The sequence below is a fragment of the Oryx dammah genome, unplaced genomic scaffold (genome assembly GCF_014754425.2).
Source record: "Oryx dammah isolate SB20612 unplaced genomic scaffold, SCBI_Odam_1.1 HiC_scaffold_19, whole genome shotgun sequence".
Classification (NCBI taxonomy): domain Eukaryota; kingdom Metazoa; phylum Chordata; class Mammalia; order Artiodactyla; family Bovidae; genus Oryx; species Oryx dammah.
In genome coordinates, this window is record NW_024070203.1 from 81,223,070 (window position 1) to 81,367,248 (window position 144,179).

At 41.7% G+C, this 144,179-nt stretch overlaps 2 protein-coding genes and 1 long non-coding RNA gene across 9 annotated transcripts in view; 1 reads left to right on the forward strand and 2 right to left on the reverse strand.

Annotated features, from left to right (window-relative positions):
* Positions 1-7,938, reverse strand: part of DPY19L4 (dpy-19 like 4) — a 57,467-nt gene extending 49,529 nt beyond the window's left edge. Inside the window, exons 1-2 of one of the 2 annotated variants that reach the window (XM_040261045.1) lie at positions 7,806-7,938; positions 2,349-2,459 (exon numbers count right to left, since the gene is read on the reverse strand). In XM_040261045.1, coding sequence (XP_040116979.1) covers positions 2,349-2,459; positions 7,806-7,821 — 127 coding nt within the window. In that variant the 5' untranslated portion in view covers positions 7,822-7,938. Of the gene's footprint in view, positions 1-2,348; positions 2,460-7,525; positions 7,696-7,805 lie in introns of those variants that run through there. The other variant, XM_040261046.1, reaches the window with a different exon arrangement.
* A 13,842-nt stretch (positions 7,939-21,780) lies between these two features.
* Positions 21,781-81,043, reverse strand: ESRP1 (epithelial splicing regulatory protein 1). 6 transcript variants are annotated; one of them, XM_040261048.1, is made up of 16 exons: positions 80,792-81,043; positions 80,129-80,257; positions 78,403-78,516; positions 75,529-75,643; positions 61,929-62,027; positions 61,703-61,757; positions 60,325-60,435; positions 60,067-60,199; positions 59,916-59,958; positions 57,586-57,887; positions 54,066-54,284; positions 51,460-51,646; positions 48,199-48,367; positions 35,684-35,834; positions 32,442-32,551; positions 21,781-23,295 (listed from the first exon to the last, which is right to left on the reverse strand). In XM_040261048.1, exons 1-15 carry the CDS (start codon positions 80,921-80,923, stop codon positions 32,477-32,479), a joined length of 2,034 nt encoding a protein of 677 aa, XP_040116982.1. In that variant the 5' UTR covers positions 80,924-81,043; the 3' UTR covers positions 21,781-23,295; positions 32,442-32,476. The 6 variants fall into 6 exon arrangements, with proteins under 6 accessions (XP_040116982.1, XP_040116981.1, XP_040116985.1 ...); XM_040261047.1 differs by having other exon boundaries at positions 51,448-51,646; XM_040261051.1 differs by lacking the exon at positions 35,684-35,834.
* Positions 81,044-83,200: 2,157 nt separating this feature from the next.
* LOC120878481 lies at positions 83,201-87,363 on the forward strand. The gene is made up of 2 exons (XR_005724558.1): positions 83,201-83,661; positions 85,719-87,363. It is a non-coding gene; the product is annotated as an uncharacterized LOC120878481 (long non-coding RNA).
* Positions 87,364-144,179: the final 56,816 nt, after the last annotated feature.

Here is a 144,179-nt window from a genome sequence, read left to right on the forward strand (position 1 = left end):
GGGCACTGGGGAATTCTACTGGAAAGGGATACAAAAGAACTTTCTGGGATAAGGGAAATGTTATGTATCTTAATTGTATTCAAGTACCAAAATTCACTTAATACCTATGATTCTGTGCATTTTATCGTTAAGTTGTACCTTAATTTTACAAAATTAAATCATTCATTTTTGCAAAGAAAAAAACAATTTTATTGGTTTTTCACCTACTTGATTCCAGTCAGCTCTGTTCTCCAATAACTACCCCCAATTTTTCTTCTAGATATGCCTCTCTCAGAGGTTTAACTACATGTATTTTGAACTAATCAAGCTTTGCTTATTTGTCACAAAAGCCACACCTTTTGTTCTTTTCCCCTGAGTGCTTTATTCAACTGAAAGCAGTTACTAGGAACCACTTTAAACCTCATACATTTTAACAGACGAAGTGACTGATCATGCCCTTGATTTGGTCATTGCCCTAAGGATTCATCTTTATCAGTCTTTGTTACTTCAAGTACTTCTCAATTTTATGATTTACTACTTGAAAAGACAAACAATACTAACTTCAACACTATAAGTCTCAGAAATTTCGGACTCCTACTTTCCTCTACATGTCTGCTGGCAAATGGGCCAGTTCTGTTCTAATGGATCTCTTTCCTGCAATCAAAGCAGTTCATAATCAAGGTACTCTAGTAATAATCTCTTTTGTGATCTTGTTATCTAAAGTAATAAAAACAAAAGTACTAGAATTTTAACTATTCACAAGAAACAGTTTTATAAAATGATTTATCACACATATGATGTATTATTATTTTCCATCTCCCAAAATGTTTATCTTATTTGAACAAATTTTTATAAATTGGCTTTGAACTCCCTTTGGGAAGAATCTATTGGTAAAAGCTGTTCAGCTCCTAAGGATGGCATATTCTCCAGAGCCACTTTCAGATATGGTTCAGGAGGATAATGGAAAAGGACGGACCTTCAGAGGATAAAGCCAAGGACCACAAAGAACAATGAACTGGGCAACTACCCCCAAGGAAAACAGCTAGTGACTAATCAAGAAACATTCCCTTCTCCAGAGGAGGAAGACCTCCAGTGTTTAATGTATCTCTTCCTCTTCCTCTTTCTGAATGGAAGCATTTATTTTGGTTATCCTGTCTCCAACCAAAAATGTATAATGGAAAAGTGGACATGTACAGAAAAGATTACCATAGCAGGCTTATAACTGCTTTGCTAAGAAAAGCCTGCTTAAAAAAAAAAGAAAAGCCTGCTTAAAAGCTAAGCTCTTGGTAGGTCTCTGGGAACCTGGATTTCCAAAGGTTTCACATCATTTTCTAATGAGTGGTTTACTGTGTCTAACTTATTTGTGCCAACAGTATGCTTCACACCTACTGCTTTCTTTCTAGGAATCTAGAACTTTTGCATGCATTAAGCAAAGGTTACATGATCAGCCACCACTAAAAATTCTGAGCAGAGTTGTTAACAAGCTTCCCAGGCAGACAAAACAACAAATGCCACAAATTGAAGCTGAAGGAATTACGCATGTCCTATGTGTCCTGGAAGCTTTTGCCCATATGCCTTTTCCCTTTGCTGATTTTGTTTTAGACTGTTCAACCTCTGAACACAGGACTGGGTTTGGGGACCCCTGACACAGAACAAGTAACTTGTTTTTTCAGTTCTTTTGGATCAGAATGAGTCAGAGCTAACTCTGAATAGACCCTAATAAGATGACCTTAGGTTCAAGACTGATGCCCTCACTAGGCAAGACTGAGCGTCTTCCTTGGAGTCGGGGAGGTATCAAGTATACTCTGTCTGAGGGAGAGAAATAAATATTTATGACCAAAAGGCCAGAATGTGGTAGACTATTATTATTACTCCCAACTACTTTGTCCTTTCCTGTAAAGATTTTTCATTCCTGCCCATTACCACGTGACTTGTCGTGCATCCTGTAGTCAGAATAAACTTCTCCATCACATGGCCTGGATTGACTGGATGACTTCTTTGGGCCAACAGAATGCAAGTACAAGTGACAGTGTGCAGTTCAGCAAAACCTTTAACAGGCGCTGCATGACTCTGCCTGTCTCCTGCTTTTTCTCTGCCACAAGAACACATCCCAAATAGAGACTGTTCCTTCAGGACACATGAAGCTTCATCAGCCAACCGACAGCCACAATATGCAAGTTAATCAGAAATAAACGCTTTCTGTAAGCCAGGGACACTTAGGAATTGTTCTATAGCAAAACCTAATGAAAGATGATTGATACCACCACATACTTAAGACAAAATTAATTTATAATTTAAAATATTACTGTAAAATATACTACCTAACATAACTATTTTTTAATAGTAAAAAACCTCCAAATCTAACTTACGTTTTGGAGCTCTTTCAGGAACTGGAGTGTCATTGATTTTCTCTTCTTTGGCAGATTCTTTATTTTCTGAAGACTTTGGCTTTTTTCTTCGGCGCAATTCTATAGTTGGTCCTTAAAATATTTGAGACATTATTGCAATGTGTATAACAAACTATTCTGTCTGTATCTTGAACTGATTTACCTTTATTATACTAAGGCAAAAGTCCCAGGAAGAACTATTAGTACCAAAGATAACTCTTTTCATAATTATTTTAGCACTCCCTGCAAAACAAACATTCCTACAAACCAAATGACAATATAAGTTCTGCCTCCAATCCATGCTTTCAGAGTCTTATTGATAAACTGAGCTCTTCTCTCGAGATGATGCTATTTTCAAAACATCCTAAAATAAGTAAACTCTTCCAGAATGACTAGAGAACAAAGTGTTATTTAATAAATTGGCTTATTTTTCAAGTTACTTGAGAGTATCATATGCATTATTCATGAATTAATAATTTTTTTAAATAAAAATATAATAAATTGATCACAAAATTATACTTCATTTGTTTAAAATCCTGAAGGTTCTACAGAATTTCACAGTGCTGTGTTATCATTATTATTCTACAGTCTTAGACGTTTAGGTATCAGAAAATAGGCTGAATCTATAAAAATCCCTATATTTGGGAAACTCTCAGAAATTTTTCCAATATTCCATTATCTACTATTTCTACAACCTATTAAAAAAAATGTAATGCAGAAAGTACTTTCAAATCAGTAAACTAAATTCCAAATTAAACAAGAATTTACTATATTCTCCCTAATTACTCTTCCTCCCTAGTTAATTATGAGGTAGACTGCGTCATGTAGGTATAGAACACTATCATGGGCTGTCAAGGCTTAAGGTGGTACAAGAATTTATCTCTTTCCTACAGAAGCAGGGTTTGCTGCTACTAAGTCACTTCAGTCGTGTCTGACTCTGTGCGACCCCAGAGACGGCAGCCCACCAGGCTTCCCCGTCCCTGGCATTCTCTAGGCAAGAACAGTGGAGTGGGTTGCCATTTCCTTCTCCAATGCATGAAAGTGAAGCCGCTCAGTCGTGCCCGACTCTTCGAGATCCCATGGACTGCAGCCTACCAGGCTCCTCCATCCATGGGATTTTCCAGGCAAGAGTACTGGAGTGGGGTGCCATTGCCTTCTCCATAGAAGCAGGGTTTAATGAGTCTAAAAAGAGAAGTCAAAAAGGAGAAATGAATTAGCTACTATTGCTGATATCAGATGGCTAATTCTAACTTTACTGTGGAAAATGAATAAAATTTATTTTAAAAAAGCTTCAAAGCAAATTTGTATGTTTGTTAAAATGTCTTTCAACACTGACATACTGAGGGAAAAAAAAATACCATATACTTAGTGGCTTCTGTCTGACTAGTCGAAATTTTAACCATTTTTATATCATTTATTCTTTATTTTATAATCATGTTAAGCAGCAATGTCAGTGAACAGATTGGAAAATGAAATTATTAGAAAAGTCATACCATGGATATTGAGCATTTTTGCATACAAATCTGGGACAACTAATAAATACTATTTTATTCCTCATTTATGATTTCCTTTTAATTTTGCTATGGGTTAAAACAAAAGTTAAAAGCAGTCAACAAGAATGAAAATTTATGTAAAGCCAAACAAAGTCTTTTGTTGCAAGCGATCATTTTAAATTTTACTGAAAAAGAACACAGGGCTTCCCTGGTAGTCCAGTGGTTAAGAATCTGCCTGCCAATGCAGGAGACATGGGTTTGGTCCCTGGTCCAGGAAGATTCCACATGCCGTGAGGTAACTAAGGCCGTGCACCACAACTACTGAAGCCTGAGCACCATAGAGTCTACGCCCCACAACAAGAGAACCCACCACAATGAGAGGCCCTGCACCACAACTAGAGAGTAGGCCTCCACCCCACAACCACAGAAAGCCCAGCAACGAAGAACCAACATAGTCAAAAATCAAATAAATACATAAAGAAATTTTAAAAAGAATGTAACCACAAGTAGACACACATCCATGATTAAACACGTTAAAAAATGTAATTGGGTAATTTCAGAAATCAAGGAAACAAACCTACTGCAAGTTAAAGTGTTAGGCGCTCAACTGTATCCAATGCTTTGCAGCATGGTGGACTAGAGCCCGCCAGGCTCCTCTGTCCGTGGGATTCTCCAGGCAAGCATACTGGAGAGCTTTGCCATTTCCTTCTCCAGGGCATCTTCCTGACCCAGGGACCAAACTCAGGTCTCCTGCACTGCAGGCAGATTCTTTACTGTCTGAGCAACCAGGCAAGCCAAACAAAATATGTGACCAATGAGTTAGATAGGGCTTTTTTTATTACACAGAGTCTAAAAGTATGCATTTAAGATAACGATAACTTGGAAAGGATGAGGATATTCACAGAAAAGTGTTCTTCACAAAAAGCTATCATTTTGCTTTTTTAAAAAATTTATCTATAAAATGAATCACTTTACAGAGATTTTAATAGAGTGTGCACATACATGGGTTTTTTTGTTTTTTGCATCCATGCTGCATAGGATGCGGGATCTTAGTTCTCTAGGGATCAAACCCATGACCCCTGAAGTGGACACTAAGCAATGGACCTCCGGGGAATTCCAGTACTATTTTCTTGATTCTAAAATGTCATATATTTTAAGACACTATTTAATAATAGTTTTTCAAGAGGAAAACAAAACAAAACACTACCATATTAAATACCTGCACTGATTTTAAGACATGCCAATTTCAGTGGCATTAAACTGTGGGAGGAAAAAGTACTACTTAGGAAATACAGTAACCTTTTAAACCAATCTCTTCCATCTTGTTCCTAAACTTTTTGCCTGTGACTATAAAACAAAACTGACCGGATGCAAATTTTACCTCATTTTCTTTATGTTGATCTTTTAACTTCATAATTGACAAACAAAGCCCAGAATCCCTAGGTGGATAAGCAACAAAGACCAAAGCAGTGGATAAACCAGATTATTCATTCTGATAGGAAAGCTCTGGGTTAGAATTCAAGTTTTCTTTTCGCTATAATTTTAGCATTGTAAAGAAAAAGTCCAGTAAATAAAAATGATAACACAGCCACAGGAACAACCTACTATTTCAGTCCCTGGCTCTGTGATCTTCACATCATACAGTTAACAAGGCTACAAATAGGCTTTCAAATGTCCATCTAGACTATACATAGCAGTTTCCAAGAAAAGTGTGAATACTGCTCTACTCAAAGCTGTCACTTTCTTTGCTCTAACATTTCTTCCAAGATATACAAATACAATACCATGACTCTCTACAGCATCAAGAGAAGATGAGATTCCCAAAGAGTATTTACTTAGAGAAAACATGGGACAAAGAAAAGGGGCCAAGTGAAGTGAATGATAAGCGAAAAAGCAATATAGAAAACATGTGTATACAAGTAAAATAGACTATTTAGTCAAATTTTAATACAGTGAATACAAATAACATGCATTTTGAAAAAGTATGGAGTGCCTAATAAACATAAAGTACTCAGAATAATGCCTAGCACATAGACATGTTTATTATAAATAACATTACTAGATTACAATAAATAAGAATTTAATTACTAGTTGTTGCTGTGCTCAGTCATGTCTGACTTTCTGCGACCCTTTGGGCTATAGCCCTCCAGGTTCCTCTGTCCATGGGATTTTTCAGGCAAGAATATTGGAGTGGGTTGTTATTTCCTCCTCCAGGGGATCTTCCCAACCCAGAGATCCAACCCATATCTCCTGTGTCTCCTGCATTGCAGGCGTATTCTTTACCTGCTGAACCATTGGGGAAGCACACCTAACACATTAGACAGCCAAATATTTATGAAATTAAAAGTCTGTTGAATGAAACTATAACTTAACAAAACTTCAGTGCATTAATTATTCCAAGTAAGAGGTATTTCATTCCTTTGGATTATCTGTCGTTCTACAAACAAAGTCATTTTTCACTTTATATCACGGAAGTAAATTTCACAAACTTGTATGGCTTATGAAATCACAACTGGTTCCACATCATATCTGTTTAGTTAGGTCTAACTTTAACCTGTTAAAACAATTCCTCATTAGCATGATATATAATATTAAAGACTTTTAGTACTGCAGTTTTAATTTTTTTATGCTTTAAGTGCTCATGGAAATATATAAGTGAGCTTATCAACCCACCCCAAGATTTGCAGGTAGTTAGAAAAGTAAAAAAATATGAAAAAATCTATCACATATACTGGAACCAAAGATAAAACCAAGGCGACAAACAGAAATACATTCTTCCTTACCAACTACAAAGAATTTAGTTTTGAAGCTGTTTTTAGGTACAGTGTCTTAAATTAGACCAGTTTTAACCCAGAAAACTTGAGGAGGAGGAGGAGGCAAATATGAAGCAAGACTGAGCGCAGGAACAGAGCAGCAAGTCACAGAGCAAACAATTCTTAATTTTTTTAAAACTGTTTTCCACTGAAATCTTCAGACTCCCTTCTTGCATTCCTGGTTTAGCAAGGCTTCAGTCCAAACATCACGTTCACAACCCTCCTCAACAAGCTTAAAAGTCATATTTTCCAGAATGAAAAGTCTAACTGCTCAGTCAGGCGATATCATTGTATCTATGCCTGAAAGCACGATGCCAATTATGAACATGTGACACAAATGTTTCCTAGAACATCTCTCGCTGGCGAAGTTCCGCCCAGCTCCCCATTTTTCTCTCATACCTATCAGCTTCTGTGGATCAATACTGAGTGACCTGTCTTGGCAGTGGCCCTGAAGACGTGAAAAGCTTTCTCCAGCCCACCTACTTTCACCCTCAAAGCACTCCGGGCTTCCGGATACCCCCAAAGCCACCCATTCCTTCTCCCTGTGCCGTCGCCCCCTAAACCTGTCAATGAAATTGGCTGACCTTCACTCTTCCGTTTCTGCTTCTTCGTCTCCTCCCAATCCACCTCATCACCCCTTTCATCCCAAACCCTTACCCTTGCCTCTTTCTGTCCCCCGCTTGGCGTGCGGCTCCTCTGACCCAGGGGTGACCTGGTCAGCACCCACAGACGTCTCAGGAGCGCACTCAGCCCGAGGGGCACTCAGAACACGACTTTCACTCCCGAAGGAGACACTCAGCACTCGCACCGACATCTTCTCAACCCGAGTCTGTCCCCCGCTCCGCTCGCTCACCAGCAGCTCCCGGCCCTTCCTCTCCGCCACTCCCCCCACGGCGTTCTCTCCCGCGACCCGATTTCCAACTTCAAGCTCCACCTCTGCCTCCCACTCGAGCCGGCGCGACTTCAGGCCGTCCCCTCCACTCCCTCTCCATGTCTCCGCGCACCTCCCGCCCCCCTCGCCGCGGTCCCGCTCCTTCCCGCCGGGCAGCCGCGCCACCAGCAGCCCGGGTCTCCTGGCCCTTTTCCCGAGACCTCTGGCGGCCGTACGCGCGCCGGACCCCGGGGCCGGTCACCTTCTTCCTCCGCCATCGTCCCCGCGGAGGCCGGGGGGGGGGGGTCCCTCGGGGCTCCAGCGCCGCCCGGCGTTTCCCGCCTCCGCGTAGCCGAGCCCCGCGGCTCTCCTCAGGCCCGCTCCCGGGCCGCCGCACCCCCACTTCCTGACCCGCCCACTCACCCCCCTCCGGTGTCGCCGCCAACCGCGTCCCCTCGCCCCGGGCCGCCTTGGAACCAGAGTGCTGGGAGCGGAGGGCTGGCCGGAGTGTTTGGCGGGAGCGCCTGGGCCTGGGCGGGCAGGAAGGAAGGCGGCTCAGGCGGGGTGGCTCCGCCCACGGCTGGCGCTCCGGGCCCCTTCCGCCCGCACCCCCAGGAGACAAGTCCCGGGGTTCTCGCTGAGGCCCTTCCCCACACACACACCCGTAAAGGTGGGTGCCCGAGGGCCCTTGTGGCACTTTTGTGACTGGACTCCGGTATTCCCTGGTGGCTCAGACGGTAAAGACTCCGACTGTAGTGCGGGAGACTTGGGTTCGGTCCCTGGGTCGGGAAGATCCCCTGGAGGAGGCCATGGAAAACCGTTCCAGTGTTCTTGCCTGGAGAATCCCCAGTGGACATAGGAGCCTGGTGGGCTGCAGTCCATGAGGTCACAAAGAGTCAGACACGACTGAGTGATTAAGCACGGCACAGTCCAGAGAATGTCCAGGTCCAGCCCCCGTACCTGCCCCATTTTACAGAGAGGAAAAGGAGGTCCAGCGAGTCTGTCACCAAGCTAGTCTGAGCCAGGGCTCCTGAATCCTCGGAGTGCCTTCAGAGCGCGGCAAAACCCCTTTGGGTTGTTGGCACATTGGTTTAGTAGCCCCCTAGACATTTACAAGACGGAGAAGGCAATGGCAACCCACTCCAGTACTCTTGCCTGGAAAATCCCATGGACGGAAGAGCCTGGAAAGCTGCAGTCCGTGGGGTTGCTGAGGGTCGGACACAACTGAGCAACTTCACTTTCACGCATTGGAGAAGGAAATGGCAACCCACTCCAGTGTTCTTGCCTGGAGAATCCCAGGGACGGGAGTGCTTGGTGGGCTGCCGTCTATGGGGTCGCACAGGGTCGGACACGACTGAAGCGACTTAGCAGCAGCAGCAGCAGCAGCAGCAGACATTTACAAGAAAAAAACTTGTACTTGCAACTTAAGTGTCTTAACCGCCCAAAGTGGTTAAACAAATGTATCTGCATTTCATAATATTATTTTACAAACAGTAATACTACGGCCAGTAATAGAGGGTGCAGTTTAGATATTCCACAGCAATGGAACATAGTTTTAACTTGCATACTGTTTGTCTTCATTTTTATTATATCAGGCATTCTCCACATATACCTGGATCTTTCCCCCTCAACAGTGTTGTTGTCGTTCAGTCGTTAAGTCTTGTATTTGTGTCCTGGTGGACTACAGCATGACAGGCTCTCCTGGCCTTCACTGTCTCCGGGAGTTTACTCAGATTCATGACCATTGAGTCAGTGATACTTTCTAACCATCTTACCCTCTGACGCAGCCCTTCTCCTTTCGTCTTCAGTCTTTCCCAGAGTCAGAGTCTTTCCCAGTAACACAGCTCTTCACATCAGGTGGCGGAACTATTGGAGCTTCAACTTTAGCAACAGTCTTTCAAATGAATATTTTGGGTTGATTTCCTTTCATTTCAGTTCAGTTGCTCAGTCATGTCGGACTCTTTGCGACCCCCCGAATCGCAGCAAGCCAGGCCTCCCTGTCCATCACCATCTCCCGGAGTTCACTCAGACTCAAGTCCATCGAGTCCATGATGCCATCCAGCCATCTCATCCTCTGTTGTCCCCTTCTCCTCCTGCCCCCAATCCCTCCCAGCATCAGAGTCTTTTCCAATGAGTCAGCTCTTCGCGTGGGGTGGCCAAAGTACTGGAGCTTCAGCTTTAGCATCATTCCTTCCAAAGAAATCCCAAGGTTGATCTCCTTCAGAATGGACTGGTTGGATCTTCTTGCAGTCCAAGGGCCTCTCAAGAGTCTTCTCCAACACCACAGTTCAAAAGCATCAATTCTTTGGTGCTCTGCTTTCTTCACAGTCCAACTCTCACATCCATACATAACTACTGGAAAAACCATAGCCTTGACTAGACGGACCTTTGTTGGCAAAGTAATGTCTCTGCTTTTGAATATGCTATCTAGGTTGGTCATAACTTTTCTTCCAAGGAGTAAGCGTCTTTTAATTTCATGGCTGCAGTCACCATCTGCAGTGATTTTGGAGTGCCCCCCAAAAAAGTCTGACACTGTTTCCACTGTTTTCCCATCTATTTGCCATGAAGTGATGAACTGAACTGATGGGACCAGATGCCATGATCTTCGTTTTCTGAATGTTGAGCTTTAAGCCAACTTTTTCACTCTCCTCTTTCACTTTCATCAAGAGGCTTTTTAGTTCCTCTTCACTTTCTGCCATAAGGGTGGTGTCATCTGCATATCTAAGGTTATTGATATTTCTCCCGGCAATCTTGATTCCAGCTTGTGTTTCTTCCAGTCCAGCATTTCTCATGATGTACTCTGCATAGAAGTTAAATAAGCAGGGTGACAATATACAGCCTTGACGTACTCCTTTTCCTATTTGGAACAAGTCTGTTGTTCCATGTCCAGTTCTAATACAGATTTCTCAAGAGGCAGGTCAGGTGGTCTGGTATTCCCATCTCTCTCAGAATTTTCCACAGTTTATTGTGATCCACACAGTCAAAGGCTTTGGCATAGTCAATAGAGCAGAAATAGATGTTTTTCTGGAACTTGCTTTTTCGATGATCCAGCAGGTGTTGGCAATTTGATCTCTGGTTCCTCTGCCTTTTCTAAAACCAGCTTGAACATCAGGAAGTTCACGGTTCACGTATTGCTCAAGCCTGGCTTGGAGAATTTTGAGCATTACTTTACTAGCATGTGAGATGAGTGCAATTGTGTGGTAGTCTGAGCATTCTTTGGCATTGCCGTTCTTTGAGATTGGAATGAAAACTGAACTTTTCCAGTCCTGTGGCCACTGCTGAGTTTTCCACATTTGCTGGCATATTGAGTGCAGCACTTTGACAGCATCATCTGTCAGGATTTGAAATAGCTCAACTGGAATTCCATCACCTCCACTAGCTTTGTTTGTAGTGATGCTTTCTAAGGCCCACTTGACTTCACATTCCAGGATGTCTCGCTCTTGATGAGTGATCACACCATCATGATTATCTGGGTCGTGAAGATCTTTTTTGTACAGTTCTTCCATGTATTCTTGCCACCTCTTCTTAATATCTTCTGCTTCTATTTTAGGTCCATACCGCTTCTGTCCTTTATCGAGCCCATCTTTGCATGAAATGTTCCCTTGGTATCTCTAATTTTCTTGAAGAGATCTCTAGTCTTTCCCATTCTGTTCTTTTCCTCTATTTCTTTCCACTGATCGCTGAAAAAGGCTTTCTTATCTCTTCTTGCTATTCTTTGGAACTCTGCATTCAGATGCTTATATCTTTCCTTTTCTCCTTTGTTTTTCGCTTCTCTTTTATGCCTTTGGTCACCTTGTAAATATTTCTTGCTTGACAAGTAACATTGGACAAGGAGTTAGAAACATAGGTTTCTATGGGAAGACACTAGTTGCCCAAAAAAGGCCTGAGTCAAAACTAAGAGAGAACAAGACTGTTGGTCACTGAAAACCACAAGAGCCCATGTACACAAGCAGTAGATTTCAGTGCCCAGCTTATCAGATGAGAAGCAAGCAGAGCTCCACCTCATGAGGGCCATTGTTTTCCATGTCAAGGGTCTTGAGGTGATGACCATTCCTCAAGTCGTACATGTGCTACACAGAAGTAGAGAAAGAGAAAAAACAGTGATTCTCGAAATCAAATAGGAATATGAAAGGAGAGATATTCAATCTTTAGATACAAATGGTGGAATTGTGATTGTGTTCCCTAATAGGAACATTCTTCCCTTGAACCCTAAACCATCCCATAAGTCTGAGAATGAATCATTTTATCCCTGAACCAGTGTAATTTCCCTATGAGAAAAATAAGACATTTTTTATTCCAAATATCAACTTCATTCAAAAAGACGTATCCCTGACTGCTCAAGATGTCGCCATTCACCTGGCAGCATAGCTAAGCTTTCATTACGTCACTCCATAACTCGATACGACCAGGTGATTCCAGATGGTAATATACACAACCAGGCACACACATGATCCTAATATGTGTGATAATCAGAATGATAACTTCTGATTCTGGCTTCATTGACCATTTTATGACTGCAAACCATGGGCTACTAGTTTCCCATCCAGAATTTGAAGGGTTGTTTCATTAACCTTTGCCTCATCTTGACCAGTCCTAAACACTTGAGATGTTCTCAAATTGCCTTTTATTTACCATCTACACTCAAAGAACAGTACGATTTGCTGACTCCTCTAGAAGTCTGGCTTCCCCGGTGGCTCAGTCAGTAAAGAATCCGCCTGCAGGGCAAAAGACCCTGGTTCCACCTCTGGGCTGGGAAGATCCCCTGGAGAAGGAAATGGCAACCCACTCCAGTATCCTTGCCTGGGAAATCCCATGGACAGAGGAGCCTGGTGGAATACAGTCCATGGGGTTGCAAGAGTTGGACACGATTTAGAGACTAAATCACCACCTAGAAGTTTAAGGACCCCTTTTGTATGCAATGGGTATTTTTAGGGCTTGATGTGAAAAACTTTGTTTAAGAAGTTAAGTCTTTTAAGAAAATGTAGATTAGAAGGGTATTGTAGTAACTGGGTTAAAAAATAAAGGCTTGAAATAAGGCAATGGAAATAAAAGTGTTCAAAGAGAATGGATTCAAAAAATGCTGGAGGTGAAATCTACAGGGCCTAGTGACAGATTGGATGTCATAAATGATGAGTTGAGAATGACTCTTAAGGTTTCTATCTTAAAACTGATCATGTGCCATCTGTGTGCCAAGTACTATTTGTTACCAGAATATGAGACAAACACAAAACAAAAGCCCCTGAAAACTTACCTACTTGAAACCAAAAAAATACAAGTAAAGACTATTTTAAAAGATACTCTTCTATCTAATTCTCCATCTTAACGTATAGAATAATTAGTGTGAGATCTTTGCATTAGTTCAGCTTTTCTTCTATTAAAGATATGGTACCCTTTCTCACCTTTATTATGTCATAAATTTGTAATTATCCATTAAGTAACATATTTAAGTTAGTCTCAATACCATCTCCTTTGTGAAGTCTGAACCAGGTATGATCAATTAATCCTTGAAAACACATAACACTCTTACCAGCATTATATTCTGACTTGTACTTTGGTCATGTTTTATCCTGTTCTTTCAACTCTTTGAAACATGTTGTAGACTATGTTGGTAATTAATTTAAAAGTTGCTGATAATAGTATGAGCTGTGGATGTCTTAGATAAGTTGAATGTTTCACACTAACCATGAAAACTATGATTAGATGCTGTTTTGTCTTAGCTTGTCATTAGTTCTTCTTGTGACTATGGATTAATTTTTTTCTATGCTTTTTCTGTAAAAGAGAAAATAAAGGGCTATATTGTCAGTTGCTCCTGCAGTTGTTTCTCAAGCAGGCCTCACTTTTTCCTCATTGTTTGAAGCTGTACTTTGGTGCCTCCTGAATATATTTGCTCTGTTATCACTCAGAAGGTTCGGCTGTCTTCCTCTTCCACTAACTGGAAGAATTACAATCATACAAAGCAATAGTCAAACTGGGAAACTGTATAAGCCTTGCCAGTGGGAAATCATTAAACAATGTGTATTCTATTTAAATATTTTTAAATTGAACATAGGACATTTGAACATAGACAATTGAACTCTAGGACATTTTCTAAAGTATAGTTTTTTCCTACAGTTAAAACTTCTCCAGGAAGAGACTTTTTTTAAAAACCAGATTAGTCATAAGAAATCATTAATTAAACACATTCTTTCATTTATTGATGAAAAAAATTAGTGGTACTAAATGGCTTATTATTAAGATTTTCCCAGGCAAAACTTCTATTTTAGTAGACCAAGATTTCATCCTCTCTTCTTTCAAGTAAGTAAGCCCTCAGGTAAGTAAGTAAATAAATATTTGTGAAATTTAGTTGAATTGAATATTAGAATTGCAGATAATATAGGACACTTTAGTATAATATGCTCCATGCAATATTTGGGCCAGCTTAAGCTAAAAATTACTTGTTGTTTATTTGAAATTTCCATTTAATTAAGTATGCTGCTTTTGGTTTGGTTTGGCTTTTCGTTCCTTTGTCAACCCTATTTATGGATTGAGATTGCCCCATGAGGAGCCCTCTAGCATTGATTACTCTCCAGCATTCTGGACCCACGTAAATAACAGATTAAAGTCTTTCTCACGATAGAGGGAAGGCATAGCAGGTGGATTCTGAGTACGTCAATTATGAATTCAGAAAAGAATCTGCCATTCCTCAAGCACTGATACGTGAAACTGCTGATGCTGTCTTCCCACCCTGAAAATGGTTCCAGCTAGACCTTGGATGGGCCTGGTGCGTCCTAGAGCTACCATTGATCAACTTCTCAGCCAGCCAATCACTGCAGATGACTGATCGGGTGTACCTAGACCAGCTGTGTGAAAGACTAGTCGCACTTCCAAAGTACAGATATATCTTAAAACCAAAAGCATACAGTGATTGTAGGGGGAAAAGTTTTCCCAGCAAAATTACGATGTATCACTGTAACAATTTAAGTGTAACAGGGTAATTGCCATGGTATTTTTTTCTTAATACAGTAAAAAAGAAAAAAACAAAGACAAAGAAAAAAATCTGTTCACCAATTACAACATCATTTAGATATAGATAAATTTTAAAAATCTTGTTACAGTTCCACATAAGCACTCTGGTTGAGAATAGGACCCTGAAAAGTTACTGTGAGCCCTGGAGATGGCAGAGGCATACAAAATCATGTTTGGGTGAATTTAATACCAAACTTTCTCTTTGGATATGTACATCAATGTGAAAGGTGACTCTGACTTTACATTTTAGTGTAAAAAGCATACTGTTAATAACTAGATAATACTAACATTTTAACTGGTGCTAAATAAAAACAATTTTTAACTTTTAAGATTTAAATTTATAGACAACTTTAAAGGAAAACTGCATAAAGCACATTCCTTTTCACCTGCAGGAATGAACATACACTTATTCATTCAACAGATACTTATTGTATATATCCCAAGTGCTGCCTAGTCAGGAAAGATTGAGAGGGGAAGAAGATACAGTTTACCTTGATTGAAGTTACAATCTGGGGAGCAGATTATAGGGAAATTTATAGAGTCTAGTGAGTCAGGAAAGGCCTTCCTTAGAAAGGTAAGATTCTGCATAGCAGTTAGTCAGTGAAGAGAAAGATAACAGAAAAAAAAAAACAAAAAACAGTGCGTCACTCCTGCAACAACCTGGAAAAAAGACAACAAAGTGCAGAGCATGAGGGTAAGGGTGCCTGAATAAAACTCAAGAGGCAGGCAGAAGTCAGCCCACCCAATAGCATGAGTAATACGTTTGGGTATTTTAAACAGCAAATGGAAACCTTTAGTAGAAAAGATGTGAAGAACACATAATCACTTTGTTGTGTTCTTATCACACACCCACACAAAAGTTAAAGAGGGTGGGAGGAAATTTTTGGAGGTGATAGATATTTGTGGCTTTGATTGTGGTGATGGTTTCACTAATATGCTTACCTAGTATGCTATTAAGTCACTCAGTCTTGACTGACTCTGTGACCCCATGGACTGCAGCACACCAGGCTTCCCTGTCCTTCACCATCTCTTGGAGCTTGCTCAAACTCATGTCCATTGAGTCGGGGATGCCATCCAACCATCTTGTCCTCTGTTGCCCCCTTCTCCTCCTGCCCTCAATCTTTCCCAGCATCAGGATTTTTCCAGTGAGTTGGCTCTTTGCATCATATGGCCAAAGTATTGGAGTTTCAGCTTCAGCATGAATCCTTCCAATGAATGTTCAGGGTTGATTTCCTTTAGGACTGACTGGTTTGATCTCCTTGCAGTCCACAGGACTCTCAAGAGTCTTCTCTAACACTACAGTTCAAAAGCATCGGTTCTTTGGCACTCAGCCTTCTTCATGGTCCAACTCTCACATCCATACATGACCACAGGAAAAACCATAGCTCTGACTATACAGACCTTTGTCGGCAAAGTCATGTTTCTGCTTTTAAATACACTGTCTAGGTTTGTCAAAACTTTCCTTCCAAGGAGCAAGCGTCTTTTAATTTCATGGCTGCAGCCACCATCTGCAGTGATTTTGGAGCCCCAAGAAAATAAAGTCTGTCACGGTTTCCACTGTTTCCCCATCTCTTTGCCATGAAGTGATGGGACGGGATGCCATGATCTTCGTTTTTTGAATGTTGAGTTTTAAGCCAACTTCTTCACTCTCCTCTTTCACTTTCATCAAGAGGCTCTTTAGTTCCTCTTCACTTTCTGCCATAAGGGTGGTGTCATCTGCATATCTGAGGTTATTGATATTTCTCACAGCAATCTTGATTTCCAGCTTGTGCTTCATCCAGTCTGGCATTTCTCATGATGTACTCTGCATTTAAGTTAAATAAGCAGGGTAACAACATTCAGCTTTGACACACTCCTTTCCCAAGTCACTCCTTTGAACCAGTCCGTTGTTCCATGTCTGGTTATAACTGTTGCTTCTTGACCTGCATACAGGTTTCTCAGGAGGCAGGTAAGGTACTCTGGTATTCCCATCTCTTTAAGAATTTTCCACAGTTTGTACTGATCCACATAGTCAAAGGCCTTGGGGTAGTCAATGAAGCAGAAAAGTGAAAGTGAAGTCATTCAGTCGTGTCCAACTCTTTGTGACCCCATAGACACCAGGCTCCTCCGTCCATGGGATTTTCTAGGCAAGAGTACTGGAGTGGGTTGCCTCTTCCTTCTCCATGGAACTTCCTGACCCAGGGATCGAACCCAGGTCTCCTGCACTATAGCAGAAGTAGATGTTTTTCTGGAACTCTCTTGCTTTTTCAATGATCCAACTCACCAAGTTGCATATATTAAGTACAGTCTTTATATCTCAATAATACTTCAATAAAGTGGTTTCAAAACATGTAATCAGAGACTTCCCTGGTGGTCCAGTGGCTAAGACTCCGCACTCCCAATGCCCAGGGCCCAGGTTCAATCCCTGGTTAGGGAACTAGATACTACAACTATGAGTTCATATGCTGAAGCTAAGGATTCAGCATGCTGCAACTAAAGACCAGTGCAGCCAAATAAATAAATAAATATTTTTATTTTAAAATGTAATAATTTGAAATGTTATTCTTATGAAAAAGCATTCTGGCAATAGAGGAAAGCAGAATTTGATGCACGGGTTCAATACTGAGGCAAAGAACTGGTGAGAGATACTGATGAGGAGGATGGTGAGGTCAGGAAGTTACAAATGGGTTTCTTAACATTAATACCTGATACTATGTGATGCTGGTTCCTGAAGCAGAGAAAAGATAAGTAGCAGGTTTTCAGACCTGCTAACATAGAAAGATATGTTTGTTTTAACATGTTGCGTTTGAAATGCCCAGAGAGATATTTAAATGGAAATAAATGTCCATTGAATTGTTGCGTTTAGAAGCTGGTAGCTCCAAAGAAGAATGCAGTGAATTTGCCCAGAAAATAGAGAAGGTGGCTAAGGAAGAAACCACGAGGAACACCATCAGGGAAGGAAGGACAAATCTCTTTCTCTCTCCGTCTCTGTCACCCACATATGCTGAGAACCGTCCAGAACAAGATGAATATTCCACGTTGATTTTTTAAAATATGTTTCTAGTGTTTAATGCCACTATCATATTGGTTTCACATGGGTTAAAAAACACTGGCTCAAATTTGAGTGTGTAATCAGCAGCTTTGTTACTCATTTATCAACATTGCCTTTTAGCACAACAACAGTATGTAGCTGCTGAATAATTCAGCAGCTGAACTGATGGCACAGTGGTAATAACGTGAGAAGGCAGACCAAAGGAACATTTTGAAGCCCAACTCTATGACTCCGTAATGATGGATTGTATTTGTGCAATGCTAGGAAAAGAGCCAGAACTGCTAAGAAGCAGTTATGAGAGCACTAATCACATCAACTAGACTCCAAATCTTTATCTTCTAGATCCTTTCCTGTACCTTCTGGGCAGCCATGACAGATACTACTTAACCTACACTTAATTTCCTGGTCAGTAAAAATAATAATAGTGTTGCTATTGTTAATAAATGCTAAGTCGCCTCAATAGAGTCTGGTTCTCTGCCACCCCATGGACTGTCGCCTGCCAGTCTCCTGTCCATGGGATTCTTCAGGCGGGAATACTGGGGTGGGTTGCCGTGCCCTCCTGCAGGGGATCCTCCTGACAGAGGGATAAAACCTGAGTCTCTTATGGTCTCTTATGTCTCCTGCATCAGCAGGTGGTTCTCTACCACCAGCGTCATCTAATAGGTTATTGTGAAGAATCATTTAACCTACACAGTGCTTTTTATTGTGCTTTTAATATATGTATAATTTATACATATTCTGTGTTTTTTTTTGATTGTATACTCTTCCAAGGTAATGATTATCAGCTTGGTTTTGGCTTGAAATATCCCTCCACTTACCACATAAAGTAACTGAGGGGAAGTACACTGAAATATGGACATTTCCCTTTAATTTTTCTAAGTTAGGAGCTAGTCATTTGTTTTTGAACCTTTGATCCCTTAGGATCTTGGCCTCAAAACTCACTTAAAGAAGGCAGCAAAAATGTAGAAAAACAATTTCTCCCTATGGTACTCATTCAGGGCTCTCATTCCTAAATTCCATCCTGTGGCCTTCCAGTCCTCAGCTTACACCATATCCTGTCTAGTCTGTGTCTCATATTGGCACATGGGATAGGGAATGGATTACAAAGCACAATTGCAGAAATTCAGAAGCCGAATTATTTCTACCAGTTCAGTCCTATTTAGCCTTTGCCTCTTCTCACTAAGAAGCTTCCCGGGTAGTGCAATGGTAAATGCAGGAGATGCAAGAGACCCGAGTTCTATCCCGGGGGCAGAAATGGCAACCCGCTCCAGGAGTCTTGCCTGGAAAATTCCCTGGACAGAGGAGTCTGTGAGCTACCATCCATGGGGTCACAAAGAGTCAGACATGACTGAGCACAAACACTTCTCATTAAAACACTTCCTGCCACGGCCCAGTTTTATACTTGGAGTTCGATTTTAATCTTGGCCCAAAGAATCTGCTTCAAAATAATACAACAGTGGGAAAAGTGGAACGAAATACGGATAATCTATATAATCTGGAAAAGGTCAGTTTTCATGCCAAGTCCAAAGAAAGGCAATGCCAAAGAATATTCAAATTACTGAACAGTTGCAATCATTTCACAGGCCAGCAAGATTATGCTCAAATTCCTTCATGATAGGCTTCAGCAGCATGTGAATGGAGAACTTCAGGTGTACAAGCTGGATTTAGAAAAGGCAGAGGAACCAAAGATCAAATTGCCAACATACAGTGGATCATGGAAAAGGAAAGGAATTTCAAAAAATCATCTATTTCTGCTTTATGGACTATGCTAAAGCCTTTGGCTATGCAGATCACAACAAACTGTGGAATATTCTTAATGAGATGGGAATACCAGACCACATTACCTGCTTCCTGAGAAACCTGTATACAGGATGAGAAGCAACAGTTAGAACTGGACACGGAAGCAACAGTTAGAACTGGACATGGTTCTAAACTGGGAAAGGATACTTCAAGGATGTATATTGTCACCCTGCTTATTTAACTTATATGCAGAGAACATAATGAAAAATGCTGCGCTGGATGAATCACAAGCTGGAATCAAGATTGCTAGGAGAAATATCAACAACCTCAGATATGCAGATGATGCCACTTTAACGGCAGAAAGTGAAGAGGTACTAAAAAGCCTCTTGATGAAGGTGAAAGAGGAGAGTGAAAAAGCTGGCTTAAAACTCAGCATTCAAAAAACTAAGATCATGGCATCCAATCCCATCACTTCATGGCTAATAGATGGGGAAAATGTGGAAACAGTGTCAGATTTCATTTTGGGCTCCAAAGTCAATGTGGATGGTGACTGCAGCCATGCAATTAAGACACTTGCTCCTTGGAAGAATAGCTACGACAAACCTAGACAATATTAAAAAGCAGATATCACTTTGCAGACAAAGGTCTGAATAGTCAAAGCTATGGTGTTTTCAATAGTCATGTATGGATGTGAGAGTTGGACCATAAAGAAGGCTGTGTGCCAAAGAACTGATGCTTTCAATCTGTGGTGCTGCTGGAGAAGACTCTTGAGAGTCCCTTGGACAGCAAGATCAAATCAGTCAATCCTAAAGGCGATCAACCCTGAATATTCATTGGGAGGACGGATGCTGAAGCTCCAATACTTTGGCCACCTGATGCAAAGAGCTGACACATTAGAAAAAACCCTGACACTGGGAAAGATTGAGGGAAAGAGAAGGAAGCCACAGAGGATGAGATGGTTGAATGGCCTCACTGACTCAATAGACATGTCTGAGCAAACTTGGGGAGGTAATGAAGGTCAGAGAAACCTGGCATGCTGCAGTTCATGGAATCGCAGTCAGACATGACGTAGTGACTGAACAATATAACTACATATAATCCTGTATGTAATAGACTTTGCAATTGATGATATAATCCATCTATAGGCAAGATTGGCTTTGAGTTCCTAATTGTTGAAGCTGGATAGAGGCTTGGTGGCCATCATTCTGTTTTTGTATATGTTAAAAACATTTTCCCCAAAGAGCTGGGGGAAGCAGAGAGAGGAAGAGAAATTATGTAACCAACTATAAACCTAAGAGATGGACTTTAAGATTTTTTTTTAATATATACTCTATTCTCAATTCTTTCCCACTGGCCTTTCTTAATCTCCGCCTATGTTCTTCTTCTGCCTTAAGAGCAACTATATGAGGTACTGTTTCAAGGAGGTAAATAGGTATTTCCTTAGCCTAGGCAACCTGTTTTTCTTTAAGGCAAGGAATAGCTGGGCATTAAATGCCTATCAGAGACATAAAGGTACAGGAACCTGGAGCAGAACCTTAGATTACCCAGAGGGCTCTGCTCCCTCTTCACACCTGAAGCTGAAGCACAAACTGGAAAGCAATTGCTTCATTCTTACAAATGATGTGGGCAAGGACTGAGATTGCAAGTGTCCCAGGTGAACTAAACTTCACTTGATGAGTACTTAACAAGATCATGTGTGTAAAAATGTACTAGATCTTAAATCGAACTCCATAAAGAGTACATACATCAAATAACGATACGGTCAATATATGTAACTCTAAAATGGTGGAAGTCAGGCAAGTCTTAACCTGGTTCCTAAAAAATGGATAAAATTTGGATTAGAGAGAATATTGGAGAACTCAGAATTAGCAGAGAGAGAAACTGGAATAAAGAAGTATGTGGGATTCAGAAACACTAGAGTTCTAGCTTTTATTATATGGCTTTTAAGAAATGTCTTATGTGGCTCCAATAAGTTTTCAAATTGTCAAGCAAACAGAACTCTAATAATAAGATGCAAGGACTACATATTAATAACTATGACTACAGTTTTAAGAATTTTGGGATCAAAGTCTCAATGATTTATACTCTAAGGCTGGTTTTTTAATCTGTATCTAGAGTGCATTAATCATTGATAGCTTCCCCTGTGTTTCAGCAATAGAGAATCTGCCTGTAATGCAGGAAGTACGGGATATGCAGGTTCGATTCCCTGGGTCAGGAGGATCCCCTGGACAAGGAAATGGCAACCCAATCCAGTATTCTTGCCTGGAAAATTCCACGGACAGAGAAGCCTGGCGGGCTACAGTTCATGGGGTCGCAAAGAGTCAGACACAACAGAGCACACCTACAAATACTCACAGTAACTTAAGGAAATATCCTACCACCTCAGGAAAAGATGGCTTTACCCACCACACCCTTCACCTATTACCCTTAACTCTTCCAATTACAAAACAGAATGCAAACATTGAGATTAAACAGGCAAGTTTTATTATCAAATGTAACAATTCTACAAAAATTCAGTAGTATTGTAGTATTACTGCCTATCTTAAAGTCTTTCAGAGCTCTGGGCAAACAGCATCTTAAGGCAGCCAAGTATAAAGAACTATTTTTATGATCTTAAGTGCCAGTTATCACCAATTTTCACACAACACGGTTTTTCTTATTTTTCCTACTGCAGTTAAAGGGCCATTACTGGTCAGTGAAGAGGGAATGTTTGGCTTTCCATTTAAGGTATTAATCAAAATAATGCAAAGTAAATAAAAATAGCAGCCACATGAATCTGTATGGCATTGCATTCAAGCTAAGGACATTAAGAGTAACTTAAAGGAACGTGCACTCGGTTAATCAAATTCTGTTTTTTTCTCTTTGGAGTTACACGAGGCAGCAGTACCATCTAGCTAGTGTCTAATATTGCACTTCTGGAGCATAAACACAGCTAAACACACAGTGCTAAACACTGACAGCATCAGTACCTGTTCTCATCAGTGTTTACCTCTCAGTCTAGCATGCTGACTATAACCCTAGGCTTTTTAAAAGTTTTAATTATTTGACAGTTAAGGCATTAGAGAAAAAGGATTAAGGCTATCTTATTATATACAAGCATTCACTTTAGTTAGTATATTGCTTTCTAGAATACACTGTTCAAATATTCTCATTTGTGATATTAAAAACTATGAAATTTCTTATTAAAGTCCGAACCATCAATAATGGGAAAAGTATAGTATAAAATAATACATACGAAGCCACAGTATTCAGTTACAGTTCAAACTAGAAATTAATAACTACACATAGCTGCTTCATTTTTGGTTTTATATTTTGGCCCCTAGTTTTTATTTACAGCTGATACCCACTGAGAAAAAACTGCAACTTTTAATTAAACTGTACGTTTTGTGATGGGTGTGCCATTTCTTCTCACTTATTCCAAGGTGTTTTAAAAATAGTTTTTTGGTGGCTTTTAACTATAAGACATTGTGATGGCCAAGAGACTGGGAAAATAATAGCTTTATTTCTTTTTGTAAGTCTGGGACTTACGTACTCCAAGACCTTATTTTTACTTCAGAAGAGCAACTGATTGTGCAGAAGATGGGGAGAAGAGTGGGAACACACATAAATGGAGCTTCCAGAAAAGAGTTCCTGGTGGAGATGGCAGATGTTAGTGGAGTATTCTTTTCCCCCAAGACTTAAAACTTAGGAAACACCTATGATGCCATACTAGCTGGTAGTAATGGAGACACCCGATTTCAAATTCACATTTTAAATGCCTGTTTGCAGTGAGCAAGGAGCAAAGCATGCTGCTTGCAATGAGAATTTGGCTTCACTGGCTCAAATTTTTCATTCCACCAAAAGATAGGGCATTTGCCCACCGTCCAGTGATGTTTGCTGAAAATACTGCAGCCTGAGTGTAGACAAACTTCTCCTGAAGTTGCTGGAAGTTGCCTTATGTCTGAAGGTTTCAGGATCTCCATACATCTTTCAAACACTGAAAAAAAAAAGAACAAAGGAAAAAATTATAGTCTCTCAATTTTACAATTCTTCGTCGCCGTAAAAAAGATTGTCTAAAAATCTTAAAAGGATCCCAAATTTTTATTTTACACAGACATAATTGGTATTTACACAGCAAATTCTCAGGGAATACACTGCTGACAAGTGAAGTTTATGTGATAACTGGCATTTCCACAATACCCTAGCCATATTATCATGCATGGGATAATGTGTGTTTTTACCTCCCCACTTAAATCTTTTGTGAGGAGACTATTCTCTCCATTCCTTATTCTGGGTCCCCAAGTTATCCAAGCATTTTAGTGATAGCGGAGGTTCAATACCATTTTTTAAATAAATCAAGCCATTAAGACAAAAATTTAATATTAAATTCTAATATAAGAAATTTCAAAAAAATTCAAACAAGAATATTTGTATCAGTAAGAAGCACTGAGAGGGGACTTCTCTGGTGGTCCAGTGGTTAAGACTCCATGCTTTCAAAGTAGGGGGCACAAGTTTCATAGCTGGTGGGAGAATTAACCACACATGCCACACGGTACGGCCAAAAGGAAAAAAAAAAGCACTAAATAATGACACTGTAGCAAAAGAGTTCTATATGTCAGTGGCCAATCTATAAAAACCACCTTTATGTGGACTATCTCATCCTGACAACCACCCTATTATATTGCCATGTCACCCCCATTTTACAGATGGGAAACCTGAGGCACAGAGCAATTAAGCCAGTAATTGGAAGATCTAGAATGTGAATGCAAACTGGTTCTTCTGTGCTATTTACTTATATCCCACACACAATCTTTAAAATGAAAACTAACTAGGCATGTGTATACTTTCACATGTAAATAAGAAACAGAAATGAAGATAGAAATATAGTTCTTCAGAGTTTAGTTCTGTCCATATGGCCAATTTGTAATTGTGGTTAATCCTAGATTTGCTTTAGAAGTAGATTCTGGGACTTCCGTGGCAGTCCAGTGGCTAAGACTCTGTGCTCCCAATGCAGAGGGGCCCGGGTTTGGTCCCTGGTCAGGGAACCAGGTCCCACATGCCACAACTAGGAGTTTGCACACTGCAATGAAAATCAAACTAAGAATCGGCCACAACTAAGAATCAGCATATAGCAAAAAAAAAAAAAAAAAAAAAAAATCAAAACTGGAATACAGATTTAGATTCAGGTACTCTTAAGAATAGAGAAACTTTCGTTTCTTTGTTAGAATTCATTTTTAAATGTGGTTTTCAAAGGGACCATAATTTAGCACTCAGCTTTAAAATACTATGCATTGAAACCTGCTCTTTGGATACTAAATTTGGATAGGAAAATCTCTATCAATGACCCGACATTATTATTGCTGTCCAATATCTATTTTGTCTATCTTTTGGCAATAGCACCTGATTTTCCTTAAATGACTGCCCTGCCCCCAATCTCAAGGCCATAAAGAGGCAACTTTACCACTGAGCCCAACAAGTGACCCAGACATAGCCCATTAGAGTCCTGTGTGCCCTTGGCCACAGTGGTTTCAGAGATGGACTTAAAGTGAGGCCAGTGATGCTGAAGCCCTGGCTTCCTCTGGACTTGGCAATGGAACGGTGGCAAGCCAGGATTTGCTGTGAGTATGGCACAAAGAGAGTTGGGCTGAGAGTAAGGAATTGGATGCAGCCAAGTTGGTCAACTATGGACCTGTCTGTTATCAGAGTCAATGAATTCCACCTTCCTCATTGTCAGCCCAGACTACTAGTATTGCAGTAGGAAATCACTGTAGATGCTGAAAATTACACCTTCATGTTTTGCGAAAATGTGGACAAGTTCTGAAAAAATTAAAAGCTTAACCTTTTCAGACCTGCCTTTTAATCCCCATGGTATCCAATGGAGTTTTAGAATTTAGCAATGCAACTTTAGAATTTAGCAATGCAGCTGTAGATTCCTAGCTGTCAACAACAACAACAACAACAAAGAAAATCTCAGACAGATGAGGAGAAAATGTTTCATATTCCCCTATAGCTATAGAAGAGCCAACACTCTTATGCAAAGACAATTTTTAAGGTACAACTGCATATTTGTCTTTCGTTTCTAGTAAGATCTGTGTCAAAACATATAATGCTGTATTTTGCACTAAGCTGTCATTAAAAGTTCTATGTACATTTACAAAGAATCCTTTTCAGATATCTGGTTTCACCAACTGGTGTTATGTCCTTTGGAATGAACCTACACACCTTAAAAAGAAAAAACTGCCTGCAACTCTGATTACAGGAAGTCCCCTACATACGAACCTTCAAGGTGCGAACTTTCAAAGATGCAAACGCATGTTAGAGACCTGATGGCACTGGAAGCCCAGAGAAAGGACAAAGAAAAGAGGGAAGAAGTCAACAGAGAACTGAAGAGATTCACGACGCAGGAGATGGCAGGGGATTTTGTTTATTTGAGGAGGCACCGTCAGTCTTTGAGGCACAGCAGGGGAACTTAAAACAGCTCAAGGAGTTTGCAGCAGCCATTCAGAATGCGACCCAGCACTACTGTGTCATTTATGACGAGAAATATCAGCTACTACCCAGACGTCGCGGGATCGTTTTTTTCAAGAGGGTAGACAGAAGCTAAGCCAGCAAAGAACCAGATCCTGTGCCATCAGCGTCAGGTGTGCGAGGGAAGGTGCAGCTTGCCCTGCGTCTCCTATTGCCGCCCGTCCCTCCTCTGGTCAGTAGCTGCCCTTGCCTGCTCACTCCACGCCAGCCCCTGTGTGCCCGCTGCCCTACTGTACTACGGTACTTTTCAAGGCACTGTATGTAATATGGAAGATGTTTTCTTTATTTCTCATGTTTGTTTTTTATGCATTATTTGTGTGAAAAGCATTATAAGCCTATTATAATACTGTACTATATAGCTAATTGTGTTAGTTGTGTATCTAGGCTAAGTTTGTTGGACTTACTAACAAACTGGACTTAAAAAGTACTCTTGGAACAGAACTTGTTCGTATGTAGGGGACTGTCTGTAGTTGTAATATTTCATTTCCTCCCAGTAATTTTGACATCTCTTTTCTGAAAAGTATAATTCATAGGTGGGATCTTTTATTAGGACAGAAGAACAGTTTCTTCTTCCTTTAAGATAAAATAAAACCCGTAACTCAAATTCTTTAATCAAAGAAAGGCTGTTTGTCAGTTAAGTCAAAAGAATCAATATTTATTTGTCATTCTGGCCCATTTTTATAATCCTAGTTGGAGGAGGAAGAGAGAAGTTTTGTCCAATTTTCAAAGCTGCTCTTTTTTATTCAAAAGATATCTTGAATTTTGGGGCCAGAAACTAAAATATCAGCCACTATGCTGATCCAAAAGAAAACTTTTTTTCAATCCACAAAGTAATCCAAACTATATCCTTAAGAGACCAAGAATAAAAAAATACCCTTCAGGACTTCCTGGAGGCCCCGTGGTTAAGAATTCACCAGCTAAAGCAGGAGACGCAGGTTCGATCCCTGCTGCAGAAGATCCCACAGGGCGACTAAACCCATGTGCCACAGCTACCGCCCACCAGCCCCTACTGCTGGATCTGCCACTGCCACTGCTGAAGCCCGAGCACACGGAGCCTGTGCTCAGCACAAGGGAAGCCACCGAAATTCGAAGTCTGGAAAGTAACCTCTAACCACTGCAACCAGAGAAAGCCCGAGTACAGCAATCAAGACCCAGTGCAGCCAAAAAAAGAGAAAACACACACCTATTCAAATGAGAGATTTTTGTTGTTGTTGTTTTCCATAAAACTTAGGTGCTGTGACAATACCAGGCTTAACGTATTACAAGAGCTTCCAAAAATACCTTGTAAACAGACAAAACTTTTCACACACACACACACACAAGGAAACTAGACGCACTTAATCTTGGACTTTTCAGCTTTCAGAACCCTGTGAGAGAGTAAATACTTGTCGTTTATAAGCCAGCCAAGTCCACAGAATTGTGTTAAGACAGCCTGAATGGATGAAGCCATTTACCAAGAGATCAAAATTGATACCACCAGGGAGGTCACCTGGGTACAACACAACAGATAATATATATCATGAAACTTCATGAGAGGGGATTTTCACTTCCACATACTCTTTCTTAACACCTACTACCCCAGTCTAACCACAAGAAAAAAAGTAAACAAATCCAACTAAAGGACAGCCCACAAGTCTTCAAGAGCAGTATAAAGCAGAATTGTCAAGGTCAAGAAAACAACCTAAGACTGAGACACTAACACAGGCCAGAGGACACCAAGGAGACAAACCAACTAAATGTGAAATCTTAGACTGGATTCTGGAATAGAAAAAGGACATTAACAAAACCACTGGTAAAATCTGAATAAGTCTGGAATGTAGAGAGTAGTCTGCCCCTGTAAGGATTATTGTGATCATAGCAACAAAATAGGTACTGTTATACAGAAAGAACCTTAGTTTGTATAACTTTATACTCATTAATCCATCTGATTCTTAACACCCAAAAATGTTACGTATGTAGAAGTTATTTTTTCCCCAATTTTTACAGAAAAGGGAACTGTCCCCTCGAAAGAATTATCATCTCCTTATGTATGCAAAATATAGTTGTAAACACAGTTAGGAAGCACTTGTTGACAAATTTAAATTTATGAGCTGACCCTGCCCTTTGAGATCCTAAGAGTATGAGGCTTGGAGCTCACAGTGAAAGTTGAGGCGACAATAACTCTGGCCATGTGAGGAGGCATTTTTCCAGCCAGTCATCACAACCTTCTTCTCTGAAGTGCCCCTTGGGCAGCTTTAATAGCCTGTGAGCTGTCCTTAGAGGTTTCTTATGACCAAAAAAGCAGGCATTATCTTTTAGGGGGCAGTCTGGGCTTCCCTGGTGGCTCAGAGGGTAAAGTGTCTGCCTGCAATGCGGGAGACCCGCGTTTGATCCCTAGGTCGGGAAGATCCCCTGGAGAAGGAAATGGCAACCCACTCCTGTATTCTTGCCTGGAGAATCCCATGGACAGAGGAGCCTGGTAGGCTATAGCTCATGGGGTCGCAAAGAGTCGGACACGACTGAGCGACTTCACTTTCACTTTCTGCAAATATAGGCTCCTTTGAGGGGACAAGGCTACAGGAAAAGACAAGAGAGTGTGACTTTACCAGACCTCACCATGGGCTTTGGTTACCTTTATCTGATTCTATAATGAGCAGTGACATTGTTCTTTCAGTGAATTTTTACACAACATATTAGTTTCCTGTGGCTACTGTAACAAATTACTACAAACTGACTTAAAACAAGGGGAAATTTATTCTTAACAATTCTGGAGGCCAGAGGTCAGAAATGAAGGTGTCAGCCAGGCTGCACACCCTCCAGAGGGTAGGGTGCAGGAAAAAAATCAACTTTTGGCCTCTTCCAAGTTTTGGCGGCTGCAGGTGTTCCTTGCCTGATTGCAGTCTCTGGTAGTTATACCTCTACCTCCTCTCTTTCTTTTTCTTATACTCCCGCTGAGGGTCCACCCAGGTAATCCAAAATAAACTCCTTCTCTCGAGATCCTTAATTTATACCTTTTGGTAGGTAAGGCAAAAGACACGGGTTCCAGGAATCAGGATGTAGACATTCTAGGTCACTATTAGTTCAACGCAAACACTTACTGCTGTGCTGTCATTTGCCCAAAGGAAAAAGCACCAAGACTGAAGCTGGAAACTATGGGTCTTAGGTCAGCTCGGTCACTAGTTGTATGACTTGTAAAAATTGTCTAATCCCTCTGGATTTCATCTCCTCTGACAAATGGAGCCAAGGTACATGTCCTGAGGCCTCACAGGGCTGTGCTGAAACTCCAATGAGACTGCAGATATAAAAGTGCTCTCAGAACACATTCCACTCTATTGGTGTCAAAGATGACGAATGTAATGAATTTAATATGCATGTGGATGAGGAGGAAAATATGCAAATATACAGTCACAGCAAAAGGTTACAGGGAAAGAAACAGGTTCAAAATTCCTAGAGGGCATATAAAAAAAGAACTCGAAGAAAATCATTCACTGTAGCTATTTCTAGATGGTGGGATGATTACTGATTTCCTTGTAACTGTCTATATGTTCCAAATTCTTTACAAGGAGCACAAATACTTTTATGATCCTTACGTCCCAAGGTTGTTGATATAATTAAATGAGATAACTTATGCCAAGTATTTCATACAGTACTCCATGTGAGTTTTTAAAAATCCTCAATACAAAGGCAGATTAATCTGATGTTAAATGCAAAAGCCTGGATTTTAACAAAGGACCTGGTTTATTATCCTACCATGACCCCAAACATACAAATGTTAGGACAGAGTTAGCGGTACTGAGTAACAGTCATAGTCAATTTAGGATATTTCAAAATGTCGCACTTCTAGTCAGTTTTTTTCTGGTCGTGAGGCTTCTGGGATCTAGCTCCCTGATCAGGGATCAAACTCGGGTCCTGGCACTGCAAGTGCCAAGTCCTAACCATTAGACGACCAGAGAATTCCCCAGTTCTAGTCATTTCTTATTCAAAACACGTATTTTGTGCACAGTATGCTTGTCAAGTTTATAGGCAGCATCAGGGAGATGAGCAAAGAACACCTGACGTGCTCTCATCACCACGTGCTAGAAAATGCACAGTGGACTGGTCTGTGGACTAGAAAATTCTCCATGGATGTGGGCCCTTTGATAGCATCTTGAAACCTCACTGAAAATGGCAGAGAATCAACACTTCCAATCCAGAACTGGGGCTTCTACAACTTCAGAATGATAGACTAAGACCCCCAACTGTCATTTTCTCAAACACAACATTGCAATGACAACATTTTTTTCTAATTTAGAATCCATGTGATTGAAGCCCACATAGTCCTTGGCCATGAAAATGGTTACCAAGAAATTTGAAAATGACATGCCAACAAACCAATTTCAGCAACCCAATTAAAAAAAAAAAAAAAGAAATAAGCCACACCAATTCCTGACCATGTCCTTCCTTATAATTAGCTCTCAAAAGAGAGATTCACCCACAATGTTAATATTTTTTAAGGGAGGGTTAATTTAACTTATATGCAGAGTACATCATGATAAACGCTGGGCTGGAAGAAGTACAAGCTGGAATCAAGATTGCCAGGAGAAATATCAATAACCTCCCTTATGGCAGAAAGTGAAGAGGAGCTAAAAAGCCTCTTGATGAAAGTGAAAGAGGAGAGTAAAAAAGTTGGCTTAAAGCTCAACATTCAGAAAACGAAGATCATGGCATCTGGTCCCATCACATCATGGGAAACAGATGAGGAAACAGTGTCAGATTTTATTTTTTTGGGCTCCAAAATCACTGCAGATGGTGACTGCAGCCATGAAATTAAAAGATGCTTATTCCTTGGAAGGAAAATTATGACCAACCTAGATAGCACAGTCAAAAGCAGAGACATTACTTTGCCAACAAAGGTCCATCTAGTCAAGGCTATGGTTTTCCCTGTGGCCATGTATGGATGTGAGAGCTGGACTGTGAAGAAAGCTGAGTGCCGAAGAATTGATGCTTTTGAACTGTGGTGTTGGAGAAGACTCTTGAGAGTCCCATGGACTGCAAGGAGATCCAACCAGTCCATTCTAAAGGAGATCAGTCCTGGGTGTTCATTGAAAGGACTGATGCTGAAGCTGAAACTCCAATACTTTGGCCACCTGATGAGAAGAGTTGACTCATTGGAAAAGATCCTGATGCTGGGAGGGATCGGGGGCAGGAGGAGAAGGGGACAACAGAGGATGAGATGGCTGAATGGCATCACCGACTCAATGCACTTGAGTCTGAGTGAACTCCGGGAGTTGGTGATGGACAGGGAGGCCTGGCATGCTGCGATTCATGGGGTCGCAAAGAGCTGGACACGACTGAGCTGAACTGAATTAGTAGGGAGAAAAAATTATTCAAAAAGCTATCAGAATCCTTTTCCTCTAGGTTTAGTTTTAGAAGAGGAGGAAGACATGCAACAAAAACCTTACAATCATTTTGGAATGAGGCATATTTAAAAGTATATGCAGATGAACTTTAAACATTAGGCTACGTGAAATAAGTCAGCCATGAAAGAACAAATACTGTGTTTTTCCATTTATAAGGTAGCTACAATAGTCAAATGCACAGAAACATAAGAGAATAATGGTTTCCAGGGGGCTAGGGAAAGAGGGATAGGAGATTATGTTTAATGTTATTTAGAGTTTCAGCATGAGAAGGTAAAAAGTTCAGGAGCTAGACTTTGTAAACAATGTGGATGTCCTTAATGCCATGAACTTAAAAATGATTAAAATCATATTATGTTCTATATTATTTTATCACAACTTTAGAAAAGAGAAACTAGGAAAAAAGTATAACCAACTTAATAGTTATCATATGACTCAGTATTTCTATTCCTAAATATACACCCAAAATAATTTAAAATATTCAAATATTTGTACATAATTATTCATATTAGCACTATTTACAATACCCAGAAGGTGGAAACAGCCCATAAGCCCATCAGTAGATATAAGGGGGGGGGGGGGAAATCTCATAAAGCCATACAATGGAATATTCATTTCAGTCACTCAGTCGTGTCTGACTTTTTGTGACCTCATGGACTGCAGCACGCCAGGCTTCCCTGTCCATCACCAACTCCTAGAGTTCACTCAAACTCATGTCCATCGAGCCAGAATTAATTCTGACTTGATACAATGGAATATTAATCAGTCACAAAAAAAGGAATGAAGTACTAACACATACTATAACATGGATAAACCTCAAAAACATGTGAAATGAAGTAGATTGGTTGCCTGTGTCTACTGGGAGGGAAAACTGGGAGCTATTGCTTAATGGGTATGGGATTTTCTTTCAGAGTTGATAAAAATGTTTTGGAACTAGACAGAAATAGTGGTCACACAATATTGCAAATACCCTAAATATCATTTAACTGTATACTTTAAAATAATTTCCAAATGGAAGTTTTCCCTTACGCCAAAATAACATACAACTGCTTCCATATATATCACTTAGATACTAAGATGACAATCTTAATTTCAGTCTCCATTCCTTCCAAGATTTCTGTCATTTCTTATATCACATAAAAGGAAGAGAAGTCCAACCTGACTTAAAAAACATCGAGATTCTTGATCTCTCTTTGTTAGGCCCTTTATATAATTTAACTTCCACAGCATGGAGCCTTACCTTCTTTTCTGAGGATGATCTAACTGCTGGGGCCCTTAAATACAAACCCATTCTTTGGATAGAGTCCTGGCCTGGTCACTTGTGTGTACAAGTCCATCCTCGGTTGCATACTAAAAATGCAAGTTAAAACAAACAGGATCAAAAGGTGGACAAACGATCACTACAGATGGTTAGTATTTCAACTGAATAGTTCTACCAGCTGAATTATATACAGGACGTTAAAACCATAGGAAACAACGCTGATACAAGCCATATATGTAACTGTGAATCTTCAACTGTTTCTTACTTAACATGTCTAAATACCATAAAAATCTCTTCTAAGCGGGAAGTTAGATGAACATGCAGATAGAAAAAGAACAGTGTACCACAACATTACCCAACAATTCAGATCTTAACAATACAGTTTCCATGACACCACAAGCATTAGCTATATTTGTAATATCAATCTAGTTCTCTCAGCACTGCAGCAAGTTAAAAGCAGTGAGTGACCCAAAGAGATAATGATTAAAGTCAGTACTTGGAGGAGAAAAAAAAATTAGCACTATTGAAAATGCAAAGCCACTGACAGCAAAGGTTAATGCAAAGAGCAAATGAAAAAGTGAAAGGACTAATATAAGGATACCTAAGAGCCCATTTCAGAATAAGAGGTCCATCCACCAAAATAAAGACAAAGATTTACTTCCACGACCAGAATGACATCCTCATCACTAAATATTTTTAGTTTGCCTTCATAAATTCAATTCTCATTCTATTAATTTCATTTATCGAAATGGGCCTCACTCAGGTTAATTTACAAAAGTGCAGATTTGACAGCAGAGCCTATATACTGCATCTTGCTTTAGTATCACAATTCTTCTCTTTTTGTAAATCAGCCCCTTCCAGCTCCTTCAACCCCAAATCAAATAAGGAAAAATTAAGTGGGAGTAGTTTTATAGAAAGAATTTTGCTGAGGAACCATACATCTAAAAATTAAAAGTAACATTTATAAAAATGACATATGCCATTATTATATATGTGTGTGTAAGTTTTAAAAGAATCAGAAACCATACAGAGATTTCATTCACTCAAACAATTATTACCAAGGATTTGGTATTATTACCTACATAAATAAATTATGTAATTATGTAGGATAAATTTTAAATAACCCAGAAATCAAATGAAAACCTCCCAATAAATAAGTAACAGCAATAAAGGCCCCATATATAAAGACAGACATAAAGATTACACTTCAGAACAATTAAAAAGAAAAAGTCATCCACTGATTTTTTTATCTTGTGACAAAGCCATATCTAAAAGAATCTAGAGCTTCATGGTTAGTGGCCATTACTAAAACAACTGAGAACAGGCAAAAAGAAATAAGAAGGAAAGGACTCTTGAAGACAGCAGAAAATATAAACTTTTATGTAAGAGTGACATGCAACTAGGTTATATACAAAAGATTTTGAATGTATGCATTTTAACTACCTTAAAACTATTCAAGAATAATCTGATATGCTGAATTAGATAACTGAGGTTCCCATGTAATCCTGATTTATCTATCCAGTTCATAAATTCCAAGCACTTCAGAAATGAAGGCAAATGCATTGAGACGAAATAGTTTTGCAGAATCTTTTTGCTTCTGATTATACTAGGTCTGCTCCAACACTGAATAATTCCCTAGAGGCTACTAGAAGATAAAATAACGTCAATCTGTAGTAGTTTATCTTAATTTTGAAGCCTGTAAATCTTTTAGCCATAAATCTAGAAGTAACCGTTATTATGTGTTTGTGGTTTGATAAATACCCATTAGAAGAGCAGTTTTGTTTACTCTCATACAGTTTGTATGTATGACCACTTAACGCCATTCAGTTTGAATGTAATAAAAATTAATTATTCAAAACAACTGGAAAATCATGGGAGAAAACACAAAACTCAAATGTATTCTCCATGTGATTTTATCTTTTCAATAGCCATTGGTAAAATTCTCTCTTCGTAATCTAGTGAATCAGATATGAAGTTTGGGAAGTAACTTTTTACCATTCCAAAGGATTCCAACAGGTAGGGAAGAAGCAAAGTATCTGCTGATCTCTGAAAAATAGCTATGTCTGCAAAGAATGTGCTAAGCCAAGCAGTAACAAAACATAACTTTCGTCCAATTTCATTCAGTTTTTCACTATCAGACATAGATTTTCTTCAATTGTCAAAAAATATCCCATGATGGTAAGTTGGTAGGTTGGGGCATCCCCACTGACATTGCTTTAGCTGAGCTCCACAATCCTCCACGATTTATGGATTTGTTGTTGTTTAGTCGCCAAGTTATGTCCAGCTCTTTGAGACTCCATGGTTCATGGACACCAACCTTGTAAACCTACTCTAAGAGTGCGAGTGCAACTGCGCCTGCAGGCAAAACCCTTATCGTTTTGAATGGTTAATGCTTTAGGACTTGATGATTAGCCCTACAAATGATTCTCAACTCTAATGACTCAAGCAAGGCTCAGCTCCAAGAGGAAAGACCATTTTTGCTTTTAGTGCAAGTAAAAGACTGCAAGATACTGATTTTTAGACATTGTAGGGAAGAAGGAGTTTGGGTCTAACCATATGATTTAAGGAAGGAAAAGTATCCTCTCAGGTGAGATGAGAATGAGAAGACTTTGCTTGCTTTTAACGAGCTCTTACCAAAAATCAAAGAACAACTGATGGACACAGGTAGCGTTCAAAAAATGGAAAAGAGTAAAAATCAGTTTCATTAGAGTTATCATAAAAGAAACACTTCCTACAGCTCTTTTCAAAAGAGTTACCATCTAAAGATTCATTGAGTCAACCTGTTTCTTCCATACCAGGCAGAAAGGACTCAGACTACTTTTTAAATATTCAAAGTCTCTTATTTTTTCATTAGTCAACAATTTGACTTTGAAGAAAATTCCTTCTTAGCCAATCTTATTCTAGATGGAAAGACCCACACCACTGTGTGCATAAAGAGCTTTCTCAAAGTAGCCCAACTGAAAGAGAGAAAAAGAAAAGCACCTAAGATTAAGTGGAAGTAATTAAAATACCATGGAAGAGCCCTAATCCTTCCAAAGGGATGAGTTTGAAATAAGCACTCAGATAATGAGTCCCCCCTGACTCTGGTTCTTCATAAAGCAAATCTATTTAAAAGCACTTGTACACACATGAGTTTCAGAGAATATTCCTGGCTGCATTCTTTAGGCACATCAGCTTAAGTAATAAGGGTGCTTAGTATTTTTCTTCTTCAAGGTACTGACCTGGTAACCTTGGAAGAAGTTAAGAATTTCCTTAACTCCAGTATTGTAGGCCAGGCCCTGCATTCTGACCACCGTGCCAGGCTGTGGAGGGACACCGCTAAGATTAGCAGCTGTAGGGAAGTAGCCAAGACTATTGGGCGAACCTGGGGGGCTAAAGGGAGAGAAAGCACAATGAACCAATAGAAACAGACAATGTCTAATATTTACTCTAAAAACAACAGTTACTTAAAGAAACACTTTCTCAAGGTGACCTTTCTTAGAATTCTCAGTTCTCTCTCCCAAGGCAGGTAAGTACACCACAAGCTATTCTGTCCCCCGTTTCTACAAAAGCCCCAAGTTGGAAAGACAGAAGGAAGGGTTAATGCGGAGTTAGATGCAGGGTGTCCCCAGAGATCCGGTTCTGTCCGAGATTCTTAAGTGAAGGAAGGAGAGAAGGAAACTTATGCAGCCACTCAACCACAGCACCACTTCCAAAGCCCAGCTCATTGATGATTAACTAGCTAGTTACCAGGAATACTAAGGCAAGGAAAGTCATGAACACAAAAGAGTAACAGAACCATAGCCAGAGACCAGAAGTATACCAAATGATTGCTCCCAAGAACACACTGTTCTCTCCCTGTATACAAGCAAATACACAACAGTTAAGTACAGAACAATATGAGCAAAGTACTATAGCACCCATGAGTCATTCTTCCAACCAAACTGAAAAAGAAAGTGTGTATTGGGGGAGGGGCCAAGTAAACTAGAAGGGATGCATAACAAATTACACTGACCACTATTAACATGAGGGGGAACTGATGGTGGGTCCTTTTAGTGTATCTGCAACAATTACCTCCAAGAAACACAAGCCACATGAATAACTAATCATTCTTTATGTAGTAACTCAAGTGATTACCATATTATGAAATTAGTTTCACCATGTCCCATACCAATCTGTTTTTCACAATTAGTTGCTTGATACTCATATATGCATAGGGATTTTTTAAAAAGTCATTAGCTTAAAAGAGCAATAAAGATTCACAGCTTTAGATTATTAACACAAATCATTCTAAGTAGGTAATTATCCCACTTCAAAGACAAGTAAACATAATGAAAGGGACTAAAAATCTTTGAGATTATCTACCCTACATAATCCTAACTGATGGCTTAACAGGAATGATACCAGATGGTGAATCCAATCCTAGCCTCCATTTTGTTAGCACAGTAACCTTGAACAAGTCACTTAATTTCTCTGAACTCCAATTTTATCATGTCTTAAACAGGAATGAAAACACTTCCTAGTTTCACAGAATTGTCCTTCAGCATCAATGATGTAATGTATCGAAATACTCCACAAACCATAAAACGCAGTAATTTGTTGTTCTGTTATTATTCTCACTCTTGCTATTTCCATCACCATTCTTCCATTTCATCATATCTAAAATATGGAAGCCTGAAAACATTACTTGACATCAAGCTGCCCATAATCTAAGTCTCTAAAACAGTTATTGTCAATTCATCTGCATATTTGAGTTACTTGGAGAGATTTTTACAATTCTCTGCAAGGAGAGTCTGTTTAGAGACCAAAAGTCAATCTATGTGTAACTGTGAGCAGAGACGGAATGCTGATCTTTAGGGCTGAGAGGGACTTTAGCCATCATTCAGCCACACCTTTTTGTTTTCACAGAGGTAGAAACGGAAACTAAGAGTTAAATAATTTCCCGAAGGTCACACAACCAGTTAGCTCTTCACAAAACCAAAGAACTACTTAACTCCTAGCTCAATGCTTCCCCCAATACAGGCAGCATTCATTTAAAGCAGCAAGGTTACAAATATAAGATCAATGTACAAAATAAATCAATTACATTTCTGTATACTACAATAGGACTTCCCTTGTGGTTCAGCTGGTAAAGAATCCACCTGCAGTATGGGAGACCTAGGTTCAATCCCTGGGTTGCCCTGGAGAAAGGAAAGGCTACCCACTCCAGTATTCTGGCCTGGAGAATTCCGTGGACTACATATACAGTCTATGGGGTCGCGAAGAGTCAGACACGACTGATCGACTTTCACATACATACATACACTACAGTGAACAACCCAAAAATGAAACAAGGAAAGCATTCCTAATAGCATTAAAAGAACAAAATATTACAAAAAAAGTGGCAAAGGAACAGCAAGACTTACACACTAAAAACTATGAAACACTATTAAAAAATACAAGTCATCTAAATAAATGGAAAGACAGTCTATGTTCATAAACAGACAATTTAATTTTGTTAATACGGCAATACTCTAAAATTGTACAGATTTGATGCAATAGCTATGATATTCTGTCTCCCCACCCCGCCAGACATCAACAGAACTGAAGCTAAAACATATATGGAATTACCAAAGACCAAGAACATCCAAACTTTCTTGAAAAAGAGCAAAGTATTTTGAATTCCCTAAAAACTTTACTATAAAATTACAGTAATTTTGGTGTGGTACTTCCATAACGGTAGGCAAAGATCAATGGGATCGAATTTGAGAGGCCAGAAATAAACTTACATTTATGGTCAATTTACTTGCTTGTTTGTTAGCCCATGGGATCCCAGTTCCCAGACCAGGGATTGAACACAAGGCCCTCAGCAATGAAAGCGTGGAGTCAACGACCGGACTCACAGAAGTCCCTGGTCAACTGATTTTTGACAAGAGTTCCAAGACAATTTGATGAGAAAATAACTCTTTTCAGTAAATGGTGCTGAACGGTGAAATGTCCACATACAAAAGGATGAACTGAGACTTCTACCTTACTCTGTATAAAAAACTAATTCAAGATGGATAATACACCTAAGTACAAGAGCTAACACTACAAAACTCTTATAAGAATATGTAGTAATACATTTTCATGACCTTGCATTCTATATGACAAAAGTATAAGTGAGAAAAGGAGAAAGAGATAAGTTGAACTGCATCAAAATTTACAACTTTTGGTGAGTTAGTCCCTGGTGGCTCAGATGATAAAGAATCTGCCTGCAATGCAGGAGACCTCGGTTCGATCCCTGGGCTGGGAAGATCCCCTGGAGAAGGGAAAGGCTACCTGCTCCAGTATTCTGGCCTGGAGAATTCCATGGACATACCAACGGGTTGCAAAGAGTCAGACATGACTGAGCAATTAACACTTTCTACTTTGACTTTTTTCTTCTGGTGATCCAACGGTTAGGAATCCATGATTTTACTATGTGGTATGGCCAAAAACAAAACCCACCAAAACTTAAAAATTTTTGTGCTTTAAAGGGCATCATCAAGAAAATGAAAAGACAACCCACAGACTGGGAGAAAATATTTGTAAGTCATATAAGATGTCCTACTTAGAATATATACAGAAACTTTACAACTAAAAAACAGTTAAGAAAAATTGCTCAGTTAAAAAATGTGCAAAGGACTTCAATAAACTTTTCTCCAAAGAAAACAGGTGAATGGCTAGTAAGCACATATAAAGTTACTCAAAATCAATAGTTAAAGAAATGTAAATCTAAACCGTAATGAGACAGCAAATCCACACCCATGAAAATAGTTAAAAGAGCTGAAAAGGGTGTAAAGAAAGGAAAAATGCCAGAACACTGTTAACGAGAATGTTAAGATGGTAAAGCCCCTTTGGAAAATAGTTTGGCTGTTTCTGAAAAGTTAAACATAAAGTTACTGTATGACCCAGCAATTCTACCCCTATGTACATACCTAACTAAAGAAAGCTGAAAATCTAGGTCCACACAACAACTTGAATGCAGATGTATACAGCATTATTGATAGAGAGAATAGACAAGCCCAAGTGTCTGACAACTGATGATAAACTAATGTTGTATACTCCTACAATGGAATACTGTTTAACCATAAAAAGGAATGAAAACTGTTGATCCACATTACCACATGAATGCATCTCAAAAACAAGCTAAATCAAAGAAACTAGTCATGAAAGACCACAAATAGCGTTATTCTGTTTATATGAAACATCTGAACAGGCAAATCCATAGAAACAGAAAATAGGTTCAGAGTTATTTAGGGATGAGGAAGGGGCAAGCAAAGTGGGTAGAAGGGAAGTGAACTGGAGTTGCTACTAATGGACACCATAGTTCTTCTAGCGGTTACTCTAAAATTAAATTGTTAGAAGCACTTCCCTAGTGGTTCAGTGGTTAAGACTCTGTTCCCATTGCAGGGGGGTATGGGATCAATCCCTTGGTTGGCAAACTTAAGATCCCAACACTCTGCAAAAAAAAAAAAAAAGTCTCAGATGGACATAGTACCAATAATGTAGTGAAGTGAAGTTGCTCAGTCGTATCCGACTCTTTGCGACCCTGTGGACTGTAGCCTACCCGGCTCCTCCGTCCATGGGATTTTCCAGGCAAGAGTACTGGAGGGGGTTGCCGTTTTCTTCTCCAGGAGATCTTCCCAACCCAGGGATCGAACCCAGGTCTCCCGCATTGCAGGCAGACGCTTTACCATCTGAGCCACCAGGGATAATGTAACCAGAACTCAAAAGCTGCAAAGATTCAAAAACTGATAGAACCACAAAGGAACCCAAGGGTTAGGGTCCAAATGAATGAGTCAACCCAACACTGAACACGGAGTTCCTACAGGGTATGGACAGACTGTACGAACTAACAAGGAGACTGCCCTTGAACTGCTAAGAAACCCTGTTGGCGCTGCCTGAACCAGAAAAGATCTGAGGGGAGGTGAGAAGAAATGAAGAGAAAAAGAAAACAGCATGGTTGGGGGGTTCTCCCCAAAGTTTATTTTCAAAAGACTGCTAGAGCATCACATTTATGCACACACTGCTGCTGAGACTCAGTCAGCAGGTGACCCTGAGATCGTGTTAAGAATCTTCTGGAGCAAGGCTCAGAGGGAGGGAATATATGTATACTTGTGGCTGGAGTCAAACACATGAGTTATAAAGTGGAAGATCTCCTCCATGGGAGCACTCCATGTTCTCTCTATGGTTGGAGTAATAACTCTCAAACTCAATGAGGAGAAAAACTGGATTTCCCTGAGAAATTTATGACTTCCTTTCCTTTGAAATTATGAGTGTACAATTCAAGATTCCTCCTGCCCAAAGCCCATGATTGTTATCCCAATATTAATTTAATTGCCAGACTATCAAACATTTCCTATATTTTTATCAAGTCTTAATTTATATCACATTTAAAAAAAAATACTCTGTATCCTAACACATCACTGCAAATTCTTTTTCAGAAGAGGGGAAGATATATGAAAACACTGAAGCCCAAGGTGTCTAACCAAGAAAACTAAATATATACTCTTTTGAAAACAGTTCTCATAATACAATACTCTTTCATTTAACAATTACAAATTACCCTGGTGGCTCAGATGGTAAAGCGTCTGCCTGCAATACGGGAGACCCAGGTTCAATCCCTGGGTTGGGAAGATCTTCTGGAGAAGGAAAGGGCAACCCACTCCAGTATTCCTGCCTGGAGAATCCCAGGGATGGAGGAGCCTGGTAGGCTACAGTTCATGGGGTTGCAAAGAGTTGGACACGACTGAGTGACTTCACTTCACTTCAAACATTGGCAACTCGGATAGCATTCCAAAGTAGAAGCAGTTATAGCATGAGAAAACAATGTAATGACTTGTCATATTTCTCTAGAGGACAGAGATCAAAAGCATTATCTACTTTATTAGAGAAAGAGGTTAAGGGAAAAGAAAATTAGAGGAGAAAATAGACTCTCCTCTGAATGAGTCACAATACATCAACAACACATTAACACAGAAAACATCCTGAGAAGTCTTACAAAAAGAAATCTGGTTTCTACTTCCTTGCAACATTACTGCACCATCTTTGTTTACCAGTTATTAACCCCTCCAGTGACATTAAGACTCTATATTTGGAAAGTGACTGGAGAAACAATGTTTTAATCCTAGCAAGTGTAAAGGCTGGAATCAATTTTCATTTGGAAATTTGTGAACTAACTTGTCATCTGAAGTGAACAGTCTCAAGAAGGCTGACTTTGCAACATTCTTTTGAGGTTAATACTCATGTATGGACTGGGCGGCACACACGGATCCTCCATTTCTGTTAGCTCTTTTTAAAGGCTACAAGTCTCTCTTTCCAAGTGCATCTCCCTCCTGGAGAAAGTTTAAGTAACCAACAAATATAAAAACACTTTGGAAGGAATAAAGAAATATTCTGAGAATCTCTTTCACTAAAATAGTAAGCAAATTTAGGCACTGTCAAAATTGTTTGGTAGTGAAACTTAAATTTACTCCAATTATGTTAAAGATTACAAAAATTTAAACCCCCTACTACATTTATCATATGTTCCAAATACATAGTAAAGTTACAGACTGCTTACTCAAAACAAGAACTGTCCCCACAAAGCTTCATTTTACATTTGAAAACTACATCCGACACCAGAAATTATTTTAAAAGTAATCTTTTGGCTTGATTTAAAGCACAAAATGATAACTGATCTTACATATTTTGAGAACCACAACAGTTTAAAGAGTAGTCTTTTGATGAAAAGCTGTAGATGAAGAAGCAAGCAAAACACACTGTGATCCATGCTATGTTACAATTTCCAGAGAGGCACATTTACAAAAGCTATTATTTTAGAAACTACTTTGGGTTTTTGTTTTTTAAATGCACTTTTGTCTTATTTTTGAATAGGAACTGAGGACAACAGTGAAAGGTACAAGTAAAAGGCAAGCAGGAAGACTCCATCACATTCTTTCCTCCCAAATCACACCCTGTCTGGAAGCAATCCCATTCTAAAGTTTTGTGGTTATTATGGTTTATTTTGAATTTAAATAATAAAATAAAAAGCATTACTCCATTATTACATAAATTCATAGACAAGTTTCAGTTTTTCCTTTAAACTTACTTCAGTGCAATAAATATATACCAAGGAAATGCTTACATAGAGCAGTGGAGGCAAAAGATGCTTATTTTGTTTATCAAGATAGGCATATGTGTTCTAGTTAAGTTTATCGCTTTAACTAAAGTTGTCAATACTTAAGGGCTTCCCAGGTGGCAGAGTAATGAAGAATCTGCCTGCCAATGCAGGAAACACAAGAGAGATGGGTTCAATCCCTGGGTCAGGAAGATCCCCTGGAGTAGGAAATGCAACCCACTCCAGGATTCTTGCCTGGAGAATCTCATGGACAGAGGAGCCTGACGGGCTGCAGTCCACGGGGTTGAGAAGAATAGAGGGCAACAACAGCATTAACACTTAAGAATATGGCGCTTAGAGATATACTGGGCACATAAACAGCAACACATGAAAGAAATGATGTCTAGGTTTCTGTGCTTTAAAATGTCCTCAATATAATGACACCAGATTGGCGAAATATTGAGTAATAGATATATTCCCAAATTACTTGTCTGAAAATTTCTGTAATACGTTTTTAAAAAGCTATGCCTGAAAATAACATTTTTAAGAAAAAGAATGGGGGGGGGCGGGAAACTTTATATATTGAAGTCATTAAGTGCTTTGAGTAATTAAAGTTTTTTCCTTGAAGTTAAGAATTTTAAGTATATTTTAAATTCCCTGAGTTACTCATTATATAAGGTCTTTAGTAAACAACTATTTCTTCCATAAAACCACACTGAATTCTCAGGCACCAATAGTATAGTCTATGGTCCACAACAGTTCTTGCTTATGTCATTTAGAAATGACATTCAAATTGGGAAAGAAAAAAAAAGTTGTTTCCACCAACAGAAATTATCTGGTGCTTCTTCATTATTGCATTGTCTGATATTGCACTAATATCACATTTTACAACACTCTAGTGTCATTTCTGTCAAGGCTATGGTTTTTCCAGTGGTCATGTATGGATGTGAGAGTTGGACTGTGAAGAAGGCTGAGCGCTGAAGAATTGATGCTTTTGAACTGTGGTGTTGGAGAAGACTCTTGAGAGTCCCTTGGACTGCAAGGAGATCCAACCAGTCCATTCTGAAGGAGATCAGCCCTGGGATTTCTTTGGAAGGAATGATGCTAAAGCTCAAACTCCAGTACTTTGGTCATCTCATGCGAAGCGTTGACTCATTGGAAAATACTTTGATGCTGGGAGGGATTGGGGGCAGGAGGAGAAGGGGCCGACAGAGGATGAGATGGCTGGATGGCATCACGGACTCGATGGACTTGAGTCTGAGTGAACTCTGGGAGTTGGTGATGGACAGGGAGGCCTGGTGCGCTGTGATTCATGGGGTCGCAAAGAGTCGGATGCGACTGAGCGACTGAACTGAACTGAGTGTCATTTTACTGCATGCTTAGTTCCAGCCTGCATTTGTGACACTAAGTATTTGTTATAAAATAGAAAGAAAATTTTAAAACAAGAATTCTTTCTTTTTCTTGGTCCTATCAGAAAGCTTTCAGCAAGTAAATGTGGCTTCCCCAGTGGCTCAGCGGAGAAGAATCTTCCTGCCAAGCGGGAGACATGGCTCAGTCCCTGGGTCAGGAAGATCCCCTGGAGAAGGAAACGGCAACCCATTCCAGTGTTCTTTCCTGAGAAATCCCATGGACAGAGGAGCCTGGTGGGCTACAGTCCATGGGGTCACAAAGAGTTGGACACGACTTAGTGACTAAACGAGTTCAAGTGTATATGGAATGCCTCTGTACTGTTTGTTACATGGTGTGTGAACCTATATTTATCTCAATAAAACAAAGGCGACTGGAACAAGAAAGCCAAGTGCAAATGCAGGCATCTCTCAGAGGGCTGGAATTCTTTCGGTTCAAGTACAACGAATTTCAGAAGAGAATACAAAAATGACATGACAAACCAAGCACTGCAGAATGTTTCACTATTTCTAAATATATGTATTTAATGCTTGGATCGAAAGGAGCTGATTTCACATAATGAGTTATCCCAAGAAATAAAAGGATCCCCCATCCAACCCCCACCCTTTCTTGGGGGCATGCAAATAAAGCATCCCTCATTAAAAATGTCAAGCACCCCCTTGCCCTCTACTTTGGTTCAAGGTGAATATGTTATTAGTTATGTGTCCTACAAAAGGTGAGGCAATGGATATACACAAGACATTTATGTTAATCCACCTTTCTTTAAATTATATGACATTTAGCTGAAGATTTAGCATGTTTCTTACCTGTGCTTATAGCTCTGATGCAAAAGAGAATATTCTTTTCTTAGAAAAATGAGAGGTCAGAAGAAAAGGTAGGACTTTATGTAACAGGAGAGAAAAGGTATAATGGGAAAGAAGTTTTGAGTGATAAGCAGGGTGGGCATCAACACTTCTTTTGTATACTAGGCTAATCTCTGGCATACTGGGTACCTGAAACCTTCTTTCAAGTGGAGAAAGAAAAAAACCAATGTTCTTAAGCAGCAAACAGAACCACTTGTTTTCATTTCACTAGCTCTTCAAGATGCTGTTATCACAGCCACATATTTAGACTGCTAGAAACTCATCTAGTAATAAACAAAAAGCAATTAACTGGTTCATTGCTTTTTTCCTTACATGTTCCTTAAGTAATCCAAATTCTTATGGTGAGAGATGCTATCAGTATATTCTCAGAGCAATACCCACTGGAAGATATACCAAGTAGGAGGAAATAAAATAAGAACAAATGCCCTCTAGCGGAAGGAGCCCTTTGAAGTCACTGACTTTGCACAGGGATGAATTCTGTCAGCTACCCTATGGCAGAAAGAGTTCATATTTTATTAATCTTAATATTCCAAATGTGTTGCACACAGAGGTACTGAATAACAGCTTGCCCAAATAAATTATTTAAAAACAGGTAAAAATCAGTAACATTTTTTGAGGGGCCTGCTTTTAAAAGTTTGCAAAATATGTTAGCATCTTTAAAGTAATGAACATATGGCATTAATTTGAAGTCAGACAGACAGCTTTCATTTAAAAAGGGGAGGGACAACATCCTATGATAAACCATAATGGAAAAGAACAAGAAAAAGAAAATGTGTATAATTAATCATTTTGTTGTACAAGCAGAGATAAACAACACTGTAAATCAACTATACTTCAATTTTTTTTTAAAGTGGAGGGAATTTAAATTTATTTCTAATTTGAAACGAGACAAACTCCAGAGCTTCTGATTTAATATCCTGTTTTAGCCTGAAGTATGCTATCTCCCATTTTCCTACACATCAGTAAATAAGCCAAAATATACTTTCAACATTTACATTAGAGTCATGTAAGGTTAGAAATTAGTGGTGTTCTCCCAATACTATGAAATATTTGATGGCTTTTGGAATATATTTTTTAGATTATATCAGACTTTAAGTCTGGTTAACAGAACATTCCAATGTTTGAACACTTTGTTCGTGTGTATAATTTCCTAGAATGAGGGAAATGAAAATTCAAATAATGAAACATACTAGGAGTTATTTGGAAATATTAATTTAAATACAACACACAAGCATGTTTAAAAATCCCACTTTTGTGAAATTGTTGCATGGAAATATTTAACGATCAGTATGAGGTTTAATAGAGAAAGATATAATTAGATGTCTATAAAAATACAGAAATTTTAAAATTATGACATGTTTTCATTCTTAGAAAGTTACACGAATGGGAAATAACTTGTTAGTTATCATGGGAAGTTACAAGAGTGAGGTAAATTTGCAGATATTCCTCAAGCAAGAAAGAAGTCAGTGACATACTGGCAAGTTGAAAAGACAAACCAAGCATATGTTAGTATGTCACTTTATTTACAAGCACACAGATGTGTGTGTTCTCAAATTGATAACTGAGGTTACTTTTGGACTTAGTTCTGTAAAATCTGAATCTACTTTTACCCACTACTTCTATCCTCTTAGACTTAATAAGGAGGACATTACAAACTTTAAAACTACTGCTAGAAAAAAATTACAGGAACTATTAAGCCATAAATCAGTTTCTCTTGCCTTTGGGGATTCAGTTCCAGACTTAAGCTCCCAACTCACTATGATGGGAAACTATTTCGAAGAGATTCCTTCTTTTAACAGTATCCAGAGAGCAAGGCAATGATGGAACTGGATGCTCTCCAAGTGTATTACAGGCACAAGAAAGTGCCCCAGACACCCAGGGGCACAGAGCATCCCACTCCTGGCATTCTGATGGCACAAGAAAGGAAGACCAAGATCTTTCTGATAACCAGAGCTGCTACCAGCAAGTGACTGTCACAGGCTCCAGAGAAGCTGATAGATTGGGACCAGAGTGGGTGCCTGACACAGTACTCAACCCAGAATAATTACTCATGCTTCTGGGCCTTTTCAAATTTTCAAAAGATGGTCAGCTGATGATTATCATGCTTTCTCACTGTTCTTCCCAAATAAAGAAAATTTTCAATATTTTCCATTTAAAAACAAGAATGAAAGTTTTTAAAATTCCTAAAAAAATAAATTTATTGGCTGCAAGCTTCACTGCTTTCAATATCTCAATGTTCTTGCTCCCTGTGAGGAAGCTGTAGATGGAGAGGGCACAGAAATACAGTGGGACCGGGAATTCCCTGGTGGCCCAGTGGCTAGGACACCACACCCCACTGCAGGGGACTCAGGTTTGATCCCTAGTCGGGAAACTAAGATCCTGAAAGCCATGCCGCAAGTCCAACGAAACTCCCCAGCCAAACAAACAAACAAGCAACAAAAATAAAAAGCCACAGTGTGGCATAACTCTAGAGATCAGACAGGTAAGTTCCAGGTCAAAACCTCACAGGTACATTGGTGGATGTATTCAACACATCTATTTTAAATAGCTTGAGAAGGCAAAAACAGGGCCCTTGTGTACCTTAAAAAAAAAAATTTGAGCAATATTGCTTGTGCCAAAATAAAATTTTTATTTTAATAAAGTGAACTGGTTAGTAACTAAACAAAGATTTAAAATTTTTTTTGAAAAGAAGATTGAGAATGAGAAGTTATTATATATCCAAGTTAGAATCACAGGCAATCAGACCTGGGAGGGACTCAGGGACTCCAGAAACATGGCTGATCCCATCACTGTTTAAGAACCAGAAAGGTTAAGTGAACTGCTGCGGGGAGAAGAGATGAGACTGGCGAATTTCTCTCCATTATATCCTGTTGCCTCCAAGAAACTGAGAACAACTAAAAACAATGAGATTTAAAATATGTTGATTCTAAGAAAGTACTGAAAAATATCATTCTGGACTTGTTAGTAAAGACTTAGAGGGGAAAGAATACAAGCCCTATAAAATTTAAAACAGTTTTTATCTACTTTGGGCTGACATGAATCCTTAAAAATTAACTGCCCTCATCACAGATTTTCTTGTTTTGTAATTCATTCACATGATACTGTCACTCTTTTATAATGATTACTGGGCTAACTCATGAACAGCCCTAAAACAGAAGGAAAAAGGGAAAGTTGTATACACAAGTAATCGAAAAGACTATGCTGTTAATAAGAGATGGATAAAAACAATAAACATTCCGGTTGTCTTGAAACAACCTTCTTGGACAGAGATATATATGACCAGAAACTGCAGCCTGCCATGCTAACCTTCCACGTGGCGGGCAACATTCTTTTGTGGACTCAGGTAGCGGCTATCAAAGGAGTCCTTTGTTACTGTGAGCCTTACCTGGGGTAGTACGCTGTGTAGTTCATGAAGAGCTGGGTGCCCGCGGGGTAGTACGCCGTGGAGGGCTGCAGTGCTCGTGGGTTCAGGAGCACTGAGGGCTGGTAAATGGCAGCTTCAGTAGGAATAACTGCTGCGGGAGCTGGAAATGTGTAGGAGGGAGGGGACAGGCCTAAACAAACAGAGAGAGAGATCTTGAGATATATTAGTGATATTGACAGATGCAAGCACTGAGGCCATGAGGTCGCCCTTCTGTACACACATTTGAAAGAAAGAGACCAGTTGTGCATACTGTCCCAAGCAACTGCCTTTTGATTACATAGATAATACCTAGGAGCAATCTCAAATCTCACACACTCCATCTACCTAAAGAATGGTTCTTAGTTTGAAATTTGGTGGGGGGGGAAGGTTCTAAGTGGACTTTCAAGTCTTTTCAAAATTGCATGACACAATTTTTTCTTTTCTTTTTTTAACCCTGCTCCTAAGTGCAAGAAACCACAAACTCACTCTTTGAGGAAAGAAACATGGGACAGACTGACATCTTGTGTAACTTCAAACTAAAAGCTTTCTTTTTTTTCCCTTTTGAGAGCTATACTGCCAGTCCATCTTTTTATCGACTCTACAGCACAGCACAGTTAAGGTAAAATACTATTCACCAGGACCATGTGCTATGCCGAAGCATAGACTGTGATAGAGCAGGGTAACCGAAAAGTAGATTATCTCTGTATTGTGCACACTTCAAGGCAACCCAGAAGATGGGTGTTCAAAATGAACTGACATCTTCAGACCAGTGCAAAAAAAGGGAAAAAAGTCAGATTCCTTGAAAAAGAATCCTGAAGAAATAATATGTGTAAGTCTTCCTGAGAGTCAGCTGATGAAAAGTGGATTCAGATTAGATTAGAAAGGATGGGATTTTTTTGTCTTCTGGCTATGCAAAGTCTTTGAAGACAGCAACTCACTTAAGTCAGACCACTTGCTGGTCCCTAGCTTTAATGTGTGGGATGAGCACAACTCTTCAGGACATCTGAACTCAACAAGAGAGATAATTGAGCGGTGGCCTGAATGTGGGGTCCCTGTCTTCAATTTTCAAACCTAGGATCACCTAATATATTTTGCAAACAGCTGAGGCCCAGTGGATAACTTTTCACATGAAAACCTCTACTGTCTGCGGATCTTCTTAGAGGTTTCTGTGTCTATGGAGATGAGTAAATTAGCTGAATAAGGGTACACAAACCCGAGACCTCGAGAGTGCCCTGGTGGCCTAGTGGTTAGTATTCTGGGCTTTCACTGCTGTGGCCTAGGTCAGTCCCTGGTTGGGGAACTGAGATCCTGCAAGCCAAGCAGTGCAGCCAAAAACAAACAAAACCAAAAAACCCCAACCCCTCCAAACAAACCAGAAACCCAAGACTAACATATTGATCTCATATTCAATTTTGGGGTGTCTCCTTCATATCCATCAAAAACTGTTACATGTTAGATACCTAGCGTGTAGATAATTTTAAAATTATGATCCCTGGCCCGAAAAAGTCCAGAAAAAGGGCAAACAGAACTGAGGCACCTAAGTCATAAAGAGAGGGTCACCTAAAGTGAGTTGGCAGAAAAAAATAAGTGCAGCAGAACAAGCATCCCTGGAGAGAGAAATGGCAACCCACTCCAGAATTCTTGCCTGGAGAATTTCCGTGGACACAGGAGCCCAGCAGGCCACAGTCCAAGGGGTGGCAAGAGTCGGACATGACTAAACGACTAAACTACCAGAATAAACATAATAGCGTCCACAAACTGGTTCTAGTTTTTTTAAATTAGCAAACTCTTCCATTAAAATGACAAACAGCTGAATTTTAATTAAAATCTTTAGAAGGTAATAAAAATATGGAAGTAAGTTTTTATGTAAAAATGCATTTAAATTTTGAAAAATTATTATTTTAGGGTTTGTGATGGGGGAAAGAGAAATACAAGTCTTATGAAGCCTGTAATGACCATTTTTTCCACTAGGAAGAGAGAAGTAAAAATGTATCACAGTAAAAGAATTGGGGTTATACATGATGGAGAAATTCCCTTATCTTACAATGCTTGATAGATTATCAATAAAGGAAATTGTAAAAGTTACTGATATTATCAGTGGTTTATGGACAGGAAACACACAACAGATTGCATTAAGATATCCACTTCAGCCCAATAAGAATGTTTTAAACTTTATAGTCATTAGTGATCTAATTCTTAGATATTCACCGACAGCAAGCAGCAGATAAATGGAATATTAGCGTTTAGGAATTCCAAGGGCAATTAAGGATTAAGCCCTACCAAATGTTCTATGAGTAACAGTTTATCAAATAGGTTTATTGGTATGGATTCCTCTTTACTAGAAAGTGATGTCTTAACACTCCACATTTTACTGGAATCAAGCACACCATCCAGTTCACTTTCTTAGTTATCTTCAGACTATACTTTGAGTGTTACATTTTTTAAACATACCCAACATACTTCCTAAGAAAAAGTCTTATTCAAAACTGAAAACTTTCTCAGGAAATTCAAGTTTTGAACATCAGATCCCCAGATATTCCTTAGTCCTGAACCAGAACTTGGTCTCCATGCTAAAGGGCTTATTCCTCTCAAACAGGATTCCAGATGGCTTGCACCCAGGTGCCAATGAGCAACAGCACGGCTTGATTTAAGCACTGATCCTGTGATCCAATGGTAACTTTGGCTAATTTATTTACGCATTTTAGTTTTTACTAACCTGCCCATTCCAGATACCCTGGAGAGCAAGAGAGATGCTCTTCAGGTTATCCTTCCCCCAAAATACTTAATGCTCAAAAAATTAAAAATGCAAAATGGGCATCAAATCACCCTTTGCTTAAAAAAAAAAAAAACAACACATAATATGTTGCAGGAAAAAAACAAAAAGGATCTGTTATATTTAACCTTTAAATGCGTATTAAAATATCTACATAGCCAGGTTGCCTCCCAGAGTCAGTGCTTATCTTGAGCACACTAAGCTTCAGAAATCAAGTGCTTATCATTGGAAAAGCAAGAATATAATTTGAAAGAAGGTATATGTAGCATCTCTAATTATGGGTGTCCACAACCAAGGTCTTAAATGATTACCAGATACTACCGATTTCAGATGGGAAAGCCTTATGTAACCACCTCACCTGCCTTAGAAAGAACCAGGGGCACAGAAAGTTATGAAAGCAGCTTAAGCACCTACCAGCATATAGCGTAGAATAGCGCCAAGACCCAAGAAAAACTTACATGGTAACTTACATGGCGGTGGGGATAAGCCATTTCGATTTAAAGTGCCCCCCATTAACACAAAGTTCATCTCCTCAGCTGAACACTGAAAGACTTCAACATATCTGTCCTTCATGGTTTTTTTATGACACTTCTGTGCAGCCATAAATGCTCTGTCCGCAGACTTCATCTGGATAAAGGCATCTCCTGACGGGCGGCCCTGAGCGCGTAAGGAAGAATAAAAACAAAAGGAGACTGTCTCCTTCAACAAGGAAGTGGTTGCTTACAAAACATGCACAGTGACAATCACCCATGGTACAGACATTTTAGCCACAAAACCTGGGTGACAGTAAGATCTACTGAAACCTGACTTATGTTTCATCACCTAATCAACAGAATTGCCCACAAAACCTTGAAGAAATAAGTTTTGAGAGCTCACAGCTGAAAGTGATCCTTTTTGGGTTTTTATCAACTAGAATTAGATTTATGGGTTTTTGAAAGGGTCTCCTTGTGATTGCGGTTTCAAACTATAGGACTGTACACTGTGTTTTTCCCTTTCTGAAAAATCTGATTAAACCTCACTCAACTGAGAAAAGCTAGTAACAGAACCAGTATTAGAGCTTTACCCATCCTCCTACAGGAAAATGAACAAACCAGTGTTCTCTATGGGCTCTCAAGTCTGTCCCTCACTGACGAGTAACATGCCTTTTACTCCTCCCTGAAGCCTGCCTAGCTTGGGATGTGGCCTGTAGACAGGGAAGGAGGAGAGGAGCTGGGATTGCAGAGCGCGGTGAAAGGTGGCCAGAGCTGGAGCACCAGCACGGAGAGGGAGCCCTTCTCTCACCTCTTCCTTTGCAGCTCCATTTTAAACCTTGGCCAACAGGTATTTATAGACATTTCCTCGGTTACTAACAGCTTGCTAAAAATCCTATTTAAAACAAAGCTGGTGGATCTCTGCTACACAGGACCAGAATGCCTTAGTCTTATTTAGCATAGACATTTTATGGGAGAGAAAGAAAGATACAACTGGCTTATAAGACTCCTTTTATTTTATGGGTTTCTTTCAAGTCTCTAAGGGATTAGTTATGGCAAATGATTACCATGCAAGTTACCATCAGAGTTACCATACCAGGGAAATTAAGGACACCAGGGAAACCCAGTCCAAGATGGAAAACTGACATCTCTGAGGCAGCTAAGAGCTTGTCCATCATTAAAGAAGCACTTCTCCCAGGTGCAATCACAACAGGTCACAAGGGTCAACGAGAGGCAAATCTGTCCACGGTTTTTAATCAAAGAGTAATAACGGCCCCTAGATTACTAGAAATGGTGACTCAGAACCCAAACAATTTTCTGGTGACGCTGAATTGTGGGGAATTTGATTCAAAAGGACTCCCATCAGTGAAACATGCCGAGAGGAGTCCTAGTTGGATAAAAAGTTACATAGCTCAAAAGTGACGTGAGAGTGAGCACGCGTTAGTGTGGAGCATCAACCAGGGACTCGGTATCTTCTGGTTCCCTATACCCAGTGGCGTGCACTTTCCAGTGAGACAGGATTATGGTTATGAATGTGACCCATCTTCACAAGAAAACACAAAGGGGGAAACTAGCAGTTTAGAGAAAGTGGGCATTTCTAATACAAACCTATATTCAGACCATAATGCACAGAAAACATCTTTTCAAAAATTAATACAACTTGGCTTTTGAATAAACAGTTCCAAAACTTTCATTAGAATTACATGCTATTTGGGTATTTAGAGTTCTGTCCTGCTTATGATAACACAACATACTGGCAAATTGCCCAGCAACTAATATAATTAATTTTATTTAAAGAGCAAGAGATACCAAGCCGAGACCTATTTTTAATATGCTTAGAATATACATTGCATACTATAAGAATCTGATTTTTCACAGAGGATTCTCAACAACTATGGCACTAGTGGTAAAGACCAGCCTGCCAAAGCAGGAGACGTAAGAGATGCAGGTTAGACCCCTGGCTCAGGAAGATCCCCTGGAGGAGGGCATGGCAACTCGCTCCAGTATTCTTGACTGGAGAATCCCAGGGACATAGGAGCTTGGCGGGCTGAAGTTGGGCGGGTTGCAAAGAGTTGGACATGACTGAAATGACTTAGCATGCACGCAAATACACTAATACATTTGAATGTCTTTTATGATCACATACTGTTCCACGTGGTATAGATACAAGTTCTTTCTGAATTTGCACTCTACTAAATGTGATTTGATAGCTACATGCAATAAGCCATTTCTAAATCATCTATGGATACAAAATACTTGGGAGCACAGACATGTTTATTGCTTTTAAATGTTGTCTATGATTGCTTTCTCACTCCAGCAGAATTCAGTAGTTGCAGTAGTAAAATGCTGATAACGTCTTTTTCTCCGACCTGATGCTATTGATGACTTGGTGGATGTATGTGATAATGGAATCAGAGCTGAATCTGAATTACTATACCAACTCCAGCATTCTTTCTGGAGCTCATCTTAAAAGATCTCTTGCATTCATAGTTAAATTTTTCCAGCAAAACATACTATACAAATAGATGAACAATTGTTACTTGTTTACTGAAGAGTGTCTTTAATAAGAAGCAGCAAATCAGCTTTCCAGTAAGTGATTTTCTTACCTGGTGGTTCAATACCATGTGGACCCCATGAGTTCGGATATCGGTGGAAAACTCGCCCAGGAAGTCGAGGATATCCTCAATTGTGGCCGCGTAGGGAAGACCTCGAAGGCGTATACAGTCTCTAATGTTTGTAGGGGGCACAAACTGCTGAGGTAGGACTGGAATAATGGGAGGGGTTGGAAGTGGAATGAGAGGAGCCGAGGAGAATCGATTCAGCACCTGTGCTCGAAGCAAAACAGAAGTCATTTAGAGCTTCGCTACTGCAATGCTGCCTGCAGGCCAGGGCTGGTGTCCCTAGGGAATGGCTAGAAACGCATCCTCTCAGCTCCACCCCAACCCAGTCCGTATGGGTCTGCAGTTTAACAAGATCCCCGGGTGATCAACCAGCATAATGAAGTCTGAGAAGCACTCACAGAGAAAGTCGTTCATGCTTTTCAGCTGGGAGATCGTGAGCCCACTTTTGTTAGACGCATTCTGAGGTACATGCCACACACAATACAATGAACTTAGATTAAGGACTTTTTTTTTTTTACCTCCCTCCCGATACCAACCCTCTGGGTCATCCCAGTGCACCAGCCCTGAGCACCCTGTATCATGCATCGAACCTGGACTGGCGATTCGTTTCACATAGGATAATATACATGTTTCAATGCCATTCTCCCAAATCATCCCACCCTCACCCTCTCCCACAGACAAATGCATCACTATCTGCTTTGAAAAAGTACTCTTCAAGTCTGCTGCTTTTCAGGACATATTGTAAAAATGCGGACTTATGGACAACCTATTAGATTTCATTTCATTAAAGAGTGCTCTCAATATTATCTTCACATTTCACCTCCAAACCCAAGAATATAAAGAAAACGACCCAGTAAAGGAACCACAGGTCAAATAGTGACTCAATTACATTAAAATATGTCACATTTATAATGATATGTAAAGCAGAATGCCTGGATAACATAAATCTGAAAAAAAAAATCCATTAGTGAAAATAAAAAATCAATTTCCATGTGAATTTGAGACAGTGGCAAAAGAGAGGATCCTATCTTTTAAATTCATGGAATTCAGCTCTCTTGAGAATGGATAAGAGGTCAGGAACATTTTGGAATGGAGAAAGAATTGCTCCCAGGCAAAACTAGTGTTACAAAGTTGTTGTCTACTTTTGTTGTAGAGTATGCCTATTAGCTAATAATACGAGGAGGTCCTTGTGCAAATGCCATGTGTGGAATCCCCAAGATTTCTGAACCATTTACCACTGTAGCCTTTACCAGCTCATGCGGTGGTGGTCTATTCGCTAAGTTGTGTCTGACTCTTGGGACCCCATGGACTGTAGCCCACCAGGCTCCTCTGCCCATAGGATTCTCCAGGCAAGAATACTGGAGTGGGTTGCCATTTCCTTCTCCAGGGGATCTTCCCAACCCAGGAATCAAACCCAGGTCTCTTGCATTGCAGGCAGATTCTTTACCGACTGAGCTAGGAGGGAAGCCCAACTAGTTACCAGCTCATAACTAAAAATATAAGACAATCCATGAACTCCCCCCCAAACTGCCCTAACTTCCTCACTCACAGCCTGTCCAATTGCTAGGTGAATAAGAGGCGACAATAATAAAAAGTAAACACAACACAGCCAAAGAGAAAGCAAGACTTTAAGAAAATATACAAACAATCCAGACACAGTACAAACATTACGAGGAAGAACATGAATAGAAAACAAATGTGGTTATGAACCAACTTGGGACAGGAAATGGTCTAGCACCTACAGTACCTGCCAAATAGAAGGTGAGTAAAAAGATTCTGAGTTAAGTGATTATTAGTAACAAAGATAGCGGAAAGTCTGACTACTTCAGTACGTATTAAAATAAATTATTAGAGATGGGAGGCAGGAAAGAGAAAACTACCCCCTACACTCAAAACCACCTATGGCAGAGTCATAGAGACAGCATACTCTACATCCAAGCCAATAAACAAACAGTAGCTGGAGAAGGGAATGGCACCCCACTCCAGTACTCTTGCCTGGAAAATCCCATGGACGGAGGAGCCTGGTAGACTGCAGTCCATGGGGTTGCTAAGGGTCGAACACGACTGAGCAACTTCACTTTGACTTTTCACTTTCATGCATTGGAGAAGGAAATGGCAACCCACTCCAGTGTTTTTGCCTGGAGAATCCCAGGGATGGGGGAGCCTGGTGGGCTGCTGTCTCTGGGGTCACACAAGTCGGACATGACTGAAGTGACTTAGCAGCAGTAGCAGCAGCAGCAGCCAAGGCTCTGGGGTAATACATTCTAGGGCATGATTTCCATTAAACAGTTCTTTTGAATTAAAGATCTAAAATAAAAATTTCACCCCCCGCCCTCTAGTTTGGGCAGGATGTTTTAAGCCTTGAGCGTGCTCAGCATATTTTAGAGATTCAGAATTTATGATACTCACTTTCAACAAGTACAATTGATTATACTACAAGTATGCTCATAGTTTAAGATTCAAGAGCACCAGTACAATAGAACACAGAATAAATGTAGCATTTCACTTACATTTATTTCAGCATAAAATCAATCTGATATTCTAGCAGATGATGGTTCTATTTAACTTTGGAGAACTATTTTAAATCATTACAATGGGCTTTGGAGAAGCTAGACAAAATCATATTAGGAACTCACTGAAATAACAGTAGAGTCAGTGTCTGAATTGCTTGCAAAAAAGACCAAAGAAAATCACTGAAATGACTATATCTTACTATCGAATCAAGTAGAATAAGTTGAAGAGCCATGTGAAAACAGTCAACATGATCTCAGGTGCAAAGCTAACTGACCCCTGAAGTGAAATGATCAGCTTGTAAGTCAAGAAGAACAGCTGAAAGGCTTAAGACCCTAGAGATGGTTTTATGCTTAGATCTTGGCATGTTTTCGGGAATTGACTGCTCTGTCCGTGTCTCAAAAAGAGTGCTCAATTCTGAAAGGGATGACCTGCAGCAGGACAAAAGGACACTTTGCACTCTCCCAGCAATATGAAACTGATCAAGCCTTTTGGGAAATAAATTTGGCAAGACATTAAAACCTTATTTTCCTATATCCAGTTCTAAAGAAATCAATCAGAAACTGACCATTTTACTAGCATGTTTACCTAGAAATTTCTAATGATAGGAAACAAAACAAAACCCGGCAAATAGACTTTCTAAATGAATTATATGCTGCTGTTAGACACAGAATTAAAAGATTCAATTTTTTTTTGTATATTAATAGTGGCTCTCATTTAGTTACAGAATAAGATTTTTTTAATGTGCTTATACTTTCTGTAATTTCCAAGTTTTATTTTAGCACACCGAATAATCTGGGATCCGAAATAACGAATAGAAACTATATTCAATATCTTATAATACCTTATAATGGAAAAAATCTGAAAAAGTATATATATATATACACATAACTGAATTGCTTTGCTATACACCTAAAACACTGCAAACCAACTATATTTCAATTAAAAAATAAATTAAGCAAAAAGAGGATAGAAATAAGGCAAAGCCACCAACCTGCTGAACTTCAGCTGCTGTGCTCCTGAAGAGTTCGATGTATCTTTTACCCAACAAGTCTTTATGCTTCCTCAGTGCGTTCTGTGCGTATTCCTCGCAAGCAAAGAGGACAAAAGCATCCCCTGTGGGCCTACCATCTGGGTAGGTAACAAAGAGGATGCCTTCCTTCCCCCCGGTGATGGGGCAATGCTGTCCAAAGAAGGCCACCACTTCATCAGCTGTGGCCGTGAAGGGGAGCCCCCGCATGCGGACAATGACTTGGTTTTCCTTGGAGAGAAACTGGGCCACCTCATTGGATGTACCTGGGAAGACAAACAGCAGGAAGCACAGGGAGAAACGGTTAAGACATCAACTTCACCAAAATTAAAATGGTGACATCTTTGGCAATGTCCTGAATTTATAATTAAGACCTGCACTACCCAAAGAATTCATAGTAACATTCCAGGAATCAGAACTCACTTCCAATTAACTTGAAACTTTCCCCTCTACCATTTTCATAAAACACCTCTCTTAATTTAAGAAAGTAGCCATACAGTTAAATCATGGACCAACAATCATATTCTTGAAGGAGAAGTAACTAGTCGTGGTGGTTAAGGGCACAGACCCTGAAGCTAGAATGCCTGGGTGCAACTGTGGCTTTATCATTTTCCAGGCTGTGACCTCAGTCAAGTTTAATCTCTGTACCTCAGTGTGCTCATCTGTAAAATGGGAGTAAAATTACCTACCTCATAAATTATGAGAATAAGTGATTACATACAAAGCACTTAGTGATTTTTGTTACTGTTTTCCTAATTACTTCTTATTAGGAAAGGTCCAAACATACTCAAGTAGAGAGGATAATGAACACATTTGGCAGCTAGTTTCAACGTTTATCAATACTCTGCTGAACATGAAGCATTTTGTACAATGCTGCCTTGTAGCAAATACTCAAACACTCAGTCAACTTTGCCACCTGCGATGTACAATGTTATCTACCATGGAACCTCAGGACCATAGCATTTCCAAATATACTTTATCCCCAATGAATATCAAACATTGGAAACCCTATTAACTTGAAGTCTTTAGCTTGGAAGCCTTGGTTTATTTCAAGAAATAAGTGCAAGAAATATATCAGCAAACTGTATTAACAGAATGTTGTTACTACAAGTTTTACAGTTGTAAAAAATTTTTATCAGGGATAAATAACAAAATGATAAGGGGCATAAAAGTTCTTTGTATTTAAGTGAAAGCCACTTTAGCATATTTTGGCAATATGTGTCCAAAGCCCCTTAAGATGTCCATATTCTTTGATCTAGTTATCCCGTTTTTAGGAATTTATCTTAATGAGTGGCACATACAGAGATAAATATTCACTGCAACATACTTATCGAGTGAAAAGTTGGGCAATTGGAGCTTATTTCCAATATGATTGTTTTCATAAAAAATTATGGTAAATATAATTGCATATGTGTGCTAAATCATGTCCAACTCTTTGTGACTCCATGGACTGTAGCCCACCAGGCTCCTCTGTCCATGAGATTTTCTGGGCAAGAATACTGGAGTCAGTTGCCATTTCCTTCTCCAAGGGATCTTCCTAACCCAGGGATCAACCCCTCATCTTGTGCCTCTCCTTATTGGCAGGTGGATTCTTTACCACTAGCGCTACCTGGGAAGCCTGGCAATGAGCACTGAGGAACATTGAGATATTTAAGAAGATATTCATAATATACTAAAAGGAGAAAGGAAATTAAAGCAATATGAGCAAAGAAAAACATCTGCTGCACAAACCACAGTTGACATTTTTAATCTATTATTTTTAGGTTTTAGTTACAAATCACTCCAGAATTAGATCAAGACTTCCTATTCCTACTTCTTTTTGACCATGTTACTTCAAACATCACGTATTCTAAAATACTAGAAGCCAGAAAGCTACCATGTTCCTGGCCACTGATGAGTTATGAAGTTGAGAGAAAAATTAGAAGCAGATATGCAACGATTCCAGGCATTTGGGTACGGCTGTTATGGCTGTTTGAAAGTTTTCAGACTATTTAATTTCGTTCATGAACGACTCTTTCCCTTTGTACATGACTTTACATGTACCCTTTGGCCTTTGTATAGAAGTAGTATGTTTAATTGCTATTTAACTACAGTTGGTTGACTTAAGCCTTAGGACAAGTGTTACACTACCTGATACCACTGGATATTTCTTCCTCCTGTCAAAAGAATAAACGTCAACTCCTATATTTCATTGGGAGTAAAAAAGCATTCATGATTGTGTTTATCTGCCTTTGGTATATAAGTAAAATTTTAGATCCTTCTCAATATAGCCACAGTGTATGAAAGGTACTCACCGCCAGCAATTTTAAGAAAATCTTCACCTGTTGCTTTGTAAACCTAAGGAAAGACAAAGGGAAATGAAACGCAGTTTCTGAGGCTTCTGATGCGCACACTCATTCAAGACGCCAGGCTTGTCAGACGTCACCTGTCAGGTTGAGGACGTACCTCGATGTACCGGCTCCCCATGTGGTGCTTGTGCCTCTGCAGAGCCAGGTCTCTGTGCTCCTCGCTCACAAACCTAACCAGGGCTTCTCCGTTCCTCCGACCCTGGGCATTCAGACAAAGTGCTGCACCGCCCCTTTGAAAAATAACCGAACAGAAAACAATGGGGGAGAAAAAAACAACAGTGAGGAGGAAAATGACACAATATCTATTTATCCCCTTGGGACTGTTAAGTCAAATAGAGATTAAGGAAAAACCAACTTGGCAATATTGAGTCCTTTGAAGAATCTTGCAATATCTTGATCCGAAGACTGCCATGGTAAACCTCGTGCCCTGACTACTGTGTTGTCATCAATAAGTTCCATCTTGCTGCTGTGGATCAAGCAAAACTTCAGCTTACATGATTAACGCTAGGCAGTCTGACCTACTACCCCCTCCTAAGACAACCGGCCTATTTGCACTTGAGCTATTCTTCATTTGGAGTTCAGACAGACTTGTCATACTGCCCACTGTACTTCGTAACTTCAAAAATTCTCTGGGTATATAGTTCAAAGTACTCTTTAGGTGGGTAACTACAAAAAGGCCAACGGCCTATGCAAGTTCAGCACAGCTTGCTCACCCAGCAAACTGCCTTATCAGCTAAGTTGCTGCTTCCTTGTTCTCACAAGAACCCGAGATCAATTCATAGGAAGAAAAATCCTCCCAACACCCTGATGGCCTGTAAGTTCCTAGAGCTGAGAAGCATAGGTTTAAACTCATTCTCTGATCTGGCCAGTACACCAGTGGGGTTTAGATCCAGCTTGACGGCAAAAATTTAACATTCCCATAAAGCTGGTAATTAGCCCACATCAGTAATGCGTGCACATGGTCAGAAGTCTGCCATTAAAATATCACCCCTATCAAACAGAGAGGCATCACAGAGTGTTTATGAAAATGCTTGGGAGTTCCCATACCTTAATGAGTCATTTGTAAATCACCTATTCTATATTTTGACATCTTTTGATGTTCTATTCCTCCCATATTTTTATTTTCAGTACTATGAGGACATTTTCTTAATGAGTCACGTTTCCCACAGCTAAATAGGCCTCAGTGTCTCTCTAATGGGCAAAGATGTCAGAAGTTTCTGTTCACTTCAGGTACCGAGTAATCTCATGCAACCCAGTGCAGTGATGTACAAATAGGTCTACCTGTGATCACAAACAGAGATACCACCATTTCATACTTCTCCCCAGTTATTTTCTGTGCTTTAAAGTAGGAGCTGATAGAACATACTTAAAATTATCTCAGTAAAAACCTTGTGAACTCTTTTAAGCCCTATGATTTTCCCCCCTTGGAAATTTTCCAGGGAGGATGGACAGTTCAGAGAGGATAAACTCAAAATCACAGATAGGAACACAAGATGTCCCTAAGGTCATAGTGACCAAGGATACAAATATTTCATTAAATGTTAATCCCAATATCCAAGTTCACTTTAAATCACAATCTCCTTTAATGAATGATATAATAGTAGAAAATGGATAGTAGAAAAAGGATAGCCAAAAGGGTCAGTAAAGTCACTAAAATATAAGGGGAGTTAAATACCACAATATGAATACAAATACATTGAAAGACTCCAATGGAGTAGTATGCAAGTACTTACCAAGTGCCACTTTCAAATTTGTAATTTACTCTCTCTGGATCTGAAAACCTGTGATCTAAAATGAGAACATACAAGTCATCCTTTTAGCTGGAGAGAAAGCTGAAAGTGTGTGTTGCGGGGGGGGAGGGGGGAGGTGGGGGGGACAGAATGGGACTCAGAAGCACAGGTGACAGAAAGTGGATAGGATCAGATTCTGGGTTCCCATTGTTATAATACCAATACTTACTATAAGGGTCTGAAATCATTGCTAAGATTATATTTCCCATATCTTCAACTTGAGATGCTCCATACCGGGAGGCTGAACTATTCTTCTCAAAATTTAAACCTGGGAAATTAAGTTAAGGAAATATTTTGGAGAGGTAAAATGAGCTTGCTTTTAACCCCAAATTAAACGAGCCAGGAGAAGGGAAAGAGGAAGCTGATGGGAAGGAAATAGAAAAGGATTTTGGAGCCAGGAAGGCAAGTAAAATGCATCTAGATTGAAAATTCTTTGAAATCTCAGAATAGTTGTTTCCCATCAGCCTGGACTTCACCCACAGTTCCTGAAGTACCCAATTGCCCCTTTGGACTAAGATGGCCAAACAATTCTGTCCTGAGGAATAATACCAGGAATAAAATGTTTATTGAGGGGTAGAGAATGCATGAATAATGAGCACTTTACTGTCAAACCATGAAGTGTACAGTGAAATTAACAGAATCCCTCCCTTACCTCTATAGCACACACAGGCAACAACCATGCTGACCTAAAGATATAGTTACATCTACCAGAATCACAAGGTATTAAATGGCTTTAAGCCTAATGTTCAAAAACTTTTCGGATTACTGACAACATTGTATCTCTGATACTATTTTTATCCTGAACTCCTTTTTACAAGATTTTTGGAGTCCCATAACACAGCTATCTTGGATGGCAACAAATGCTTGTCTTTTCAGAGTCGATGTGTAGAAACAACTCCAGTACTCAGGGCCAACAGTGAGTACACTGTCTGGATAAGCCACGAAACATGACTTTTAAGAAATGCATGGCTCAAGTTGTGTTGAAGATGCAACCAAAAGAGGTTTCTGCCAGGTTTTATGAATTTGCAGTCTAAAGCATGTGACTTTGTCAAAATAGTTACCTTAGAAAGCCAACGGTCATTAAAATGGTTCATTTCTTCTATTTTCAAGTTTCAGTGCTATCGTCACTTTGTCATGAATTCACTTTGTTATAAGTTTTATAGTGTAGTACAATGCGCATAACAAATAATACTATAGGACCACCTTTTCTCGAGTTTAAAATGAAAACAGCCATCTGTGTGGTGGTTGCTAAAATGTTTTATAAAAATGTTTTCTGACTGGTTATTTTGTAATATGGGTAAAAAATGAAGACAAATATTAATAAAAAGTAGGTATCATTTAACTGTGAACAAAGAGGATACAGCGCAAAAACAACTCAGAGATCTCTTTCCCACCAAGAATTCAGTCTTCTGAATGAGTAATATTCTTTTCTATTCTCAATGCAAAATCCTTTGCTATTTCCTTCCCATCAGCTTCCTCTTTCCCTTCTCCAATAAAGAGACATCGCATTGCTTTTCCCCACACTAGGCAAATTCATTTTTCTCTCAACCAGTTACATTTCTCTGTAGTTAAATATACTGCATATAGAAAGGCAGCCATACGTTCCTTGGCAAATTACTTAACCCCACTAAACTTCATGCTATTTGTAAAGCCAAAGCTGTGATCACCTTTACCTTCCTGGACTTTTGTGAAGATTAAATTGAGATAAAACAAGCTGAGGACACAAAGCAGGCATTTAATACTTGAAGCTCCTTGATTTTAGGTGACCGACTTTCATAACCCACGATAAGGACACTTTAAGAGGGTCACTTTATGACTAAAAAAACATCTGAGCTCACCAGATGCCTATTTGTGTATTCATAGGATAATCAAGCTAAAATGGTAATTTCTGCATTCCGTCTTTACATTAATCACCGAGTGATGAAATAAATGTGCTGCCCACTGAGGGATTAGAAAACCAATCCCAGATGTTCAAGCAACCGAGTAATGACCGCTGACCGGGGTCATTAAAATGATTGTCCTTGGTCAATCTATGACAAAGGAGGCGAGACGACACGATGTTGGAAATGGTCTCTTCAACAGATGGTGCTGGGAAAACTGGGCAACTGCTTGTAAAAAAATGAAATTAGATTATTCTTTAACACCATACACACAAAGAAGCCCCAAATGGATTAACGACCTAAATATAAGACCAGACACAATAAAACTCTTAAGAGGAAAACGCTGGCAGAACACTTCTTGACAGAGACTGCAGCAGCATCTTTTTTTGACCCATCTACCAGAATAAGGGAAATAAAAACAAAAGTAAAGAAACGGGGACCTACTTCAACTCAAAAGCTTCTGCACAGCAAAGGAAACAACAAGACCAAAAGGCAACCCACAGACTGGAGAGAATATTTGCAAATGATACGACTGTCAACAGACTGGTTTCCAAAATTTACAAACACCTCCTGATGCCTAACAACATCGAAATAAACAAGTCAATCAACAAATGGGAAGAAGACCTAAGTAAGACATTTCGCCAAAGGAGACATACAGATGGCCAAGAGACACATGAAAAGATGTTCAACATCACTAATGATTACAGAAATGGGAATCAAAACTACAAAACTACAATGAGATATCACCTCACACCAGCCAGAATAGGTATCATCAAAAAAAATAAAAAAAATCCAGAAACAATAAATGCTGGCGAGGGTGTGGAGAGAAGAACCCCCCTACACTGTTGGTGGGAATGTAAATCGATACAGCCACTACGGAGAACAGTAGGGAGATTCCTTAAAAAAACTAAAACAGTGCTACCACAGGACCCTGCAATCCCACTCCTGGGCATATGTTCCTGCTTGCGCGTACTCAGTCGCTTCAGCTGCGTCGGACTCTGTGTGACCCTGTGGGCTGTAGCCCACCAGGCTCCTCTGCCTCCAGGCGAGAATACTGGAGTGTGTTGCCATGCCTTTCTCCAGGGGATCTCCCTGACCCAGGGATCAAACCCGAGTCTGTCTCCTGCATTGGCAGGCGGGTTCTTTACCACTAGCGCCACCTGGGAAGCCCCAAAACAGAACGTGCTTGGGTGCGCTCAGTTGAAGCACTGAGCACGTACATTTGAAGAAAAACATGATCTGAAAGGATATATGCACCCCAACATTCCCAGGAGCACTGCTGACAACAGCAACCTGATAGCCTGGAAGCAGCCTGAATCCTCCTTAACAGAGGAATGGACAAAGAGGACGTGCTACATATACACAGTGAACTATCCCTCAGCCACTAAAAGAATGAACCAATGCCATCTGCAGCAACATGGATGGGCCTGGAGACTGTCATACTGAATGAAGAGGAGAAATACTGTATGACACCCCTTACATAGAGAATCTAAAAAGAAACGACACAAACGAACTTATAAAACAGAAAGACTCACACACTTAGAGAATGAACTTACAGTTGCCTGGACACACTGCCGTATTTAAAATGGATAACCAACAAGGACCTACTGTATAGCATAGAGAACTCTGCTCCATGTTACGTGGAAGCCTGGATGGGAGGGCAGTGTGGGGGAGAATGGATCCATGTATGTGTGTGGCTGAGTCCCTTCCCTGCTACCTGGGACTATCACAACATTGTTTGTCTATGCCCCAATGCGAAATAAGCTTTAAAAAAAATGATCATCATTGGCAGACTGCACTGTATTTATTAATTTAGGGCCATTTTCAAAGAATGTAATGACAGGACAGAAAAACTGGAGCCAAAGGATGAAGATGCTTTAGGAAGGCAACTGCACTAAGTTTTCTGGGGAGATGGGAGGGCCTTTAAGGGCCTTTACAGAACTAAGAAATAAGAGCTGGGACTAGCCATAAAGTATCATGTAAACTATGCCACCAATCGTCCGGAACCCTGCAATTCTTATGACACTTTCCCTCTTGTAAGGGCCTACAATGAAGTAAAGAGAAGGATATCCAAGAAACAGAGACCAATGCCATCCATCATAAAGGCAGGGTTTCTCAACTTCAGCATCAGTGGCATGTAGGGCGGATAAATCTTTGTTGGGAGTGGGGATGGTGTCTTGTGTACTACAGGATTTTTAGTACCATGTTAACCTCTACCTACTCTCAGTTTCAACAATTAAAAATGTCTCCTCCCCCCACCAAAAAAAAGTCTCCAGATTTTTGCCAAGTGTCCCCAGGTGAGCAAAATCTAGCCCTGGTTGAAAAACAGCATTAAAAACTAACAGTTCCAAAGAGTGGCAACTTAACCCCTTACTACTGATTCAGAGAAAAATTTTATATGTAGGAGATCATTACTGGACAGAAAGTTTAAAGATATCTGACCAAGGAAACAATGCATAAGGCAATTTGATGCTGTGGCAAAACCCCGATCAGCAGAGACACACACCCTATACCTTAAGGAACATGGATGAAAACACAGCAAAAGGCAGCCCTTGACCCTCATTCAATTTTTGGGCAGCCCAGAGAAAAGTATGGCTTTCCTGTTTTTAAAACGATTGTAAAGGAAGAATGAGAAGAGATTGTATGTGGCCTCCAAAATCTAAAACATGGCCTCTCTAGCCCTTTAGTGAATAGGATTGCTAACTTCTGATTTGGAAGAATAAAACTGCCAAGAATAGAGAGTGCTGCAGAAATATTTGCCACATTGTAACGTTCTATCCCAAAGTAGAATCTTGGAGGAAAACTAATCTTTGAAGGAATTGGATGGGGAGAGTATGCTCCACTCAAACCAGTTTTTTCTCTTCTGTAAATGACAAGAAGCATAAGCCTTCTCACCTTTGCTCAGGTAACTCCCCTATAAAATCCTCTTATCTTCATAATCCCTTAACCAAATTAGACCATGGGTCACTCCCACTCAGCACCAAAGCCTCCTTTAACTGCTCGAGGTCACAACCATCAATCTGAGTTGATTAGATACTATTTCTATACAATATTACTATGACTCTCGTCAACTCTACTTTGCATTTCCTGGGCACAGGTTCCCTTTCCTCTGATCTCTTTCCATCTACCACAGCACCTATTAACTTCTAAGATTCTACTGACATAAACAGAGATATTTATTACATACCATTTTGTGCCAAACACTACTTCCGCCTATGCTTTTGCAGTAGCCCTGCCAGGTGGATGACAGTGAAGCCAAACAGACGATGAAACCAGGATAGAGAGAAGTTCTGTAACTCACTCAAGTCTTCAGACTGGTAAGTAATGGAGCTGGAATTCTCATACAGTTCTGATCTGACTCTGTGTATGCAATTCGCCACCCCGAGATAAACAGCTCTGTTTAATTTGTTTTGAGCAAGTTTGTGAGAAGCTTTCTAAATGCATATATGACATGTATATGTATGGCTGAGTCCCTTCACTGTTAACCCGAAACTACCACAACACTGTTGATTGGCTACAAACAGAAAAGAGGACTAAGTGACTAAATTCTCTAGCAGGGGTCATGATCCCGTCTGCACTACAGTCTGAACCTGAGAATACTCGGATTACATGTAAGCAGACATCCTCTCAGCTGTACTAAAGCTGAGAAGGCGTTTTATCTAGTTTAAGTCTAAAACGAACATATGGAAACCACTTTCGGAATAATACACGTAATAAAACAATAATTAACCAAATAAATATATGAAAGCCGAGTGAAAAAGATCAGAAGTAACAACGTGAAGTACCCTGTTTGTGTAGAATAGATCTGCACCTGAAGATTTTACTGAACTCGAATTTTTGAATTAAGAATGTGCCGTAGACATTTGGCTAACCTGGCTCCACAGAACAGGTCCCAACATGTTTCCCCTTCAAGTCATCACACACCGGGAAGATCAGCAGCTCTGAGCTCCGAGCAACTCTTAAGTCACCCAACCTCCTGCATGCCCAAACCACCCACTCAGCCACACCACTGTCTTTGGAAGATTCATTCAGTTTTGAGTAATTCTTACCAGCACGTAACATGAACACCACATACAGGAGAGTGAGAAAAACACATTGAGTACCGATTCTTTCTGCTATCAATTCATAATTGTATACTGAATGACCTGCTGCGCGTCTGATCTTGAGGGAAGGAAAGATGAGTCTGGGCCTCCTGATTTATGGTTCGTCATGCAGCTTACTCATTCTGCCCTCGAGGCGGCCGCAACAGCACCAACAGGCTTGGCCAGCTCTACAAATGAGACATGCCGTGAGCAAATGCGGAAGGGTAAAGCCAGACATGTGGGAACAGAATGAGCGTTTCGGCCTACACCTGAGCTCGGGCTGCACTGACACAGAACTCGGAGCCCTTTGGAGACCTCGCTGGTAGTTGAACTGAGGGTGCCACGTCAATGAAACATTTCAGGGCTTAACCCATGCTTATACTATCTGAAGGCAGAATTCAGAGAGAAATTTTACAGAGCACCTCAGTATAATTGATCCATTCAAAGGAAGTTCCCTTTTCTGATGGCCTGAAAGGCGACACATGTCATTGCAGAACACTCAATTTTCCCTGGTAAATAGCATCTTTTAAAAACTAGTTTAAAACAAGTTTTTAGTTTCGAGGAGAAAGCACACATATAAAACAAAGGCATTGTGGAGCAACTAAATTTAAACCATGTTAAAATTGCATCACAATTCAAAATTCCAACTCAAAGCCATTTTTCATTGCCATTAAACAGTAGCCCCCACCTCCCGCCAAAGACAAAGTTTCCTTCTTCCCATTCTGTTTACTTTTTTATAGTCTAACACAGCTGCCTATATTGCCAGACAGACATTTTTCAATAAAATTCCTGTGCTAAAGGAACAAAGGAACAGACCACAAAAAAGTTGAAACAGTGCTCCAAATAAGAACTGAATTTCCTACAATTATGTGAAGGAAAAAAGGGAAAGTGATAAATTACCCTTATATGAGTTGCATAATTTAAAAAAATGGGTTCTAGGGAATTCCCTGGCAGTCCAGTGGACAGGACTCTGTGCTTCCACTGCAGGGGGCATAGTTCAATCCCTGGTCAGGGAACTAAGATTCCTCAAGTCACACTGAGTGCCCAAAATAAAATAAAATGAAATAACAAAACAGGTTGTATAAGTAATTTGCTATATTTTAAAGTAAGCTTTGAAAGAAGCAAATAAGAATGCCACTGTAAAAGAATATAACTAAGATTAAAAGCAACAAAAACTTTTTTTATAATAAATGCTGGGGAACATATACCTGTAACTTTAACTCTTCCGCAGAAGCCTACACTTTCTAAGAGGGAGAGAAAAATGAGATTCATCCTAACAACTACCACTTCAGGAGATATTATTGTTAACAAAAGCACAGAACTGACAAGTCAGTTATACCTCTGAAGAAATAAGCTGGAAGTAGGGGCCAAAGCAAAATAAAAGAAAAACTTCTACCTTAGAAAAAGACATTTAAATGGGATAAACAAATTAGGAAAGAGACTCCATGATAATGTTTTGAAAAGCCTTCTACAACAAAACAACTATCCTAAAATTCCCAAACTCACATTTTAAAAGTAAACCATTTTGTAATCAAAATAAACCACATAAAATTAACATAACAACTCTGAGTGCTGGCCAAGAATATACAGTATTTCTAGTCACTTTAACTTATTACACACCACAAACCAGACTACTGGCCGATTTGGCTCACATCATGGCCTTGTGGTGCCAAAGATAATTTCTTCCCCACTTCAGCTAACAAGGTCAACTAGTAACCCAGCTTGACTAGGTGATATTTTAAACGCCTTTCATATGCAAAAAGATACCAGCGAGGATTCAGCATTTGCCTCTTTTTTTAAGAAGGGCAACGAAGGTGTGTGCAACCATGAAGATCCAGTTCAACTAATCATAACAAATAAGTGGACTTCCCTGGTAGTTAAGAATCTGCCTGCTTATGCAGGGGACACAGGTTCTGCTCTGGAAGATGCCACATGCCTCAGAGTAACTAAGCCCCCAAGCCTCTACCAAGCCTGTGCTCCAGAGGCCATGCTCTGTAACAAGAGAAGCGACCACAATGACAAGTCCAGACATCGCAACTAGAGAAAGACTTCTCGCAGCAATGAAGACCCAGCGAAACCAAAACATTTTTTAAAATAAAAAACCAAATAAGCCACCATATTACCCAGCAATACCACTTCTAGGGTATATATACTCTGAAGAAACCAAAACTGAAAAGACAGGAGAAGGCAGTGGCACCCCACTCCAGTGCTCTTGCCTGGAAAATCCCACGGACGGAGGAGCCTGGTGGGCTGCAGTCCATGGGGTCGCTAACAGTTGGACACGACTGAGCAACTTCACTTTCACGCATTGGAGAAGGAAATGGCAACCCACTCCAGTGTTCTTGCCTGGAGAATCCCAGGGACGGGGGAGCCTGGTGGGCTGCCACCTATGGGGTCGCACAGAGTCGGACACGACTGAAGCGACTTAGTAGTAGTAGTAGCAGTAGAACATGGAAGCAACCTAGACGTCCATTGCCAGATGAATGGATAAAGCTGTGGTCAAGGGAATATTACTCAGCCTAAAAAAGGAATGCACTTGAGTCAGTTCTAATGAGGTGGATGAACCTAGAGCCTATTATACAGAGTGAAGTCAAAAAATCAAATAGTATATATTAATGCATATATATGGAATCTAAAAGGATGGCGCTGACGAACCTGTTCCAAGAGCAGCGATGGAGATGCAGACATAGAGAACAGACTTATGGACAAAGGGCGGGGGAGGAGGGAGAGAGAAATGGAGAGAGGAGCACGGTTGCCCGTACATTAACATAAGTAATAAAGAGCCAATGGGAATCTGCTTTATGACTCAGGGGACTCAGACTGGGGCTCTGCGGTCACCTAGAGGGGTGGGAATGGGCGGGAGGGAGACTCAAGAGGGAGACGACTTAAGTACATCTATGGCTATTCATGTTGATGTATGACAGAAATCAATATTGCAAAACTATCAATTAAAAATAAATATTATAAAAACAAGCACGTAAGCACAGAATGAACCACATTCACACACACTATTTTACAATGGAGAAGCTAAATTAACCCTTAAGTTTACCTGTACTAACATGTAGCTGACATGTTAAAAGGCCTATACCCAGTCTCACACAAGGTTAGAAAACAATATTTAGGTGTAAAATAGTTTAGATAAGGTCCTAAATCAATAAGGAAGTCCTTTCAGTCATCGGCAGCTGGCTTTCTTTTTCTATGACACTCAACAACCCAGTCTACACTGGAGAGTGCATGGTAGGCAGACAGTGCCTGAGTGGCTGCGTGAACCACAGCATTATTCCTTACAATAGTTACGCCCATTTCAAGATGGGGAAACTGAGGCTGCAGGTCCAGTAAATTCACCCCCAGGAAATCTGACCCCAGACCTCGTGTTCTTACCACTCTGTCAGTAAGGCTATTACGTCCATCTTTAATATATGGGAAAAATAGGCCACTGTTACCTCGTTAGTTGGAGAAGGCAATGGCACCCCACTCCAGTCCTCTTGCCTGGAAAATCCCATGGATGGAGGAGCCTGGAAGGCTGCAGTCCATGGGATCACTGACGGTTGGACATGACTGAACGACTTCACTTTCACTTTGATGCACTGGAGAAGGAAATGGCAACCCACTCCAGTGTTCTTGCTTGGAGAATCCCAGGGACGGGGGAAACTGGTGGGCTGCCGTCTATGGGGTCGCAAAGAGTCGGACACGACTGAAGTGACTTAGCAGCAGCAGCAACCGTTAGTAGCACGCCCACACAAACATGTATGGTTTATTCCTATCACGAAGCGGTGAAACACACACACACAAAGACACACTCCTGCTAACACTTGGATGGGCAGACAAGAGTGGTTTTGTGATTTTTTTTTTTTACTGTGATATTGTAAAGCTGCACTAGTGAAATGGCATTTGCTAATGTCAAACAGCATATATGGATGTAACACCCTTCAACTGGATTGAAATTTTACAAAATTAACTTCCCTTTCCCCCCGAATATTAACAGTCTCAGGAAACAATATAAATTTATAAAGGAGATAATCTATTTAAATAGGCAACCCACTGGTCAAATAATCTTTACAAATTCTATAATTTTATCCCCTAGTTAACAAGCAGGACGTTTGCAATCAGACTCAGGTTCAAATGCTGCCATTTCTAACTTAAGACAAAACCTCAAAGCATCAGTTTCCCTAGCTATAAAAGGGAGGCAATACTTCCCTCCACTGGGCTCTTGGGAGGCTATTACTGGGATAAACAATAAACTCCAATCGACAGTTCTCTACTTTCACCTGCTCTCTGGATAAGGCCATACTTCATTTTAAATGAATTCTCAGTAAAGCCTTGGTAAAATGAAATAAACAGTGGTAGAGGTCTTGATTAACGAGAATAAATCAGCTCATGAATAACAAAACTAACAAACAAATAGGTTAAGAAACCAGGAGGAAGTAATTCCACTCAAGATTGTGGGGGAAATAGGTTTTATCTTAAAAAAAAAAAAACACACACACACACAGGTAAGTCATACAAACAGCCTCATAATCAAAATGGACTTCTAGCAGGGGACAAGTAGAATTAATTTCTCCCAAGGGATCCATGATAAATTTCTTCCTTTAAAAAAAAAAAATGACATGGGCCCCAATTCCTATCATTACACCCTTACCACTTCACCTGATTACAAAATGCCAGCCATAGTTCACTTGCTAAGTGAGGTCTTCTCTCTACTTAGGACTGCATAACTCAAAAAAGCAGGTAACAAAACTGCAGCTGGAATAACTCAGAGAGGCTCTAACATTAACTCCAGCAGTGGTTCGGAGGAAAATAAGTGCTAATATGAGAACCAGGATTGCATACAAGAAATGCCTAAACCTTTTATCAAAGCGGTCATACTGCTTCTTTTACATCCAGGGTTCACAAAGGTTTCACTGGGAAATACCATAAATAAAAGTGAGGCTTGAGGGACTTTCCCTGGTGGCCCAGGGGCTAAGAGCCCACCTTCCTAGGTTTGATCCGTGGTCGAGGAACTAGAGAAGGACTTCCCAGGTAGCTCACTGCAAAGGAATCCACCTGCCAATGCAGGAGACTGAGGTTTGATCCACAAGTCAGGGAGATCCCCTGGAGTAGGAAATGGTCACCTGCTCCAGTATGTCTGCCTGGAAAATTCCATGGACAGAGGAGCCTGTGAGGCCACAGTCTATGGGGTAGCAAAAGAGTCTGACACAAATGAGCACACACACGTGCCTGAAATGGAGCCTAACTTAGCTTTATTCATAATTCACCTGTTTACTGTAGTCAAATATTTCCGATTCTCAGTTCTATGGTATTTTGGGGAAACAAACAAACAAACAAAACAACCCCAAAACTGCCAACAAATATTTATGGAGCTAGAATGAAAAGGAATGACAGAAAAAAACAGCATAGCATATTACGCATTCACCTAAAGGTCAAATAATGCAAAAATTATACAAAGGTATATAGAAATTTTAAAGAGTATGGAGCATAAATGTGTAGGTAATATAGCATGAAGTGAAAAGTGAAAGTGTTAGTTGCTCAGTCGTGTCTGACGCTTTGCAACCCATGAATTGTAGCTCACCAGGCTCCTCTGTCCATGGAACTCTCCAGGTAAGAATACTGGAGTGGGTAGCCATTCCCTTCTCCAGGGGATCTTCCCAATCCAAGGATCAAGCCCAGGTTTTCTGCATTGCAGGCAGATTCTTTACCATCTGAGCCACTAGGGAAACCCAGATAATACAGCATAGAGCAAGTAAAAAGCCCAGGTTACCATACTGAAGATGTTTACTGAAACCCAAATCTTATATATGTTAAGCTCTTAAGAAACCAAGGAGAAAAAATGGGTAAGCTTTTAACAAGTTAACTCTCAACTGAAAATACATTGAAAAAAACCAGAATACCTAAAGGTAAGAACCTCTTGTTTGTAGCTATGCAAATTTTTACTAATATCTGACTTATCATTACTAAAGAAAGATTTTCTTTGCTAAAAGAGAAAACTGGGTGATCAGGGATAAACCCGAATACTGCCTTTCCTATTCAAATTATCTTTTTCTATTAGACTTTCCCTCCTCTATCTATTAATACTTTGCATAAGCTTTTGATTATTTTGTACCAGCACATTAAATGGTTTAGCACGTGCTATCAGTGGAACTGTGTCCCTCCCCAAACTTCATGTGTTGAAACCCTAACTACTAAATGTGACTATCTGGGAATAAATTATTTAGGAGATAATTAAGGTTAAATGAGGGCACAAGGAAAGGGCCCTGTTAGGCCTGTGGCCTTATAAAGAGAGGAAAGAACCACCTCATTCCTGGCTGTGCCAGGCCCCCACCCGACCCCATTGTGAGATGCAAGGAGGAGACAGCTATCTGAAAGCCAGAAAGAGCCCTCACCAGAGATGGACCATGATGGCACCCTAATCTGGGACTTTCCATGCTCCAGAACTGTGAGAAAATAAATTTTTGTTGCTAATAAGCCACCAGTCTAGGGTATTGTTATGGCAGCCCAAGCTAACCAACACAGCACTCTAACCAACCAAACACATAACAAATGTTTCTCTACTGTCCCAACCTTCTAATGAAAACTCTTGTGAAGAATTCCTTCAAATGAGCATATTCTACCCTTCTCCCAACTGCTGGGAGCTAAACTAGTAACAGTGAAAATCGCTCAGTTGTGTCTAACTCTTTGTGACCCCATGGACTGTAGCCCGCCAGGCTCCTCTGTCCATAGAATTCTCCAGGCCAAGAATACTGGAGTGGGTAGCCGTTCCCTTCTCCAGGGGATCTTCCCAACCCAGGGATTGAACCCAGGTCTCCTGCATGGCAGGCAGATTCTTTATCGTCTGAGCAGCTAAATCAGTTACAGCAAAATTCTAGCTATCTATTTCCAAGAAAGCAAATAATGAGCTTGATCTGCTTACAAATGGTTAGGAAAAATATCCAAACTATCTTTTTCATCAAGAAATTTTGAAATAAAAATCAGGCTTTAGCTCCTGAAAAAGAATGAAGTTTAAGAATAAACATCTGTAACTTAGAAGTTCCTGAAAATAACTTGAATCTGACTTCATGATGATTCTCATAGTGGCTTTGGGTGGGTCCCCAACACCTCTATTACTCAGTGTTACATCTGATAGTTGGCACATAATTGCTTATTAGTTAGCACTTTAAAGACTTACTGTATGAAAGATGATGGGTCATTCATGACAAGATTTGTGATTATAAAATCTACTTTTACAGTACATGATGCATCAGATATGTTAGCTTGGTAATGAATTAATTTGGGGTAAAATCTCAACCTCATTTTATCATCTCAACAGATAACTTATAGTAATCACCACAATCTACATGTATCTGAAAAACAGAGATTAAACAGGGTGCCAATGATGAACAGCTGTTTGTAAAGAGTATACATCCACAATTAAAAACCAAAACATTTATCCATTCAAAAGAAGCAGAAATAAACACCAAAACCAAGATAATCAAGAATAAGTGGCCTTAGAATTGGCAAAAAATATTCTGGTCTTCACATTCAACAATTCATCAAATGAAAAAACAAAATAAACAAAACCAAGCCACTCCCATAATTCAAAATTGAATTCTATTTTATGTGTTCACCTCACAAAAATCAACATCTAACGCCAGGTAGAACACCATTCAAATTCAGTCAATTATAACTACTTTGATTGTACTGTTTTCCCCTAGCACAAGAGACAAATTTTGAACAAGTGAATTTTCATACACTGTTTTAAAGGTTCTTGAACTGTCATGTTTTCCTAGAGCTGTCTTCTCAAATGATTCCTGAGTCATCACTTAAAGGATACACTCTGTCATTGCTGCAACATCCAGTTTATCAATATCAGGTGAACCAGGGCAACACTTCTTGAATTCTTTTCGAAGATCAAAAAAGGAATAGAAGCATTCAGGCAATAATACATTCTGAGGAAGGACAAGGTAGATACTGTTAATTAGACACATTTAGTTCAGTAATTCCCTAACAATTAGGAACCTAAGAACTGAATGTAATTATATTTTAACACAATTAAAAATTTTTTTTAAATTAAACAGTGTCTTCATTTTTTGTTAAAGTATTACATCCTATATAAAAGTGTCAAGAAAAAAATAACTCATTTTAAGGCAATGGATTATACATTTGTGCTCCACTACGTATTCCTCTAAAACAGTTCTGAAGCTATAAACATTTAGGCTACTATATTTTATATTTCCTGTCTGATAATACAATGTTCTTTGTCTAGCCACAATTATGTTAGACCATCTGCACTTTTAGGAAGCGATATTAGTCCTCTCAGTTTTCATACAGATGCATGTTTACAACATATGTCTAGACCTAGGACCCTAAAACTTTATCAAAATTTAGTTTTCTATTAAAACATAGCTTAAAATACTGGGTTCTGATAAAGCATACTCCACACACTAAAATTAGAATAAGATAGCAAATTCCTGATTACCTGAAGAGGATTATTTTTCTGCCAAATTACAGTCCCACATTAGTTTTCCAGGCCATTATTATTCTGGCTAAACCTTGAGAACTCAAATTAGACTTAAAAGAATATCTCACAAATCTCAGTGGCAAAGAAGACATGGTTCCTATTGACTAGCATCACTCTTGTAATTAAACAAAGCTCAGTTGTCAGAGCAAATATCACACTATTGTGTCACTTTTCTCAAAGGAAAAAAATCCTCACTGAATAATATTCAAAGTTTAGTTTTGTTACAGTGACTTTAGATTTGTCTTAAAACTTCAAGACAGTCTATGCTCACTTACTGGGAACTTGTACATTATAAAGTCAAGGATATAAAAACTTTTTAATGTTTGTGACCTGTAATGTTTCTGCAATAATGTCTCTAAATTTCCTTATTGGATTCTATTAGATGTGGTTTGTTTATGCTATATTTGTAATAGGTATCAGTATATCATGGTGACGTTTTCAAAACAGGCAATCTTGAATTGTGAATCTTTTAAGGTTACCTACAAAAATGCTTATTTAAAAGCTGTTTACAATGACAATAACTCAAAAGTCCAACAATAAAAGTTTGGTTTAAATAGGTATATCCATTTAAGACAGTGAATTTTTTTTTACTGCTTACACAAAATACTGATGTTATATTAAACTTAAAATAGGCTAAAAGATTTATGTAGTATGAATGCTCCTTGTAAAAGCAAGGCTTTTTTTTTTTCAAAAATCTGAAAGAACACATTCAATTATGTTCACATTCAAAAACCCACTTTGTTTTCTGATTAGATGGATTATTTTTTTTACCATTTCCTTATTTTTCTATAATGAACAGAATTATTTTCATTATGATGCTAAATTAATTGTTTTAGTTTTATCAAAATCTTAACAGAAGTTACTCAGGAAAATTTGTCTCTGGAGGTTGTCTCACATCCAAAGGAGTGTGTCTAAAATAACAAAAACTGCTGGTTTACTCCAGCCCAATAGAGAAAGATTAAATTTTATCCTTCATATGAGTTTGAAGGGAAAAAAATTCCATATATGTATCTTTTTCTGGATTGAGGGTATAGCAATTTGTTTAGCATTTAACTAACAAATAACCCTCCTCTTTTCATCAATTACTAAGGTTGCTGTAAAAAGAGGAGTTTTTATCCAAACTCATGATACAGCAACTTGAGTTTCTCCCTTAAACTTTTAAAGTTGTCATTATACATTTCATTCATTTCTTTCCTTTCCCTGCTGGAGTAAAAAGAAGTCTGCACTGACTGCTCACTTGTGACATCAACTGCCAGTCTACAATTTTTATTGCAAGATTTACCTCACATACCTTTCCTTATGAAAATATTTTACTTCCATCTTTTCCAGTTCAGTATCTGCCTATCACAATAAAAAGTTACAGCTCTAACTAATTAAGTTGATAAGATCAACTATATTAACAATAATTGGTCACACTGGGTTTGTTGTCTATGGGTACCACTTTTTCTCAATCCCTCAGTATTCTTCCCCAGAAGGGAAATCACATCTACATAAGATAGTTATCTTTCTCATTTCATACTTTTTTCCATACCAGAAAGATGAGTAAAGGTAAAAGATGAGGCTGACACCATCACTTTGATACAAAATTCAATCAGTTGCACATTTACTTAAAGGCAGACAAAACACAGTATGCTACTAGTTACTTAAAAGAGTACAAAGCTTTTTAATGAAATCATTAGAATTACACTCTAATTTGAAAGATTTTTCTTTGCTCCCTCCTTTACACAGATGGGAATATCACGACGTATTAACTACAGTTTTACCCACTTTAAATGTCAAAAACTCAGCTAATATGCTCTGGAAAAGAGAGTGTCAAGCCTCTCTAAAACTTAACATACACAAAAACAAACTTTTAAGTCACCAAAGGGTATCTATAAAATTACTGTTACCTCAAATATTTCTATAAAAGTGATGCAAATTTTTTATTGTGGTAAAATATACATAATACAATATTTACCATTTTGACAATTTTAAGTGTATAATTTAGAGGCATTAAATACACCCACATTGTTGTGGAACTGTCACCACCACTCCTTTGTCATCATCTCAAACTGGAATTCTGTACCCATGACATACTAACTCCTCATATGCATATTTTTAAAATAGAGAAACCTGGATAAACCGCTGCTCAAGCCTCCAGCCACTGCTAAGGTCTAATCATTTTTTTCTGGAAACGGGTACTCTTACCTTCTTAGAAGCCTCAGGATGCAGAATTTGCCTGACATGAAGCTGCCCGTCCGTACAGAGACAGAAGGAGGTTCCTACCCCAATATTCAGTTCATTGCTCACTGACTGGTTAAACTGAAAAGAACAAAACACATCGAGGGATGCAAAAGATGCAGGACTCACTAAACTCTGAAAAGTGGCCCCTCTTGTTTAAAACCAGAAAGCCCGGCTAACAGCTGCAAAGAACACCACTACTTGGGGCAACATTAGAAGGACCTAGTCCCTCCAAACGTTCCAGCTTCCTTTAGACAGGGGAGTTTTCCAATCAATCCTCAGTTAACCCACAGAAGAATTTAGTAAATGCATCCTTCAACATCCCTCCTCCTTGCATTTTTGTAATAAATCCATTCAAGACTTTTTAAGTCAGAGGTCTCATTTCATCAGCAAATTGCCTTCTGATTACATCATTCTCTGGTGTTTTGTTTTTTTTTCCTGTTAAGACGCTCTAGACTTAAAGAAAGATGCCAGTTTCTGAAGTAAATGTGGCTAATAGGCATATAGAAGGCTTCCCTGGTGTCTCGGTGGTAAAGAATTCGCCTGCTAATGCAGGAGACGCAGATTGGATTCCTGGGTCAGGAAGATCCCCAGGAGAAGGAAATGACAACCCATGGACAGAAGAGCCTGGTGGGCTACAGTCCATGGGGTCGCAAAGAGTCGGACACGACTTAGAGACCGACCAGTCAACAAAAATGGGTACATAGAACTCTGTTAAACGTAGTATCACGTTTCCTGTAACACACCCCAGCAATGGTAACTTTCCCCTGTAATTAGCAACTTTTGTTCTAGGGCAGAAGCCGGGAGCACGCAGGACACTCACCTGCGCACAGGTGTTCAGCGCCCCGCCCTAGCCGCGGTCCAGTACCCGTCAGCATCCTGGTTTTCGGGTCACCTCAACCCCAGCTAAGGGGATTCCACTACTTTCGCGGCCACCCAAGGGACAGCCTCACCTGGTCGCGCCCACAAACCCTCCCGGCGCTGGGCCCAAGGTCACTAAAGATGTAAACGGAACCGGAACCGGACCCTTGGGGAAATTCAGGAGCCTGAAACCAAGCAGCAACCCCCCACCCCCGCGGTTCCCACCCATTAGGGGGCCCCCCTCTAGCTCTCCGCGCGAGGCCCGCCCGCCCGCCGGCACCGCAGCGCCCCTTGCCCCGGGGGCAGAGCCGCAGACCACAGCGGGGTCTCAGCCTGGGGTTGGGGGAGCTCGGATTCCAGCTCCGCTAGACACACGACCGGTGAATAAGCCAGCGGATATCGGGCCCCAGGAGCGATTCAGGAAACTGCCGGAAAACTAAGTTTTGGCCCAAAGACCCCGGGGGCTGGGCTTCCCAATCTCAAATGGTAAAGAATCCGCCTGCAATGCAGGAGACTCAGGTTCGATCCCTGGGCCGGGAAGATCTCCTGGAGAAGGGAATAGCTACCCATTCCAGTATTCTTGCCTGGAGAATCCCATGCACGGAGGAGCTTTGCCAGGCTACTGTCCATGGGGTCGCAAGAGTCGGACACGACTGAGCAACTACACCACCACCACCACCCCGGGCAGCTGGGAGGCTTCAAGGAACAGCGACTTCACCGCCCAGAGTCCACCGAGGGCTCCCAGCCCGGGTCTCGATACCCCGCCACGGGGACCAACGCACGCCGCCCGGACGCCGCGGATGGGGTGGGCGGCGCGGCCCCGCGCTGTCACCTGTCGGAGAGCTTGGTCCAGCTGCGGCGCCGAGGACAGGCTCTCGGCGTCGAGCTTCGTTTCTTCTTTGCAGTCCTCCGTCAGCTCCAAGTGATCCGGTCTAACTAGTACTTCGTGCAACTGTCCCACCTCCGGGAAAAAGAAAACAAACAAGAAGCAGGGGGTCAGTTTCCCCTCCCTGAACGCGGGGACTTCCATCCTCACCCTCCTCCCTCCCTTCCCCTGCGGGGAAGGCCCACTCCTCCCGGCGGGTCCGGCTTCAGAATCCAGGCTCGCGCGTCGCCTGCGGCTCGGGTAGCCGAGAGGTCGGTGCAACCCTGCCCCCTAGCCCCACCCCCACCCTGATCAGGTCCGAAAAAGCCCTAGAAGTCCGCGCTCGGACCCCCCAGGGACCCCACCCCGCCTCCGCCGGGAGGCCCCCGACGGCAGGAGAACAGAGCTTGGCGGCGCCCAGCCTCCCCACCTGGGCCAGATTTTGGAGAGCTGAAAGGGTTGGTTCAAAAGCTGCTGGAAGAGAAGTCTGGTTTTCTCCTTGGATTCTCCAGACCTCGGGTCCAGCCTCACAAGTGGGCAAACGAGAGCAGTTGTTTACCTACTTCACTCCAACTCGGACCAGCTTCTGCCCCCACGCCTATCCCTTGGACAGCAACCGTGCAGAAATACCTTCTTGTTGGCCAGATCCACGACTTTCCATAAGAGCAGGATCAGCTCCTTCTCGTCCGAGCCCAGCTTGGCCCCGGTGGCCCCAGCCGTGATTCCGAAGAGCACCACCAAGTAATCCGGAGACGCCGTCATGACGATGGGTGGGGAGGGGGAGAAGGGGGGTCGGGAGGCGGCGAGGTGGGGCGGCCGTGAGAACGAGGGGAAAACCTGTGCTAAAATCTCTGCGAAGGAAAAAAAAAAGAGCGCCCACCCACCCCACCCCCTCCTCCTCGCCGCCGCCGGTGCAAAAGGCGGTAACCAACCACCCCAGCCCTCACCTGGCCCGAGCTCCACGCCCTGGGCAGGAAGGGGGGTGGGAAGCAGGGCGAAGGAGGCCTGCCCTTTTTGAATTCAATGGCCCCGTGCGTCTATGCAAAAAGCTGGGAGCCGAGGCTGCACCCCCGGGAGGCGCGCAATGGCTGAAAAGCTTTTCTGTTTTGGGATGTGGCCTTACCTGCCCGCCCCTTCCCCCTCCCCCACGTGGTGCAGGTAAGAGACACCTGGCGGGGCCGGCCCATTGGTTCCTTCAAACCACGACGTGGCAGAGGAGGTGGGGGAGGAGGCCGCCCGGGGCCGGGGGGGTGGGGTGGAAGGGGAGGAGGGGGCGGGAGACAATGGCTGGCTGATTGCGGAGGGGAGGGGGAGACGCTAGGGGCGGGGAAGAGGCGGCGGCCACCCAGAGAGGGAGCCGAGGCCGGACCGGGAAAGGGTGAGGCGTCGAGGGCGCGGAGGGACGGGTCGCCCGCGTGGAAGGACCCGAGAGGTTGGGGTGGCGGGGGCGAGGGGGGTGTGCTGGGAGAAATGCCGTGGGGAACGAAGCCGCAGGTTCTAAAGGGTCAAGCGCAAAGGCCTGGCGCGGGGAGGTGAAAGCAGGACAGAGGTGAGGCCCAGGTGCGGAGCTGCCCGGGGCGCGGCGCCCGGAGAGGGCGAACCGCGGAGGGAGGGACCGGCCAACGGCGGCCGGGAGGTGGCGGGCGCGCTGGCCAAGCCCCGGAAAAGCCGCTCCCGAGCCCAACACACCTTTAAGTGCAAACAGCAGGCGGAAGCTTTCCGGCCCTCCCCCCTCTCGGGGCGCACGCTCCTCCGTTGCCGAGTCGCTCACTGCCCATCTTGGGGAGTGAAACCTCCGCGCGCGGTTGCGCGGGTCTCGGGGGCGAAGAGGGCTGGACTCTCGGCCACCAAACAAACTTTCGGGCACCGTGGACCCCCACGCCCTTTCCTCTCAACTGCTCCCTTAACTGCTTCTCCTTGTTCGGTGCTGACTGCTCGCTGGAGACTGCAGCCTCCTCTGGTCCAGGGGCCCACTTCCTTTGCTTTGCCCTGGCCCCTAAATAAAATGTATCGAATACCGTACCTGATGTTTTTCTAAATCAAGCCAAAGCAGAGCTTTTTGCACAGTTCGTGGCTCAGATCTCCCGCCCTCCACCTCGTACCATTGCCTTTGTACTTCTGTGTCGATTTGGCCAAGTTCCCCGAGCGATCTCCCTACCTTCGTTCAGCTAAACCTGCCGGGAACTTGAGCGCCCACCTTAGCGCCCTCCTCCCCGCCCTCGCCCTGCTCCCTCGTCAGACGGCCGTGTGGTGGGTTCTGTTGCCGTTATCCAGATAAAGTGCTGGGGATGCAGTTGGGTTTTTATGTTTGAAATCGATCTCTTATTGGGAACACAACGCCGTCTGAAGTATTCCTCATTCGGCTCCAAGTATCCGGCCCTTGACTCATAATGGGAGAACCGGTAACCGTACCCCAGTCACTACAGTAACCCGCGCCAGGTACAAATCTGAGCCCCTTTCAGGATGCTCCGGGGACGCTGGAGATAGGGCTTTGCCGCCCGGAGGAAGCGTGGGCCGAGAGGGCAGGTGGCGGGAGGGTTTCAGGAGCCCGAGGCCGCGTGGAGAGTCGCCGCGCAGGTAACTGCAGAGCGCGCCCCGGGAGAGCGGAAGAATGAATGCCGGGCTCTCCGGGGGCCTCCGAGGGGGCTGGGTACCAGCCTTGTCGGCAGCCGGAGCCCCAGCGTCCCGCGCTTTCTGGTGCGGGATCCGGAAGGGCGCCCATAGCCCCCTCCCCGGGCTCAGCGGCGTCAGCCTCGCCCCGCCCGGGCCGCGCGTCCCCGCGCGCTCTCCCAGGCCCGCAGGCGCCGCGGGGGCAGGGACTGGGCGCGGAAGGCGGCAGGGAGGGACCTGGAAAAACCACCCAGATTGCATTGCAGTGGGCGAGGCCGCCGGAGGAGCCGGTTCCCCCGAGCCGCCTGCCCGCGGGGCGTTCTCCGCGCGCGGTTCCCAGGCGCTCGGCCCGGCGGGGCGCGGGGCCTGGTGAGGGGCCCCCGCGCGGCGGCGGCTGGTGCGGGGGGAACAACCAGTCCTCCCCACACACACACCGGGCGGGAGACTGTTGCTGAGAAAATGTTACAACTGCTCAGGCAGTCCTGCCCCACCCGTCCTTTCAGGCCTTTGGTGTCGGGATCTGAGGAGTGCGTTTTGGGTAAACGCAAACTTGATTACTTGCGCGTTTGCCGGGGATCCGCGGCCTTGGGCGCGTTGGGATCGAACCTCAGAGCAAACCACTTTTCTCAGAGCCTTGCCTACTTCCTCTTAAAGGAAGTCGATTTCCTAGAGTCCGATTCTTTTTAATCTGAATTTTAATTCGTCCAACTACACAGACAGGAGTTTTTTTTGTCTTTGTTCTAGAATTGATTCTGGGGGCTTAGAGCAGAGCTTGACATCTACGAAGTACTCCACAAATATTTGTTGAAAGATTTTAGCGAGTAACAACACCCACCCGTTTTTTGCAGCTGTTTGTCTCCTGAGCCTGGGCACAGTCCACGACTGCAACGGTGAGATTATGGAAAGGGGAGTTTACAGGTAATTCAAGTCTCAAGTGTTTTTTTTAAAAGAGTAGGCTAATTATTCACAAACAAATCTGTTGAAATCAAGACATTGTAAAAAAAATTAAATTAGTGAAATGCAGGAACGCTGAGCAAACTATCAGGAATGCTGATACAAAAACGATGAGTTCTGAATACAAAGACATTTTATTGTCCATCCCACCATTTACAAATGATTCGAATATATAATAGGAATAGTACTTGTGAGAGATGAACCCTCCACCTATGATCTTAATTCAGGACACGCCTAAAACTCCCCAAACAGAAGCGAACCTTTGTTAAAAGCAGCAGAGACCCAAGTTGAGGGACAGGCAGCAAAGTAACTGGCCTATAGTCTTAAAAATTTTAAAGACCTTAAAATTATTTTCTGAAGAACTGTTCCAGAATTAAGATATGACAACTCAATGCAATATGGATCCTGTACCAGAAAAAAACTTTTTTTTTTTTTCCCCCTCTAAAGGACATTGTTGGGACAAAAAGAAAAATTTGAATAAGTTCTGAAAATTAGATAGTAGTGTTGTATCACTGTTAATTTACAAACTTTTGTAATCTTACTGTGATTCAACAGGAAAATGACCTTTGCTTTAGGAACTACTCAGTAATTGGTGATAAAGGGAAGTCATTGTCCATAAGTTATTCTCAAAGGATTCTGACCAAATATATATATATATATACACACATGTGTATATACATATATATGAAGAGAAAGAGAATGATACAGAAAATGTAAAATGTTAACGTAGAATCTGAGTGAACAAATTATACTATTCTTTGCAACCTAAAAAAAAAGGTGTTTTTTTTTAATAAATAAAATTTTTTTAGTGTCAGAGGACTGTTTGCTGCCACCGTCATTTGATGTTTAAGAAGGGTCTGTCTCCTGACTTCCTATGTTAACCTAATCCTCCATACTATAGAAGGAGTCCATTTTGTCTTTTCCTTAGCGAAAGGAGAAAGAAAAGGTCACATTTTCTGTATAAAAATCCTTTCATATCTTTTAAAGTTTTCTTAAATAACGTTACTAGACTAAATTACGGCAAGCTCTTTAAAGGTTTCATCATGAATCATACTTGCCTGCTCTTTATCTTCATCACGCTCCTTGGACCCGTCTCCTCTTACCACTTTTAGAGAGCAGCTCTTGCACTAGACAGAAAACAAATGTGTCCTCTGTGGCCTGACCACTGACACAGTAGTACCCAGACGTCAGAGTCTTTTCTTTTTTTTTCCCTGCGGCTGTGGGATCTCAGTTCCCTGACCAGGAATTGAACCCAGGCCTGACAGTGAAAGCCCCCAGTCCTAACCCAGGATTCATCTTATTGTTTACAAGGCAGCTTCCCTTTGAAGACTACATAGCAGCATTGCATTTGCGGGCTCCAGTCTTCCTCTGAGGTCTCCAGATCTTTCTTGGGGAGTTTTTGCTTGCACATATTCAGTGGTTCTCTTGAACCTGTAAGAAAAGAGCCTTCAAAAGTGAAATCAAAATGTTCTCGAATTAGATAGTGGTGATAATTGCACAAACATGTAAATAGACTAAAAACTACTGAATTGTACAGTTTAAAAAGTTTATATTATGGTATATGAATTAGATTTCTGTTTTTAAAAGAGCAAATCAAAGTATTATAAAAACCTTGTGTTCTGAGGCTACTACAAACCATTGATATTTCTTAGTTATCTGTACCAGATAAAATTGTAAAAGATCACATTTTATACTCCCTGGACAAATCCAATCTCTCTGAAGTGAAGAGGTAGGGGGATAGTCAGGATGGTCAGGATAACGAAATACATTATAATTTTCTATGAATTACTCTGTGCATTACACACTTAAACAAATTAGTGGTCTGAACCTTTATTATGGCAATTATTATAGATGATCTGTGTGTAAAAAGTATGGGTTTAATCATTGGCCCTGTCATGTGCTACCTTCATGGCTGTGGGTGTGTTCCTTAACCTTACCAGGACTCAGTTTCTCACCTATATAATTGAGCATGATGATAATGTGTATTTCATAGATCTCCAGGGGAGAGGAAGTAATGTAAAGAGGTGTCTTCTTTAAAGAAGAAAAACTTGAGAACCAAGAAGTTTACTACAAAATTGGAACCTTCCCTCGGGGAGGGGTCTTTCCTGGTGGCTCAGACAGTAAAGAATCTGCCTGCAATGCAGGTCCCTGCATTGGGAAGATCTCCTGGAGAAGGGAATGGCTACCCACTATGGTATTCTTGCCTGGAGAATTCCATGGACAGAGGAGCCTGGCGGGCTGCAGTTCATGGGACCGCAAAAGAGTTGGACACAACTGAGTGACTTTTCTCTCTAGACAACAACCACAAAGGCTCTCACCTTAGATTAGATTAAAGATACCATCAAGGCAGGGTGAAACATTAGATAAGATTTTACTATCTGTGGAAGGAAAACATACAGAGAAACTTGACCTGGAGAAATGTGTCAAGATATGACTTCTCCTTGGGGACCAAAGGGATGGCAACCCACTCCAGTATTCTTGCCTGGAGAATTCCATGGACAGAGGAGCCTGGCAGGCTACAGTCCATGGGGTCGAAAAGAGCTGGACATGACTGAGCGGCTGTCACTCACTGGGGACCACAGAACCGATCCATTTAAACTGGGCATCCAGGGAGAGATGCCAGTTAGGGAATTCCTCCCTCCAGGCCTCAACGTTCTTTGCTCAGGAGTACAGTCAGACCTCCATATCTGTGATTCTGCATCCGCAGGCAGATTCAATCAACTGAGGACTGAAAATATTAGGGGAAAAAATTCAAAAAGTACAACAATTTACATATTATTTACATTAAATTAAGTATTATAAGTAGTCTAAAGATGGTTTCAAACTGTGGTGCTGGAGAAGACTCTTTCAAGTCCCTTGGACAGCAAGGAGATCAAACCAGTCAATTTTAAAGGAAATCAACCCTGAATATTCATTAGAAGGACTGATGCTGAAGCTGAAGCTGAAGCTTCAATACTTTGGCCACCTGGTGTGAAGAGCCAGCTTGCTGGAAAAGACCCTGATGCTGGGAAAGACTGAGGGCAGGAGGAGAAAGGAGCATCAGAGGATAAGATGGTTGGAAAGCATCACTGACTCAGTGGACATGAATTGGAGCAAACTCTAGGAGATAGTGAAGGGCAGGGGAGCCTAGCATGCTGGAGTCCCTGGGGTCAGAAAGAGTTGGATATAACTTAGTGACTGAACAATGACAAGGAACAGACTGATTTCTACCCTACTTAACACATTCTGTAATTTCCAACTTAGTGACTACAGCAACAAAGGTGGTTTGAATGGGAGGATGTGCTGTAGATTATATACAGATACTATCATCATTTTACATAAGGGACTTGAGCACCTTCAGATTTTGGTATGTGGAGGTGGGGGGGTGGAACCAGTTACCCACAGACCCTGAGGGATGACTGTACATCCCTGCATCTCCCAAAAGCCACTCCAAGGAAAGAACAGCAGCAGACCTTATGTTTTAAGTCGTGGTCGGTTGATGGGAGTGAGTGTTTAAAGATTTGGGGGAAGGAAAAAAACTTTTGTTACTCTTATTTCCTAAGTTCCTCTGCTTCCCCTGTACTTCGCGTACTCATCTATCTGGTTGATAAAAAGCCAGTCTTGTTACTCTAATAAAATATAACCCAAAGACCTCAAAATCATTATTGCCCTGTTTTGCGTCTTTTTGAAGTATTCAAAGTGCTGTTGAGATAGTTTATTTGCTGGACACTGCCATTGGAGACAATGGTGATAGTTTTATGATAGGACTGTATCTCTGTTCATTTGCATGTCAGTGCATTCTCACTTAGAGATTCCTAAATGCGTGTAACAGTCTATACAAAGTGTCAGTCCTGGTGGAAGTGTTCAGTCATTTATTTAGAAAGTATGTACTGACAGCAGCCTGTGTACCAGGCAAGACAGGTATTAGGCACTGAAAACATACAATATATAGGAAATAAATGCAAATAAGGTCCTTACCCCTATTAAGTGTGGGATGCAAATAATCACAAAGGCAAATGCACATTGCAACAGTGATTTGCAATCCTAAAGGTACACAGTGCTCTCGGATTGCACAAGAGAACATAAATACTATCAGGGAGACCAGAAAGGCCAGTGAGCAGCAGTGTTTGAGTTAAAATCCAGAAAGAGAAGTGAAATAGGCAGAGGTAGGGGCAAGTAAGGAAGAGGGAACGAGATGTCTCAGCAGCATGGTGTGCAGAGCCTGTGATGGGAAGTACTGGCAATGGAAATGAAGACTGAAGGTGCTGGAGCAGAAGGCAAGGCCTTGGGCATCACCCTCCCAGCCACCCCTTCCCCCACCCCAGCCCCGTCCACATTTTCATCAAGTCCCATGAAGTCTCCTTGGTCACTCCCTCTACATTACTCAGGTGACCTTTCTGGCTCCAAACTGTGGAATCTTTCTCATGGCTGCAACTTGTCCACTGTGCTCTAAACTTTCTCACACATTCAGTGGTTTCTAGAAATACTGAATTTTGCAGACCAATTAAGTCAAAACGGAGGGAAGGGTGACTGCCATAGAAAGCATTTCAGTTTTTAATTTTGCTAAGGATTTGTGAGATCTTAGTTCCCCAACCAGGGATTGAACCTGGGCCCACAGCAGTGAAAGCACAAATGGACCGCCAGGGAATTCCCAGGAAGGGTATTTTAAAACAAAACCAATTATCATTTACTGTCTCCTTTATTTCATAAAAGAAGGGCTATTTTAACACCAAAAAGAAAGACTAATCTCAGAATAAAGGACCATCTTCATATTAGTTGTATGAATCAGCTTTGTGAAAAATTTACCACATTGTCCTTTTCTGTCTCATTCAACTTCACATTGGAAAAAAATTATATGCTATGGTTTTGGTGCCAGTACCTTGACCCCTTCTGAAAATTACCAACAAATTGATTTTCCTAAAACTCACTTGTTTTAAACATTAATATATATTTATTTAAAGTAATATATATCACTTTGTAAATCTAGTAGTTGTACATGGCTTATAATAAAGAACATAATACCCCTGAACTCTGATTACTGCTTCCAATAGGCAGCTACTGTCCACTTTGAACCTTTTTCTGTTTTTGTAGTTACCATCTCATTTGTAAATATGTAATTCTAAACACCAAAAAGTCTAAAAGCCAACTTTGTATTGCTCCCCTTCTCAAATTGAACTTGAGCTATGAAATAAAGGATATACTCTTTATATAAAATCTCAAATCCATCTATGATGCTTCTCAGATACAGCTCTTAGTGGTTACTATGATAGGCTGTACACTTAAAACGCTGCCCTGTATTATCTACTTCAAGTAGACAACAGCTTTCTTTTATTAAAATTCTAGACTCAGTTATTGATCACTGTCCTCATGGCTGGTTTCAGTCCCATGGTTAAATTCTTTTTGTATGCGTATAACAACCAGTAGAACTTGTTCATGCTTAAAACTTGGGAAAGAAATCTGGTAAGGGTACCTATCAGTTTTGCTGGCCTGAGAGGAAAGAATAAATGCTTCTGAAGTAGAATTGCTGCCAATAAGAGGACCTCAATTTATTGTCCAGACTGGTGTCCCTGCTTTAGCTGGAGGGAAAAGACCTGATTTTAATAGGAATTCATTTCTGCAAACAGCATATTAATCAGCTCATCATTCTGGAAGGCAACACAAAAAATCATTGGCTCTACTCCCTGTAAGTTGATGGAGAGAGAGCAGAAAGATCTTTCTCCTTACATATATAAATAACAACAATAAAATAGCTTTTATTTATTGAATCAACGTTACATACCAATCACCATAGGAGCATAATCTCATTTTTTTTCACAGGTAGTTAAAACTACTGTTCTGTTTTTTGTTTTTTTTTTTAACCCCTTCTTTACAACTGAGGAAACCGGAGGTAAAGAATAACTTGGTGAGGATGACAGGTGGTACTGACGGAGTTGGGAATTATACCGGAGGATTCTGACTCAAGAAACTCTGTTTAGCCGCTGTACTATACTGAACGTGAGCCACTTTTGTACTATAGAAATCTTTTCTCAAAAATAAAAGGCAAACTATCACAAAGGCAAACCTATCTCCCTACAAGAGCTGAGCTTCACCACATACACATGACCAGTAACAAGCCCCCAAAGCAAAGCTACAGTAAACTGACTTAACAGTTTAGTAATATCACACCTTGTGAAAGTCGCTCAGTCGTGTCCAACTCTGTGGCCCCGTGAACTATACAGTCCATGGAATTCTCCAGGCCAGAATACTGGAGTAGGTAGCCTTTCCCTTCTCCAGGGGGTCTTCTGCATGGTAGGCGGACTCTTTACCAGCTGAGCCACCAGGGAAGCCCAATATCACACCTTAAATTTTACAAAATAATCTGCATTTGACACCTCTGCTTGTTTACAAGAGAACCACAGGTTATAAATTATACTTGAGAGTTATTAGAAGTAACGTTCTAGAACAGTTATCAGTAGCATGGTAGTGAAAACACCAAGTGTGTCATCAAAGCTTACTGCTTTCATACTTGAAAGAGACTTTTGTAAATTATGTTCCAACTTCCTTGTTTCACAAGCAGCCAGAGAAGTTAAGTGACCTGCCCAACCTAGGAGACACAGCTAATTAGCCGCAGGGACTGTACTAGGAGCTCAGGTCTCCTGGCTCCCAGCCCAGTGCTCTTTCCCTGTTGTGTCCATGACTACACAGACAGTGTGCTCCCTCTGAGACTATGATAGGGTTTCTAGATGGGACTTGGAGATGTCTGTGTAGCTGGTTTGGGTTAAAGTTATCCCTTTTGGTAGGGAAAAGACATTTTTGGTGGAGAGCTCTTCGCTGGAGCTTAGGGATTAGAACCATCACTTGGGAGTCTCACTTCTGAGGCTGGCATGCTGCTTCTTACTTCCCTGGAGTCTGAGTCTGGAACTAGTGCCTTACTCACTGAGAATTTAGAAGGGTTTTGGCGGTGGGACTTCCCTGGTGGCTCAGCTGGTAAAGCATCTGCCTACAATGCGGGAGACCTGGGTTCAATCCCTGGGTCAGGAAGATTTCCTGGAGAAGGAAATGGCAACCTACTCCAGTATTCTTGCCTGGAAAAATTCCATGGACAGAGGAGCCTGGTGGGCTGTACAGTCCATGGTGTTGCAAAGAGTCGGACACGACTGAACGACTTCACTTTTTCTTTTGGTGGTGGGGCATAAGGTGGGAGGGGGACTTGAAGAGGTTCATTTTGAAGGGAAACAAGAGTAAGAATAGGAGGTGGGCCTTTGGTGAGCCTTTAAAAAAAAAATGTATCCAAAGAAAATTTAATGGATGAATTCTTTTTTTGGCTGTACTGTACAACATGTGGAATCTGAGTTCCCCGAATAGGGCCGAATCTCTGCTCCTTGCGTTGGAAGTGTGGAGTCTTAACCACTAGACTGCCAGGGAAGTCGCTGGGTGCGTTCTGAGTTTCATGAATCTCTGTGTAGATGATGGATACACAGGACATGATCTCTGCAGTTAAGGAGATTGAAATCTGATAAAAGAGGCAAAGTTCAAAGAGCTTGGTGAGGTGTGGACTCCGTGAGAACACGGCCCTGACCCAGAGAAAGCCCCAGGATGCTGGGGCAGATGGTGTGAACAGGAACGCTCCTCTGAACCCCTCGGTCACCAGCATGGCTCACCCGTTTTCTATCCTCACCTTGTTCCATCCTCCAACTTGGGCTTCCTGTTCTATCCGTTCTCCATCTTCCTTACTGAGCACCCAGCCTTCAACTTCTTTCTTCCCCTTGAAGTGTGATCTTTACCGACAGAGAGTGTGCTTGCTAAATTTCCACCATCATTTGCTCAGTGGCTCTATTCTTTCGTAAAAAGCCCTCAGTTAACCTCCCTACATCCCCTGCCCTCAAAACAATGGCAACATCAACCAGATAGGAGAAGTAGTAGGTTATGTCTGGTGAGGGTCTCTGGATCACACGTTCGTGTCCTGCTTCCTGATCTCCAGCTTGTCTTTCCAGCCCCTTTCCTCTCATTCTTACCCCTAACATATCAGCTATATAAATAAAACTCATTATTTCCTCTTTTTCCAGCTTCCATTCTTCTAGTCAGAGTCAGTCACTTGCTCCTCTAGCCCCCCGAAACTCTCCAAACTTCCTATCATATGGGATTTAAGAACTCATCCAGCCAGATGGTTCACAGGTGGTTCTACCAAACATTTAAAGAAGAAGACATTAATCCTTCACAAGCTCTCCCAAAGATGGAAAAAAGGGAATACTTTCTGACTGGTAATAGCAGTATTACCCTAATACCAAAATCAGACAAAGATATCACAAGAAAACAAAGCTACAGGCCAGTATCTCTTATGAATATAGAAAATAAAGCAAACTGAATCCAGCAACATGTTAAGCAATTATACACTATGATCAAGTGGAATTTACCCCAGGAATGTAAGTTTGCCTCAATATATAAAAGTCAGTGTAAGTCACCATATTAATAGAATAAAGGGTGAGAACCATATGATCATCACAGTTAACACAGGAAAAGCATTTGAAAGAATCCAACACCCTTTTCCCTTCTCCAGGGGGTCTTCCCAACCCAGGGATCAAACCCAGGTCTCCATTGCAGGCCAATTCTTGACCAGCTGAGCTTCCAGGGAAACCCCTTGGAGAAAGAAAAGGCTGCCCACTCCAGTCTTCTGGCCTGGAGAATTCCATGCACTGCATAGTCCATGGGGTCACAAAGAATCAGACACAACAGAGTGACTCACTTTACTAGGGCTTCCCTCATAGCTCCGTTGGTAAAGAATCTGTCTGCAATGCAGGAGACCTGGGTTTGATTCTTAGGTCAGGAAGATCCCTTTAAGAAGGAAATGGCGCCCCACTCCAGTATTCTTGCCTGGAGAATCCCATGGACAGAGGAGCCTGGCAGGCTACTCCATAGGGTCCCAAGGGTCAGATGTGACTTAGCGACTAAACCACCACCCACACCCTTTTATGACCACCAGGCTCCTCTGTCCACGGAATTCTCCAGGCAAGAATACTTGAGTGGGGTGCCATTTCCCTCTTAAAGGGATCCTCCTGACTCAGGGATCAAACCTGGGTCTCCCACATCACAGGCAGATTCTTTACTGTCTGAGCCACCAGGGAAGCCCCTTTTATGATAAAAACACTCAACAAACTAAGAACAGAAGGAAACTTCCTCAACTTGATAAAGAGCATCTATGAAAAACCCACAGCTAACCTCACACTTAATGGTGAAAAACAGGATGCTTTCTCTCTAAGATTAGGAACAAGACTGGAATGTCTGCTCTTGCCATTTCTATTCAACACTATACTGGAAAGTTCTAGCCCAAGTAATTAGAAAATAAAATAAAAGGCATCCAGATAGGAAAAGAAGAAATAAAACAATTCCCAGATGAAATGATATTGTAATAGAAAATCAAAAGGAATCCACATGCAAAAATATTGAATTAAAAAACTGTCAAGGTTACAGAATACAAGATTAATATACAAAAATCAATTGTAGTGCCCACTTCAGCAGCACATATACTAAAACAATCAATTGTGTTTTTACACAGTAGCTATGAATGGCCCAGAAATGATATTAAAAAGCAATTTTATTCACAGTTTCATCACAAGGAGTAAAATCATTAGAAATGATCTTAACAAAAGCGTAAGATGAGTACACCGGAAACTACAAAGCATTGTTGGAAGAAACTAAAGAAGACCTAAATGGTAAGTCATCCCATGTTTATATAGACTGGAAGACTTAATGTTGTTAAGATGATAGAACTTCTCAAATTGATACATGGATTAAATCCCAATCAAAATCTCAGTGGCCTTTTTTTTTTTTTGCAAAAAATGACAGGCTGATCCTATAATTCATATTAAAGGCTGAAGGAACCAGAATAGTTAAAAGAATTTTGAAAAAGAAGAGAGTTTGATACTTTCACTTCCTAATTTCAAAACTTACTACTAAGCTATAGTAACCAAGACAATGTAGTATATGGATAGACATATAGACCAATAGAATACAATTGAGAATCAAAAAAGAAACTTTTGGTTACCATATGATTCTGCAATCCCACTACTTGGGCAGATAGCTGGAGAAATGATAATTTGAAAAGATACATGCACCCCTATGTTCATGGCAGCACTATTTACAATAGCCAAGACATGGAAGCAACCTAAATGTCCATCTACAGATGAAAGGATAAAGAAGACGTGGTACAGGGGTACAATGGAATGCTACTAAGCCATGAAAAAGAATCATATCATGCCATTTGCCATAGCAAATGACCTAGAGATTATCATGCTAAGTGAAATAAGCCAGACAGAAAAAGACAAATATATAATAACACTTATATGTGGAATCTAAAATATGGCACAAACGAACTTTTTATTGATGAAACAGAGAACATAGAGAACTCTTACACAGAGAACAGATTTGTGGTTGACGAGGGGGAGGGCTGTGGGGGAGGAAAGGATTGAGAGTTTGAGATTAGCAGATGCAAGTGTTATATACAGAATGGATAAACAATAAGATCCAACTATATTCAATTTCCTGTGATAAACCATAATGGAAAAGAATATGAAAAAGAATGTATAAATATGTATAACTAAATCACTCTGCTGAAAAAACCTGTACAGTCGAATTTAACACATTGTAAATGAAAAGGAGTACATCAAGGCTGTATGTTGTCATCGTGCTTATTTAGCTTCTATGCAGAGTACCTCATGAGAAACACGGGGCTGGAAGAAGCACAAGCTGGAATCTAGATTGCCGGGAGAAATATCAATAACCTCAGGTATGCAGGTGACACCACCCTTATGGCAGAAAGGGAAGAGGAACTAAAAAGCCTATTGATGAAAGTGAAAAAGTTGAAGAGTGAAAAAGTTGGCTTAAAGATCAACATTCAGAAAACTGAGATCACGGCATCTGGTCCCATCACTTCATGGGAAATAGATGGGGAAACAGTGGAAACAGTGTCAGACTTTATTTTTGGGGGCTCCAAAATCACTGCAGATGGTGCCTGTAGCCATGAAACTAAAAGACACTTACTCCTTGGAAGAAAAGTTATGACCAACTTAGCATATTCAAAAGCAGAGACATCACTTTGCCAACAAAGGTCCGTTTAGTCAAGGCTATGGTTTTTCCTGTGGTCATGTATGGATGTGAGAGTTGGACTGTGAAGAAAGCTGAGCACTAAAGAATTGATGCTTTTGAAGTGTGGTGTTGGAGAAGACTCTTGAGACTCCCTTGGACTGCAAGGAGATCCAACCAGTCCATTCTGAAGGAGATCAGCTTTGACATTTGCAAGAACTGAAATTGGCTGAAATTGATGATTTGGTGGAATAAAGGCGAAAAGGTGTAAAAGGTGGCTCTCATGTTCTAACATAAGCAGTTGAAGTGGTGATGGTAAAAATAAATAAATAAATAAAGGAGATCAGTCCTGGGTGTTCAGTGGAAGGACTGATGCCAAAGCTGAAATTCCAATACTTTGGCCACCTCATGCGAAAAGTTGACTCATTGGAAAAGATCCTGATGCTGGGAGGGATTGGGGGCAGGAGGAAAAGGGGACGACAGAGGATGAGATGGCTGGATGGCATCACCGACTCGATGGACATGAGTTTGAGTGAACTCTCGGAGTTGGTGATGGACAGGGAGGCCTGGCATGCTGCGATTCATGGGGTCGCAAAGAGTCAGACATGACTGAGCAACTGAACTGAACTGAAATGAAATGAAGTATACGTCAATAAATATTTTTAAAAAGCTCTTAAACTTACAGTTAATTGATCTTCTACAAGCATGTCAAGACCACTTAATAGAGAAAAGATAGTCTTTTCAAAATCGTTCTAAGACAATGGGATGGCCATATGCAAAAGAATGAAGTTAGACTCTTACATTATGTTGTACCCAAAGCTAACTCAAAATGGATCATAGACCTAGCTGTAAGAAATATGGTATATTTCTGCTATGGAATATTATTCAGCTATAAAGAAGAATGAAGTACTGATACATGCTTGTAAACCTAGCTGAAACTTGAAAACATTACAGTAAGTAAAAGAAGCCAGTCACAAAAGGGCATATAGTGTATATTTCCATTTGCATGAAATGGCCAGAACAGACAAATCCATAGACACAGAAAGTGGTGGTTTAGTGGTTGCCAGGAACTGGGAGGGAGAGGGGAATCAGGGATTTCTGCTAATAGACATGGAGTTTCTTTGGGGGTAATGAAATGTTCTAACTTTAGAGTGTGATGTGCACTTCACAGCTCTGTGCTATACTGGAAACCACTGGAGTATACCCTGTGAAAGCAAGAATTTTATGGTGTGTGAATTGTATGTCAATAAAGCTGTTGCATAAGAAGTTCTTATCATATAGCATTAAAGCAATGTGTCCATATGTATTTTTTCCTCTACTAGAATTAGACTATGAACTCCCTTCATCCTTACTCATTTTACATAGTCAGTGAACACAATAAATACTTGTTGATCCAGTAAGTAATTCTTTGAAATCTTTGAAAGAAGTATTAAGACTTGAGCAGGCAGTTGTGAAGAAAGATTATTGGTGTCAGAGCAGAGGTATGAGGAAGGGAGAGCGTGAGGTTGGAGCAGGTAGCATTTCCCTAGGCCGGGAGACCCAGGAGAGTTAGCAGTCTAGATATGGGCGGCGCTATTCCATTCTTAATTGTTGTTAAATATTGTTAACTGCTGGTGTTTCACTAACGATATTTTCAGGAAAAAAAAAAAAAAACGCTGATTCAACCCCTCTCCTTTATGCCTGTTCCTACCTCCTTAGATTAGTCAAAGACACAGAGGAGATGGCTTCAGTGGGAACAAAACAGAGAAAGGAAATAGATTCATCGTTGTCTGCCACAGCAAGCTCTGGAAACACACAACGAGCTCAGTCTGGAAATCCTGCCTAAAAAGCCTAAGGACACGACTGATGTGACTTAGCAGCAGCAGGAATTCCCTGGTGGTCCAGTGGTTAGGACTCTGCACTTTCTTTGCTGAGGGTGTGGTTCAGTCCCTGGTCGGGGAGCAAAGATCACCCAAACAGAGCAATGCAGCAAAAAAAAAAAAAAAAAGAACCCTAAGGGGATCAGTCTGCTTCCTTCACACAGCCACTCTGCCTGCTTTCATGCAGTTTAAAGCCAGGAACCTACTCTCTGTACCTACTTGCCCAGCTTCACTCGTTCTGTCTTTCATTCAGTAAGTATTTATCAAACACTTTTTGCTGAATATCGTGCTGCACTGGATATGGCAGCCCGTTATAAACTGCTCTCAATGTATGTCGCAGCATCCAGTGTTGAGCTGAAGCATTTTCACAGCATTATTAGTAGCACCATTTTAGAAAGAGCTTAAAAAACTGGGCTCTAGTGAATGTGTGACACACTGTCTTGCATTTAAATAAAAGAGAAAGAACTATGTGGTGTTCAGGAGCTTCCCAGTGGCTCACGGTAGAAGAATCTGCCTGCAAGGCAGGAGATTGCGGGAGACATGCTTCTTATCCCTGGGTGGGGAAGAACCCCTGGAGGAGAAAATGGCAATCCACTCTAGCATTCTTGCCTGGAAAATCAGATGGACAGCGGAGCCTGGTGGGCCTTGGGGTCGCATAGTCAGACACGGCTGATAGACTATGCACGTATGCAGTATTAAAGGGTTTCACAGGCAATATTCCATGTGTTTTGCTGTTCAGTTGCTCAGTCGTGTCTGACTGTGACCCCATGGACTGCAGCACGCCAGGCTTCCCTGTCCTTCACCAACTCCTGGAGTTTACTCAAACTCATGTCCATTGAGTCGGGGATGCCATCCAACCATCTCATCCTCTGTCATCCCCTTTTCCTCCTGCTCTCAATCTTTCCAAGCACTTAAATCTGTTAAAAAGAAAAAGAGTAGGACAAGTATTTATTTTCATTTTGCAGTTGAGACAAGTGAGATTTGGGTAGGTTCACTGATTCCTTCAATTCATACAGGTAGTAAGCAGCAAAGGCAGCTTGGGAACCCAGCTATTACTTCTAATTGGTTGCTTTTTCTATTACCCCTTCCCCAGTCAGGAAGGTCTGACTTCATAGGGGGCAGCTATCTCTGCCTGTGTAAACAATAAGGCAGCAGAGGTTTGCTCTTTTTAAATTTTTAATAAATCACCACTATGCTTATTATCAATTTTATAAAGAGGTAGCAAGAAGCCAAGTAATGAACATAGCAGATGGCAGCATTGTGAAAATATGTTTCTGTGAGACTTGTAAGTGCACAGTTAATGAGAAGAGAAATCTAATCTGTAGACTGCTAGTCTCTAGCGAAGTGTGTAGTTCCTGACCCAAATTCCCTCCTGGAGATCTTTTTCCTTTACTTCAGTCATCTGCCTCTGTGGGAATGGTTTCCAAAATCAATTCAACAAATGCTATGGGCTGACAAAATGCCTGGTGCGCTGGGAACATAACCAAAATGAGGCCCACTCGAGCTTTCAGAGTCCCTCGTTTATATTAGGGAAGCAAATAATTAAAACACAGTGTGAATACATGTATAATGGGCAACTGATGTGATAATATGGACATTTCCTTAAGAAATATAATTAGGAAACACTTATGTGCAGGAAACAATTACTTGTACTTAAGAATAATTCTGGGGACTTCCCTGGCAGTCCAGTGGTTAAGACTTTGCTTCCACTGCACAGGGTGTGGGTTTGATCCCTGGTCAGAGAACGAAGATCCCACATGCCACGCACTGTGGTCAAAAAAAAATAATAATTCTGCATCTGAAATCTTAAACCTTAGACAACCCCCAAGCTTTCCAACTTCCTTAATGAAAATAACATTTTTATTGATCAGCTACTACGGAGAAGGCAATGGCAACCCACTCCAGTACTCTTGCCTGGAAAATCCCATGGACGGAGGAACCTGGTGGGCTACAGTCCATGGGGTCGCTAGGAGTCGGACACGACTGAGCGACTTCACTTTCACTTCACTTTCATGCACTGGAGAAGGAAATGGCAATCCGCTCCAGGTTTCTTGCCTGGAGAATCCCAGGGACAGGGGAGCCTGGTGGGCTGCCGTCTATGGGGTGGCACAGAGTCGGACACGACTGAAGCGACTTAGCAGCAGCAGCAGCAGCAGCATGGACATTTTGCTAACTGCTTTATAGGGAGTACATTTCATTTAATCCTCATGACCACTCTATGATTATTTTTCACCTTACAGGTGAGAATTTGCCAGGTGGCACTAGTGGTAAAGAACCCACCTGCCAATGCTGGAGACATAAGAGACATAGTTCAATCCCTAAGTCGAGAAGATCCCTTGGAGGAGGGCATGGCAACCCACTCCAGTCTCCTAGCCTGGAGAATCCCATAGACAGAGGAGCCTGGTGGGATACAGTCCATAGGGTTACAAAGAGTCGGACACGACTGAAATGACTTAGCACGTGTGAGTAGATGAGGACTCTGAGGCTCAAAGAGGTTGGATGACTTGTTCAAGGTCCCACAGCTGCTATGTGAATCGAGCCAGTTTAGGTTCCCAAGCGCATCCTCTTAAATCAAGACTGTACAAGGCCTCTTTTACTCCTAAGTCCACTGTTCTTTGATCTTCCTGAGGCCTTGGCCTCCTTTTTCTCCTTTCTCTTGGCCATCTCCCCTCCTTCCTTTACGCTTTATCTTCCAGCCCCTTTCCTAGAGTGTGGCCTGGCACCTCTTTCCTTAGCACACATTGTTTCCACTGCCTGGATGGGCCAGATCACAGAGCCACCCAGCTCACTTGGAAATCTGCAGTTCAGTTCAGTTCAGTCGCTCAGTTGTGTCCGACTCTTTGCAACCCCATGAATCGCAGCACGCCATGCCTCCCTGTCCATCACCAACTACCGGAGTTCACTCAGACTCACGTCCATCGAGTCAGTGATGCCATCCAGCCATCTCATCCTCTGTCATCCCCTTCTCCTCCTGCCCCCAATCCCTCCCAGCATCAGAGTCTTTTCCAATGAATCAACTCTTCCCATGAGGAGGCCAAATTATTGGAGTTTCAGCTTTAGCATCATTCCTTCCAAAGAAATCCCAGGGCTGATCTCCTTCAGAATGGACTGGTTGGATCTCCTTGCAGTCCAGGGAACTCTCAAGAGTCTTCTCCAACACCACAGTTCAAAAGCATCAATTCTTTGGCACTCAGCCTTCTTCACAGTCCAACTCTCACATCCATACATGACTACTGGAAAAACCATAGCCTTGACTAGATGGAACTTAGCCGGCAAAGTAATGTCTCTGCTTTTGAATATACTACCTAGGTTGGTCATAAATTTTCTTCCAAGTAGTAAGAGTCTTTTAATTTCATGGCTGCAGTCACCATCTGCAGTGATTTTGGAGCCCCTAAAAATAAAGTCTGACACTGTTTCCCCATCTATTTGCCATGAAGTGATGGGACCAGATGCCATGATCTTCCTTTTCTGAATGTTGAGCTTTAAGCCAAACTTTTCACCCTCCTCTTTCACTTTTATCAAGAGGCTTTTTAGTTCCTCTTCACTTTCTGCCATAAGGGTGGTGTCATCTGCATATCTGAGGTTATTGATATTTCTCCCGGCAATCTTGATTCCAGCCTGTGTTTCTTCCAGTCCAGTGTTTCTTATGATGTACTCTGCATAGAAGTTAAATAAGCAGGGTGACAATATACAGCCTTGATGTACTCCTTCTCCTATTTGGAACCAGTCTGTTGTTCCATGTCCAGTTCTAACTGTTGCTTCCTGACCTGCATACAGATTTCTCAAGAGGCCGGTTAGGTGGTCTGGTATTCCCATCTCTTTCAGAATTTTCCACAGTTTATTGTGATCCACACAGTCAAAGGCTTTGGCATAGTCAATAAAGCAGAAATAGATGTTTTTCTGGAACTCTCTTGCTTTATCCATGATCCAGTGGATGTTGGCAATTTGATCTCTGGTTTCTCTGCCTTTCCTAAAACCAGCTTGAACATCTGGAAGTTCACGGTTCACGTATTGCTCAAGCCTGGCTTGGAGAATTTTGAGCATTACTTTACTAGCATGTGAGATGAGTGCAATTGTATGGTAGTTTGAGCATTCTTTGGCATTGCATTTCTTTGGGATTGGAATGAAAACTGACCCTTTCCAGTCTTGTGGCCACTGCTGAGTTTTCCAAATTTGCTGGCATATTGAGTGCAGCACTTTCACAGCATCATCTTTCAGGATTTGAAATGGCTCAACTGGAATTCCATCACTTCCACTAGCTTTGTTTGTAGTGATGCTTTCTAAGGCCCACTTGACTTCACATTCCAGGATGTCTGGCTCTAGGTGAGTGATCACACCATCATGATTATCCAGGTCATGAAGATCTTTTTTGTACAGTTCTTCTGTGTATTCTTGCCACCTCTTCTTAATATCTTCTGCTTCTATTTTAGGTCCATACCGTTTCTGTCCTTTATCGAGCCCATCTTTGCATGAAATGTTCCCTTGGTATCTCTAATTTTCTTGAAGAGATCTCTAGTCTTTCCCATTCTGTTCTTGTCCTCTTTGCATTGATCCCTGAAGAAGGCTTTCTTATCTCTTCTTGCTATTCTTTGGAACTCTGCATTCAGATGCTTATACCTTTCCTTTTCTCCTTTGCTTTTCACTTCTCTTCTTTTCACAGCTATTTGTAAGGCCTCCCCAGACAGCCATTTTGCTTTTTTGCATTTATTTTCCTTGGGGATGGTCTTGATCCCTGTCTCCTGTACAATGTCATGAACCTCATTCCATAGTTCATCAGGCACTCTATCTATCAGATCTAGGCCCTTAAATCTATTTCTCACTTCCACTGTGTAATCATAAGGGATTTGATTGAGGTCATACCTGAATGGTCTAGTGGTTTTTGCTACTTTCTTAATTTGAGTCTGAATTTGGCAATAAGGAGTTCATGATCTGAGCCACAGTCAGCTCCTGGTCTTGTTTTTGTTGACTGTATAGAGCTTCTCCATCTTTGGCTGCAAAGAATATAATCAATCTGATTTCAGTGTTGACCATCTGGTGATGTCCATGTGTAGAGTCTTCTCTTGTGTTGTTGGAAGAGGGTGTTTGCTATGACCAGTGCATTTTCTTGGCAAAACTCTATTAGTCTTTGCCTTGCTTCATTCCACATTCCAGGGCCAAATTTGCCTGTTACTCCAGGTGTTTCATGACTTCCTACTTTTGCATTCCAGTCCCCTATAATGAAAAGGACATCTTTTTTGGGTGTTGGTTCTAAAAGTTCTTGTAGATCTTCCTAGAACCGTTCAACTTCAGCTTCTTCAGCGTTACTGGTTGGGGCATAGACTTGGATTACCGTGATATTGAATGGTTTGCCTTGGAGACGAACAGAGATCATTCTGTTGTTTTTGAGATTGCACCCAAGTACTGCATTTCAGACTCTTTTATTGACCATGATGGCTACTCCATTTCTTCTGAGGGATTCCTGCCCGCAGTAATAGATATAATGGTCATCTGAGTTAAATTCACCCATTCCAGTCCATTTTAGTTCTCTGATTCCTAGAATGTCAACATTCACTCTTGCCATCTCTTGTTTGACCACTTCCAATTTGCCTTGATTCATGGACCTGACATTCCAGGTTCCTATGCAATATTTCTCTTTACAGCATTGGACCTTGCTTCTATCACCAGTTACATCCACATTGCTTTTGCTTTGGCTCCATCCCTTCATTCTTTCTAGAGTTATTTCTCCACTGATCTCCAGTAGCATATTGGGCACCTACTGACCTGGGGAGTTCCTCTTTCAGTATCCTATCATTTTGCCTTTTCACACTGTTAATGATAAATTATCTGCTAAGGTGATAAAAACAAAGTATCTGTTTCACTTACACTCCAGTTCAGCTATACCTTAACATTTTGCCATATTTTATATAAAATCAGGGATTTGAAAAATGAATTTTAATTTTTAAAGAACTATATTGGTTTGCCTATTAATTCTATTTTTTTGCCTATATATAATTGATGGCGAACAGTATAGCTTGGAAAAAAATAAAATTCAAATTAACAAAATCATGGACAAGAAAAAGTGATATATGTTTCAAACTCAAACATATGTTTCAATGGAAGAAATATTATTTTAAGCTAGAAGTTTATAAAGTGTGCTAAAAAAAAGGGTAGTTTTTTCCAGCAGTCATGTATGGATGTGAGAGTTGTGCTATAAATAGGGTTGTGTGCTAAAGAATTGATGCTTTCTAATTGTGGTGCTGGAAAAGACTCTTAAGAGCCCCTTGGACTGCAAGGAGATCAAACCAGTCCATCCTAAAGAAAATAAACCCTGAATATTCATTGGAAGGACTCATGCAGAAGCTAAAGTTCCAATAGTTTGGCCACCTGATGCCAAGAGCTGACTCGTTGGAAAAGACCCTGATGCTGGGAAAGATTGAGGGCAGGAGGAGAAGGGGCAGCAGAGGAAGAGATGGCTGGATGGCATCATTGACTCAGTGGACATGAATTTGAGCAAACTCTGGGACATAGTGGCGGACAGGGAAGCTTGGCATGCAGCAGTTCTTGGGGTTGCAAAGAGACATGATTTAGGAACTGAACAACACCAACTACAAAAGAAGTAGAAGAGGATAACAGCTTATAATAGTGTAAGGTTACCAAACACAAGGTGGCCAAGGAGAATCCATGCAGATCTACACAGCAGAGAAAGCAGTAGTTACTTATGAAATGATTAGCAGAAAACAGACAAGCCACTGTTCCATGTACTGTTCCTGTGAGTGTAAGTAGTAGAACTGTTCTGGAGTAACATTTTGAAATACTGAGTTTTTTGGGGGCAGGTGAAGAGGGTGAATATTTGATTATTCTTTAATCAATAATAATTGATTAAATAATAATTAATAATTTTAATTATTTATTAAATGTTTAAATATGAATGTTGCAAGAAGACAAAGATTGTTCATCATAAATATTTTTAATAATTCAAAAGATTTAAAAAATTGAAGTACTGTTGATTTACAATATTATCATAGATTGTTTTTAATAATAAAATTTTAGAAATTTGATATGGTATAGAAATAGGACAATTTTCTATGTATACAGGTCAGGAAGCAACAGTTAGAACTGGACATGGAATAACAGACTGGTTCCAAATAGGAAAAGGAGTACGTCAAGGCTGTATATTGTCACCCTGCTTATTTAACTTATATGCAGAGTACATCATGAGAAACGCTGGGTTGGAAGAAGCACAAGCTGGAATCAAGATTGCTGGGAGAAATATCAATAACCTCAGATATGCAGATGACACCACTCTTATGGCAGAAAGTGAAGAAGAACTAGAGTCTCTTGATGAAAGTGAAAGAGGAGAGTGAAAAAGTTGGCTTAAAGCTCAACATTCAGAAAATGAAGATCATGGCATCTGGTCCCATCACTTCATGGCAAATAGATGGGGAAACAGCAGAAACAGTGTCAGACTTTATTTTGGGGGGCTCTAAAATCACGCCAGATGGTGATTGCAGCCATGAAATTAAAAGACGCTTACTCCTTGGAAGGAAAGTTATGACCAACCTAGATAGCATATTCAAAAGCAGAGACATTACTTTGCCAACAAAGGTCTGTCTAGTCAAGGTTATGGTTTTTCTGGTAGTCATATATGGATGTGAGAGTTGGACTGTGAAGAAAGCTGAGCGCTGAAGAATTGATGCTTTTGAACTGTGGTGTTGGAGAAAACTCTTGAGAGTCCCTTGGACTGCAAGGAGATCCAACCAGTGTATCTTAAAGGAGATCATTCCTGGATGTTCATTGGAAGGACTGATGCTGAAGCTGAAACTCCAATAATTTGGCCACCTGATATGAAGAAGTGACTCACTGGAAAAGACTCTGATGCTGGGAGGGATTGGGGGCAGGAGGAGAAGGGGACGACAGAGGATGAGATGGCTGGATGGCATCACCGACTCGATGGACATGAGTTTGGGTGAACTCCGGGAGTTGGTGATGGACAGGGAGGCCTGGCGTGCTGCAATTCATGGGGTCACAAAGAGCTGGACAAGACTGAGCAACTGAACTGAACTGAGTGACATAAAGCAAAATCTATTGATAAAAGAAAAAGAACACCGCTTACAAAAGGTATATGTGTATAATATAATTTTAAGATTTTCTAAAGATTAGGAGGATGAAGTATGTGAATCTGGTAATAGTGTTTATCTTTAATTTCTAAGATTTGAAAATTTCTCTTTTACTTTTTTCTGATCGATTTTTTTCTTACAGTGACTAAAAGTGAAGTTGCCCAGTCTCTCTTTGCGACTCCATGGATTGTAGCCCACCAGGCTCCTCTGTCCATGGAATTTTCCAGGCAAGAATACTGGAGTGGGTTGCCATTTCCTTCTCCAGGGGATCTTCCTGACCCAGGGATTGAACCTGGGTCTCCCACATTTGCAGGCAGAGGATGCTTTACCCTCTGAGTCACCAAGGAAACCCTCAGATGCTTCCCTGATAGCTCAGCTGGTAAAGAATCTTCCTGCAATGCAGGAGACCTGGGCTCAATCCCTGAGTCAGGAAGACCCGCTGGAGAAGGGATAGGCCACCCATTCCAGTATTCTAGCCTGGAGAATTCCATGGACTAGTCCATGGGTCACAAAGAGTTGGACACAACTTTCACTTACAGTTACTAAAATTGGTAAAAATCAATGAAGACTGGGGAAAAAATGGTCACTTGACTCTTTTCTAAACTTTTAAAAACTGTACAAGGCTTCCCTGTTGGCTCAGTGTTAAAGACTCCAGCGTCCAGTGCAGGAGACACTGGTTTGATCTCTGATTCTGGAAGATCCCACATGCCTACTGAGCCTGAGCTCTAGCGCTGGTGTTCCACCAAAGAGAAACCGAGGCAGTGAGAAGCCAGCGCACCGCAACTGGACAGTAGCCCCCTCTCGCTGCAACCGGAGAAAAGTGCACACAGCAATGGAGAACCCGTGCAGACAAAAAAACTAATTAAAAAAGCTGGACTAACTCATATTCCATTACATATGTTACATTGCATTATAATTTAAGAAAAGGTAGAGGCTGGGAGGTCACTGGTGGCCTAGTGGTTAGGATTCTAGGAGTTCACTGCCATGACCTGGGTTCAATCCCTGGTCGGGGAACTGAGATCCTGCAAGCCAAAAATAAAAGATGGCATGTTTTACCTATTTTATGCAATTAATGTGTTATTTTTGTTTTTCCAGCTTTATTGAAGTATGGTTAATAAATAAAATTGTATGTATTTAAGGCGTCTTCAAGACAACATGATGTCTTGAAATACAAATGCACCAGGCAGACCTCAAAGATATTGTGGGTTCAATTCCAGATCACCACAATAAAGTGAATATTGCCATATTCAAGTAGACTTTTATTAGGGCAAACATTTCCACAACCATAAATATCTCATTCAAACAAACAGATAACGCAGTACCTTTGATAAATAGTAATCCAAAGTGAGGTAAAAATTAGTGAAATTAATGGTAAATGAAGACACTGAAACATATAAACCAATGAGTCTTCAATCATTTTTAATACCAGCACCTAATAACTATTTTCCAAGTAAGTAAGTATTAAATGTGAAAGCCATAATCAATATACATAAAATTTTTTTATTTCCCAGTGTAAAAATTATGTTTATATTCTACTGTGGTTTTCATTATGTATGCAATGTATGTCTGAAAAAACAAGATACATACCTTAATTGAAAAATACTTCATTGCTGGGGAATTCCCTGGCCGTCTAGTTGTTAGGACTCAGTGTTTTTACTGCCAAGGGCCCAGGTTTGATCCCTAATCGGGAAACTATGATCCTGCAAACAGCACAAGAACAAAAAAACCTTTCCTGCTAAAAATGCTATCATCTAAGCCTTCAGTAAGTCATAGTAATAGCATCAAAGATCACCATAACAAAAATAATAATATCGAAAATGTTTGGGACTTCGCTGGTGGTCCGGTGGTTAAGAATCCGCCTGCCATTGCAGGGGTACTGTCCAAGCCCTGGTCTGGGAAGACCCCACATGCTGCAGAGCAACGAAGCCTACGCACCACAACTCCTGAGCCCACACACCTGGACCCTGTGCTCCGCAGCAAGAGGCGCACCACCGTGAGACACTCACGTGCAGCCGTAGATAAATAAAGAAGAAAAAGCTTGAAATGTGGTGATTAACAGAATGTGATTCAGAGACAAGAAGTAAGCAAATGCTGTTGGAAAAATGGTGCCAATAGACTTGTTTGCTGCAGTTTCCACAAACTTTCAGTCTGTAAAAGACAAATACACAGTATCTGCCAATTACAATAAAATGAGCAAAGTGTGCCTTTACATTGTGAAATGATACCACAAGCAAATTAACATAGCGATCGCTTCACGTGGTTATCATGTGAGCTTGGGTGTGTGTGGAGGGGGTTGCTGGGGGTGGTAAGACAATTGGAGATCCACTCTCTTAGTAAATTTCAAATATATACTACAAACTATAGTCACCATGCTGTAAATTAGGTTTCCAGAACTTACATATTTTATAACTGAAGGTTTGTACCTTCTGATTCAGTTCAGTTGCTCAGTCGTGTCTGACTCTTTGCGACCCCATGGACTCTAGCACACCAGGCCTCCCTGTCCATCACCAGCTCCTGGACCTTGCTCAAACTCATATCCATTGAGTTGGTGATGCCCTTCAACCATCTCATCCTCTGTCATCCCCTTCTTCTCCTGCCTTTAATCTTTCCCAGCATCAGGGTCTTTTCTAATGAGTTGGCCCTTCACATCAGGTAGCCAAAGTATTGGAATGTCAGCTTCAGCATCAGTCCTTCCAATGAACTCCCAGGACTGATCTCCTTGCAGTCCAAGGGACTCTCAAGAGTCTTCTCCAACACCACAGTTCAAAAGCATCAGTTCTTCGGCGCTAAGTTTTCTCTGTGGTCCAACTCTCACTTTCATACATGACTACCAGAAAAACCATAGCTTTGACTATATGGACCTTTGTTGGCAAAGTAATGTCTCTGCTTTTTAATATGCTGTCTAGGTTTGTCATAGCTTTTCTTTTTTCAAATTAATTCATTTATATTAACTGGAGGATAATTACTTTATAATATTGTGATGGTTTTTGCCATACATCAGTGTGAATCAGGCACAGGTGTACATGTGTCCCCCATCCTGAACCTCCCTCCCACCTCCCTCCCCACCCCATCCCTCTGGGTTGTCCCAGAGCACTGGCTTTGGGTGTACCTACTTCATGCATCGAAGTTGCACTGGCCATCTGTTTTATATGTGGTAATGTACGTTTCAATGCTGTTCTCTCAAGTCATCACACCCTCGCCTTCTCCCACTGAGTCCAAAAGTCTGTTCTTTACATCTGTGTCTCCTTTACTGCCCTACATGTAGGATTGTCGGTACCATCTCTCAAAATTCCATGTATATGCGTTAATATACAGTATTTATCTTTCTCTTTCTGACTTACTTCACTGTGTATAATAGGCTTTGGGTTCATCCACCTCATTAGAACTGACTCAAATGCATTCCTTTTTATAGCTGAGTAATAATCCTTTGTATATATGTATCACAACTTCCTTATCCATTCATCTGCTGATGGACATCAGGTCACCACCATGTCTTAACTACTGTAAATAGTGTTGCAATGAACATTGAGATACGTGTGTCTTTCTCGATTGTGGTTTCCTCAGGGTGTCTGCCCAGCAGTGGGATTGCTGGGTCATATGGCAGTTCTATTCCCAGTTTTTTAAGGAAAAAATACTGTTCTCATCACAGCTTTTCCAGGGAGCAAGCGTCTTTCAATTTCGTGGCTGCAGTCACAATCCACAGTGATTTTGGAGCCCAAGCAAATAAAATCTGTCTGGGCGAGGAGGTTCATTATATCATTACACTTTTCTGAATGTTTGAGCAACTTCATAATATAAAAGTTTAGGTAGTTACAAAGATATATACATATTTTAAAACTGTTTGATAATACAGTTTGCCCTCTCATTATGAAAAACTTTTCTTGGACTCTCATGTTGATAGAGCCTTTGCTCTTTCCTCTTCAGTGACCCTGCCTCAGAAAAGAAATGAGTATCTTTCTCCTCTTCCTTTCTTCTGTGTGCTTGCAACGCCACAATAATCCTTTGGCTTTTAGGTGCCCACAGGTTGATGAAACTTACCCGGGGGGAGATCACCCATGGGAAGCTGCCAAGTGCCACCACCGCGGCTCTGTCTTTTCTCCTGTCTGGCACTTTGTCCTTCACTTGCTGCGTCACTTGCTTTTGCGCGGCTTTTCAGAGAGCCATCTCTCCTGGTCTTCCTCCTACCTCTCTGGGCTTCTTGGTGGCCTTGGCAGATTTCTCTCTCTGAATGCACGTTTCCCACCTTCCTTCTCTCCTGTGTGGCCTTGGCTCCAGCTCCATTCCCAAGTCCCAGGCCCTCAGGGCAGCCCTCTTCTCCCAGTGCCGCTGCTGCTGCTGCTGCTAAGTCGCTTCAGTCGTGTCCGACTCTGTGCGACCCCATAGACAGCAGCCCACCAGGCTTCCCCGTCCCTGGGAATCTCCAGGCAAGCCACTGGAGTGGGTTGCCATTTCCTTCTCCAGTGCAGGAAAGTGAAAAGTGAAAGTGGTCACTCAGTGCTAATATCCTCAATTCTGTCACCCACCTAACACTATTTAGCTTATCGATGAATTCTTTGCCTCTCTGAAAGGGAAGCCTGTCTCCAAAAGACTCGAAAGACTCGAGAAATAAGGCTTGTGAAGCACTGATTGCAGTATCTATTTTAAAAATGCTTATTTATTTAATTTCTTTGGCTGCATCCAGTCTTAGTTGCTTCATGCGGGATCTTTCATTGTGGCACCCAGCCTCTCTAGTTACGGTGCATGGGCTTAATTGCTCTGAGCCGTGTGGGATCTTAGTTCCTGGACCAGGGATTGAACCCATGTCCCCTGCATTGCAAGGCAGATTCTTATCCACTGGACTACCAGAGAAGTCCCCCCAGTATCTGTTTTGATCAATAACTGTTAACTACTTGATACTTTTACTCAGCTGTTCCAAACACATGAAAACAATTGCATGTCTCCCAAACCAAGTATTCTTTTCTCTACCTGTAAACCCACTCCTCTTTCTAAACTCCTATCTCAGAGTCAGAATCCTGCATCGTGTTAGACTTCTTCCCCATCAGCCTCCATACTCAATGTATCACAAGGCCAGCAGATTCTTGTTCCTTAAAGTCACTAGCCCAGTGCCTCTGCTCGCTGGCTGCCTCTTTTTGCCCCATTCAAACCCTCTGAGCAGGTCTCACTTGCTCCAGGGTTGCCCTCTTAAATCCATCCTCCACCCTCTCCGGTGACCATGCTAAAACTCTCTGCTCAGACCGGGTCAGCCCGTGTCTAGACCCTAGAGTGCTGTTAAATTAACAAGGAAACTGAACAGGGAGAAGGACCTGGAAAGTGGTAGTTGCATAGCTTCTAACTCAGCTGTCTTTCTCCCCGCTGAAAGGCATTTTTATTAGTTCTATCCTACAGATCAGCTTCTTTTAAATTGCAGATATTCCAGAGAGGGATAATGTGTTGTTGTGCAGGGTCTGAGAGCGAGAAAGCCGTGGTACTTGACTCCCTGAGTGGGCCATGGAGGAACAGCTGTGCAGAGGGCAGGCAGTTTTGTCTAGCAAGGTGTAAAGAATTTGTGAGAATGTTTCCTTTCCTAATGGGACTACCTATACTCTTAGGTCTTAAGACAAAGGTAGCTCTTCTGCTAAGTGTAAGATTAGATGTTGGCTGCCCACTCAGTGGCACAGATCCTAGGCACTTTTTTAAATGAAAACTTGAAAATTACTTAGTTTTCGACTGCTCTGGATCTTCGATGATGCAGGCGGGCTTTCTCTAGCTGCGGTGAGTGGGGGCTCCTCCCTAGTTGCAGCCCCCGGCCTTGGCATTGCAGCAGCTTCTCTGGTTGTGGAGCACAGGCTCTGGGTTTGTGGGCTCTGTGACTGTGGGGCACGGGCATAGCTGCCCCACTGCACGTGGGATCTTCCTGGGACCGAACCTGAAACCCGTGCTTTGGCAGTTGGATTCTTCACCTCTGCACCCCCAGGGGACCCTGCCCAGGCACTTTTAACCACAACTCCCAACAACTCTGAACAGTCTCCTTCAGCAGGTGAGGAACCCCAGGCTCGGACCCTGTTGCTGCTCTCGGAAGCAAATGGTTTGTGAATCTCTGGAGACTCGACCACAATTCCTGGGTGCAGGATTTTAAAACAAGTGCTTTCCCACCTTTCAGTTTCCTCTCCACTTCTTCTAGGCCGGTGGTTCTCAGCATGTGGTCCCCCAGACCAGCAGCATCACCATCTCCATGGGAACTTGTTAGAAATGCAGATCCTAAAAAAAAAAAAAAAAGAAAGAAAGAAATGCAGATCCTGAGGCTCCATCCTTGGTTGGAGAATGGAACGATGATGCCTGAGAGACTGGGAGGCCAAGGCTTGTGGTTCTCAGTAAGATTGAAGAAGAGCTGCATTAGGAGGAAAAGGGGGCCTTTCAGGGTCTTGATTGTTGGGACCTAACAAACGCCATGATAGGCTTCAGGGACTAAGGTAGGACTCACAGGGAAAGCTGAGTCATTGCTCAGTGAGGTCATCCCTGCGGATGCCAGGACTTGTCTAATCAGCATACTCCCCGTAACCTGGTTTGAGTTTATCAGGACGTAAAAGACATCCCCCTGCAGCCAATAGCCAATTAGTAAGTACCAGGAAACCCCTGCAGCCAATAAAGTTTAGCCAATTAGTAAATACTAGAAAACTCCTGCAGCCAATCAGCCCTTGCCAACTCTCTGTCTTTGTTCTAAAACCTATAAATACTGCTGTAAATCTGGGCTCGGGGCTCCTTGCTCCACTCCACTGCGTTGGATGTGGTGGGAGCCCTAGCTCGAGCTAGAAATAAAACCCCTTCATGCTTTTGCGTTGCTGTGGACATCTTATTCTCTCAGTTTTGGGGACTCAGACTCTGGGCATAACATTGATTAAAAGGATGCAGGGACCTCCTGGTGGTCCAGGGGTGAAGAATCCGCCCTGCTACTGTGTGGCCATCTTTGCAGGTGTGGCCTGATTCCCCTTTGCATCCAAGACAAATCCACTCCCAGATCACATTCCTTAGTGATATCATCAGTTGTGAAGGGCAGAGACGAGGGCAGAGCCTTACTTAACAACTAAGCCCTTTCTCCTTTTTTTTTTTTTTTTTTAAATTTTGGCCATACAGCCTGACCAGGGATTGAACTCAGGCCATGGCGTGAAAGCGGCAAATCCTAGCCACTAGACCACCAGGGAACTCCACCCTTCCTTTCTTTGTTCAGTTCTAGGATCCTCTTTGTCCCTGTCCTACCGCCTGACTGCTACAGTGGGTTGGATAATGTGGAAACAAGTAAAAATGTAATGAAAAATAAACCCATATATTGAGCAACAACATCAAAAAAATCACAGATGAGGGTCTTCTCTGGTGGTACAGTGGACAGGAATCCATCTGCTACTTCAGGGGACACAGTCTTGATTCCAGGTCTCAGAAGATTCCACAACTATAGAAAGTCCATGCACAGTAACAGATCCAGAGCAGCCAAAAATAAATAAATTGTTTAAAAATATTAAAAAAAAAAAAAAGAACCTGACCTGCAATGCAGGGGGGTGTCAGTTTGATCCTTGGTCAGGGAACCAAGATCCCACATGCCACAGGACGACTAAGCCCATGAACCACAACTATAGAGAGCCTGCAGCCACAACGAAAGGTCCCACGTGGTGAAACAAGGATCCCATGTGCTGCAACTAAAATAATGCAGCCAAATAAATTATTTTTTAAAAAAGAGGATGCTCTTGAGAGTCCAAACTGGCTCTGTCCACCTAGCAGTTTGGGGTCTTGAATAAAGCACCCAACCCTCTCGAAGACTCAGAGACTCCGGTTCCTCATTTGCTTTTGTCTGTTTCGTGGACCTTCCTTGGCTACTTGGTGCCATGTGGTATCTTATTTCCCTGACCGGGATGGAACCCCTGCCTCCACGGTGGAAGCGAAGAGTCTTAACCACCAGACCACCAGGAAAAGTCCCTCATGTTCCTCATTTGTAAAATGAAAAATACTTACAGGACTGTTGTGAGGATTACATAAGATATACTACCTGTAGTATAAAGTCTGCACAAAATGCCTAATCAATGAAACCGCACAAAATAGCAAGTCAATAAAAAATGTTATTTTCATTAAGGAAGCTGGAAAGCTTGGAGGTTGTCTAAAAGATTTAAGATTTCAGACATAGAAGCTGGGGATGGGGCCCAATCAACTGTGTTTCAACACGTCCTCCAGGTGATCTTAAAGCATGCTCCAAAGTCTTGAGAACCACAGGAAAATCACCTGATGAGTCTGTAAAACTCCCAGCCCTAGACTGCATCTTGAACCTATGAAACCAGAATTTCTAGGGGTGGAGCCATCCCAGGCCTCCGTGTTTCCAGAGCTCCCCAGGTGATTCTGATGTGTAGCCAAGCCCGAGAACCACAGTTTAGGCTCATGCTAATGTAATTTAATAGCCATCATTTATTAAGCATTGACAGTGTGCCAAGCATTGAGCTTCTCATTACATTTACATAGAATTCTCAAAACAACTCTAGGACTTTAGTATCATTATTCCACTTTACAGAAATGAAAGTTGAGGCTTAATAAAGTTTAGCCCACAGGGCACCAAGTTAGCAGAGTCAGGATACAAATTCAGGGTTTTCTGACTCAAAATCTGGGCCCCAGCTCCCTGCCCACTGCCAGATAACATGGCGTTCTTAAAGCTGTCATTAGTGTATGAGCAAGTATGGTCAGTCAAAGGCTGTGGCATAGTCAATAAAGCAGAAATAGATGTTTTTCTGGAACTCTCTTGCTTTGTCGATGATCCAGCGGATGTTGGCAATTTGATCTCTGGTTCCTCTGCCTTTTCTAAAACCAGCTTGAACATCTGGAGGTTCACAGTTCACATATTGCTAAAGCCTGGCTTGGAGAATTTTGAGCATTACTTTACTAGCATGTGAGATGAGTGCAATTGTGCAGTAGTTTGAGCATTCTTTGGCATTGCCTTTCTTTGGAATTGGAATGAAAACTGACCTTTTCCAGTCCTGTGGCCACTGCTGAGTTTTCCAAATTTGCTGGCATATTGAGTGCAGCACTTTCACAGCATCATCTTTCAGGATTTGAAATAGCTCAACTAGAATTCCATCACCTCCACTAGCTTTGTTTGTAGTGATGCTTTCTAAGGCCCACTTGATTTCACATTCCAGGATGTCTGGCTCTAGGTGAGTGATCACACCATCGTGATTAACTGGGTCATGAAGATCTTTTTTGTACAGTTCTGTGTATTCTTGCCACCTCTTCTTAATATCTTCTGATATTAAGTGGCTGACTTAATATCAGTGGCTGACTTTATTTTTGGGGGGCTCCAAAATCACTGCAGATGATCGTAGCCATGAAATTAAAAGATGCTTACTCCTTGGAAGAAAAGTTATGGCCAACCTAGATCGCATATTAAAAAGCAGAGACATTACTTTGCCAACAAAGGTCCGTCTAGTCAAGGCGATGGTTTTCCAGTAGTCATGTATGGATGTTAGAGTTGGACTATAAAGAAAGCTGAGTGCTGAAGAATTGATGCTTTTTGAACTGTGGTGTTAGACAAGACTCTTGAGAGTCCCTTGGACTGCAAGGAGATCCAACCAGTCCATCCTAAAGGAGATCAGTCCTGAATATTCAGAAGGACTGATGCTGAAGCTGAAACCCCAATACTTTGGCCACCTGATGCAAAGAGCTGACTCATTTGAAAAGACCCTGATGCTGGAGAAGATTGAAGGTGGGAGGAGAAGGGGATGACAGAGGATGAGTTGGTTGGATGGCATCACTGACTCAATGGACATGAGTTTGAGTAAACTCTGGGAGTTGGTAATGGACAGGGAGGCCTGGCGTGCTGCGGTTCATGGGGTCGCAAAGAGTCAGATATGACTGAGCGACTGAACGGAAGTATGGTTAGCAGCAGGGTGAGACGAGCAACTTCAGAGCAGATGGTGGCTCTGGAGGGGCTGAAAAGAACCTGAAAAGAAGCAGGCTCTTCCCTGGGGAAGAACTCAGACCTGGGACTCAGACAAACCCAGCGTCAGCGCTGGCTCTGCCCAAGGTCCTAGTTTGTGACTTAACCTCCCTGAGTGTTAGTTTCTTCAGGTGTAAAATGGAGATACTATGACTTTGTGGAACTGCTGTGAAGATTAAATGAGGTAACACCCAAGAGAGCGCCTGGCACAGAGGCACAGCACAGTGAATGTTTGTGTATCCCGCCCCAATGACCGATTTCCCCTCCTCTTTGCTCCTAAACTGTGAGGGCCGGGGCGTGGAGGTTGCTGTTGCCATGGGAGTCAGCCTCGGGAAGAGCCGTTCTGCCTTACTCGGCGTTTTCCACTAGTTGACTCTTTCTGTTTTCTGTTCTTCCCTCGGTCCCAGTTCTTCCCCTGCCATTGTTTGCACCGCCCCACCCAAACTTATGCCTAGATGCATAAAATGAATCACCTCTCTTTCCTAGCTTGAGAGTCATTCTGCACAGGTCAGATCCCTCCTCCTCTCTCGATTAGTGGTCCAATGCCTACAGGTCTTCCCCGCCTACAGTGGCCCATTAGTGGTCCAAAGCCTACCGGTCTTACCCGCCATTAAGGCCTAGGTGTAATTACAGCGTTGGCTTGCTCAGCCCTGGGTGGATGGCACGTGGTTTGGTCATAACTTCCTGGCCCATAGGAACACTCAGCCTCTGGGAAAGACTCCACATGAAGTGAACGTCTACCGCCCTATCCTCCACCTACACCTGACTGTCTTTTCTCAGCATTCCACCACTCCTAGTCAGCAAGGCTTGTTTCTTCAGACTCAGACAAAACTGAAAGGGACTTCAGAGAGGAAGTTTTGAGTGCATGCCTTTCGTTTAGTAGGTGAGAAAACTGCTCTAGGGCGTGGCCAGTTCCGTGCTATGGCCCAGACTAACTCAGGTTTTCTTCCCCACGACCAAGCACACTTTTGTCAGGAAACTGTTTCACATGGGGACCACTGTGGACTAGAGCTGCAGTCCTGACCTCAGAACAAGAACGGTACCAGGCTTCAGCGGCTCCTGTGATTTTTTTTGGTGGGGGGAAGGTTAATATTTTAAAATTGTGTGTTAATTAAAATGTGACCATAGTAGAAAAATGTAGCAAAAAAAAAAAAAAAGAAAATCAAAAATCAAGAGAAAGAGACAGGCAAGAAGGTGGGGTGGGGAGAGGAGAGAGAAAAGAAGTTAAATTCATGTAATGAGAGAAGGAAAAGGGCAAATAAACTCTGACACATGGAAACGGTGACCAACCTGTTCCAGCCTTTTTGGCCAGAGACCAACCCTCTGCTTCTGCTTGTCACACAAATAATCACTTAGAGAGCCTCACTGTTCCCACCAGTTGTGTCCCCCCGCTGCCCCACTAAGAGCTAGGGCTCCATCCTGTTCTCCCCTTTCTATGCTTAACTCTGTCAACTATATGTAGCTGGGTCCCCAAAGTCAGGAAAAACTCAGGGTGCATGTGTTGGAATAGCTAACTCAGGAAAATTTAAATGTCGTAATGCTGAGTATGAAATCTAACTCCTGGTTTTCCATGTAGGAAACACCTTGGGAGTTAGTTTTTTTTCTATTAAATTACTATTTTTAATTGAAACACAGTTGATTTGCAAGTTTGTGCTTGTTTCAAATGTACAGCAGATTTTGCTACACATGTGTATGTATGTATATAGCTATATTCTTTAAAAAATCCCTTTCCATTATAGTTTATTATAGGCTCCTGAATATAGTTCCCCATGCTATACAGTAAATCCTTGTTACTGAGTTTAACTATTTAGGGAAACCATTCCCTTGCCTGATTTAACAATAGTTTCCAGTTGGATATACCCCATCTCTACTTCCCTGGTGGCACAGACAGTAAAGCGTCTGTCTACAATGCGGGAGACCCGGGTTCGATCCCTGGGTTGGGAAGATCCCCTGGAGAAGGAAATGGCAATCCATTCCAGGACTATTGCCTGGAAAATCCCACGGACAGAGGTGCCTGGTAGGCTACAGTCCACGGGGTCGCAAAGAGTCGGACACGACTGAGCAACTTCACTATATTCACTATACCCCATCTCTAACTCAGCCGCTCAAAGGGCATTGAGTCAAACTGGGCTGGGGATTCCAAGAGTAAGGCCATATTTCACTTCACTACACTTGGGAAAGGTAAAGAACACACAGGCTAGAGAGCCAGCAGCCAGGGAGACACCCTGACTCATTCTGTTGTTTTTTAATTGACGTTTTTATTGAGATAATTAGAGATTCATATGTGGTTGTAAGAAATTAAGTAGGGATCTAGTGTGCCCTTTACCTAGTTTCTCCCAGTGGTGATATTTTGCAAAACCAAAGTACAGTATCACAACCAGGAGGCTGACATTGAGATAATCTATTATTCAGATTTCTCCAGTTTTACTTGTACTCCGGTGTGTGTGTGTGTGCGTGTCTGAATTTGGACCTATGCGCTTGTGTCACACGTGGAGGTTCAGGAATCCACCATCTCGGCTTAGCTACTGCACAGTTCCATCCCCACAAAGATCCCTTGTGTTGCTTTGTTACAAACACACCCTTCTCCTCCTGCTCCACCTCCATAGACCATACCCCAACTCTGGCAACTACTAGAGTGTTGCTAAACTTCCATCATTTTAAACATTTTTTTGTCAATGGAATCACAGAGTACGCAATCTTCTGGGGTTGGCTTTTTTCACTCAGTGTCTTTCCCTGGAGAGTCATCCAAACTGTTGGATGTATCAATAGTTTGCCCCCTTTCTTTGCTACTTTCATTCACTTTTGCACTCTGTGATTCTGAACAAGTCACTTGGAAGTTTCTACTTTTCTACCTGAAGGACCCTGGGAACTGTATTAACCCTTTTAAGAAAGTGAAAGTGAAGTCGCTCAGTCATGTCCGATTCTTTGTGACCCCATGGACTGTAGCTTACAGGCTCCTCCGTCCATGGAATTCTCCAGGCAAGAATACTAGAGTGAGTTGCCATTTCCTTTTCCAGTGGATCTTGCGGGTCTCCCGCATTGGAGGTAGACGCTTTAACCTCTGAGGTACCAGGGCCCTTTTAAGCCTCTGTTTATTCATCTGCCTTTTTTTTTTTTTTAAATGGGAGGAAGTTGATAAGAGCATTGTTTCTCCTAGGATTGATATCAGATCAAATGAAGTAACAGACATGGGGGTGCAGAGAACTGTGAAGCGATGCTCACAGACGTTGTTAATAAAGGCTTCTTTCAGGGACGCTCCTAGGTTAAATGTTGTTTTTCCTGCTTCTTCCAGACATATCAAATTACTCCTGTGTGGGGATTTTCTTCCAGTCAACTGAATTCAAGGGGGACAGGAATTTAACTTTCAGGCCTTCCTCCCTTGAGGAAACTGCTTACCTGAGCAGAGAGAGAGGGAAAAAAAAAAAAGTGGAGGAGAGAGGAGAGAGAAAGGGGAAGAGAGAGGAAACAGGAGAGAGGGAAAGATTTCAGGGCTCTTTGTTAACAATTCTCAAACCCCTGCTGATGGCAATTTGCATAACGCTGTCAAAACTGCTAAAAAAACACCACCACTATTAAGTACAAAAAACAATTTCAATGGCCGAAAAAAATACATCTAATTGTATGGAGTATAAAATCGGGAGCAGACATATCCATGAAAAAGAGCAGGATGCCCAAGCACGGTTACCTGTTTCTGAGTTTTTCTGCGAATATTCATTTTGTGTTCTGACAAAGTTCATCAAAAGACACGTGACAGCAAGCGCTAAAGGTAAAAGGAAAATTTAGGGGAGATAAAATTTGAAAGTTCTACCAAAAAGTTTATAGGTTAATAAACTCTTTTTCCTTTTTTTTTTCAAACCAAGAGAAACATTCCTGCCTTGCTCTCCTTCTGCTCTAATCAGCTAAACCAGAATTACCCAAGGAGCTTTTAAAACAGTCTGGATTCGAGTCTAAATGGAGACTCCCTGCCAATGCAGGGGACATGGGTTCGATCCCTGGTATGGGATGATTCCACAGGCTCTGGAGCCACTGAACCTGCGCGCCACAACTACTGAGCCTGTGCGCTGCAACTCCTGAAGCCCATGCACCTAGAGCCCGCGCTGCAAAGAGAAAAGTCACCACAGGGAGGAGCCTGCGCCAGAAGGCAGTGCACTGCAACCAGAAGCAGCCCCCATGCAGCAACAAAGACCCAGTGCAAGCAAAAAGAAACAAACAGATTTTTTAAAAGCCAATCTAGATTCAATTAGAAAAACCAACGGCTTCCCTGGTAGCTCAGTTGGTAAAGAATCCGCCTGCCATGCGGGAGACCCAGGTTCCATCCCTGGGTCAGAAAGATCCCCTGGAGAAGGAAATGGCAACCCACTTCAGTATTCTTGCCTGGAAAATCCCATGGACAGAGGATCCTTGCTGGCTACAGTCCATGGGGTCACAAAGAGTCAGACACGACTTAGCAACTGAACCAGCCCCAGGAAAAACTGAGTTCAAAACTAATGATGATAAAAATAATAATGTATAAATAAATTCCAATTTCCACACCTACTAATTCAGTAGATCTGGGAGGGACCAGGAAATGTATATATTCTTAAGCTCCTTGGATGATTCTGACATTCAGCCAGGATTGGAATCTCTTCTATTTGGGATTTGCCTTCAGCTGCCTCAATAGATTTTTTTCCTGACAGTTCTGGGTATTCCTCTGTCCTCAAAATTTTTCTTTTTCTTTTTTTTTTTTTTAATCACAACCTGGTTTCCAGTGGGTTTTCAACCTCTTTCCTAGGTTGTAACTACCCTCGCCAAGGTCATCATCACTTTTTTCTAATCCTGCTCAACAGCTTGGCAGCATTGGACCAGGTGCCACCTGGCACACCCTCTGACTTGAAATATGTCCAACTCTTGATTACCACACGTGGGTTGTCCAACTCTCAGGTTCTTCCTTCTCAGCTCCTTTTCAGGCTCCACCTCCCTGTCCTCACTCCGGGGTCCCTTCCTGGATCTCTGGCTGCATTCCCTTTTCTGACTGGTCTGCACTCTGTTGCTAGGTGATCCCACTTAAGCAGATGGCTTTAAATGCTATCCAAATACTAGCACCTCTACTATCCATATGCTAATGACATTTACTGTTCTGACCCCCAACCTTCCTCCAGAGGTGCCTACTTGACACCTCCATTGGATATCTGTTAAGCATCTCAAACCCAACGTGTCCAGAACAGAACTCTTGATCCCCTCAACCGACACCACCAACTGGTTCTGCCACCTTCCTCCTTTCATTTAACAACACCATCACCCATGCACTTGTTCAAGCTAAATATCTAGCTGTCTTGTGCTTCCGCTGGCCTCCATCCACTTAGAAAACAGTCAAAACTCCTCCAGCCCTTTTCAGCCCTCTGCTTCTTCTCTGGTCCAGCCACCATCATCTCTTGTTGAAACTACTGCACTTGGTCCCTGATTGGTCTTTCTGCCTCCGTTCTGGCCTCCTTAGAGTTGAGGCCTCACTGAGCGCTATTAAAAATGTAAATGAGATCTGACCACTCTTCTGTTTATAACTCTCCAATACCTTCATTACAAGTACAATAAAATCCAACCCCTTATTTTGGAGCTAACAAAAGTCTGATCACTTGAACTGCTGCCGCCTCTTGCCTAGAAGGTTCTTCCTACAGATCTTTGCATTGTGAACCCCAGATGGTGATTGCAGCCATGAAGTTAAAAGATGCTTATTCCTTGGAAGGAAAGTTATGACCAACCTAGATAGCATATTCAAAAGCAGAGACATTACTTTGCCAACAAAGGTCCGTCTAGTCAAGGCGATGGTTTTTCCAATGGTCATGTATGGATGTGAGAGTTGGCCTATAAAGAAAGCTGAGCGCTGAAGAATTGATGCTTTTGAACTGTGGTGTTGGAGAAGACTCTTGAGAGTCCCGTGGACTGCAAGGAGATCCAACCAGTCCATCCTAAAGGAGATCAGTCCTGGGTGTTCATTGGTAGGATTGACCTTGAAGCTGAAACTCCAATACTTCGGCCACCTGATGCGAAGAGCTGACTCATTTGAAAAGACCCTGATGCCGGGAGGGATTGGGGGCAGGAGGAGAAGGGGATGACAGAGGATGAGAGGGTTGGATGGCATTATTGACTCTATGGACACGGGTTTGGATGGACTCTGGGAGTTGGTGATAGATAGGGAGGCCTGGCGTGCTGTGGTTCACGGGGTTGCAAAGAGTCGGACACGACTGAGTGACTGAACACCTAGGTCTTGACTCGGACACCACCCTTGAGACTGTTCTGAGCATCTTAGCTGAAGATTCTCCCAGACTGCCTAGTTGTCCTCTTTCTCCATATCTGATTCATTTTCTCCTTTGCCCTTTTATGGTGTGAAATTTTCATTTACATATTTACTTGTTTATTACTGCTACAGCCCCACTAGAATGCAAGCTCTTAGTTCCACAAAACAGATGCTCAATTAATATTTGCTTAATTAATTACTCACTAATTCCAAGTGTTCCATTTTCTTAAGGGGGGGGTTGGCAGCACAGGGCATTGAATTTTAACTGGGATAGAAGCTTTAAAATCAAGAAGAGGCAAGCTAGTGAGATTTCAGTCATCAGTTTACTAACAGAGGAGAATTTCTTCACTGCTGTCCTAAAAAAATCCTCCCTCGATTTTCACAGAGGCCACCCCTTTTCTCTGTCTGTACTTGTTTCTGGATTCCTTCCAACTGTCCTGGGAGGTTCCCTCTGAAGACTGTTCCTCTCTAGTTGGGACCCCCGGCCCTCAACCCCACTTAATATATGTTTAAGTGTCCAGGCTTAGAGATTCTAGTGTGCAGCAGCTACACCTTGGGTCCCCTTATCAGAGGCACTGCCAGGCTCTGGAGGTGGGTTGGGCCCTTCTCACCCTGCCTCTCAGCAGTGCTCAGCAGCCCGCTGCCACCTCAGCGTTATGCTCCCGGTCCGTCCACACCCTCGTATCCACCTACCAGCTCTGCTGAACCCATATTTCCTGTGCCTTTTCTGGCCTTCCATTTCTCTTGCTTTTACACTGGCTAGATGCCTAGTTCGTCCTCCAGCCTCTCCATTTCTGGAAACGTTCTGCCATTGCTGCTGCTCTAACTCTGCCCCCTAGTAGCTGAAACTTGCAAACAAGCCTCTCTGATGGCAGTGACAACACTTGAAATCTCCCTTCCTCGTTGGCTTCTGTTCCCAGAGAGACCCACGCCCTGGCGACTCTCCCTGGGGCCGGGTTCAGGGGACCTGGCTTTCTCTGTGGGGTGGTGAAGCCAAAGTGTTTCTTCAGTTCCACTCTCCCCTCACCACTTCGAGGGCACATGGCGTTTTTCCCCTCCATGTTCCTTATTCATGATACAGAGGGCAGTTACTCTCAGAGCTGGGCTGAGAATTTGGTATCCTTTCAAATAACAGATATTTTGCAAATGTTCAACCTTTATTTAGTGAAGGTGGAGAGAAACTAGTTTTCTATTAATAAGAATGACTCAAACTAAAGAATTTATAATATGCGTGATTTTCCAAACTTCCGGGGAAGAAGAGTTTCTTTGCCCTTCTGAGATCACCACTCTTCTGACTTCTATTATCGTACATTAGATTTGACTGTTGTTGAACTTCATATAAATGGAATCAGACAATTTGGGGGGGGGAGGGTCTGGCTTCTTTCACACAGCATGTTTTTGAGATTTATCCATGCTGTAGCATGGAGTAGTTCTCTTTATTGTTGAATGGTATTTCATTGTATGGATATACCACGTTTGTTTATCTCTACCCCACCCCGCTCTTTTTTTTTGGCCATGCAACATGGCTAGCAAGATCTCAGTTCCCTCACGGGGATGGAAGCATGGAATTCTAACCACTGGACCACCAGGGAATTCCTCCATTCCCTATTGATGGACATTTAGACTGTTTCCAGATCTCTTCAGGCTATTATGAAGGAAGCTACTCTAAACACTTGTATACAGCTCTTCATGGAAGTATGTTTTAATTTCTTCTGGGATGTTACTAAGAAGCAGAATTGCTGGGTCATAGGGCATATATGCGGAGAAGGCAATGGCACCCCGCTCCAGTACTCTTGCCTGGAAAATCCCATGGACAGAGGAGCCTGGTGGGCTGTAGTCCATGGGGTCGCTAAGAGTCAGACACAACTGAGCGACCTCACTTTCACTTTTCCTTTCATGCATTGGAGAAGGAAATGGCAACCCACTCCAGTGTTCTTGCCTGGAGAATCCCAGGGACGGGGGAGCCTGGTGGGCTGCCAACTATGGGGTCGCAGAGTCGGACACGACTGAAGCGACTTAGCAGCAGCAGCAGCAGGGCATATATGTAAGTTTATTAGAAACTGCCCGTTTTCCAAAGTCGTTGTGTCATGTTAACATGTTGGGAGTCATATGAAACCATTTAAACTTTAGATAATAAAATAACTTGTTCTCAGTGACTATCCCTACAATATACTTTGTTCAGTATAAGAATTTTGTCAGTTGTGACTGCTAGACTCCAGGAAACTGTCTTGGAACATCTTGGAACTGGAGGCTCCTTTTTCAGTTGCATCAAACAAATCATGCATTCAGGTCACAAAATTAACCACCCAAGATTAGTCAAGTAAATTGAAAAAAAAAAACAAAAAAAACCAGACAAACCAAAAGATTTGTCAATTCTAACAAGGCTTGGCTTTTTGGTTCTCTTAAAAAGTACTGTTTATCTGTTATCAGTTCTGTAAGGATTCAAGTGGAAAAACCAAGTTAACTGATAATATTTCAGATTTACTCTAGTGAATAAATGCGTTTCATGCTCCGTACAAATCACTGCTTGGAAAATTCAGGGCATATGGGTATCTTTCTGTTATTATTATTACTATTTTAGGAGAAGCAAATGGAACATCTTTACTGCACCATCTAAAACCTAAAATCTTTTAAATCTAGTTATAGTGAACATTTTAAAAAGCAAAACATAATATGTATTTTAATAAATTGTTGTAAGGCAAATGCCCTGTAACTGCCCTCCATGAGAGAAGACACCTGGCCAGTCATTCCAGAAGCCATTCCTATGTGCAAACCGTACACAAGTCCCCTCCGCTCCACAAGGAATGACCACCGCCTTCTGACTTTCATGTTCACTGTTACTTTCTCTTATTTGCGTTTGAACTCTGCATGCCTGAACACTGTAGTGTGTGTGGTAGAGTTGGTTTTTGTTGTTTTTTTTTTTTGTAAAATATATGTCTTTTAAGTCTTGATTGATTCCCTTTTTATCCTGGCAACTTATTTGTTGAAGAAACTGGATCATTTGTCATATAGGTTTCCCAGAGTCACAATTTTGTTCACTGCAACCTTATAGCATAGTTTATCATTATGCCCTGTCCTCTGTACTTCGTGCAAATTGATGGTTGACTCTAGAGGCTTTATCAGATTCAGGCTTGACTGGTTGACGGTGGGGAGACTGCTTTGCCGATGGTGTTGTCTTCTTCCTCAAGAAGCATTTGGTGTCCAGGTGGCTCTTTTTGTGTTACTAGCAGCCACTGCAGCTCAGTTCATTATGGGTTGCAAAATGATGACATCCCGATTTGAGCATTCATTCCACATGTATCTTTGAAATGCTTCTGAAAGGAGCAATTCTTCATCAGTAATTTGGCTACCTTGTGGTATAGAATTGATGCTTTTGAACTGTGGCATTGGAGAAGACTCTTAAGAGTCCCTTGGACTGCAAGGAGATCCAACCAGTCATTCCTAAAGGAAATCAGTCCTGAATATTCATTAGAAGGACTGATGCTGAAGCTGAAACTCCAGTACTTTGGCCACTTGATGAGAGGAGCCAACTTACTAGGAAAGACTCATGCTGGGAAAGATTGAACACAAAAGGAGAAGGGGACAGCAGAGGATAAGACGGTTGGATGGCATCACCGACTCAATGGATATGAGTTTGAGTGAGCTCCAGGAGATGGTGAAGGACAGGGAAGCCTGGTGTGCTGCAGTCCATGGGGTTGCACAGAGTTGGACACGACTGAGCGACTGAACAACAGCAAATAGTAAAGATTCATCTATTTTAGGTGTACAGTCTGATGTGTTTTGACAGATGTGTGTAGCTGTGTAGCTATGGCAACAGTCAAGGTACAGAACTTGCCAACGCAGACTCGCTGCGAGCAGGGACTGTACACGGGCGGGGATAATGGGAGGCGTCGCTCACTGCGGCCATCTTTGGAGACTTACTCTACATCAGACTTCTGTTGGGGGCCCTCCTCTGCCCTTCTCACTCCACGCGCTCTCCCAGGCAATTTCGTCTATTTCCATAGCTTTAATTACCGGTTTGTGATGACTCCCACATTCATGCATCCTGAACTCTAGACCTGACATGCCGACTTAGCCTGGCGAAGGTGCCTCATCACCGCTGCCCCTGCTCCTCCCGTGCGCTTTATCTAACTTGTTGTTACCAGTTACCCAGGGATTTATCCTTTATCTTAGACCGGCCTACCTCACCCTCAGCTCTCAATTCCCACAGCCCATAGGTTTCAAGTCTGTCAAGTCCCTTTTGAAATGTCTCTAGACTAATTCCTTCCCACTATAATTTTTAGACTTGGAGCCCTTGTCATCTCTCATCTAAATAACCTTTTTTAATTTCTGTAGGCTATTTTTCCTTCTGGGCTAATGCTTCCCTCCTCTCCAACCCAGCCCTTCTGCTCACACTGCACACTTCTTCCTTCTTTTCATTTCTTACCCTAATCTCAATATTCTTCAGAGTTCTATCTGTAAATATAAATCAGGTCATTTAATTCTACTGCTTACAATTTCTTGAATGCCTTGTCCCTTTTTCTAGGATAAAATGCAAATGTTTTTTGCATCCTCTAAAATATACTTGTAGGGAAATCCCTGTAGTTCCCCCCAAAAAGCCATGATTCTTCCTTCCTGCATAAGCTTCTCTTTTCTTGGTATGTCCTTCCACACTTCTCTATCCATAAATTCCTTCCTCTCCTTCAAGAGATGGAGGAGGAACTTCCTTTTCTGTGAGGTCAGCCTTGATTTTCCCAGATAGATGTAGGGTGGCTCTCCTATGCTCTCATTGTATCTTTTCCATAACTCAATTACGTTTGCTTATATAATCCTCACCAGAACCCCAACCCCACTCTGAACAACATGCTTCTTCAGAATAAGAACCACCAATATTTAGCTGTACATTGTCACTGTTAATACAGGGACTGGCTGTATCAGTTGAGTCTTCTGCTATTTAATCAGAGGATATTTCCTGAAGGGATATCACTCACAGAATCAATGGGAAGGATGGGGAGCCAGATTTGGAAGTAGGAATGGTCCAGGGCTGTTCTTGAGAAAGAGGAAACAGAAGTGGACAGAACAGTCTTGTAGCTGGAGCAAACTAGATGAACATCAGCCATTCTGTCTCTTTGGCTGGGCAATATTCGAGAAAGGAATATCCAATTTTTCTAGCTATGCCCATCCCTAGTCACGAAAGCGGGGCCCCGGGTGAAGTACCATGGAACTGGTGAATGAGGATGAGGTAATTTGAAAGGAGATATGATGATTTGGGGAAGGGAAAACGGATACCTTGCTAAAAAAGACAACCACCATTCATTATACTAGCACATAGCAAGCACTCAATAAATATTTTAGTGTGAATCAATGAATACTTGACAGTTTTATTTCCTGCCATATTAAACGGCAGCCACTCACTGGACGCCTCAGATAAACTCTCACTTCCCCTTTCACCCTCGCAGTCACTGCCACCTCCACTGGGATGGTCCCTTCTCTTCCTCTCTCTGGAAATGTGTCTGTCTTCCAAGATTCACCTTAGATGAAACCACCTCTTGGGATCTTTTCACGTCCCTTCTCCATCGTGTGCCCTTATAGTCCACTCTGTATTCCTCTGTCATATGCCTCATTGATTACGATTCTTTTTTTTTTTTAGATTTTTTAAATGTAAATATTTTCCAAAATCTTTATTGAATTTGTTACAATATTGCTTCTGGTCTTAGTATATTGGCCATGAGGCACATAGGATCTTAGCTCCCCAACCAGGGATCAAACCCACAGCCCCTGCTTTCAAGGCTAAATCTCAACCTCTGGAGTACTGGGGAAGTCCCTGATTAGGATTCTTTACACTCCAGCCTCCCTAGAGTTGATTCATGTTCCTTTGTAGCAAAAGTATCCTTAATGATACACCAAGATAGACCTATTTCCTGCTGTCCTCCCCTTACATTCTAGAAGGCAGACCTATATCCTATCAAAATTCAGCTTCTAGTGTTGTGGGTTTGGTCACGGAACTCCCATTTTTAACACTTTGATCATTGAACCACCAATTTGAAAAGTTTCTAGCTTCCCTGGTGGTCCAGTGGTTAAGAATCAGCCTTGTAATGCCAGGGACACCGGTTCGATCCACGACCTGGGACGATCCCACGGGCCATGGAGCAACTGATCCCACGGGCCATGGAGCAACTAAACCCCCTGCACCACAACTACCGAGCCTGTGCTCTGGAGCCTGCAAGCCGCAACTGCCGAGTGCGCGCGCTGCCACTCCTGAGGCACACGTGACCTAGAGCGCGTGCTCGGCAGCAAGAGAAGCCACTGCAATAAGGCTGCCCACTGACACCAGGCAGCGTCTGCCGCTCGCGGCAGCCAGAGAAAGCCCGCGCGGCAAGGAAGACCCAGCACAGCCGACAATAAAGAAAAAGTTAAACATAATAAAATTTCCAAAAATAAATAAAAGTATCTCCAGGAAATCTTGTGCTGAGTTCCTGAAACTAACTAATAACTAACTAATAAGCTATGGATGGCATCACTGACTCGATGGACGCGAGTCTGGGTGAACTCCGGGAGTTGGTGATGGACAGGGAGGCCTGGCGTGCTGCGATTCATGGGGTCGCGAAGAGTCGGACACGACTGAGCGACTGAACTGAACTGAACTGAACTGAATAAGCTATAGAAGGGCTCTTCCCTGGTGGCTCAGGCGGTAAAGCGTCTGCCTACAATGTGGGAGACCTGGGTTCGATCCCTGGGTTGGGAAGATCCTCCGGAGAAGGAAATGGCAACCCACTCCAGTACTCTTGCCTGGAAAATGCTATGGACAGAGGAGCCTGGTAGGCTATCGTCCATGGGGTCACAAAGAGTCGGTCACGACTGAGTGACTTCACTCACTCACTCACTCAAGCTATAGAAACACGTGGTATTGTAAATAGTGGCCTGTTTATATATTTCAATAAATATTTATCGCACTGTGGTGGATCTATGAAAGAATAAAGCCTGGTTCCTGGATAGTTTTTATTCCTATCTTCAGAAAGTTACATGTAGAGTCCATTAGGAGAGACAGATATCTAAATAGCTGATGATGCCAGAAGGCAAAACATACATACATAAACACAGGACACACAGCTCTTGGGAAATCTTAAAAAAAAAAAAAAGTCACTTCTTCTAAGGACCAAGAATTATGCTTTACTCAATTTCTGTCTCTCGTGATGTCTACTACGGTGGTGTACACGAAAGAGACTAAAAAACTGTGTTTGATTGTTTCTCTGGTATACAGAAATTGAATGATAGTATAAAAAAGGAACCTCATCAGAGATTAAGACAAAGAAGATGAGTTGTGAATAAATGTTCTTGAAATGACATATAGTAATAGATGAGAAAATACCTACTTGGTACCTTAAAAATTTCAGCCTGAGATTCCTGTCTATGCCTTACATGTCATTTTTAAAAAATCTTAAAATTGAAAACAATACTTTTTAAAAAATTAAAATTAAATTTAACATTAAAAACAAAACAAAAACAATTCCTGTCTATGCCTTACATATCATTCTATGTATAAACAATTTTGTCCCAGTGCAGACTCAGGAGGAAATTTTGTTTACTGAATCACCTATATTGTGTTCCTGAGCACATGAGGTTTACCCTGAAGGTCTCCAGTGGTGTCCAGTTAGTCCTTCCTAGAAATGAAATTAGTTGGAAGAGTAGCATAATAGATAAGGATCCATTTAGAATTTTTCTGTTTTTCATTTATCGCTTTTTTTTCCCTATGGCAAACATTTCAAGAGAATTAAAACATTTTTCAGGAAGAGTATTTCTCACAAATATTGTTTTTAATTTTAAGATTTTTTTTTTTTTAAATATCTCTTTTCAGACCACCAAATTCAGGTGAGAGATGGAGGAAATGAGTCATTAGGGATACAAGTCAATTATTGCAACCAAAAATACTTACACATGAAAATGTGTTATTGAGGGTTACAGGCTCATTCTTTAGAGTTAAAATAGAAGGTCTCTATTAAAATCTAACAATTCTAGCAAAAAAATAAGATATAAACAATTTTAGAAATCTTTTAAAATATAAAGTATATTGTTGATCTTCAAAATGCTTTTGTGCGATAGGATGGTGAATGAGACATGCACGCTTGGTAATTTTTGAAAGCTGGTGAAAGGAGTTTCACTGCAGATGCTTGAATAATTTTTTAATTATGTCATGCCCAGGTTAATTTCAGAAAACACTTAAATCAAAGTGGCGATTAACAAAGTAACCCAAAAAGATAAAAATGTAGAAGGGTCATGTCCAGATATGTTTCTTAGCACGCAAATCAGAAGCTTTGATTCTCACTCTCTCTTTTCTCCAAGCTGCCAAACTGGCTTTTCTGGAAACAGGCTTGATCCAGATGAGTGGCAGTTGGTGATATTTCTGTTCCGGTAAAATCTCCTTTGAATTTTTGGTCTCTCCCTTTAATTCTTTAATCTTTCTTTTTCCTTTTGTCTCTTTGTTGTGTGCCTCTGGCTTTGCTTGGTTCGCTGGGCTGCGACTGCCTCTCCAGTGTTCCCCTCAGACCCCCTCCTGTCCCCGCTAGTCCTGGGCGGTTTCTGGGGGCAGTCTAGTCCTGTGCCTGTTTTCCGACACACTGTCTGAGGATGGAACAGTAAACAAATTTTGCTTTTCAACTGTCCTGGGTCAATCATTAAGTACTGTGACAAATCTTGTTGTTGTTGTTCAGTGGCTTAGTCGTGTCTGACTCTTTGCAACCCCACAGACTGCAGCACACCAAGCTTCCCTGTTCTTTTCTATCTCCCAGAGTTTTCTCAAACTTATGTCCATTGAGTTGCTGATGCCATCCAACCATCTCATACTCTGTTGTCCCCTTCTCCTCCCGCCTTCAATCTTTCCCAGCGTCAGGGTCTTTTTCAATGTGTTGGCTCTTCTCATCAGGTAGCCAAAGTATTGGAGCTTCAGCCTCAGTCCTTTCAGTGAATATTTAGGGTTGATTTCCTTTAGGATGGACTGGTTTGATCTCCTTGCTGTCCAAGGGACTCTCAAGAGTCCTCCAACACCACAATTCGAAAACATCAATTATTCGACGCTCAGCCTTCTTTATGGTCCAACTCTCACATCTGTACATGACTACTAGAAAAACCATAGCTTTGACTATATAGACCTTTGTTGACAAAGTGATGTGATGTCTCTGCTTTTTAATATGCTCTGTAGGTTTGTCATAGCTTTTCTTCTAAGTAGCAAGCATCTTTTAATTTCATGGCTGCAGTCACCATCTGCAGTGATTTTGGAGTCCAAGAAAAGAAAATCCACCACTGTTTCCACTTTTTCCCCATCCATTTGTCATGACGTGATAGGATCAGATGCCATGATCTTAGGTTTTTGAATGTTGAGTTTTAAGCCATGTTTTTCATTCTCCTCTTTCATCCTCATTGAGAGGCTCTTTAGTTCCTCTTCACTTTCTGCTATAGGGTGGTTTTTTATCATAGTTTATCATGCACGTCCAAGGTTGTTGATATTCCTCCTGGCAGTCTTGATTCCAGCTTGTGAGTCATTCAGCCCAGCATTTCACATAATTTACTCTGCATAAAAGTTAAATAAGCAGGGAGTCAATATATACAGCTTTGTCATACTCCTTTCCCAATTTTGAGCCAGTCCATTGTTCCATGTCCGGTTCTAACTGTTGCTTTTGGACCTGCTTACAGGTTTCTCAGGTGACAGGTAAGGTGGTCTGGTATTCTCATCTTTTTAAGAATTTTCTAAAGTTTGTTTCGATCCACACAAGTCAAAAGCTTTCATGTATTCAATGAAGCAGATGTTTTCATGGAATTCTGTTGCTTTTTCTATGATCCAGTGGATGTTGTCAAATTTGATCTCTGGTTCCTCTGCCTTTTCTAAATCCAGCTTGTGCATCTGAAAGTTCTCAGTTCATGTTGCTAAAGCCTGGCTTGAAGGATTTTGAGCATTACTGTGCTAGCATGTGAAATGAGGGCAACTGACAAATCTTAACAAACTGTAATTGTTAGTAGTGTGCTTACTAAGAATGCACAGGACATATAAAATGGGGTGACTTTTATACTAAGTAGGATGACTATGATAAAACAAAACAGGGACTTCCCTGGTGGTCCAGAAGCTAAGATTCAATCCTGGGGGCCCGGGTTTGATCCCTGATCAGGGAACTAGGTCCCGCATGCCACAACTAACAGTCTGTATGTCACAACTAAAGATCCTGCATGCTGCAACTAAGACCTGGAACAGCCAAATAAATAAATAATAATTTTTTACCAAAGAAGAAAGAAAGTAAAAACAGTGTTGCCATGGACTGGGGGTAAGGAGATGTGAAGATTTTGCGTTTAATGGGTGTTTGATTTCTGTTTGGGATGATGAAAAAGTTCTGGAAATGGATAGTGGTTTTGATTACACAGCATTGCCAATGGACTTACCTGATGCCACTGAATTGTATAGTTAGAAAAGATTATAATGGTAAATTTTATGTTATGTAAAAAACTAGTACATTTTCCCAATGAGACCCATATTTGGGCTTTCTGACTCAGCTCTGTAGCTGCTCTGACTAGAAAGACCTAGAGGAAATTTAATCTGTCTTCCCTAACTTTTGCTTGTAGTGAAATTACTGTCATTAAGTGGAACATTTCCTAGAAAGCACTATTTAATAAGAATTAGAACTTTGGAAAAAGCCCAGAGCCGTGCATTACAACTGGCCATGATAAGGGACCTCTCTAGAGTTATACTGGAGAATATTAATTTGGGAAAAAAAAAAAAAAAACCAACAAAAAACTCTCTCATTACTAAAATAACACCTATTTATTACAGAAAATTTTAAAAATAAAGGTGACCAGGGAATAAAAACCACTTATAATCCCATCTTCCGAAGAGAGATAACTGTAACATTTACTGTACGTGTATCTTTTTGCTTACTTATATGTCATTTATATTATACATATAAAACTGTTTTAAGTCTCCTTTTTAAAAAAATATGACAATTAAAAATTTTTTTTGGTGGAAATGTTTCAAGTGTTTTATGGCTATTTAATTTAACTTGTTCTATTAAGCTTTTTTTACTTTAAAATAAACTTTTATTTGGGAATTATTTTATTTCATTTTAGTTTTAAATTTTAATTAATTTATCTATTTTTGGCCATGCTGGGTCTTCATTTCTTTGAGTGGGCTTTCTTCGGCTGTGGCAAGCAGGGGCCTTGTCTTCATTAGGGTGCTCAAGCTTCTGATTAGTGGTGAGAAGAACCACCTCTCATTCGTGGTGGCTTCCGTTGTAGAGCAAGGCTCCAGGGTGCTCAGGCTCAGTTGTTGTGGCCTTGACAGGGTTTAGCTGCTCCTTGGCATGTGGAATCTTCCCAGACGAGGGATCGAACCTGTGTCCTCTGCGATGGCAGCTGGATTCTTATCCACTGTGTCACCAGGGAAGTCCTGGAGTAACTTTAGATTTACAGAAAAGTTACAAAGTACAGAGAGCTCCTGTATACCCTTCACTTAGCTTCCATCTTCCCTAACCTTGACACATTTGTCGGAAATAATGAATTCACCTTGATACGTTACTAAGCTTCAGACTTAATTTGAATTTCACTGGCTTGTCAGTTAATCTTTCTATTCCAGAATCTGATCTGGGATACCACATTGCCTTCAGAACAAGTGCCATCTATCACATTCAAAACATTGTAGAGGATGCAAGTAAGTTGCAGGCTTGTCTCCAAAGAGTTTTTTGTCAACTGGGAGGGGTTGGAGGCAGGAGAAGGGGACGACAGAGGATGAGATGGCTGGATGGGATCACCGACTCGATGGACGTGAGTCTGAGTGAACTCTGGGAGTTGGTGATGGACAGGGAGGCCTGGCGGGCTGCGATTCATGGGGTCACAAAGAGTCGGACAGGACTGAGCGACTGAACTGAACTGAGCTGACCTGAAGAGGTAATGTGTGTTCAGGCTCGGTCCCGTCCGACTCTGCGACTCCATGGACTGTAGCCCACAGGATCCTCTGCCCATGGAATTTCCCAGGCAAGAATACCGGAGTGGGTTGCCATTTCCTCCTCCAGAGGATCTTTCTGACCCAGGGCTCAAACCCACGTCTCTTCCGTCTCCCGGGTCTCCTGCATTAATTAGCAGGCACTTCCTTTACCACTAGCACCGCCTGGGAAGCCCACTCGGAGGTGATACAGGCACAACAGCTCAGGGCAGCTGACAGCAGTTGTATAAGAGGATAGCAAAGGGCTATGAGTCCATTTGGGAGGTCAGAAATGCTGAGTGAAAGAAGTGGGCTAGGCTTGGACCAGGCCATGGACGTGGGAGTTGGAGGGTTTGTAGAGACTGTGTCTTTGTGTAGAGCAGGCCATTGTGTCAGCCCCATGTCACCTTTGCTCAGGTTTGATCAGGAATCAAACTCATCTCTACTACTTTTAAAAAATGCAGATATCTGAGCCCAGTTCCCCCATCTATTGAACCTAAAATTAAGAAGGCAGTGCCAAACCATGTTTTTTAAGAGTTCACGAGTGGGACTTCCGAGGTGGTCCAGCGGCTAAGACTCCGAGCTCTCAATGAAGGGAGCCTGGGTTCAATTTCTGGTTGGGGAATAAGATCCCACATGCTGGAACTAAAGTTTCCACAGACTGCAAGGAACATCACAGATCCCGTGTGCTGCAACTAAGACTCCTCGAAGCCAAATAAATAGATTAAAAAAAAAAAATATATTTTTTGAAAAGAGTCCACGGGTGATTGGGGCATTAAGAGAGAATCCAGAAGACATGGTAAAACAATTCATTGATTCACTAAAATTGAATTGACTCTCTCAGTTTTTTGATAAATATGAGCACATCCCTTTTAATGAACAGAGATATAAATAGAGGCACTTGGCCATGAAATCGGTTACCCATCATAAAATGACCTGTCAGCCTTACTTCTACCTGCTGGAATGAGTCCCCTGCCTGTCAGGGGTCAGATGAGGGCAATACTATCTGGAGCTTCGGTACTTGAGACCGTATGCCCAAACACCTCCCCTGTGAAGTGGCGGGGAGCCCTCAGAAGACGCTGGACTTGTCATTTATGATTTAGTGTTGATGTTAGCATGGCTGAAGCACTGTTATCTTCTCAGTATCCAGGGTCCCTACATTTTTTTTCCCCAGCCGCTTTTGAGAGCGCTATCTGAAGTATAAAAGATGCACACATCGGTGTGGAAAGCTGAGTTCACGTTGATTCTCTGCCACCGGATCTACTGGGGTACGTGTGCACACCGCAGTGGTTAGAAGTTGGGTCCTCAGGACCTCGCTTGCGTTTAGAAAACTCACTTTGTCACATGGGCCCCTTAACCGTTTTGGTGGAGCGGTATGTACACTGATAAGGCTCTCAGGCAGTATATAAATAGATAAGGCTCTCCTTAAATTATATGAGGAAAACAGGACTGGGCTGCCGTATGCAATCTGGTACGTGTTTGCTTTGAAACAAGTCAGAGGCAGATTACAGCTCAAGAAAAACGCCGCGTAAACTCTGGAGATAAAATAGAGCTTCCATAGTTTTGTCTCCCCCTGGTGGCCATATGGAGTCAGAACAGCAATTTGAAGAATTCAACTGCCTTCCCTCCCTGTCCTTTGTTAAAGTTGCTTAAAATAGACATTCCTACCAAAGAGTTCTCCATAACCGGAGACAATAGAGCTTCTTAAAGCTTTTGTTTTTGAGTTCAAGAATTCTTTCCTGAAGGTGGGAATAATGTCAGCTACAAGGATATATTGTACAACACAGGGACTATTTTGTAATAACTGTAAACAGTACACAACCTTTAAAAATTGTGAATGGCTATATTGTACATCAGTAATGTATGTGATATTGTACATCAACTGTATTTTATTTAAAATTAAAAAAAAATGGGAATGCCTTAATTTGAAAACAGGGCAATAACAATAGACAAATTATAGGTTCTAGTGAATAAAATGTAGTTAACAATTACGGCATTTAGGGACAATGACAGTATTAATCAAATATGAAATATAGAGCAAAACAGAAACAGCAGTTCTGAAAGAGGAAAAAAAACTACTACTACATTTTCAAATATTCAGCAGATAGGTAAAACTACCTTCTTTTATTTAGGTAAAGTGCATCTGTTTAGGTGTCAATGTGCATAACAGATGCATAGGGAGAGAACATAGTCGCTCTTTTTTTCCAATATTTATTTATTTGTCTGTGTTGGCTCATGGGATCTCCGTTCGTTGTGTCACGTGGGATCTTTTGTTGCAGCACGTGGATGCTAGTTGTGGCACGGTGGCTTAGTTGTTCCATGGCATACGGGAATCTTAGTTCCCTGACCAGGGATCGAACCGGCGACCCCTGCACTGCAAGCCGGATGCTTAACCACTGGACCACCAGGGAAGTCCTTAATTGCTCTTTTAAAATAATAATAATTAAAAAATCTACTTGTCTAGAATGTTATATCCCCCTGAACTAACATGCAAGTCCAATTTTTCCCTCCTACGTGGGAAAATAGACTGTTGAAAGACTCTGACCAAACTTGAGTGTTGCAGTCTGGCAACCTGGACAGGTGACGACTGAGAGCAAAGGTTCCCTTCTAATAGCCTTCAGCACTAGATGGATCTCTTCAAAGGGTGTGGCCTGGGTCATGGCCAAGTTGGGACAGGGGTTGGCCGTAGGGAAATACAGTCACCGTGGCAAGTCCTTTGTGGGAAAGGGAGCTTTATTCAGAGAATCAGTGGACCTCCAGGAAGCAGTCTGGGGTTGCCACAGCCTTCTCTCAGCGCTACTCCACGCTGGCTCCATGTATGCTCTTAGTCCAGCCTTGGAGCCTGCTCACACAGAGGCCCCTGGCTGGTCACATCTTCCCCACCCCATCACAGCACCGGTTCCCAATTCTTCAAGTCTCAGCTTCAGTGTTGCTTTCTTTTAAAAAAACCAATTAATTAATTTATTTTTGACTGTGCTAGGTCTTTTTGTCTGCATGCAGGCTTTCTCTAGGCAAGTCGGGCTCCTCTTGAACTGCGGTACTCGGGCTTACTTGGTCCGAAGCACGTGGGATCTAAGTTCCTGGACCAGGAATTAAACCCATGTCCGCTACACTGGCGGGTGAATTCTTAACCACTGTATCACAAGTTTTCAGTGTTATTTTCTTACCCACGGCTTCCCTGACCATCACACCTCTTCTCTATCAGGACGCTGTTTGTTTCCTTCCTAGCATCCTTCTCATTTTTTAAAAATTGCATTTATTGGTTTCCTTACTTAGCCAGTATCTCTCTTCCTCCATAGACTCTGACGTCCACTAGTGCAGGGTCTGCATCCATTTTCATCAACATTTGTCTAGCACGACACATAGCTCATAGGAAAAATTTTATAAATATACCTTGAATAATTGCATAAATGTAGCATTGACTGAGCTACTTCACTTTCACTTTTCACTTTCATGGATTGGAGAAGGAAATGGCAACCCACTCCAGTGTTCTTGCCTGGAGAATCCCAGGGACAGGGGAGCCTGGTGCGCTGCCATCTATGGGGTCTCACAGAGTCAGACACGACTGAAGCGACTTAGCAGCAGCAGCATTGGCTAAGAGGGGAATGGGCTTCCTTGGTGGCTCAGCGGTACTGAATCTGCCTGCAGTGTCGGAGATGCAGGAGACTTGGGTTAGATCCCTGGGTCGAGAATAGCCCCTGGAGGAGGGCATGGCAACCCATTCCAGTATTCTTGCATGGAAAATCTCCTAGACAGAGGAACACGGTGGGCTACAGTCCATGGGGTTGCAGAGAATCGGACATGACTGAAATGACTGAGTACACACTCATGCAAAGATAGGAATATAGGTTTTATCTTCTGCTGACTTAGCCCTTTTGCTGTGAAGTGCTTGTGTTAGGGATCTGACACCAAGTCTGTACTCAGTAAGAACTGAAAGATTGGCTGAATAACAGCCTGAAAACAAATTATTTCTGGTATCTTCTGAATCTTGAGATGGAGAAAAATAGTATTTTTCAGGTCAGCAAATGTATTCCTAGATAGCATATTAAAAAGCAGAGGCATTACTCTGTCTAGTCAAAGCTATGATTTTTTCCAGTAGTCAGGTATGGATGTGAGAGTTGGACTATAAAGAAAGCTGAGCACCAAAGAACTGATGCTTTTGAACTGTGGTGTTGGAGAAGACTCTTCAGAATCCCTTGGACTGTAAGGAGATCCAACCAGTCCATCCTAAAGGAGATCAGTCCTGAATATTCAGAAGGACTGATGCTGAAGCAGAAACTCCAATACTTTGGCCACCTGATGCAAAGAACTGACTCATTTGAAAAGACCCTGATGCTGGGAAAGATTGAAGTTGGGAGGAGAAGGGAACGACAGAGGATGAGATGGTTGGATGGCATCAGTGACTCAATGGACATGAGTCTGAGTAAACTCTGGGAGTTGGTGATGGACAGGGAGGCCTGGTGTGCTGCAGTCCATGGGGGTCGCAAAGAGCTGGACACAACTGAGCGACTGAACTGAAATATATACCAGGTGCTGAGATCTGTATAGATTTGCTCCAGTAAGTACACCACGTCTCAACGCCAGCTGTTAATGGGGTCAAAACCTTATTGACTGGGAGTTCCCTGGCGGTCCAGGGGTTAGGACTCAGTAATTTTCTTGCGGTGGCCCCGGGCTCAATCCCTGGCTGGGGAACTAAGATCCACAAGCTTCTCGGCAAACCTTATTGACCTTATGACAATTCACAGGTATTCTTCAAAATCAGTCCCTTTTCTGCACCTGCCACCCTGAAGTTTTAGTGGGAATGAGCTAAGTCTCCCCACCTCTTACCAGTTATTGACAATGTCATTGATTCTTCAGGATATATGTTTGTTTGTTGTTAATTTGCAAACATTTAAACATAGATAACACACTCATAAATACAAAGATTTAAAAGGTCTAAGAGGCAATATATCACACCCCTTCCCTCATCACCCAGTTTCTCTCCTCAGAGGATACCAGTGTTTTCAATCCACTGGATATTCTCCCCCCAAATATCTAATGTTTCAACCTCTATATATTCTTTTTTTCCTAACTTTTTAGAAGATCAGCTTTGTTGAGACATATTTACATACAATAAAATGGACCCATGTTTGGTTTGATGAGTTTGACAAATGTAGACATTCATGTAAGGGTCACCCCAGTCAAGATGGATAACATCTGCATGGCCTCCAAAAGCGTCCTCACGTCTCCCCCATCTCCAACTTCTGTCTGATTTCTGTCTCTGTAGGTGAGTTCTGCCTAGTTTAGTTCTTTGCATAAGTGGAATAATACAGTATGCACTCTTTTGTTCTGATTTTTTTCATCTAGCTTATGTTTTTGAGATTCATCTGTATTGTATGTAAGAGCAGTTTGTACCTTTTTATTGTCAAGGAGCTATTCTACTGAGGTGGCTCACAGAATACACCGGAATGCTGCTGCAGAGCCAGGCTCAAGGTAATACCAAGGCAAAGGAAGCATGGCTCAGTTCCTACTATAGGAATGGTCTTTTGGAGTTCCTGCTGCTATCACACAGCTACAGGACACTCGCCACTAGACTGGTGGAGTCCACGTCCATGGACAACCTCCCTGAGCCACTGGATTCCTGACTCTGCAGGAGCTACCTTGAATATCTATCTCTATGTGACCCAGAGACTTTGGGTCATTCCCTCAAGAGTCAGAGCCCAAGCACTTAATCATATGCCCGTGCTTTCACGGCCAGGAGACAACGGCAGGGCCCTCTTTAGGTTCCATATTTGGCAGTGACACCCTGCCTCTCATTGGTCTTAAGATTGCTTCCAAGTAGGAAGGGTATTTAGAAGCTGGGCAATCAAAACGAATGAATGTCCATTACAGAATCTGTCCATCTTTCCTTGGAAATAGCGATTGTATTATGTTAGATTTATGTGTGTCTATTTCCCCGCTAAACCATCAGTTCCTTGCGGACAGTGAACTTGTGTTTCCACTTCTATATTCATACCACCTAGCACTTTGGTTGGCACAAGTCTCTATAAAAGAATATTTATTCAATTTCATAATTGTGGAAAATGTCCTTATTTTGTTCTTTGTATGCCCTTCATAATTTCTTCCCTAGTGGTTAGTTTAATTAAATCGAGTCAGACCTAAACCTCTGCCACTTTCATTTTAAGATTCTGTAGGTGTCTATCCCTTGAATAAAACTTTAATATTACTAAAGAAAGAATACTTGTTCAACAGGTCACTTAATGGATATGAACTATACTCTTATCTGACAATATGTTACATTACCTGCTTAGTGGAGTGTTGGATGTAGCTTTTCCTCTAAGCTGAAATAAACATATATTTTAAAATATGCATATACTTTTAACCACTTTGACTCATAAGAATTCGCAACAAACAATTGGGTGAATGCATATGAGTTCCTATATACATTCAAACAACTTCTCCCAGTGATGATAAATGTAATAACTTTTTGAAAGCCAGTTTTATTTATTTACTTCTTTTCGGCTGGGCTGGGTCTTTGTCGCAGTGCGGGCTTTTCTCTAGCTGCGGGCTTTTCTCTAGCTGCGGGGTGAGGGCTCCTCATTGCAGTGGCTCCTCTTGTCGCGGAGCACGGTCTCTAGGACACTCAGCCTTTAGTCGTTGTGACTCCCGGGCTCTCGAGCACAGACTCAGTGGCTGTGGCCCACGGGGGCTTAGTTGCTCTGCGGCACGTCGGATCTTGCTGGATCAGGGCTCAAACCCATGTCTCCCGCATTGGCAGGTGGATTCTTTACCGCTGAGCCACCAGGGAAGCCCTGGAGTAACTACTTTTAAAAATTTATTTCTTGACCCTGCTGACTCTTTAGTCACTTCTCATGTTGCGAGCTGATGTGAGTGCAGGGAACTCCCGCCATGAATCAGTGTTTCCTCCACCATTTAGTCCTACCTTCCGATTTCCTCCTTTTCCTTTCTCGATGCCTCTTTCTCTGTTTGCTATTTATGGTTATTGTCTTTAATCCTTCCCCTTTTGTTCTTCTCTTACTTTAATCTATAAAAGGCTTGATTCCAAAGATACTTGGAATCATAATAAAAATGTGCGTGAGCACGCGTATGTTCACACACAGCTGAGCTGGTCACTGCTTGGGGGTGAAAGGAAAAGTGGTGTCAAAGCACAGGAGTTGGCCTCACGTGTCTCTCTTCTCCCTGGAGTCCCTTTACCAAGTCCACAGCCTCTCCAGTCTGGGCGTTCTAAGGCCCTAAACGTTCTTCATCTGCTTGCCACGGCTTAAATATCCTCCTTGATTACACACACGTCTTCAGCAACTCCTGTCGGAGCAAGGTGCAGTCCACTAGCAGTGTATTAGTCTGCTTGAGTGTCATAACAAAGTACCATAGTTGGGTTGTCTTAAGCAACAGAAGTTCATTTCTCACAGAGAACTTACTCTTGAAGTGAGTGCATAGAGCTGAGTCCATGTGTGACTGGAGACAACTATTGAACTGGGGATTCTCCCAATTCACTGCTAGCTGGAAAGCCCCGTTGAGGTACCCCCAGTTTGGCCTTGGTGAGAGCGCTGCTGCTGGCTTGCAGATGGCTGTCTTGACATGTCATCCCATGGTCCTTCCTCAGCTTGCGAATGCAGAGAGAGAGAATGTGTCTTCCTCTTATTTCCTTTTTTGGCCATGCCACTTGGGATCTCAGCTTCCCAACCAGGGATTGAACCTGGGCTCTGGCAGTGAAAGCACAGAGTCCTGACCTCTAAACCACCAGGGAATTTCCCATGTCTTCAGTTCAGTTGAGTTCAGTCGTTCAGTCGTGTCCGATTCTTTGCGACCCCATGGACTGCAGCACGCCAGGCCTCCCTGTCCATCACCAGCTCCTGGAGTTTACTCAAACTCATGTCCATTGAGTCACTGATGCCATCCAACCATCTCATCCTCTGTCATCCCCTTCTCCTCCTGACTTGAATCTTTCCCAGCATCAGGGTCTTTTCCAATGAGCCAGCTCTTCGCATCAGGTGGCCAAATTATTGGAGTTTCAGCATCAGTCCTTCCAATGAATACTCAGGACTGATTTCCTTTAGCATGGACTGGTTGGATCTCTTTGGTGTCCAAGAGATTCTGAAGAGTCTTCTCCAACACCACAGTTTAAAAGCATCAATACTTCAGTGCTCAGCTTTCTTTATAGTCCAACTCTCACATCCATACACGACTACTGGAAAAACTATAGCCTTGACTAGACAGACCTTTGTTGGCAAAGTAATGTCTCTGCTTTTTAATATGCTGTCTAGGTTGGTCATAACTTTTCTTCCAAGGAGCAAGTGTCTTTTAATTTCATGGCTGCAGTCACCATCTGCAATGATTTCGGAGTCCAAAAAAATAACGTCTGTCACTGTTTCCACTGTTTCCTCATCTATTTCCCATGAAGTGGTGGGACTGGATGCCATGATCTTAATCTTCTGAATGTTGAGTTTTAAGCCAACTTTTTCACTCTTCTCTTTCACTTTTATCAAGAGGCTCTTTAGTTCTTCACATTCTGCCATAAGGGACTCGAATAAGGCCACCAATCCTATAAAATTGGGACGCCAACCCATATGACCTCATTTAATCTTAATTACCTCCTAAAAGCCCTAGCTCCAGATACAATTACATTGGGAGTTGGGGCTTTAACATATGAATTTAGTGGGGTGGGGGGACACACAATTTAGGCCATAGCAGGCAGAGTATGAGCTGGATAGTTGTATGCTGTGCACTTCAGAGATTTTTTTACATCACATTCTCCAGCTGTATTTTTATTTTCCCAATTGTTTTCTTGACTCTTTGGTAAAGACTTTGTCATGAATAGCAAGCTCAACAACAGAGCAAAAAGTTGAAATCGTATTATTAATAATTCTTTGCAATAAGGGGGTGGGGTCCATTGCCTGTGTTTTTAAAACCAAAAATGAAATTTGATTGGGGTTTTGTTATCCCTGCTGCTGCTAAGTCGCTTCAGTCATATCTGACTCTGTGCGACCCCAGAGACGGCAGCCCACCAGGCTCCCCCGTCCCTGGGATTCTCCAGGCAAGAAAACTGGAGTGGGTTGCCACTTCCTTCTTCAATGCATGAAAGTGAAAAGTGAAAGTGAAGTCACTCAGTCATGTCTGACTCTTCGAGACCCCATGGATTGCAGCCCACCAGGCTCCTCCATCCATGGATTCTCCAGGCTAGAGTACTGGAGTGGGGTGCCATTGCCTTCTCCTTGTTATCCCTATGTGCTAGTAATTTTAAACAATGTAAGCCATAACATACTCTTCTAAAAAATCTCTTGCTGCTCTAAATTCTAGTCTTGCTGCAGTTAATGTCAGGAGTTTTAACAGCTTCAAACTGACACATTACTATTAGTTATATTTTAATAGACATGGTATTCTACAAGGAAGTGAATCGGGAGAACTCCCAGTGAAATAGTTGGCTTCTGTAAAGCATACTCTCAGCTCTGCCAGTTAATTTCAAGAATAAGTTCATAGGAGTTTCCTGGAGGTTCAGTGGTTAGGACTCGGCGTTTTCCTTGCTAGAACTCTGGTCAGGGAACTAGGACCCCAGGAGCCATGTGATGTGGCCGACAAAACAAAACAAAAACAGAGTAAGTTCCTAAAGGATCAGAATGATCTGAGCTCACTCTGAGCTCAGTTCATGTTTCCAGGCCTTGTGTTTTTACATGTTTTTGTGTTTAAACAATATATTTAAAATAAATAATGATAGTACAGTAATTACACAAAGAATTTGAATTACTTCATTTCTGCCATTCCCTGTGACCCCTTGAACTTATTATTTGTGTTTAATATTTAAAACAGTAAAATAGAGTGTAACCAAAGGATCAAAATTAAAACTGATAGGTAGATATAATCTTTGAATAAGCTGTTCTGCTTTTCCCCTTTTTTACTATAACATTTACTTTTTATTTGGCTTCCTTGGTGGCTCAGACAGGAAGGAATATGCCTGCAACTTGGGAGACCCAGGTTCGATCCCTGGTTGGGAAGATCCCCTGGAAAAGGGAATGACAACCCACTGCAGTATTCCTGCCTGGAGAATTCCATGGACAGAGGAGCCTGGTGGCTACAGTCCCTGGGGCTGCAAAGAGTCGCACGCGACTGAGTGGCACACTCCACTCTCTGTGGTGCTACCAGCAGTGGCACAAGGATTAAACTGCTGGTTGTGTCATGGGTGGGTTTGGGGATAAGCCTGGAGGGACCAAACTAAAATGACTAAGAAAGGAGAAAAGAAATAAGACTGATGGGAGGTGGGGGATAATACAGACTGGTCAGTAGAGATAAAGCACATACCTACTTATAAGGACGTAGAAAAGGCACGGTAATCAGTGGATCAAACTGAAGGCTCACCCTGGGAAGGGAGACAAAACCTCTCCCTCTGGCTTGACTCCTCTTCACTTCCCTTTTTTGGTCTACATTATCTTGAGATAGCTCTCCAGTTGCTCAGTTAGTTCCCCAGGAAAGGCAAAGTGAAAGTTGCTCAACTGTGTCCGACTCTTTGCGACCCCATGGACTGCAAGGAATTCTCCAGAATACTGGAGTGGGTTGCCGTGCCCTCTAGGGGATCTTCCCGACCCAGGGATCGAACCCAGGTTTCCTGCACTGCAGGCGGATTCTTTACCATCCGAGCCACCACGGAAGCCGCTGGTGGGGCAAACCTCTGCCCGAAAGCGGGGTTGACAAGAATACAGGTGGAGTGGGATAGAACTGGAGGAAACTGACGGTGGAGGCGGGACTAGCGTGCCTGCCGCTGGTGCTGTTCTCTACGGCCCCTCCCCAAACCTCGTATACACTTTGGATTCCATATATGAAAAAGGTAAGAGGGCAGGGAAATCAACCGAAACCTTCATAAAGCAACTATTAATTAAAGGACAAGCTGAACCACCATTAATTAAAGGACAAGCTGTAGGGGGACTAGGTGACCGGGGCTGAGGCCGTCTGAAAGTCACAGGGGGAAGATGCTCGTGTGTGGATCAGCGTGAGCACCAGAAACTTGTCCTTCCTCCAACGAGATGCCAGCAGAGCCAGAGGTACAGGCAACCGGTGAAGATTCTCTGGAGGACTCTGGGGTCCACAGTCTTCCTCATTATGGGGGACGGCTATGTAAGAGGCTGAGTGAGGGGAAACTAGGCCTTGGAAGATGTCCAGAGGCACCCAGGACACTGCTGCTTCACCTCTTACACCTCTGCCCAGCTCTAACAACACGACTCCCGCCTGGGGCCCGAGACCTTTCCTTCCCGGCTCACCCGCACTTAGAAACACCCTCCACAAGGCCAACTCATGAATACTGCAGGGTTTTCAAATATGAGA

Excerpts from the sequence above, each read along its gene's own strand:
- ESRP1 (XM_040261047.1), bottom strand. The coding sequence starts at position 80,923 with ATGACGGCGTCTCCGGATTACTTGGTGGTGCTCTTCGGAATCACGGCT. Across the intron at positions 60,200-60,324 it reads AAAGGACTCAATATTGCCAA|GGGCGGTGCAGCACTTTGTC; the intron begins GTTGGTTTTTCC and ends TATTTTTCAAAG. Across the intron at positions 57,888-59,915 it reads TTTTCTTAAAATTGCTGGCG|GTACATCCAATGAGGTGGCC; the intron begins GTGAGTACCTTT and ends TTGTCTTCCCAG.